The sequence below is a fragment of the Phodopus roborovskii genome, unplaced genomic scaffold (genome assembly GCF_943737965.1).
Source record: "Phodopus roborovskii unplaced genomic scaffold, PHOROB, whole genome shotgun sequence".
NCBI lineage: Eukaryota > Metazoa > Chordata > Mammalia > Rodentia > Cricetidae > Phodopus > Phodopus roborovskii.
In genome coordinates this window covers 4781947-4907974 of record NW_026126575.1, presented here as the reverse complement: position 1 = coordinate 4907974, position 126028 = coordinate 4781947, and the positions used below count along the sequence as shown (strand labels likewise).

The window sequence follows — 126028 nt, the reverse complement described above, 5'->3', positions numbered from 1 at the left end:
CAGCCGCTGGAGCTGAGGGCCGCAGGCCTGGACCAGGCAGGTGCGGCGGCTCTCGCAGGCTCCGCTTGCTGGCAGAAGGAACGGCCGGTGACTAGCGCCGAGCCGGGAGGTCGCAAGTGGGCAGTTTCCTGGGAGGGCACTAGGCTCCCGGTACCTTCTTCGGGGTGGATGGTAGATTTTATGTTTTGAAGCTCCGGGGATGCTCCGGGCCGGACCAGGCAAGAGTGCGGATGCCCCAGACCTGTTCATTGAGGGGTCCCTGCCCTCCCGCCCCCCCGATTTGTGTAAAGCAGTTTCGGCATGCACTCATTGCTTTATGGAAAGCCTCTGGCCCCTTGATCTCACAATTTCTGGGTTTTGTTTCTCAAGTTAGTTTTGGTTGGGCTTGGAAGTTGCTGGCGTTCCTCCGTGCCTGCCTGCAGTGTTGAGCCATTCCCCTTGGTTACTGTCCTGTGTAGATTGCAGATACTCTACCAATTACCCTGATCATCCCTCTCCCTTCTTGCTCATTAGAAATAAATGCTTCAAGATAAATAGCTTAACAGGTTCTTTCGATAGACATGTAGACTTTTATCGGGGTGATTCCAACTCGGAGTATTCTGCCCATGATCTTAATTGAATTTCTATCGGTTGATATGTATTTTAAACACACTCTCAAGCTCTCCCCCTTGCCTGGGAAAGTGGGGGAGTATCTTTGTGCCCCCAGACCCTGGAGCTGAAAGGAGCCTCCATGGGATCTGATAAACAGATAAGGGAGTTTTCCTCGTTTGTAGGACATATGACTCATAGATCTCAGTAACATGCCTGAGGTAGCCCACATATAAGTCCTTGTAAATATGGAATGCTCTGTTATATATTTTTCCAAGAATTTAAGTTTGTAATGCTAAATAATATTTACAGATACAGTACAAAAATCCACATTAAATGAGGTTTTGGGAGGACCATTACAGTTGTACTAGGTTTACAAATAAACCATAATGAATGCACCCATCTTGACTCTTAGATTTTTCTGTTTTTTTGAGGCAGGATTTCTCTGTAGCTTTGGAACCTCTCCTGGAACTTGCTCTGTTACCCAGGCTGGTCTCAAACTCACAGAGATCCACCTGTCTCTGCCTCCCGAGTGCTGGGATCAAAGGTGTGCACCACTGCTGTTCATCAAATACACTGTCACTTAGACACAGGAACTGGAGCCCACATTAAGTAACCAGCCCAATGCCAGTAAGATCAGTAAGCAAAACCAGGGCTTTTTTCAGCCTTTTGAAGCTACTACTTGGTGAAGTTAGCCACATTTGAGTAGTGTTAAGTAGCTTTTTGGGTAAATTGTAGCGACTTTTCTCTTGAAAATAGCACATGAACACATCTGCACAGATACTTTGTTAGCAGGTAACAGGAGTTTGCTAGCTGAGTTCAACAAGGCTTTGTAACACTTTAATACCTTTTAGAGTCACATACAAAATGGCACCTTGTAAAGAGGATTATATTGGTTATAAGCTTACATGTGGGTCTCTGTTACTGACCCACATTTGAATTTGTAGTGCTTTTATTTAGAAACAATGCCTCACTGTGTAGCTCTGCCTGATCTGGAACTCTATTTTAAAAAGATATGATGATACACTCCTTTAGTTCTAGCACTTGGGAGGCAAAGGCAGGCCAATCTCTGAGGTCAAGGCAAGCCTGGTCTACATAGTTCCAGGACAGGCAGAGCTGTGTAGGGAGAACTGGTCTCAACTCACGGATAGACCTGACTCCTGAGTGCTTCACCACTGCCTTATCTTTGCAGTGCCATTAACATTAATGACCAGCCTTTAATAGAAGGTTTTCTATGTACTTCAGAACTGCCAGGCTTGTCTGTTGTAGCAGCAGCACTTCTTTTAAGCAACACAGGTGACACTGGTGTATCCCAGGCTTAAATCAGAGATCCCACTGCCAAAATGCATGATGTCCTAAATTGGTCTCAAAATTCACTGTGTAGTTAAGGATAGCCTTGAACTTCTGATCCTCCTCTGAAATACAGGAGGATTGCACTACCATGTCCAGTTTAGGTAGTGCTTTGGATGTGTCCTAGGGTTTCTCTTGCTGGGATGAAACACCTATACCAAAAGCAATTTGGGGAGGAGGGTTTTATTTTGCTTGCACTTCTGTATTACAAATCATCATTAAAAGTAGTCTAGGTGGAAACCCAAACAGGGCAAGAACCTGGTGGCAGGAGCTAATGCAGAAGCATACAGGAATTCTGCTTACTGGCTTGCTAAATCTGCTTTCTAATGGAACTCAGGACTACCAGCCTAGGGGTGGCACTATCCCAATGGGCTGGGTCTTTCCACATCAATCACTAATTAAGAAAATGCCCTACAGGCTTGCCTACAACCCAGTCTTATAGAGGCATTTTCTCAATTGTGGTTCTTACAGAGGACACTAGCTTAGGTCAGCTGACAAAAACTAGCCGGCACAGGACGGAACTGTGCCTACTAGGCAAGCACCCTTTCAATTGAGCTACATCCTTAGCCCAAAACAAAATTGTTTAACCTTTCAAAATGTAGTTTTAGGACATTTTTTTGTTTTGTTTTCTAAAATTCTGACAATTTCAGTAGATTGTTCTGTCATGGACTGGGGCTCTGGGAGTGATGTGTGAGACAGTACACTTGAATAAAGGTTATCTGAGACTCAGCACACTGTGGGCCCCTGAAAAAATGTACTCTGTCCCTGTCTCTCCACCATGGTGGTGTAGTGTGAATGTGGAGGTTTTCCAACAGCAGTGTGGGATACAACAACCATTTCCGTGCTGTTCCATCTTTACCAAGGACCTCAGGAAAACAAGGTCCAGTGATGCTCCTGAGCTGGGATGTGAGCCTGGGTCTTCTGGCTCCCTGCACAGGGCTCTATGGGTGAGTGGTTCTCTGACTTAGTGGTTCCCTGAGCAGGTCTTTTTCATGGTACCAATACAATTTGTGGTCAGTGATTGATTGGCTCATCTGTGGCCTTAAGAGCAGGAACTGTAACTGTTGTTTCATCATTGACCCTAACACACAATAAACACCATTTGATGTTATTTTACACCTACATCTAAATGAAAATTCTGGCAGTGAACATAATTAAGTTACTGTTAAGGAGCAGACACTGCTTTTCCGCATACTGCTTTTGTGGTAGTATAAGCAGCAGATCCAGGCCACAGTGCAGCTAGCAAGTAATGCAACCCAGGTTCCCTCCCTGCCCCCAGCGCTGCAGGAAGTACTTTCCCTTTTTTAAAAAGCTGATAGCATCTGTATTTTCTTAGAGGGAAGGCTTAATAATTACCTTTCATAAGCATGTAGGAATGTAGGTTTTCCTGTAATGGCTTATGCTTTATTACTATAGTGATCATTTCATCAGAGTTCTCTTCATGTCACTTGTATAATTATTACATGCTTGCAAAATAAACATGAAGCTCATGTAGCTGTTGTTAGGATATTGTTAAGAACATGAAATTAGAACAGACAGAATGAATAGAAGACTGCATGTTCCTGGCATGTTTATACTGCTTCATCTTACAACACTCTTCTGAAGCCTATGGCATTGTCCTGTTTTTACAGCTGGAGGGCCAAGACCCAACACAGGGAGGATGACTTCCCCAAAGTCACGTGCTGGCAAGTGAAACACTTACTGATAGTTATTTCTGCCCTTGAAGACCCTTCCTGTTTCTGTCAGAATCAGAGTCAGCCTCTGTCAAGGCTACTTGGGCAGGTCACAACTTCTGTTTGAGTAGTCATCTGGTGATGCCTCTCCCTTGGCCTCCCAAGTACTGGGACTACACACATGCACCACCATGCCCAGCTCAAAACATTATTTTAACATTTGCAACTCTCATCTCCTGGATAATTTTTTATGATGTATAAAGTTTAGGAATTTCCTTTAATTACTAAAGAATGTGTTTCCTGATCAAAAGAACCTTTGTGTAGCTTTATTATAAATTTAAAAAATTTCCCCCAAACTGTGTTACATAAAACTATATAAGCCTGGAAATTTGGGTGGGGGTTGCTGGGGATGAGCATCTACTGACCAGTTATATATCCAGCCCAAAAATACAATGGCCACAGTCCACAGTATCAATACATTTTACATCAATGATTATAGTAGATCATAGCCGAGGCTATTGATACAGGCCTATAATCCTAGCTACCTAGGAGATTGAGGCAGTAAGATTACAATGTCAAGGTCAAACTGGACAGCTAAGCTTTTACTGCCTTAAAAACCTTTGTGCGGGGGAGCTGGGTAGCTAGAGAGAAAGGTACTGATGGAACACATGCCTAATGTGCACAAGGTCCCTAGGTTCAGTCCCTAACAATACACCCACATGTATCTTACAAGTATGCATCCATTGTACATATAATTTTTAAAAAATTAATAGACTAGTCCTGAAGGACAGTGGAGGCACACAGCCATGTTCTTTTTCCTTCAGAGAAAGAATGGCCACATGCATACACGTGTATCTGTGTGTGTGCATATGTGTCATGCATATATGTCAGGTGAAAAACTTGGCACCCAGCTGTGGCGCCCTTGCTAACTTCTTCCTATGGATTTTACTTCATAGCAGCCTCTTCGCTGCTCCTGTGGAGAGCCTCCTCTACTTTCCCCACTGGTCATATATCAATTCTAACAGTGCCTGAGAGAGGCAAACAGAACAGGTTGAATGTCTACAGGTATTGTCCTGGAGACACTATGTGCTTTCCAGTCTGATGGCACTGAAGTCTGTACAAGGAACTTCCCATGATCACCAGGATACTATGTCAGTGGCCAGGGGCCACAGGGAATGTCTCCAGGAGACAGTTGGCTCAGTAACATCTTGGTTCTCCTGTGCCAACTGTAGATACACTAGCATGCTGAGATAGGAGTCTGTGTTTGTTTTTGAGACAGGGTCTCATGTAGCCTAGGGTAATCTCAAACTTGCCCTGTAGCCAAGGATGAATCCTGATTCTCTTGAGTGCTAGAATTATAAGCATGTGCTGCTGCACCGTTTTTCTGTGCTGGGGATTAAGTCCAGGGCTTCATGCAAACTAAGCAAGCAGTCTACTAACTGAGCTACATACTCCCTGCATGAGGGATTCTGGAAAGTGCCTCGCAGTCTTGCCTGAAACAACCTACCACTCTCCTGCACTGCTGCATCGCTTTCCAGCCCCCTTGGGTCTCACTTTTCTTCTGTGGATCTGAATATACACTGTTGGCAAAGGTGCTGCCCCACTGCCAGCACTGCCAAAGACAGCTATGATTTCACGCAGGGCTCCCAGGCAGCTTAGATACTGCCCTTCTTCCTCTTTCTGTTTTCTTTCCATCCTACTGGGAGGCAAAATCTCCGAGGCGCCTGGAGAAGCCAAATGTGTGGGGGGCCGCACTCTGTATAGACCTTCCACACAGGGAACACCAAGGGTGGGCCCTGTGTGTGCCACCAGAGAATGCCCAGGCCATTCCAAGCCAAGCATGCCTGTAGAAAGACTGACACAGGCTAGAGACTTCCATATGAATCCCAAGGCGGTCCCTGAGCATCTTCCGGCTCTGGTTGGTGCTCTGAAAACTTGGCTCATTGCAGATCTGTGGTGTCTCTGAGGCATGCTGTTCTGGCACACAGAACAGTGTACTTGCTCACACACCTCAGTGACCTGGGAACTCACAGAAACCAGAGCAGCACTAGGGCTTCTCTACTTAGTGACATTTACATGACCAGATCAGTGAGTAGCTAGAGAAAGAAAGATACAGAATAACCAGTCATGTCTTGGCTGCTGGCCCTCACACCTTCCTGAGTGGCTATGCTTTGAGATGGGCCACCATCACCCTCCTCCAGGGCCTCCCTCAGATAATGCTAGGCAGAGTTTGTCACTGGAGGTTTGTCACCACCAGAAAGACTCAGCTTGTTTCTGATGTGTCAGAATTCTTGTTAGAACAGACTACATACACTTCAGCCAGCACTACTGTTTCTGGTGTGCTTTAATGACAGGTATAGAAATTTTCCTGCTTTGTCAGACCAACAGAGCCATCAGCCACTACCCTCACCCCAAAACCTTCATGAAACAGGCAAGGTCACACATGAAAGGTTCTTCAGGGCATTGAAGATGGGGGGAGAGGGATCTGGTGGATGGGCACGCCAGCCTCACTGCCACCCACTGTCTTATCATTGTCCTAGGAGGAGTCTTCCTGTGATTGGCTTAATCATGTCTCAGCAGGGCCTGTGGATGCACTTTTGTTAATGTTCAGTGTGTACCTGTCTCCCTAGCTTGCTTGACACTGCTGGGATCTTTCCGTGACAGGAGAAGAGCAGGCTCTCAGCTGCTGCAGGGCGTGTCCAGGGTCTGTGTTCTTCACTTCCTGGGCTACAGCAGGCCGCTGCTGGGACACGCTCTTGCAGTGCAGGCTTGCTCTATGCTTGCAGGAGCTTCAGGCAGATTGTGTGCCATCACAGACAGTTGTTTCTGCAGCATTTGGACCCAGGGGACAAGCATGCTCTCAGACTTGGTGAAGTGGCTTCATCCCTAGTGATTCTGGGCAGACTCAGTGGACAGACAGGCAACATGGATGTGTGAAATGGACCTGGCAAAGAGACGGACATGAGGGCCACTAAGAGTGGCCAGGAAGATGCTGACCTGAAACCAGAACACTGAGAACTGTGGAAAGAAGAGGCAACAAAGGCCTGGCCCAGTCATTTGGGAGCTGGGGACTGTCTTGATTATGGGGTAATCCAGGCTTTTTTTTTAAATCAAGGTATATATTCACACAGAAATAAAAACCCTACTAGATTATCAGATAGCAGATGTTATAGGGTAAAAATTGCCAGGGTGGGTCAGCTTCAGAGTCCTGGCCTAACATGTGTGAGGCCCTGCGTTCCATAGCCAGCACTAAACAAACAAACAAACAAACAAAAAACCCAAACAAACAGAATAGAATAAAAGAATGGAGGTCCTCAGATGACTTTCAGATATACTGTCTATCATACTTAGAACTGGAGAGTGACTCTGGGCAATGGTACAAGGCAGGTCAGGGGCACACCCACTAGTTGGACAGCAGCCCAAGTGGACACTCAAGATGGTAGCAGCATTGGGTTTCACATATTGTGCTGTTCCTGTGTACACATGGGTACTCTTGATAATATGTAATGCACCAATTAGGCTCATGGGAAGTTACTAACTAACAAAGTGGAACACTAGTACTACAGTAAAAATGACTGGAAAATTACACACTTTTATTTCTGGAATTTTCCATTTAATATTTTCAGTCCAGAGTTGAGCTCTGGCAATTGAAATCACAGAAAACAAAACTGTGGCAAAGGGGACTATTGTACTCGAGTCCTGCTCCACTCTATACAGATTGGTGGGTCTCGTCGGCCCAGTCACATATGAGTGACTCTCAGAAGTCAACAGGAACACTTGTGGGTCCATTGGACTTGAATTATTAATTACACACTGATTGTAAAATGTTTAAAAAGGACTGCAAATTAGAAAAAGAAATCCCTGAACATATTTAATGTAAATAAGTCCTTGAGATGGTACTTTTACAAAAAATCCTGGTAGGGGGAAGGCAACAAGAGATTTCAGGAAATGATGGCAATTACTATTTTTTTTTTTCAGTCGCAGTGAGAATGAGGAGGAATCCAGTCCCTCCTCTCTGCATTGTGTAAAATCCATCCAGCATAAAGAATTGGCCCACAGAAGGTGGCTCTGCCTCAGGTGCCCAGAAGGAGGTGACACTCTTAGCCTTGGATTTGCAAAGCATCTTCCAGCTTCAAGGTGGCTCAGCCTAGGTGTGCAAAGTGTTTGCCAGCCACACATTGCTTCTGCACTGGCCAGGCCATCTATCTGCCCAGGCTACTTTCTGATGACCCTCCTTCTCTCAAAAAGTAAGCTGGCCTGAGTGATACAGCTCGAGGATATGTGTTACATTGAGGATTAACTCCCATCAACAGTGTGGTCAGTGTTCACAGTGTGTACACAGGAAGGCACACAGAAATTAAGCAGATGTAGATCTTCCATCGTTGAGGGATCGGTGCTGCTGTACGGGGCAGCCCGGGTGTGGTGCTGAGGATTCTGGGAGGGAGGGAACCCCTCTCTTGCTAAGCTGTGGCAGTGCAAGTAGTAGGACCTTAGGAGGGGACAGTGCTTCCCTCCCTCCTTAGCTGGCAAGTCACAGCAAGGCTGCAGGAGTCAACTTTCCACAGCAGGTGAGTCCCTGGACCCGACTGCAGCCAAATCCCACTTTAATCTCTCTGAAGACACGGTACAGGAGGCTATAGCTTGGCAAGATGGTAAAGTGCTTCGAGGAGCAGCTGTTCCTTTCTGGCTGATTTCCCACATCACCTGAGGCACCGTACGGACATTGCAGAAAGTGGAAAGTGGTCCTATTCACCAGGAGTAAAACCAGGAAAAGCCAGTTTCTACTAAAAAACCCACATTGCTAAATGTCCTTTTCTCTTTGTTTCCATGTCTTCAAGATACTAAACTTTAACTCACTTTTAGATAAGAGTACAGTTTGTGATGGGGGATAGGAAATATGGAGGCAGAAAAGAAGAGGTCCATAAATATCCCTTAGGGTTCCATCTGTGAGGGAGAAAGGTCAAGCCCCACACAGAACCCACACATGCATCCAGATGAGCTGAGACCAGAAGTAGCTTCTGGAAGGGTTCACACGTTAATATAAGAGTTTATCTGTTGTGAGTCCATGTGCCTGGTGACTGCTATAACACACTGGCATCTTCCATGGCCTCTATCCACCTGTGAAACAGAAGACAGCACTTGAGTCTACGTGATTTGACTAGATTCCTGCTAGCCTGTAACCAAGGATTGTGCCGTGTTTGTATCTATTTCCCAGACACATTTCCTGTATTTAGAAAACAGCCTGGGACAGTGTGAAAGTTGACTGAACCAATGACTGCCCAAATAAAGGAATCATGTGAGTCTAACTCTCAAGGTCCAAAACATGCAGGCCTGAAGTTGTACCAGGACCCCCATGGGCCTGAACAGAACAATGCAGGGTGACATTGCATTTCTCTGTAAGACAAAGAGATCAGGACTAGTTGTTACTGGTACCTCTGAGCAGAATTGCTGTCCTCGGCTTTGAAGCTATAAAACAGGGTTTTCTTGTGGTAAAGGTGAAAGATGGGTCCTGCTTCATTGCTGCCTGCCTCCTTTTCTGGGGCAATAGTGAAACCCAGCAGAGGGATGCTCTCCATGGCCACCTTGTCCTGCAGGGGGCAGATAAACTCTTATGTTAAAACCATGACCATAACCCTCCAATCCCCCTAGGTTCAGGGAACATCCTAAAAGGATGGGAAGAGAAAGAATGAAGGAGCTAAAGGATGGGGAGGAGTGCTGTGAAACACCCTTCTGGACAGGACATGGCCATTGTATCATGAACACCCTGTAGCTATGATCCCCTGACCAATAAGGTCAGGAAACATCTAACAGGTGACATTCATACACACACACACACACACACACACACACACGGGGGGGGGGAGAAAAAGAGAGAGAGATGAAGGTGAGAGGGAGCATGTTGAAGGATGTTGGGGAAGTGTGGAGTGGATAAGACCAAGAAACATTGTATACAAATGTGGAACTGTCAGATAATAAATAAAAGATTTTAAAGCTGATTTAAAGATTTATATCAGCTCCTAACATTGATCCTTGCCCCCATTGGCAGAGCATCTCTGGGCTGGGCAGACTGATCACCCTTGCTTCCAGCCAGGACCAGTCCAGGGAAGGAAAGGGACTTAACAGGTTCTGACAGCAAATGAGGCTAGACAAGTTCAGTGCCATTATCTTTTAAATTCTCTACTATAGACAGAGAAAACAATGCCCCAAGATCATATAGTTAGCATGGAGGAAGAGCCAGTATTTGAACTCATGGCCTTCCAGTATTCTTCCCTCAGACTGGAGTAGGAAGACTTAGTGTTCATTCAGTACACATTTCACTGAGCCTTTGTTTAAGGTGTCTCAGCAAGAACCCTCCAGTGTCCAGGCCATGATGCCATGAGCACTCAGAGAACACACAAGACACTGGAAATATAGTCCTCAGTGGAAAACTTAAGTTTTTTCCATGTGAAGAAAGTAGAACTTTATGGGAATAAAAGTGCATGTTTTTAAATAGTGAAGTCACTATAAGAAAGCATAATAAAGAGAGTAAATCCAGCCCAACAGAAGGGAGGGCAATGGGGGCAAACCATGCACCAGCTACCAAAGGTTACTGCCTCGAGAAAGCACCTGGCAGACCTCAATCCTTTGCTCAGACAAGTTTCACCAAGCTAGAGTTCTCTTAACCTGACAGATTACAAAATGCCCTGCCACTGTCCTGGCTCGTCCCCCACCCCCACCCCTCTTCAGACAAAGCCTTATACTGTAACCCAGGCTGGCCTGGGACTCATGGTAATTCCCCTGCCTCCGCTTTCTGAGTGCCAGGATCTACTGGCATGCAGCACTGTGCTCGGCTTGGTGACATGCCTTCTTAGGATGTAGCTGCTTTGAGCTATGTTCCAACATTCAGCGTGGAAAGATGAACCCCTGTCCCCCATGCAGAAAGCCCCACTGTAGACAGATGAACAAGGGTCCCTTCTCTCTGCCTGCTCCTCTGCTGGTCTAGTGTCTGAGGATGAGACGCACCGTGATCACCACGGCTGAAGGGCTGTTGAGAGGGAGGCAGGTCACCTGAGAAGGTCCAGCCCTAGGCTGATGAACATGTCCTCCTCCAAAGGTCAGGACACATTTAAGTCTCAATTGTAAAGTGGATTTGGTTTATGGAAGCCCCAAGATGGTAAGACATGGAGTTGGAAACTACCTTATTATCTAGCCCATTCAGCCTCTGCATGACTAGCCAGCAAAATCATACCACTGCAGCCCATATCTGTCTATGCTGGGCTTAAGGGCTCTCTTGTTTGTTTATATTTTATTTTTGAGATAGGAGCTCATATTATTCTGGCTGGCTTTGAATTCACTATGTAGCTGAGGATGACCTTGAACTTCTGTTCCTCCTGCCTTTCCTGCCTCTGTGCTTACCTCACCACACCTAGGCTATGTAGTGCTGAGTGCTAAACCCCAGGCTTCCAAAATGCTGAGCAAGCATTCTAACAACTGAGCTACAGCCCCAGCTCTTGCATTTTAGACCTTAAAACCAGCATGTCCTATAAAAGTAACAGTGTGCTTTTATTTAGAAGTGTCACTGGAGACCTCAGTTATTTTAGTAAAAGCAATGGACAGGCACAAAAGGAGCAGTTTTCTCTGAGCTGCTGCATGTTGTCCCAAGCAACCAAGATGCAAATTTTCTCTTGTGACCTTGTCCTGGCTGCTGAGCCTGTGACATTTAAGTTCTCTGTGAGTACTCAAGCTACACTCCAACATAAAAACTTGATTACCATCAGAGGAGGTCCCAGTATCCAGAACTCATGCCTGTAGACACATCCCTAGCTGGATGCCCATCCCCACCCCTACTGTCACACTCTACAGGCCTCCTCGAGATAATAGCCACAGAGAGGACACTACCTCACTGGCCAGGTAGGTGTAGAGCACTTTGCCCTTGATGACTAGCCAGAGTTTCTTCCAGCGCCGCTTGCCACTCTTACAACGGCTCAAGTAGCCACTGATGGCAGAGCCCTCTCCTGAAGCGGCCACCTGGTGAGGAGACAAAGCAAGCAAATGACAAAATGGCCCAGCAGACCATCAGTGGAGGAGTTTGAAAGCTGATCAGATCTCTGGGCTCTTGTGGCCAGCAAAGCTGCTTCAGGAGGGCTGCCCCTACTGGGGCCCTACACCCTCCCAGGGCACCAGATGGATTCCTCCACCTTCAGAAGGACTTCACACTTAAGGGATCTTGTATCTAATACCTAACGGGTATGGCGGGAGAGGCAGGGAGAGGTCTTCTGCCTGGTATAGTAGATGCAGTAGAGGATCTTGGACCTATTACCTAACAGGTATGGGGGTGGGGCCTTCTGCCTGGTGGAGTAGATGCTGTACCACTGTGTCATACTGCTGCCCATGTTTAGATGACAGCTTGCTGCACAGGTTGTGGTAGCGGCTTACATTGAATGGGGCGCTGGCACACTGTGTGAGCCTCAAGCCCTAGGTTCCACCACCAGCACCAGAAAGCAAAAGAAAACAAAAGAGACCTCCAGTTTGGCTTGGAGGGCTGCAACCCAGTGTTTTCCATCAGGCTATAGCAGTAATTATGGATATCACCAGGCAATTTGCTGACCTCCTGCAGACCTCCATTTTCTTACTAAGAAAGGCATGAGACATGAGAGGCACTGTGCCTGACTTATAGTGAGTGAGCTGGGGAGCAACATGGCTAAGTATAGGGATAATTTCCTTTAGTTCTCTCATTTTACAGATAGGGGAACTGAGGCCCAGAGGAACCAGGGGTTTCCTGAAATTCAGTCCCTCCTCAGCTTAAAGGAAGCTAACACTTGGGCCTTCAGCAAACACTCAGGGGTTAGAGTCTAGAACCTACAACCAGCTCAGGCTGGAAAGAAAGTGGGTTTAATTTTGTCCTGGTGTAGGGCATGAGACTTCTAATTCCTGCTTGGGCTCTCACCCCACCTGCCCTGATGGAGCACCTCCACAAATCTGATGGAGCACTTTCACAGATCTGATGGAGCACCTCCACAGATCTGATTCTGCAGCCTCCTGAGAACTAAATACTTGGGTTTTCACAGAGTCTTCCTCAGCTTCCCCCTGGGAAACAATGCGGCAGAGGCAGAGACCTAGCAATGGGAGGGGGTTCTGGGAGTGGAGCTGTAGGTGCTCCTCTCCTGGATCCTGCACTGGACCAAGAGGCTGGCAGAAGTACACAAGGATCTGTGGGCACATTTCTGTATTATGAACATGTGAATATTTCTTGAAGGATCCATAAGAATTTTGGTCATGGCTGGAAAGGTAGAGAAACTCATTTCTATTGTATATTGTTTTGTATATTTTATAGTTTTTTTTTTACCATGCACATATTATTTTTAAGATTTTTGGGGAGTGATCAGAACTTTACACTATCGATAGGCAGACTCTTTACTACTAAGCTATGTCCTAGCCATATTTCCAAGGTCTTTAGTTTGCAAATGGAATAAATTAATGGCTAAAACAGCACTCACAGATATTCACTCCCTAACACAGTGGTTCTCGGCCTATGGGTCATGACTCCTGGGAGGGTTTATATATCAGTTTTTTTGCATATAATATATATGTGTATATATATACACATATATATTATAATTCATAATGATAGCAAAATTACAGTAATGAAGTAGCAACAAAATAATGTTATGATCGGGGATCACCACACCCTGAGGATCTGCATTAAAGGGCTGCAGCATTAGGAAGGTTGAGAATCACTGCCTAACACATCTTCACACCCACTACTTGTTTGATGATGAAGATTAATGGGGACTTGAATGAAGCTGGTCCGCCTCTTGGGAAGGCTTTACTCATGGGCACACACTGCTTAGGGGTTCCTACCTGCAGGATAGACCAGTGTTAAGACAGTTTTGAGGTTTCTTGCAATTTCATAGCCTCAGGGAGGCTCACACCTGTGCTATCCAATTCTCCCAGTCTGGGAACACACAGGGCTCACACAGGCCGATTTGGGACAGTTAACCATGACTCCATGGGACAATTGACCATGACTACAACTCAACAGTGACCCGAGCACTAATTCTATGCTATGGGGCAGAAGAAAAAGAAAGACACGAGGGACACAAAGATGCCTCGCAAACACCTCTGCAGCCCCAGAGGTCTTCTGAAGACAGGATGTCACCACCTAGGCTCGCAGTGAGTTCTTTCCCAGGAGAAGTTCTCCTTGTCCAGAAAGTCTGGCCAGGCTGGGCACAGAAGGATCTGAGCCTGCCTCCAGAGGACAAGACCCTCCCAAGCCACTGTCTCCCACGTAAGCCTTACCTCTACCAAGGCTGAAGGGACTTTTTTCTGTTTCTTGAAAGTTGAAGGGCTAATGCTGTGGAAGACGGAGGAAAAGGTGCTGCCAGAGAAGCGGGCTGAGGGCAGTGGGAAGCTCATGCTGACCGGACGCTCTGCAGAGGTGAGAAGCCAGGGGAAGGGTCTCTGGAATGCTGGCTCAGGTGCCTCCAAGGCTCATGGGTGTGGGAGGATGTGGGAGTCAATGGGACCAAGATGGCTGGCACACTACTTTCTGCTAATGCTGTACATAGACTCAGGAGGGTGGGGGCCGCTTTCCCAGGATAGTGGACAGTTGGTCCTGGATCCACTAGCAGGACTATGCTTCCCCTGAACACCTTGGTGTGGCCTCAGGAAGGCCCAAGATACGCCTGCTGTCCCTCCTGCCTGATAATTCTGGGCACAGCTTCTTACTTAAGTGCCAAGTCTCAAGGGTCAGTTCAGCTTCTAAGGGGCTCTCTGTCCTTACCTGACTTACAAGCCCCTCCTTGCAGCCTCACAAACATGCCAAAAGATTCCAAAGAGAGCATACCCATGGGATACTCCCAGGAGCCCCACAGAGAGCTGGGGAGATGGCTCAATGGTTAAAAGCTCATACTGCTCTTGCAGTGGACCTGAGTTTGGTTCCCAGCACACACAGAAGGTGGCTCACAGATGCCTGTACTTCAGCTCCAGGGGATTTGATGTTTCTGGCCTCTTTGGGCACCTGCATTCACATGTACATATCCATACACAGACATATATAACTAAAAATATTTTTTTGTTTAGTTTTTTTTTTTTTCTTTTGAGACAGCGTTTCTCTGTGTAACAGTCCTAGCTGTCCTGGAACTCACTTTGTAGACCAGGCTGGCCTTGAACTCACTGACATCTGGTTGCCTCTGCGTCTAAGTGCTGGGATCAAAGGTGTACATCACTACTACCTGACAATAAGTCTTTAAAAAAAAAAAAGTTCACAGAACATAAGCCTATGGAATACCCTGAAAGAGTCATCCATGGTGGACAGTCACAGCAGCCCTGCCTTCTCAGTGGCTTCACAGGGACGCAGCAGCTATCAAGTTCCCATGGAGCCCAGGTTGAGTCTTAGTTTTCCCAGGGGCTGCCTTTATGCAGGACCTTCTCTCCCTTCTTCAGGAGAAAGCAGGTTTAAGCAGGATACCATAGAGGTGTCATGAGGACTTGGGGAAAAGCCATCAGGCCTGATAGAAGTCAAGGGCCTTGCAGAGTTACCTCTCATGGTGCCCGGGACAGGCCCGTTCCTCAGCTTCAGCTCCCGAAAGCAGCCATCACAAACCTTGGCCATCCGATTCTTGAGGCACTTCAGTGGGTACTTGTTCCGAGAACAGTTCCGGCACACGATCTGAGGCCATGTTAGGGTCACACATGTGAGCTCTAAGTCACCCCCTCAGCGTGTGCTCTCAGCCTCACCCCTCATCTCCTCCTGGGAGTCCCAGAGTGTCTCTGAGCAAGTGCCCTTACCCATGAAGTAACACTCTTTCCTCCAATAACCATAATGGAGAGCTCTGGGGGTTTTTAACATGGTGTGGTGGTAGCAGAAGGGGTCTGGGATCTCAGTGAACCGGACAAGAACAAAGCTCTACTTCTCAGAGTGGCCTTGAACTCATCTTGTTCTGGCCCCCTGAGCTCCATGGGCAGGGACATGTCCTCCCCTTCCCAAGTACACCCTCGCCCAGTCTGCCACTCACCTTGCCACAGGCGTGGCAGTGGTGGCGCCTCACAGTGAGCGAGAAGTCGCATCCGCAGTTCATGCACATCATGGCGTGCGTAACAGGCACCAGGGTGGGGAGCCTCTCCCCAAGGCTGATCCCCAGCCTCTCCCGGATCTGTGGCAGCCCACAACCACAGTCAGGAGGGAGACAGTGGGACCTCAGGGGAAGTGAGGCCCCCTTTCTCCCGAATTCTGAGTAAAGCCTCCTGAATCCCTTGGTCTGCTTTCAGACTGCAAGGTGTGGTCCTGGGTTGAAATGTGGTGCCGTGCTCTGAGTGGAGCATGGTAGAGGGGATGGGATGGGGCACTGCCAAGACCGCTAGGGCAGGACACACCTGTCCTCTTGCTGTAAGTAGCCTAGCAGGACCCACCCAAGAAACCCTGGGGCACCCCTCACTCACCTCCACACTGTGGTGGAAGGCAGCCAGAGCCTGGGTCTTGTAGTCCTCCGGGAGGGCTCTGGTTAGACAGTAGTGCCACTCGTCCCTCTCAGCGCAGGAGCTGTAGGCACAGGCTGGGTGAGCCACAGTGGGATGGCTCTGCCTGGCATCCTCTCTCTGGCTGTGAGTCCTTGCTCAGCAGCCTCTGGGCCTGAGTCTTGCCCAATGTCCAAGCATCTCTCTAATCAGAAAACTGAGGGCCACCCAGGAAGAAGCAGGGTGGAAATTCTCAGTGTCCACTAGGTGGCACTCTCACCCTGTACAGGAGCTTTCCACAGCCCAGAAAGGCTCAAGCAGAGAGAAGGGACCACTTTGGCCTGCCATTCAGAGAGCAAATGGGTATGGTAGACAGCCAGGGTCACACTGTTTAAAGGGCACATATAACCCTCTCCCAGTGTGGGTGGGTCTGTCCGGGCTATCAGGAAAGCATACTTGTCAATCAATAGTAGCTGGTACTCCAGGCCACAAGCCAGACAGACAGCAGAACACTAGTCAGGAGGAGACAATCACTGAGGTCTGTCACTACCCTGTCATGGCTGGGCACACAGAACATATACCCTGAGACCTGAAGCCCCTGATTGCATCAAGAAAAGAACAGAGGCCATGGGTCACTCCAGGAGTCACCTCCCCATTATGTGACCCTCTCTGTGCCAGCATTTATGTTTGGTTTGGTGTGGCTGAGGACTGCCCCTGGGCCTTAAAGGTAGGTGTTCTACCACTGAGCTAAGCCCAACCCTCAGGAATTTTTCCTTTGTGTGTGTGTGTGTGTGTGTGTATACATAGCTATGAGTACACACATGTGCACATGAGTGTGAATGTCAGAGGGCAATGTCATGATGTCATGTATCTTCCTCAATCATTCTTCATTTTATCTTTATTTTAAAGAAGAGTTGTTTATTTTTATATATGTTTTTCCTGCATGTATCTAAATGAAACATCCATAGTCAGTGTCCATGGTGGCATTGTAACTGCAGTTCCAGATGGTTGTGAGCTGCCAAAGGGCTTCTGGAAACTGAACCCAAGGCCTACAGAGAAACAAGTGCTCTTTAACCTCTGTGCCATTTTTGTAGCCCCTCTATTTTTTGAGACAGGGTCTCTCACTAAACCTGAAGCTTATTTATTCTAATGCACTGGCTTGCCTGTGAGATTCCATCTCTGCCTACCCAATAAACAGATGACAAACATGCACCACCACACATGGCTTTCTACATGGGTTCTGGAGACCATGGAGGACTCAGGTCCTCACGTTTGTGTGGCAATCACTCTACCTAATGACCCATCTCTGCTGCCCCTGGGTTTGATTTTTGAGACAGGGTGTTTATCTTCCCTCCTCATTCTTCTGAGGCCTGGAATTATCACCACACTAAGTCCTTTGTGTTTTGAGAAAAAGTCTTGCTATATTACTCAGGCTGGCCTTGAAGTTGTGATCCCCCTGCCTCTATCCCTGACCCAGTGCTAGGCATTTTCCTTAAATTATATTCTATAGGGGTCTGCAACCACATAGCACTCAAGAAACACTGAAAATGGGGAAAGAGCCCTTTCCAAAAGAACATCAAGATAAAAAGGACAACATCCCCCTGCCTCTGCTCCCCTGAATGACCCACCCTTAATACTCAGGCCTGTTGCACTCACTCCCCATACCTTGCAGACAATATCAGGCAGGACTCAGGAGTTTCAATCTTCAGAGCATAGGGCACTTTGTCCATCACAGGGCGACTGACCTGCCAGAAAAACCAACAGCACTTACTTCAGGGTATGTGAGGGGGTTGAGGGTTTAGCACAGACAGCATTGTCCACTGGTAGTAGGTGGACAGGGCTCTGACCCACATGGGCACTTCCACTACCTGATGCTCTGCTGTCTCTCCTTGGCATCCCTTCTCAGACACCATCTTCAAATGGCATCCAAATTAATTTTTCAAAATGTTCCTAAGAATTCCCCAAAGCACCCACACATCCTCATGCTTGAGACTAAAATAAACCATGCTAGTCCACACATTACACATACAACAGCTGAGAGGTGTTCAGTGATGGATGAATGGCACATGGGGGGGGGAGGGAGGAAGAGAGAGAGAGAGAGAGAGAGAGAGAGAGAGAGAGAGAGAGAGGGAGGGAGGGAGGGAGGGAGAGGGAATGACAAAGATATAAGAGATAAAGAGAAACAGACACAGACACACAGAAAGAGATACATAGAAACACGAGAGAAAGAGAGAGAGAGAGAGAGAGAGAGAGAGAGAGAGAGAGAGAGAGAGAGAAGGAGCTTGAGCATGTGAGGGAGCAAATGTGCATGACTAGAAAAAGAAGAAGAAAAGCTGGGTGGTGGCTCACACCTTTAATCCCTCACTCAGGAGGCAGAGGCAGGTAGATCTCTGAGTTTGAGGACAGCCTGGCCTACAGAGTGAGTTCTAGGACAGCCAAAGCTACACAAAGAAACCCTGTCTCAGAAAAACAAAACCAAACAACAACAACAACAACCAAAAAAGAAAGAAAGAAAGAAGAAGAAAAGAAGGAAGGAAAGAAAGAAGAAGAAAAGAAGGAAGGAAAGAAAGTATGGAAGGAAGAGAACAAATGGTGGGCACCAGAGATTGGGAGTAGGGATGGGAGTCAGTGTTTAAAGGACTGTTTGGGAAGATAGGAAGGTTCTAGAGCTGAGTAGTGTTGTTGGCTCAGCACTGGCGCATGCCACTGAGCTCTGCCTTTACGATGGTGCAGAGGGTTATGTGGTATGTATATCTGACCACATTTGACAATACAACACAAAACTGTTTGTTTGCTCCCTCTAAATGGTTTCTGCATTTACTGTCCTCCTGGTGGAACGACCCTTCCCTTTCCATGTATCATCCACTCTGAGAGTATACCATTGGCCCCTAGTTATATCTGGGCAACCCCATGCTTAAACCTGACATGGTCTCCATTGAATACTATATCTTGGGGCTTTGGTTCTCAGTGGAGGGGAGCAAAGCTATATCCATCTCTCCAGCATTTCCTTCATAACATTGCTGCCCTAGCCAGCCCCAGGATACCTGGCTTTAGATATCTACCTTCATGCTGGCCACTGGCAGTGAGCTCTTCAGACGGTACTTCCCATCCTTCTGGGGATGTGTGTAGAGGAGCGTGTCATTCATCTGCAGAGAAGGTACCCAGTCACACAAGTCCTAGCCCTGAAGACTGAAGCAAGCTCTATATACAGCAGGTCCCTGGGCTCTGGGGTGCAGGCACCTGGTAATCCTCAGTGACATCCCGCCAAAGAGAAAAGCCATACTGTAACCCCATCGCCACAATTCTACTCCTACAGGGACACTCAAGAGGACTTGGCTCATTTGCTAATGCTCTGGTACCAAGGGTTGAGTAGTTTTATGTACAATAGCCCTAAAAGTGGAACAAACCAAATGTCTTTGACAGCTGATGGATAAAGAACCTGTGGTTCAGTTAGGCTGTGGAATATCATACAGCAGTCCAAAGGAGTAGGCTGCCAGACTCTAGCTACATGGCCAAATCATAGGCATGTTGGGGTCAGGGGAACCAGACATGTGAGCACATGCCCACTACCTTTATGTTAAGGTCCAACCCAAAGTAACACCAATCAGGCTAGTAGGTACCTGGGTCACTTAAGAGTGGGGAAGACTGATTGCCAGTGTTAGTAGAGCTTTCTGGAAATGTTGCAAATGTTCTCAATCCTGATCAGAGTGGTAATTACTCAGTCATTACTAGTCAACAAACACCAACATGTAACTTAAGATTGATGTGTATGACTCTATAAATAAAATGGTTAAGAAAGGAAGTGGAGGCTGGTGAACTAGCACATGCCTTTAATACCAGTACTCAGGAGACAGAGGTAGGTGATTCTTTGATCTATATGGCAAGTTCCAAACCAGCCAGGGCTACATAGTGAGAGACCATGCCTTTAAAAACAGAAAAGAAAAAAGATGGGGGCCAGTGAGATAGCTCGATTTAACCCCAGGAACCTACATGATAGGAGGAGAGAATGGGCAACCTCCTCTTGCTTCAGGATTTAATTCAGGCAGCCTGTTCAGGAAATGTACAAGGCCCTTGGTGCATCATCTAGCTAGCTACTCCTTGAGCACAGCTGCTGTAGCTTCCATTCTTTCCTTCAATGCTTGACTCTCTGCCACTGATTCTTATCTATTTCCAAGACCTTCTCTACTCATGATTCTTGGCTGTAGTCTGTGTTTCCCTCCTATTACATTCTGAAGGCTGAGAGCAAGGCTGTAAGTGATCTTTGTGCTCCTGTCCCGGCACTGAGGTGTAGCTTGGTGAACACTAGAAGCATAGAGCTCTAAGCTGCACCACCATCATGCTACATAAAACTCTGGAAGTGTGGGGAGGCAGCTGAAGGCAGCCTGGCTGACAGTCACAGAGTAGTAGTGAGTGGCACAGGAGTGAGGAAACGTAGATACCCAGCAAACAGCAGGCCTACGGTTTGGCTCTGTGTTGAAGGGTATGGTCCACAGGATGGCACTGTTGGAAGGAATGGAACCTTTAGGGGTAGGACCTAGGGATGGGAAGTTAGGTCATTAGGGCATGACCTTGAGGAGACTTTGGGAGCCCAGCCCCTTCCCCTTCCTGCCTTGCTTCCTAGCTATGAGGTGAGGGATGGCTCTGCCTTGTTGTGCTATTTGGCCATAGGCCCAAAGTTTTGGGGCCATCCCATCAAGGACCTTTCTTCTTTAAAGCCTGGCTGTCTCAGACATTTGTTCTAGAGGCAATAAACACAGAAGATGCAGTGTCTTGGGGTACTAGATTGGGGCAAAGAGCTACTTGTAACATGAGACCCCAAGGTTGGCATTGCTACCCCAAAGGTGTAGCTATGTATCTCAGACATGGATCAGAGCCACAACCCTGGGTACCCTCTGGGCCTTGGCCACCAACCTGCTAGGAGACCTAGACAAGCTGATCCCCTCTGCTGTCTCACACACCATAGAAAGTGCCTGAGTGCTTAGGTATAGTACTGCAAGGAAGCCCTGGTTTGAGCTGTTTAAGGTAGACATTGAGCTATTCATTTTGACAGCATCACCATCATGGATTAAAATAACATACAGCAGTGTTTTTTGTTTCCTTTTGTTTCTAAGGAGCTAAGACCACTGTTGGCCTGGGGCCTGGCTGATAGCTAGTGCTTACCAGGAACAGGTGTCGGGGGTGTCGGCCTTTCCCTCTCACTCTCATTAAGGTTCCTTCCTTCAGGAACTCCTGTAGGGAGAGAAGCCAACCTCAGAAGTCAAGAAAGTCTGGGGAGAGTCTGTGTAGGAGGCAGTCACCATAGCTGTCAGAGTATCCAGGAACAGCTTATGGAGACTCTGGGCTCAGGAACCTACCCTGGGCAGTGTCCTCACCCAGCACCAAACTTAACAGTGCTCTAGCCACCAAGTATGCATCCCAGCCATGACTCTCTCCCTAAACAGCACTGCAAAGGGTCCATTCAGAACATGACCTTTGAAGATTTGCTGAACATCTGGACCTGCGAATAGTAACTCCACCCTTCTGAAGGATAAAAACACAGACTTAGATAGGATCTCAGGGCACAGACTCTCAAAACTGCATATGAGATTTCACAGAATCCTAGCACCAGCCTGCCTATGTGGCTCAATCCCTCATCCCAACTGTCAATGATCATACTTCTAGCTATTTTCTGAGCTGAGTTGTAAGTTTTCCATCTGGAAGCTAAAAAGTAAATCAATCAGTCTCTCTTCCATCCCTCCCTTTCTGGGCATAGACCCCAGGACCTTGCATATACTAAGCATGTGCTCTGCTCCCAAATATTGCTCAGCCCAGTTTTGTTAAGATGCTATTTTTACACTGCTTTCTTGGGGCTTGTCTTTGAGCGCTGCTCTGATAGCTGCTTTCCTGTCGACGTGGAAGTAAAAACACTTGGTACATGTTTTTTCTCACTGGAGACCTACTCCAGGGCAGGTATGGTGAGCAGAACTGACTGGTACTGTTTCTTTAACTGTCGTGAGAGGGTGTCATGCAAGGAGGGGTGTAGACAAGCTCTAGGGTGGTGCACCATGTCCCCCACCTCTCCTAAACAGCACCTGCAGCCAGACCCGTCTGGGGCCAGCCCAGCTGAACAATGGGCTTATCAGGGTCAAGCTGGCCCTTGTCCTTGCCCAGGCAGCACTCACCCTTCCTGGCTGGAGGAGGTCCCCTTGGCCCCGCACACTATACTCGATGTGGACCAGCTTCTGCAGGTTTTCCTGTGGGCAGGAACAGGAGATGGTCACCCTTCCACTCCCCTACCAGGCACTGTGTATCCTCTGTAAGGGGACATTGCTTCCACTTCAGAGGAAGATAACAGAGCTCAGAAAAGCCTGGCCCAAACCCAAGCTCCTAGAAATGGCAGGTGGCATGGAGTTCTCAGCCTGGGATTTCTCAGAGATGAAAGATGAAGGGACTGTCACACCTTTGGCTACATCAGAAGGAAGAGGAGGCTGGTAGATGGAAGTAACAAGAATGTAGGATCAGGAAGAAATGGTTCAGTGGGTAAAGGCATTAACTGCCAAGCCTGATGACCTGAGTTCAATCTCTCAGAACCCACTTGGTGGAAAAAGAAATCTGACTCCACAAGTTGTTTGTTCTCTGACCTTCAAATGTATGAACACAATAAATGTAAAGAGATTGTTTTTAAAGAGGAAGGCAGTTGAAATGTTCTTGAGTTTGTGAAGGTCAAGCGTAGGCTGGTAGAACAATTCTGGAAAAGGAGGCTACAGATACTGTGGATAGGACTCATCCAAGCTCTTCCAGGTGTCTGTCACACTGACTACTCCAGAGGACAGGCAAAGACTTGTCCAAGACCAGCCTCAGGCTCAAGTTAGAATGGGGTCACCACAGTGGGGTTGCCAGTAGGCAACCAGACATGCCCTCTCTCAGAGAAGGCACACACGGGGAGAGACTTCTGGAAACCAGGAATGGAGCTGAATGTGAGAGGCAGCACTCTGAGCTCTGCAGATGCACCAGACTTGGAGGGAGATGAAGACTGACAAAGATGGAGGTCAGACGAGTACCCAGACCCTCAGAACCTATGACTGGACTGAATCAACTGGCCACTTTCCACACATCTCACCACACACACAGCACAACCAAAATAAGATGCAAATGTTGTTCTCCACAGCCCCCACAGAGCTTATATGCATAGTGTCTGGTATTCAACCAAAAGTCACAAGAACACTTTGGCTGCAGGGCATAAAGAAACCAAACTGGAACTGACCTGAAAGCTTCCTTTCAGAAGGAAGCTTCCTTCCTTCCAGCTTTCATATGGCTATGTAGACTGATGGGGGAGAAAGGCTATCAATAGTATCACCCATTTACAAATTCTGTGTGGCTACAATCTTACCTTCCAGGCAAGATGAGCCCACTGGTGTAATAGTGGCATAGAGGTTATGGGGGCAACCAGCCACTTTGGAATTGCATTTCCACAGGAGTAAAGTCATGTCTGTCACTGTAACCCTAGTCAAAATCCCATGGCTAGAGAGGTGATAGGTCATAGGTCACTACTGTTGCCTTACTAAATGGACATGTCAAAGTGCATTCTAAAAATTTATGTTTATACATATAGATCAGTGCTGTTCGCAATCTTAATCAGAGAAGCTTCTCTCTGTAGTGGCCAGACTCCCAACTGTCAAAGTACTGAGTATAAACAATGATTAAGTGTTCAGCCATCGACATCAACCTCTGACTCCTAAGACTCAGAGAGCACTGTGGAAGCGAATGGGGGGGGGAGGGGCAGAAAGAATGTAAGGACAGAATGATGGGGAGGAGTGCTGTGAAATGCCATCTTCTAGCAGCTATGATTACCTGCCTAAGACCAGCCTAATATCAAGCCAACAAGATAAGTCAACATGGAAGAAGGCAGAACTAATTGGATTTGGTTAGTTATAATAATTAAAAAGAAAAAAGACACTAAGGGGGATGGATGTATGCTGGGGATGCTTGGGAGGAATAGAAGGGGATTTGGGGTAGATATAATCAAAATGCATGTTTATGTGTATGAAGTTATCAAATAACAAATGAAAGATATGCTATACATATTCTTTTTTAATCATGAGGATACATATCCAAAACTAAATTGGGTTGAGGGGAGGGGCTGGAAAGATGGCTCAGCAGAGGACACTGGCTCTTCTTCTGGAGGACCTGGTTCTGATTCCAGTGTCCACGTGCCAGCTCACAACCACCTGTAAATCTACTTTCAGGGATCCAAAGCCCTCTTCTGGCTTCACAGGCTCCAGGTACACATGTGGCACAGACTTACATATTTTGCTGGCAAAACACCTATTACATAGAATAATAAAATAAAAAACAAAAACAACAACAAAAACAAAAAACAAACAAACAAACAAAACCCAGGGTGACAAACCCAATCTTTTTTTCCAGAGAGAAAGCAGTCCACACATTTTAGGTGACAGGCACCAGAGCTCTGAGCCAAGAACCAAAGAAAATGCTAAGCTGCAGGCCTGGTGCAAAGGTAGATGGTATGCACAAGCAGGCGGAGTTCAGTAGGGCTGCTGACTATGCTGATTATACAAAGGAGTTCAGGGAAATTAAAGCCAAAACACACAACCCGCAATACCAGAAATGAAGACTCTTCACAGGCTGAGCTGCGAACTGAACAAAGCTGAGGAGAGGAAGACAGAGGGCATGAAGACAGGTAACTAGCACACCTAGGTCAGTAGACAGATGCCTGCTTTTTCTTCACTCTGTAAACCAGGAGCACCTAACAGAAATGAGGTTTCTAGGCAAGTGCTCCTCCACTCCTCAGCTCTTTCCCATCGAGGAAACTTGGAGAGATGGTCTATTCTTAGAGAGAAGACTGATCAACCAACAAAGAAAACACAGAGCGCTCTAGGACAATTTTTTGCCAAAAGACATCTATTTTAACATTGTGGGTTTAGAAATAGTTTTAATTTTACTCCTCTATTTTGAGAAATAAATAAATCAGTGTGGTCTAAAATAAGTACCAAGAATTGGTACTGACATAAACAATTGGTCTGTTTTATGTATGAGGATGGGCTGCATCTACAAATAAGATTCCAGAACATTTAGACAAATAGATTCCAGAACAACAGGGGATGCCCTGCAGTATACCTGACCATGCTCCCTCAAGACCTCAAGTCAGGGAACATGTAAGAAACTGACTCCAAATGTACTGACCAAAGTTATGTATCCTAGAACAGGACATTAGACCTGTAAGAACTATGGGTAATAATGCCATTTCCAATGGGCTCTTAACACAACCAAGGCTCCACATTACTAGAAGACATTAACCCATGGGAACTCTTGGTATTCGCTTCTTAAAATTTTCTGTAATTTAAAAATTGTTCTAAAAAATATGTTCAGAAAGCAGCATAGTGGGCTTCAGGGGTTGGGTGATGGGTGATATTTAAGGGGACAGAGATTTAGTTGGGAAGATGACAACATTCTGGAGATGGACTTTGTGATCAGTGTACAGTTTAAAGATGGGCTAACGGCTGGGAGAAATGGTATATGCCTTTCATCCCAGCACATGGGAGGCTGAAGCTGGCAGATCTCTATTTCAGAACAAAACACAACAGCAGCAGCAGTAACAACAACCAACAGCTGGCTAAGGTTATGAATGAACTTCTGCCAAGACAACATACAAATGGCTGATTGGTGTATGCAGAAGGGTTCAATGTCACTCACTCACCACTGGGAAATACAAACCAGACCCACGAGACACCACCCGCTCCTAAGAAAGAGAAGGATTGAAGAGGAGGGGAAAGACTCAAGTGCTGGTGAGGGTGTGGAGAACAGAGGTCCCTGGAAGGTGCCAGTGAGATCAGTCTTATTGTAATTAGTATGGAGTTTACGCAAACCACTAAAACTACTGTATGACTCAGCAATCCCACTGTATGCATCTAAAGGAATCAGAATGGACATGTCATACAGACATCCACCCGCATTCCCCGGTTACTGCAGCATTGCTCTCAGCAGCAGAGAAATGGAAGCATACATGGTGTACCTACAGATAAGTAGAAAAAGAAAACTCCATCTGTACACAAAACAGAGTAGGATTCAGCCCGAAAAAGAACAAAATCCTGACATTTAAACAAGAAAAGGAATTGGAGATCATTATGTTAGGTGGAATAAGCCAGCCACGGACAGACAAACATGTCTTAGTCTATGGTGGGGACTCCAGGGGACTCTGTCACATGGGAGATTAGTACAGTGTTATGAGACCAGGCAGAGAGAGCTGGGAGGGTGTTGCTCATTGGGAACTGAGTCACAGTTAGACGGGGCAGTCAGCTCTGCTGAGTCACTGAATCATGTAGTGACTGTGGGGACACTGGTAACCTGTGCTTAAGACATCTACAGGGATGGAACACTGCACCATTAGGAAATGCCAAATACAAGGAGGTAGGTATACACAGCCAGATTTAAATATTACACCGTGTGCATGGTAACCCTTAGCAGGTGCTGCATTCATGTTTTTATATACCACTTACAATAAATTTACTTTTAAAAGACACTGAGTTCAAACCAGCCATCTCATTTATGTCAGAGTGAACAGTGGCAGCCATGTGACCAAAGCCTCAATTCTGCACCAACACTGCCTCCTCTAGGAAGGAAGCCTCTCTGTCCTCAAAGTCTGTAAGTATTCCCAAACTCTGAAAGTGACATACAAGCACCAATGCTTTGCAAAAAGGTAGCAGTGCCATCAAGCATCTCAATGGACAGAGCCAGTCCGGAGCAGGAGGGACCCAAGGGTTCCCCAAAGCAGGAGGTGATGAGGCCTGGTCTGATGAAGGCAGAACTTCAGCCTAGTCTTAGGAATGCACAGCCTCTGAACTCAGTGCTGGGTCAGGTTATCTGGGTCCTCTAACTGTGTCACAAGCAGAGCCCCTAGTCAGACCAGCAAACAAGGGGGGTCTCTCCTGGAACATCTCCCTTCCACCACAGCATCCACCTCACCTTGAGTCAGGGGTAGCTGCCCCTTCCCTCCTATAGGTGCTGTGCATGGAATCTCATCTCTCTCTCTGGGTATGGAGGAGACACACTGATGTCAACTTAGAGGCAGGACTTCCTGCAGCAGGATGTGGTGAACACCGCAGCTACTACAGCGACAGGGTCCTCTATCTACAGCACCTCTATCTTTCATCTGTACTGAGGGATCCTCACTACATGCACAGGATGCCAAAGTGACAAAGAGTGAGGTATGATATCCTCACAGTGGGAAATTCACCCTGGGTCTCCCATCCCCAGGCTCTGCCCTGGCCCTTTCATCAATGTGCACATGCTTGCAGGGCTCTCAACAGCATGTCCTCTTGTCAGAAGTGATGCTACCTCCTCTAACTCTAGCTTCAGGATACTGCATCCTCTGAACCCTCAGCCCCACCCTCTCTCACTAGCCATTAACCATGGTTATTTGCAACCATGGTCACTGCTCTGAGGAACTCACAGCCTGACTTATAGGCAATGTCCCCAGATTTCATTTCCTATTCTGTACGGGTTCTCTGTGTACCTGCTGTAGCAGAGCCCTGAGCAATGCCTTGGCACACATACCACTATCATCCCCTTCTATGCCAATGAAAAGCATGACTAATGGATTTCTGAATTTTCCCACTACATTAAGCCTTGGTTTCTGGCTCATTTTCAACACACAACTCTAGTGTGATAACAGCTTGATGAATATGTGGATATAGATGACCATAACAACTACTGAGGTAGAGCTGGGATGTGAAAGAGCCTTATATCCTCAGCAGAAACCAGCAAACACCCAACCAGTGTCCAACAAAGAGGACACATGCTATCACAACTAGATGTGCATCCAGAGCTCAGCCACCCAGAGATTATGACTTTGGATATGAGGTGTTCCTAGCATGTTAGTTACTTAGACCATGGAGAGCGGCATTGTTTCTCAAGTTTGTACAAATCTATAACCCCTCCCAGTTCAAATGGAACTAGAGGTCCAAATAGGAACACACTTACCATACAGCAAATGTCAGGCCAGAACCCAAGGCTCTTTACAGAGCCCTGGGACAATGGGGTAGCACAAAACAGATGAGCAGGATAAGCAGGTCCTGGAGTCTCTACCCAAGAGAAGCCTCCATGTTGGACTTACCCCTTGTTCCATGCTTTCATTGGCACGGTCTGTCACCTTGGAGATGAGAGTCAGAGCACCTGAGGAGCAAAGGACAGATGGCAGCTTTATGAGGTCTAGCCCAGCTTCCTGGTCCTTACCTCTTCTTTGGCTGTGTGCCTACTCTGTCTCCCCTGTGGTGAGCCATGGAAGTGGAGTGGACCCCATTTTTTCCCCCTGTAGCATCAGGTCACGAGCCTAACCCCAGGTCTTCCACGACTTTCTCAGTTTCTCTGACTGCTGACTATATTCCAGTAGACCCACCCTGGTAGGGCCTGAGGCATCAGCCCAGGAGGGAGCATGGAGTGGCTAAGGGAGCAGTGAACATCTTAAAGCATCTTTCTTAGATCACTGAACTCCTTGACCTTCTCTTCCTCTGCTGGACAAAGCCCCAGACTCCCACAGCTAAGGATGGTAGAGGTTATCTCAAGAGACTTAAGGAGTCTTGGCAGATAGCCCAGAGGTCTCATATGCAGAACACACCCAGCAGGGCCTGCTCCTCGTCTACACTGAACACTGGTGTAGACTTGAGGGTTGGTGGATAGAAGACAAAACAAAGAGGTGTAACTTCCTCCAGGGTCTCTCCAGACTTACTCTGAGTGTTGTCATACTCGGCTGAGTCTGGGCACAGGTTGTTTAAATAGTCTAGAGGGAGAGGAGGAGATAATAGTTAGTTCTAGCAGTAAGGCAGCCTCCTGTCCTCCACAGTAACCTCCCTCTCTAGAGAGGAAAGAGCTCCACAAGAATGGGATGCCCATCTTCTCACTGTAACAGCCCATCCTGGGACTAGAACCCCCTTAGCATCCTGGCCATCACTATCAGTTACTCACTCATCCATCTCCTATCTATTCATGATCTGCTGTGTGCCTGGTACAGCTATACCTTTGGGATCCAGCACAAGAAAGTACCAGCTGTCTATTGCAAGGTTACAAGGCATGACAAGCCACAGAGCATTATATTACAGTGTGACTATATAACAGTGGATCCACCCTGGAAGGGCCTGAGCCATCAGCCCAGGAGGGAGCATGGTGTGGCTAAGGGAGCAGTGCACATCTTAAAGCATCTTTCTTAGATCACCCAACTCCCAGACCTTCTCTTCCTCTGCTGGACAGAGCCCCAAGGTTTCCACAGCTAAAGATGGTAGAGGTTACCTCAAGAGTTTGAGGAGTCTTGCAGATACACCAGGGGTGTCATATGCAGAATACGCCCAGCTGGGTCTTCTCTGGGTCTATATTACAGGGTGAGGGGCATTACCTCTTGATATGGCACTAACCCTGCTACCTGTCTTTTGCCTTGCTCCTTGAAGTCTGGCCATACAGGCAGTCTTACTACCCTTGAACATGTTCCTACCTCAGGGCCTCTCTAACTTGTAATCACTTCTAGAGCTTCATATAGCTTATGCCCTTTCTTTGTTCACATCTTTGTTTTATGCCATCTCCTTGGAGAGGTCTTCTCTGTCGTATCTAACACATCAGCCCCATTTCCTAATCCTGTAACCTATTTGTTTTTTCGATAGCATCCTCAACACAGATATTATGTATTCCTATATTTCAATAGGTATTTGCATACTTAGATATAAAATCATTGGTACTAGGAATAGAACCAGGGCCTGGCATATGCTAAGCCCATGGCTTGCCATAGTGTTCTATGTCTTTTTTTTTTTTTTTTTTTTTTTTTTTTTTTTTGAGACAGGGTTTTCTGTAGCTTTGGAGCCTGTCCTGGAACTCACTCTGTAGACAAGGCTGGCCTCAAACTCACAGAGATTTGCCTGCCTCTGCCTCCCCAATGCTGGGATTAAAGGCAGAGACCACCACTGCCCGACCTATCTCTCCATTTTAACCGTCATTTAAACTGCCATTGCCAACACCCAGCACAGGTCTGGTACTCAGGCAGTGAACAATGGCAACTTCTTGAATTAAATGAGTATATTCTTTAGACCTCGACCCCAGCATAATTTCCTTGTGACCCTTCAAAGTGCATGTGCCCTACCCTGCAAGGGAGTCATAAAGACACTCATGGGAGGAGGCTCAGAAACAGGATAGGGCCTAGGTCTATGTGGGAGGCTGTGGCCAGTGAGTATGGAGCTCAGCACAGAGCAGGGTTATCTACCAGGCAGAGAGAGAAGGGAAGATGGAGGACCTAGGCCTGGGCCCTCTGAGGTAGTGAGATGGTTTGAATAATGCCCCCCCCCATAGGCTTTTATCTTTGAATGCTCAGTTACCCGGGAATGGCATTATATGAGAAGGACCAGAAAGAATAGGAGGTGTGGCCTTGTTGGAGAAGTGCGTTGCTAGAGGTGGGCTTTAAAGGTTCAAAAGTCCGTACCAGGCCAAGTGTCTCTCTGCCTGCCTGCCTGCCTGCCTCTTTCTTGTCTGACTACCTGAGGATCAGTATCTAGTTCTCAGCTACTTCATCACCACAGCTGCCATGCTTGCCCCATGCTCCCTACCATGATAATAGACTAAACCTCTGAGACTATAAGCAAGCCCCCAATTAAATGCTTTCTCATATAAGAGTTGTCTTGGTCACGCTGTCTGTTCACAGCAATAGACCAGTGGCAAAGACACACTGGTAAGCCAAAGAGAAGAGGCAGCCAGAGAGGCAAAAGGGTAGAAGGTGAGAGGGAAGCTGGACAGCATGCTGCGGAGCTGAGAGGGACAGGTCTCAAGAAGTAGCATGCAGGGGCTGGAGAGATGGCTCAGTGGTTAAGAGCACTGACTGTTCTTCCAGAGGATCCAGGTTCAATTCCCAGCACCCACATAGCAGCTCACAAGTGTCTATAACTCAAGTTCTAGGAGATCTGACACCCTCACACCAATGTACATAAAATTAAAAATAAACCATTAAAAAAAAAAGTAGCATGGAGCAAAGTCACAGGGTGTCAGCAGGCCTGAGGTGGGAAATGTCCACTATTCTCAATGTATGGGGGCCCAAGAAGCTTTTGCAAGATGTCAACTGAGTTAGAAAGTGCTCATGAGTGTGTCACTAGGTTTCTGTGTTGGGGCCCGGAAGAGCCACTGAAGCAAGGTTCCCAAGGTGGCAGGAGGGGGATGGTGGTGTCAGATTATGTGAATCTGTGGGACCCTGGGAATCTGGAGCTGTGCCGTTGTCCCCACATATGCTTATATGCATGAAGTCCTTATTCCCATGTTACCCCACCTCAGTCCACCTGGACCTTAATGGCTCACCAGTAAGCAACACCTGGTACTGGAAGAGGCGCTGGACCACACGTAGCATACGATGCTTCATATTCTGGCCACCCCCTTGTGAACTCTGCTGCTTATGAGAGGGGAGGAGAGATGCCATCAGAGACCCTGCCACCCACAGACACACTTTATCCTGCTTCCTGACTCTAGCTGCCATCGCTACCATTGTCAGATCCAGGCTGTCTCCCACCAGGAGGCCTTCCAGGTTCAGGTTCATGGTCATACTTAGTAACTCACTTCTCTGAGGCCCCCTATTCTGCCCCAAAGTTAGTAACGGAGATAAGCTAGAGATAAGCTCCCCTTTGCCCACCCAGGAGCTAGGCTGCCAATTTGTGACAGTGCTGGCCATCTCCTTGGTTGCCCTCTGGCTAGAACCCAGCTTGGTTGATATAAATAAAGGAACTAGCTCTATTCTTCCATGGCCTAGCCACCAACTGCCCAATGGGGGTCATTCTGTCGTAGGTTCCCCTCCTGTGGAGTGGCCCTTCCAGCCCCCACCGGGTGTTCAAATCTGCTGCCCTACTCAGTCCTTCCATATGTCCCATTTACTTCTCTTAAGTGTTTCCATGCCCCCCTGCCCGGGCCCCATGTCCTAAGAGGGTCTCTAAAGACCTGGGTACCCACCTCAAATTCCCGGATGGTGGTGGCCAGCCGAGGCGAGAGCAGGCAACTCTCAGCAAGCAGCCCCAGGTACCTATCAAACTGCAGGATGTGTGCAGCATGATGTTCAAATTCCTGCTCTCGGGCTAAGAAGATGTCGGCCACCTGCTGTTGGCCCTCCCCGCTGCTAGGGAGAGGATAGACGGTGAAAAGTCAGCCTTGGGACCAACAAAGGGTAAGAGGAAGGGTTCTGGAAGCTGCTTCTCTTGGGGTACATAACTTACCACCTCTTGCTCAGCTCCCTGTTTGCCACCCAGAGACAGCATTTTGTATTTGTGGAGGTTTTTGTGTGCCCCCCCAGGTGGCATAAGTGGGGTTTGGGACCCCAGGCTGCTCACCAATCCCCCAGCCTCTGCTCCAGGTTCTCCAGGATGCCCTGGTGAAGGTCACAGATAGCTGGGAGCTCCCGTAGGCCCTGCCGCAGCTCCTCTTGGGCCAGTGGCTCTCTGCCCTCTTGCTCTATGTCCTCCAAGGCCCTCAGGACGGCTCCATGGAAATCCTGCAACCCCAGAGGCCTGTTACACACGGGGTGGGGTGGGGGTGGGGGCTAGAGGCAACTACAAGAGCTGTGGCTGGTGTCACTGGCTCTGTCACCTGTGGGTCAGGAAGGCCAGCTTGCACCCACTTGCTACAGGGCTATCTTCACTATGGTTCACACAGAACAGTGTCATGGTGTGGTGACTTGGCCAGTGCCCACTGTTTACAAGACAGGGAATCAGCTGCTGATTCCTTCACTAAGGAAATACAATGTCCTTGCTTTCTAGTTCTCTGCCTTGGAAGAAGCTCAAGTGCTATGTTACTTCAAAAAAGAGCTCTAAAAACCCACAGCAGGGTCAATGACAGCTTAGTGGGCTAAGATGCCTGCTGTCAAGCAGGGTGAGTTCAATCCCTGAGGCCCACAGACTGGAAGAAGAAAACTGACTCCCATAAGCTGTTCTCTGGCCTCCACGTGTTTACAGTGACATAAGTGAGTAAACACGCATGCGCGCGTGCGCGCGCACACACACGCACACACGCACACACGCACACACACACACACACACACACACACACACGAAAGTACAATCTTAAAAATAAAAGTCAGAGTATATCAGAAGTTCAGGGTTACCCTGCACTACACAGAGTTTGAGGCCAGTCTAGCTAGGCTACATGGGACTTCCCCCCCCCACCCCCCCGGCCACATACATACTAAAAGGAAAAGTCACAGCAGGTGTTTGTGACCCCAAAATTCAAGAGTATCAAAGTGGAAAGTCACACAGGCCAAAGAGGAGTAGGACCACCCATGCACAGTCTACTCCTGACTTCTCCTCTTGTCCTGTCCCACAGTGGGCTGGATCCTCCCCATCAAACATTAATCAAGACAAAGCCACATAGACTGGCCTACAGGCCAATCAGAAGGAGGCAGTTCCTCAACTTAGGTTCCATCTTCCCAGGTGTGTCAAGTTGGCCAATCATGCTAACTATGAGACCACGGGGCACAAGTACAGGGACAAGCAGCATGAACAGGATGGACACCCTGTAGGGTTTCAGGTATCCACTGGAGGCTTGGAATGTGTCCCCTGCAGACTGGGAGACTCCACAGTTATGTCACTTCAGATGGTCTGTGTTTAGAGCATGGGCTCACACATGGTTTGTTGTCAGCTGTTTCTGGAGCCCAGAGCACCTTCAGGGTGTGAGGAGCTTCATTTCCTTTGGGGAGCCACACAACTGATATTCAACAGGAAAGGACAATGAGTCTGTGGATGCTGAGGCTCACATCCCAAAGCATCACAGAGTGGGGAACGGAGAGAGAGGACAAGGAGAGAATGTCTGGAGAGCAAAGAGGAAAGGAGGGAAAGAAAAACAGCAATGGCAGACAGACAGTGGCATGCACAGCATCCTCTGGGGAGCTTCAGTGTTAACTGCTCAGTAATCCTTTCCTGCATGGTAAGTCATCCTCACTGACTGGCTCTGTCCCAATAGGCAGAGTAGCCACCTGCAGGACAAGATGACCATCTACAGGACAGAACAGTCATCAGCAAGACAGTCACAATCCACTCACACCTGTTCTAAATGGAACCAAGGAGTCCTGCTGTCCTGGCCATCTCCTGTAAAAAGGTCTCTGCTGCCACCATCATTGAGCATCAACATGGGGTCTCCATACCCATCCCCAGGGAGCTAGGCATGCCAGAAACCTCACTTTAAGCATCCAGCAAACATTGCCTATACATTTGTGCTTGATCTGCAGCAAGCCCTGAGGACAGAGGGAAGTGGAGACATGCAATTCTGTCCATAAAGAGTTTGTGATAAAAAAAAGATAAGGAGACATGAATGACATGGACCAGAATAGGGACCTAGGGCAAGCCAGAGGTGGTAAAGGCTGCCATGGAGGCAATACCTACACTGAGACAAGAAGGGCAGTGCTGATGAGCAAGAAGCATGTGCAAAGGCCCTAGGCAGAAGAGCATCTGAGAGACTGAAGATGGTCTTACTTATGAGAGTTATGAGGATGAGTACATGCACAGTACATCTCTGTGTGCATGTGTGTACATAAGAGTGCATGCCAGTACCCCCTTGCAAAAAAGTACAGAGGGCTAGAATGCAATGATGCTTTAGGGATAAGCCAGGGCCACTCTACTTCCTTAGTACATTCTGGTTTACTCGCTCTAACCTGTAGGACTTCCAAAGTCAAAGCCTAGAGAGATGCTCAAGCTCTCATCTACCCAGAGAGGCTCTTCTGTGTGACCTCAGATGACCCCCTGCACCTCTGAACTCCAAAGTAGAGACACAATCACCTTCTTCTGCTGTATTTTACCATTCTGTTTCCTGTCTTCCACTGGCACCTTCAGCATCCAACTAAGAAGGAAGGTTCTTGGAGATAACAACAGGGCCATTCACTGAGCACACAATCTCAAGAGCCACATGCTTCACACTTCATATACCTTTCTGTGTGTGTGTGTGTGTGTGTGTGTGTGTGTGTGTGTGTGTGTGTGTGTGTGTTGAGAATTGAACGTAGGCCTTCATGCATATAAGGAAAGCCCCAACCCAGGCCCAGTTTCTTTTTCTTTTCTTTCTTTTTTTTTTTTTTTTTTTTTTTTTTTTTTTTTTTTTTTTTTTTTCTGAGTTGGGTTTTCTCTGTGTAGTTGTGGCTGTCCTGGAATTCACTCTGTAGACCAGGCTGGCCTAAAACTCATGGAGATCCATCTGCCTCTGCCTCCCAAGTACTGGGATTAAAGTTATGAGCCACCACCACCTGCCTCAGGCCCCGTTTCTTTATTAATGCTCATGGCAGCCCTATCTAGTTATAATTTCCATTTTCTCCACAGCAGACCGGGGCCTTGGGAGTTGGAATAATTTGCTCAAGGTCTCCATTCTTGAGTCCATGCTTGCCTGATCCCAAAGTGCCAGTTCCATCCATCACTGGGGATGAGTTTTGAGGTTTCAAAAGGCAACACCAGGCCCTATTGCTTGAGGATCAGGATGTGAGCTCCCAGATCCATGCCTGTTTGCCTGCCACCATGTGCCCTGCCATGATTATAACAGACTAGCCTTCTAAAACTGTAAGCATGACCCAATTAAATGTTTTCTCTCATAAGTTGTCTTGATCATGGTGTTCTCTTACAGCAATAGAACAGTAACTACTCTGGAATCCCATGCAGCTAACCTCACATTGTCCTCAGCCATGTCCCACCTATGTAAATAGGGTCTAGGCAGGCTGAAAGCTGTGCTGGGGACACAGGTTCACTTGACCTAACCAATCACCAGAGGACACTGGACAACTTGAAGATAATCTTCTGTGGAGCAGGCCATCCTTCTAAGCTGGCCAGAAAAAGGACTAACAGTGCAGAAAACCATGAAGAATTATGTTCCATAGCGAGAGGTGTGGAGCTATAAGGGGAATAGCTGTAAAGTGTACCATGCTATTCTTACTTTTTTTAAAAAAAAAAAAAAAATAAAAGGTCAAGAAAACCATTTAAAATATAAATGATATAAAAGGGAATGAAATATTTAAAAATAAATATGACAAAAAATAGCTCAAAACTTGAATTCTGAAAACACAGAACACTGTTGAAAGAAATGAGCCAGGACCTAAGAGTTTACAGAAATAGCCCTCCCTCACGTGTGACCACTTTACTCTCCCTCACTTGTTTGTCTGTCAGCATCCCAGTTTCCATTTTACAGGCAGAAAATGCTGAGCCAATCTTAAAACTCATGGACTCATGTTGAAAGACCCCCCCCACTATGTTTATTGCCTGTTTGAATTGCTCTTGCTAATTTGCCAAGGTCAAGTTATAAGAAAAGTACAGGAGGGAACCAGGTGCTGCTCTCATCCGACGCCAACCAGATATCTGTGGTCTTCAGCTTGGACCAAAGCAAGGTCAGCAGGACGGTATCCGGGATGCTGAGAGAGTCATAACTGAATTCTTTGTATTCTTTGTGCCCAACCCGAATAACCAACTGTCCTTGGTTAACTACAACTGCTACATTTAGATGAAACAATGAAATCCCTGTAACCATGCTTCTGCTTCTGTAAGCCTGCTTCTTGCCACCCCAACCCTATATAAACTGCCTGAGTTTTAACCTCGGCACGCTCAGTCCCCCGAAAGACTGAACCGTCCACAGGTACCTGTGTAAACAATAAATAACCTCTTGCACTTGCATCCAGTGGTCTGGTCTCGTCTCTTGGGGGCAAGGGCCTTCCCCCCTGAAGGCTCCAAACTCTTGGGGTCTCTTGGGGGTCTTTCAATGTCAACTAAGACAATCTAGGAGGAAAAAAATATTGGGAGCACATGCTTTTGCTGTTGTTGTTAAAACAGGGTTTCTTTCTGTAGCCCTGTCTTGCTCAGTACTAGCAAGTCTCCTGCTTCTGTGCTGAGATTAGAGGTGTGCACTACCACACCCAGCCCTGAGACTCATGTTTGTTAACTTCAAAATTTACTATGAGTTGTAAAGATAGAGGCACAGATCAATGGAGCATCACAGAGGTCCCAGAAGCCCAGCCCCTTTTCCTTCTATCAAGTGGTTGTCAATAAGGGGGTGGGAGATTCACCAGGTGAGCTCAGCCCTACAAGGTTCCTGGCAGCTTATGGTCACATGTGGAAAGTGAAGTCTGAGTTCTTTATAGCACACAAAAGATAGCTAGCTTCAAGGACATCAGAACAAAGTCATTCAACTTACAAAGAACACACAGCAGTGACTAAAACTTTCTGAAGAGGTTCCAAAACCACATGCAGCAAAAAGACAGATAAAGTATGATAACATCAAAATTAAATAAAACAAAACTTTTGTGTTTCAGAGGACAGTATCAAGAGAGTAAGGAGGGCTAGGATGTAGTTCAGTGATAGACCACTTGCTTAGCATAGGTAAGATACTAGGTTCCACCTAGTACAGATGGATGGATGAATGATGGATGATGGATGGGTGGATGGAACCTGAATAGGGAGTAAAGAAGACTCAAAGAATGATAGAAAATATTTGTAAATCGCATGTTTGATAATAGGCTTATTTATAGGGTTACAAGAAAAAGGACCCAGCAGAACACTGAGCAAAGGGCTTGAGAACACAGATCTCCAAAGAGTCATATATAGATTGTCAAGAAGCACAAAAGACACTTGGCACCATGTGTCCTTAGGGAAACATGCAAAACCAAACACAGAGACATTCTCCACACCTGCCAGACTAGCTACCACAGGCTCACAGTAGCCAGTGTTATAAGGAGCCCTGGAGGATGAGGGTGTGGACTTGCATCCCTACCCTGAGGCATCCTCTGCATTGAGGTACTCCCTCCTGAGGGAGGCTCATACCTCTTTTGAAACTTAGGAAACAAGTTTCTGAGTTCCCTGAGGGATGGGGGCCAAGTTGGAATGCTCTACTTTTTTTTTTTTTTTTTTTTTTTTGCTTCTATTACAAACCCTTCAAGAGTTATCTACTTCCTCAGAGATCAGAGTCATGGAGGAAGAGCAGCATGAATACACAGGAGGCAATAACACCTGCCCAGGCCCAAGCCTTCATACTTCATTCCTTGCTAACCAGGGGAAGAACAATCATGGTTCCCTATTGAACCAAAATGTGTACCCACAATATGTCAGAGAGCTCATTATGCCTTGGGGACCCAGCAAGACCTAGAAGATAGTCCTTTCACCCACTTAAAATGTATCCCCTAGCACAGTGCAGTGGAACACACTTTGGGAGGCAGATGTAGAAGGGTCATGAGTTCAAGGACAGCTTGAGCAACACAGTGAGATCCTGTCTCAAAACAACAACAATGAAAATAACAAAAATTTCCTAATGGTGTCCACAGGCAGGGAGGCAAGATAAGTAGCAGCCAGCCAGGAGGTTGTCTGGGTTAACCTTTGGGTCCCAGAATTTCCCACTGCCACTCAACCAGCGCATCCTTCCCTGGCCCCCTTCCCCATGCCTGCTCACCTGAGTCATCAGGTCACGGAGTGCCTTTGAGGGACCTGACACATGGCATAAAGGTACTCCCTAGGTGGCCCAATGTCTCCATACCCTTCCCTCCCTCAGGAGCTGCCCTCCTTTGTAAGGTTTGTCCATGTTTTCTGCTAGGCAAGGTCCATCTCTTCACAGAGTCTTCCCAGACATCACTCCTCCACATCACAGTGACCCCTCTTTTCCTCCCAGGGCTCTGAAGTCAAAATACTCTGGAGTGACTTCACCCCAGCTGTATGACCCAGGGAAAGCCACTCACTTTCTCTGAGATGCAGTGTCTGGGCCTGTACTTTTATCTCTTGAGTATGCAATACAGTATGCAATAAAATGAGATGTTGTGTGAGGAGGTGGCACACAGCAGTCACTGACCCTGCCATGCCTGTCACCTTGGACACTGGCTGCCTGAGGAGGACTGATGGGAGATGTCATTCCGTAAATATGTTTCTCGCATTGGTCAATGAATAAAGCACTGTCGGCCAATAGGAAAGCAAGATAGGCAGGACGAGGAGACTAGGAGGAGAGAGGAAGAAGCAGGGAGGAGATTCAAGATGTTAGACCAACAGGGTAGAACTCTGGGCCCTCTCTCCGGTAAGATAAGAAAGACCATGTGGAATTACTTAGATTGATAAAAACGGGTTAATATTTAAGACAGAGCTAGCCAATAAGAAATACTAATAACAGGCTAACAGCTTTATATCTAATACAGCATCTCTCTGTGTTATTTGGGGCTGGCGCAGCTGTGGGAGCAGGCTGGCAGAAAAATTGCTCATAATAGAGGAGCTGACTGGGTGAACAGATGGAGGATGGGTGGGGCAGACAGTTCCACATTTTGATAAGTAAACTCATAAATGTGCTGAGCCCAGAGCCCTGAAGACTCTTGAGTTTGACTTGAGCACTCTGAGAGGTCAGCCCTGTTCAGGTTACAGGTGCTTCCCTGCAGTAACCATTACCGGAGAGGGGACAGTATTCTGGTTTGGGGCATACTGGGAAGACCCACAAATCCTTAATAACACAGCTCCTTGTGGTCTCTATCAAAACCCCCACCCTGCTCAGGATACCCTAACCCTTCCTCACCCATGTCTTCCATGGGGAGACCATGCCCAGCTCTCCAGGTATGGCTGGTGCCCACCTGTGCCTGTGCCTTCCGGAGTCCTTCCCCTCATACAGGATGGGTCTGCTCTGTTCACACGGGCACTGCAGAGCCCCATCCCTCTACTACCTGGGACCAGTCTGGCTCCTCCCCCCACAGCTGGTCACCAAGGGAACACTGTCCTTGGCCTTTCCCAGCATGCTCTTCTTTCTAGAGACACCAGCAGACTCTCAGATACTTGGGACTCTCTACCTTCCCCCTTTCCTGATGGCCTCAGCTTTCTTAGTTTTCCCACTCATATCATCCTCCACCCAGCTGGCCTCTGGACCTGTGCACATGCTGATCACTCCTCGGTAGCAGGCCTCCCTTCCCTGGCTCCTGCACACACCTTCTTCTGAGACTCCTTCCCCTACACCTGCAAATCTGCGCTGGGTACTTCAGGGTGCCCCCCTCCATGTTCATGGGGTTCCCTCTAGGCATTGCTTCCTCTCAGGCTGCCCACTGTCCGTGAGACAGACATGGGGCAGATGCCCAGCCAGAGAAGTAAACTCATAAATGCCCTGACTTCAGAGGGTTCAAATAACACAGTGCCAGAAAAGAGATGAGAGCAGAGGACACACCTGAAACAGGCACAAAGGGGCACAAACTGGCCCACGGTGGCTGAATGCTAGGCTATAACACAAGTCCCGGTGTGCTACAGTGCCAGAGCAATGCATCTTCCCACCAAAGAAACCAGGAAACCAGCAGCAGCACGAGTCTGGGGAACCACAAACAGGAGGAAGCCAAACAATACTGTGTTATGAATGAGGACTCAAGCTAGAAAGATGGAAACCTACTGTAGACAGGTCAACAGACCCATGGGGTAGGGAATTGCCAGCCAGGAAGGTACCAGGGACAATATGTGTGAGGCAGCACAGGAGAGGGAGGTCTGGCACCTAACCTTGGAGAGTCTCCTGCCCACCGCTGTGGCTGTGAGGCAGAGTGGGAGAAAGGAGGTAGCTGTGTGGAGCCTGTGGCTCAGAAGCCCTCACTAAGCTACCACCATGGGGAAGAGTAAGTAAGGGGAGCCCACCTGTCCTCGGGCTGTTGGACAGGAAGTGAGCATTGTCAAAAGCACACTGAACATGCTTAAGACTATTAATGTTTACAACAAGTTCATATGTTAAGTGCTACTGGTGTTTATTGTCCTATAAGCAAACAAAATGAACTATCTGACTCCCTGTTTGGCAGTGGGCTATTTCCTGGCTACCTTGAGGACTGCACTACCAAGTACCAAGCACTCTACAGACACCATGAGGAAGCCATGGGATTGTGGGCTACAGAAGTTGAGATCCTGAAAATGAAGCCATGACCACAATAGTCTTAATTTGTGTCTTAAAGTTTACTAAGGACTTTTCCAATTCCAAGTGTCATGAATACTATCGGACCCTCAAACCATTTCCCACCATACCAGAGAGTGAGAACCTCTCCTGGGTTTGCAGACTGCTGTGGCTGTTGTAGAAGGAACTGTACTGTGTGACTGGTGTAAACAATGCTTCATTTGCATGAAGGTCTGCTGTGATTGGTGCAAAAACACCCCTCTGGTAATAGAAACAGTCTGCTCAGGCCACTGGAAAGCCACTAGAATGCCCTCCTATGGTGCTCCACCAGTAAGACAGAGAGAGGTAGTACCCAGCCAGCAGTAGCCCCCATAGCCACAGAAGAGTGGGCTGTGAGGCTGAGCCCCAGAAATGGTGGATCTCTGAAGGCATCCTTGTCTTTGGGCTTCAATAGCAGCAAAAGAGATGGAGCCCTAGGACTGGCAGCAGGACCTGGAGCTGCACACTGCCTGCAGCATGTCAGCAGAGCGGCAGCGGGAGCATGTCAGCAGAGCGGCAGCGGGAAGGCACAGTGGGAGTGACCAATCATAGTGGTGGTAGTGGTGGGGGCAGCAGCAGCAGCAGTGATGACCTTAAGGGTAAAGGGTCTTGTTTATACTGGGTCAGGAGCGATCACACCACTGAAGAGAGCTGGGGAATTCCAATACCTGAGCTGCTGCCATAGAGCTGAGAACTCCCCACTGTCAGATTATAGGTCAGAAATGTGATGATCATTGTCCCCAAAGTCAGGCTATACCCCTGTCATCTCTCTCTCTCTCTCTCTCTCTCTCTCTCTCTCTCTCTCTCTCTCTCTCTCTCTCTCTCTCTCAGCCAAGTACAGAGAGCTATTGTGAACTTACGATTCTCGAAGAGTTGAGTTCTCTCTCTACTGTCAAGACCCAAGACACCCCCGATCTACTTACCAGTGCCTGTAACTTTTAGCATGTAGGCTGAAATCTAAAAGAGCCAGAAACTCCCCTTGTCCTATGGAATTGAAGGCTCTCCCTCCCTTCAAGCCTCAATGATGCTGCTCATGGTATCATATGGCAACTCTCCTAATATTCTGGGAACTAAAGACCTGAAAGGTCTGTCCCTCTTCCTTCAGGTTCCTGCATATATATATATATATATATATATATATATATATATATATATATATGTATGTATATATATATATATATATATATATGATGGCTGCCTCTCCTGTTCTTCCACTTCCGGCCCTCATCATGGCTGACTGAGGGTGTGAGCCTCTAACTCTCCTGAACTGCAATTTCATCTCTGATGCCGTCTCATGAATCTGCCATTTCCTTTCCCTCCCTCCCTCCCTCCCTCCCTCCTTCCCTCCCTCCCTCCCTCCCTCTCTCTCCCTTCTTCCTTCCCTCCCTCCTTCCCTTCCTTCCTGTCTCCCTCCCTCCCTCCCTCCCTTCCTTCTCCACCTTTCAAGAGTTCTGTTTAGAGTGTGAGCACTTGTAGCCTGTGTACCATGTGCATACAGTGCCAAAGGAGGCCAGGAGAGGGCACAGGATCCTCGGGAATTAGAATTGCAGACAGTTATGAACCCCCGTGTGGGTGCTGGAAATTGAACTGAGGGTTCTCTACAAGAGCAACAAGTGCTCTTAACCACTGACCCATCTCCCTGGCCTGAAGCCTGCTATTTTCTTTAAGACACAGCACCTACTTTCTAGGTCTACACCAGAGCTGTGACCTGAGGCCAGCAAGACATTAGCACCTGCTTCTGTTCCTGCCTGTGTATGCTGCTGACACTGGCTGCTGTCAAATGCTGAGGGGAGCAGAAGCTGCCCAAGCCCTGCCTGCAGGAGCCTCTTCTCACCTACCCAGTTTCCAAGTACATAGAACGGAAGACCCCCATCTAGCTGACTGGGAAGGGGAAGGGCTTTTCTGGGGTATCTACTGCCCCCTCCCCACCTGAGCTCCAGAATGAACACCAAGGAGCAGAGCCATTGAGTTGCACTCAGCTTTGTCCACTGACAAAGCAGTGACAAGCAAGAGAAAGAAGCTGCCCAGTGGTACCCTGGGTGTCTTCAAGGGAACCATCTTCATCTAGGAGTCAGAAACTTTGGCTTTTCTCTCTTTCTCTTTCTTTCTGCCTGAGATGTGGATATGAAGGCTGGGGCCACAGCAGCTACACAAGTTCACGAAGAGCCCTTAAATGCATGCTGCTTCTGAGATGTAGAGGAGCCCCCAACATTGCTTCTAGATTACTCCTCATGAGGATAACCCCTGTGCTATTTACACTGCCATGATTGAAGTTCAAACACAGTTCCTAAGAAACACAAAGTCATTTTTAAAAGGTGTCTATGGTGAGTTATGTTTTCCAAAAAATGACCACAACAGTATCTCCTACAGGATATTTATGAAATGTGTGTCTGATAACCCTCCCACTGAGCAGTAGAGATTATATTCCTTGCCCTTGAACTTGGGCGGACCTCTATAACTGTCTCCACTAGTGGAGGACAGTGGAAGTGGCGCTACGTGACTTCCAAGCCTGGGTCATAAAAATGGCACGCACTTCCTCCCAGCTTTCTCTTGGGACAATCACTCTTGGCACCCAGCCACTGGCTGGGAGGAAGCCTTGACTAGCCTATTTGGAGACTACAGGGAGAGGCCATAGGTAAGTTTGCTGGCTATAGGCCCAGCTGAGCCCCCAGACAGTAGCTACTATATGCCACCAGATGTGTGAGGGAAGACACCTTCAGGAGATTGCAGTCCCCAGCCATCAAGGAAAACTGGTTTTTAAATCTTCTGGGTTAGGAGCCAGATGTTGCTAAGTAGAGATGAGTCCCCCACAAAGCCTTGAGAATGCAAGGTTCTGAAAGCAAAATGACATGGGGACTTCACTGAGGGTCTGTGAGCATAGCAGCATCACTGAGTCCTAAACATGCTTTGTTCCCTGGTGACACACGGGGTGAAACCCAAATGAAGACAGGACACTGGCAATCAAGCTGTGGAAGCTGTGAGCCAATGGAAAGCAGACACAGGCTACGGGGTACCCCACAGCACTTTAAGGGCACCCAGAAGGCAGAGAGGAAAGCTGCGGCACAGAGGCTGCAGAAGGTGGCACCAAGGGGTTGTTGGGTTAGACACCAGTTCTTCTGGGTCCCAGGACTTCTCCCCGGGAACCTGCCAGAGGCCACTCCCCATTCACCCCCAACTGGCAGTCTGGAGAGACCCTGTCCAGAGGAGGGACCCCTGGAAGGAAGTGTAAACTTCTAATAAGTGAAATTTTGTTTTAAGCAATAACAAAAACATAAAAAAAAGAACAAAAACAGAAACAAATGTGACCAGAGACCAGTGCTGTTAATAACACCAACTCACCAAATACAAGGAAAAGCCCTCAACTGGCATTGTAGGGGATTTGCAACCTGTTCATCTTGGGTTTGGGTCCTCTCCCCAGCCCCTGGTTTAGCCTCCTGCCTCTGTGAAACAGCCACATTTAACCACACAGGTGATATACCATTCAACCCCCACATCACACAGCTTCAGGCTCCACACACCTATCCAGGCCAACCACTCCACCTTCTTCACCTAGTGGAATCCCATCCTCCAAGTCCACCTCCATGGCACATCTCCTATAAGCCTCCCTGGATTCCAAAGCCTCTTCCCATCATGCTCCTACAGGTTCTTCACAAAAATACAGCTGTGCAAATTCTATTTATGCTATTTATGCTATAAGTATGCTTTCTCACCACCCCCATCCTCTCTTTCCATGAAAATGAGACCAGTTAGTCTGGGGAAATGATTCATGGGTAAAAGTGCTCCTGCTACAGCCTGGGACCCACGTTGAAGCCAAACAGCTGCCATTGTCACCTGCAATCTTAGCACTTGAGAAGCAGAAAATAAGGGACTCCCTGGGGAAAATCGGCTAGTAAGACTAGCCAGAATTGGTGAGCATCAGGTTCAATGAGAGAACTTGTCTCAATAAATAAAAGATGGAAAATGACTCAACTTTACACCTATATACATGTATATGCACATACACATGTACATACATGTGTGCCTACACACATGCAAGCATACATACATGAATGTAGGTCACACACACACACACACACACACACACACAAGAGTAAATTTGGGGCCTTTTTCATCTTTGGGGCTCCAAGGCCTATTTTAGTAATAATGGCATCCAAGCAGCCTATGATATTGCAGAGTGAATTGGGGGTAGGGAGAGAATGAGAATGGAGGGATTAGGGAGAATGAATGAATCCATAGAAAGATGGCTTGATCAATGGATGGGGAAGGGTGGTTGAACCCATAGATTAAGGAAGACATGAGTGTGTGGATGGATTGTGAGTGGATAGGGAAAGGAGGGAAGGGTGTGTAGATTCATAGATGGATGATAGATAACTGAGTAGTGGGTGATCAGTGGTGAATGCTATGTGGGTACGTTTGGTGCTGAGGAGATGAGAGGGAGATGAGTGACCAGAACCATCTAGCTGGGTAGGAAGGGGATGTGCAGGAGGGCAGAAGTTTTGATGATGGGCTTACAGAAGGAGAAGAGGGCACCTTTCTCAGGGCCCAGCAAAACAGTGTTCTAGGCTTTGTGAACCACATTGGTCTTTAAAGACTTACACTCTTCTCTGTCTGTCTTCACAAATATTCAAAAATCCAAAGCCAATTCCCAATCAACAGGCTTCCAGAACCAGGTCCCCAAGTGGCAGGAGTCAACCTGGATGACCTGAATTTGCAGCCTGGCCCACATTAGCTCTTTTGACCATTTGGCAAGCATGAGGTTTAATCCCAAGTCTGAAAAACAGAAGCCCACTCCTCTCCCCACAGCATGGTGACAGCAGGACCTCTCCAGCAGAGTAGAGAGGTCTGAGGGAGAACTTGCCAACTTTAGCAAGTGGGATGAACCCCTGGGCTGGGGTGCTACATCCTGATGTCTGCGGTCTACTTTAAGACCAGCACCTCTGGCTTGGAGTCCTGTGTCGAGGCTTCTGACACCTCTGTGTACTCGACTCTGCTGTGATCAATGCTCAGCAGTACAGTTCCAGAAAGACACTGAACTGATTTACTGGCTCTCCCCTGCCCAGGATGATGCGGCGGGGTGGGGGCGGGGGCCGTGCCAGTTGCTTTAGCCTCTCACCACCTAGCAGGGAGTACTGCAAACTCACATTGATGTCTCACAAAAGAAGAGTGCCCATGTGGGGCTGTCAGGCATGAGCCAGTGAGGGAGCAGAGTTCGGGGTCCATTCTTCTCTGCCCCGCTGAGTCACTCTTTCAGAGCAAAAGGACGAGGGCTGGGATACTTCAGCCCGGGAACTTCAGCTTTAACAACATACACAGAACTGGAATCCCAAACAGCTGTCTGTGCTAAACCAGAGGACTGTTTTGTCCTCCACCCAGAGACATGGCTGCTCCCTGCTCACAAGGGGACACTGCTCACATGGGGACACCCCAGCAGCATGATATCTAACTGGTTCACTCAGAGGCCTGGCTTGGGACAGGACACTGGGAGATGGTCTTATGGTCTTCTGCTCTGAGGAGTGGATCATACATGACAATTGGGGACTGTGTGTTAGGAAATCCATGTCTGCTTTGGCTCCATCGGTATGTGACCTGGATCCAGTCACTTCCTCCGAGCCTACAATCACTACCTGCCAAATGCCCACCAGTGTCCATTGGTGGCTGACATTCTACTATCTGAACAGATAAAGCCAAGGAATCAAGTATCAGGGCTGAACTGGTATGGAGCTGGGGAATCCTCAGGCACATGGGAGAGCTGCCACATGGCCTGAACACCTAGTTCCCTCAATTTTGCTGTGTGCAACCCTCTCTGTGACTCAGCCTAAACAGAAGCCACTTCCTCAGGGGAGCCCTCCCAGATTCTCTAGATTCTCCATAATTGTGACCATTCCCCTGCACCCTCGATTTCTTCCTTCATTTGTCGCCAGCAATCTCCTAGGGAGGAGGAGACCAGGGTAACTAAGAAAAGCCCCTCAATTCCCTGAGCAACTGTCATTGTGCAGGCACATCATAACCCATATAAGGACCCAAGTATAGGGCACATGCATGGAGTTTGGTCACGGCTGTGGTGAAATGCTCACTTGACATGCTGCAAGCCCTAGGTTCTATAAACACACAGACTGTTCCGAGTGTCCTCATTTTCTCCAAACTCTCTCCCAGTGTCCCCTGCCAGAGCTCCCACCCCACCCAGGCAGGGAGTCATCCTGCCTAGTATATCCATCATCAGACAAGGCTTCCCTGAAAACCCTGGCCCAGAGCCTCAGCCTCCAAGCCTGCTAATGTAGTCACCCCTGTCTGCTCCCTGATTTCTGCCTCTCAGAGTTCAGCCCTGTAAAAGAACAATTAGTTAGAAACAATCAAAATGATGAACTCACCAGGCTTAAGTGCTGCAGCATCTGCACATATCTGTGGAAGGAAAGAGGGATGGTACTGCATTAACTCCACCCTGGACCAGCCGGGAGGGGCAAGGCTTTGTGTACAAGCCATGGGCAGCTGCTTGGGCACTTACGCTTTCTCTGAAGACAGCAGCTCCTGAGCAATGACAAGGGCTCTGGACTGTCCCTCAACCTGTGGAGGGACAAACAGTGAAAAGCGGGTAAGCAGCTGAGAGGACAGCCCTGAGAATGACCATGCTGTCAGAGGTGGGTCTCTGTGTTTGTCACAACCAGTGTGACTTATCCTTCAGCAAGTGACTCATCCTCACTGAACCTCGGCTTCTTCATCTATACACGTGGGTATGAGGAGTATGTATCCCATAAGGCTGCCAAACAGATGCCCTGCATGGTGCCTGACACAGTGCTCAATAAATGTCCGTATCATGGTGGCATGACCTTGGCACCCAGCTTGCCATCCCACCGGTCCTGACAACCTGTTGTATCTGCATCAGGGAGTCCTCTTTGGCTCACTTTGGCATATACTGTTCCATCAGGGCTTTTCCTCTTCTCTCTGCCCAGCTTCCCAGCCATGCTTAAGATTCAGCTACAGTAGCTGGGCACAGTGCTACACACCTACAAGCCTGGCACTTAGGAGACAGAGGCAGGAGGATCATGAGCTCCAGACCAGTCTGGGTTGCATAATAAGACCCTGGTTCAACAAGGCAAGGGCTGGGGTGTGTCTCTGAGCTCTGCTCCCAGCACCTCAAAGAAAGGAAACCCCAATCAATGACTCTGCTATGGCTTCACAAGAGGGTGCTTTCTGGGCCCTCTTCTCTTGTTCCTATTATCCATGAGAGATGGTTCTGCCTCTCCTGAAGGAAAGGACCATGACCTTTCTCCACCTCTGACCAGTGCTTGGCATATAGTGGCTCCTCTGTGCAGACGGGTAAACCAGTAGGTGATGATGGGACTCATTCTCTCTGTGGCTGACCTCAGCAGGGAAGCTGTTTAACCAGCCAAGTCCTGGCTTCTGTATCCGGGGGATGTGGGAATATACTGACTGTCCACAAACAGGAAGGATGGATGGGGACAGATGCCAAGGGATTCTGCCACCAGAAGTTCCACCATGTGGCCCCAAACCTGATGCTTATCAGAAACGGTTGACATGGCTGGCGACAATTGGTCCAGAGGCAAAAAGATGAAGTAGAGAGTGAGTATAGGGAACACACAGGTGTGGCTGGAGAGGAGAGGTAGAGCTCACTCAACTAAGACACTGGTTTCTAGTTTTAGTTCCACTCCTGCCTTTGGGTATAATCCTATACAGGTGCCTTTCTGGGAGCAAGCCTCAGTCTGCCCTGTGCAGATAGAGCAACCCATAAATGCCTTTATGTGCTAAATCTTGGTGTTTCTAACCCCAAGGGGCTCCCTGTTGGGTCAACATATGGGAGACTGGATGCCTGCCTGCAGCAGGCACGGTGTGCAGTTAACACACAGCTCCAGAGCTGCCTGCCTTTGGCTCTTGCTCATTGAACAGGACACTGAATGAAGAGTCAGCAAGCACCTGTGCCTGTCTTTCCACTGAAATACAAAGAAAAGCCCATCGATCCCACACATTTGTCCTGGTGGTGCCCTGGGGGGGGTGTGTGTCTCTGCACAGTTTCCCTCTTCTTGCAGTGTTTTTCTCTACATTTCCCTCCCTACTTTCTGACTCTTTCAGCTCTGTTCAGTGGTCACACCTTCATGTAGCATCTACAAGCACCTGTATTGTTTGCTTTTCTCATTGCTATCATAAAGTGCCCGACAAGCGCAATTTAAGAAGAAAGGTTTATTTTGGCTCACAGTCCAGGTAATCAGTCCATCAAGGTGGGGGAACACATGGCAGCTAATCACATTGTATCCATGGCCAAGGAGAGAGAGAGAGAGGAGTGCTGGAGTTCAGCTTACTTTGTACTTTTTATTCAGTCCAAGATATTAGACCATGGGATAATGGCTCTCATAGCTTGAGTGGGTCTTCCCAACTCAATTAACCCAACCTAGAGACTCCCTCACACACAAGTCCAGAAGTTTGTCTCTAGGTGATTCTAGATCCTGTCAGGTCCACAGTATTAACCATTGCAGCTCCTAACCTAGAGAACACCAGAAGTCATTGTCTGATCTTGGGTCACGGTGGAGGTTTTTGCCATAGGCGCTTTCCTGTGTGTCTTAAGGACAATTAGCAGCGGCATGGCTTCTGTCTGCAGGAAGACAGCAACACCCCAATCCCGAGTGACACCTAAAATATCTTCAGACACTGCCAGGCAGACGTCCCATGCTGATAAAATCAGATACAGTGTCTGGCATAGATTAGGTGCCAAATAAACACAGCCTTTCCCCAGCTGCCGGTCCCTAATGACTTCCTGGAAGTTTAAGTCACGGCAGCCATCCTATCAGGGTAGAGATTGGTCTAGGTCAGTCTCCTTTCTATGGCACACTGTAGCCTCCAGCTGGAGTGTGAAGACAGAAGAGAGCCCAGAGACCTGGGGAAGCCTCTTCCCTCCTATGGGAACCAAACCAACCCACATCCAATCTGCATCTGCAGGACCAGTGTTGGGCTCTCAAGGCAGAGGCTCCAACATCACCCAGCAGGGAATGTTGCATCACAAGGGAAGATGCATCTAGCCAGGGCAGGGCTCTACAGCCTAGGGGACACACAGCAAAGCATCTGCAGACAGAGGTATTTTGTAGGCAAGAGACTTAAAGCTGTCATCTGTCCCTTATAAAATGAGGACAGAAAGTCAAACTGGTTTCAGCCTCCCCAAGGCAATAATTCACCTGTCAAAGTTTTGGGAGCCACTGTTCTGGTGTTAGAAGACCTGGGCCCTGTCTCTTCTAGTCTTTGTGCTGTGGGCATTATTTCTCCTCTCTGAGCCTCAACTGTCAACAGGAACAATAATATCTACTGAATGGCTTAAGAGCTCCCAGGTGGGGATGCTCAGGAATGGCTAAGCACAGCTCTGACCTATGTACACTTGTTAAATCCCTGAGTCCAGCTACTTCAATCATCTCTTTTTGCTGATGTGGAAACTGGGGCATTGATGAATCCTACCCATTGCATAACCAAGATTCCATCCTAGCCTCAGCTTCAGTGTTCAAGCCCTGACAAAGAGCCAGCATGGCTAAGCACACATTTTCCTGACATCCAGGTTGTGTCTAGTAAGCCCATCTTAAATCCAGGAAGTGGTTAAGTCAGGATATGTTTAAGCCAGGTGTAGTAACAGGTACCTGTAGTCCTAGTCAGAGGAAGAGGATTGCTTGAGCCTAGGAGTTTGGGGCAAGCCTGGGAAACTTAGTGACATCCTGTCTCCAAACAAAACTGAACAAAATAAATGCTTATGATGCCCCAATAAGTCCATTGTGAAGTCAAAACAGCTCAGGTCAGTCCACTGCACTGTAAGTGGGGGACCATCAGCACTCAGTGAACTATGCTCACTCTCGGGGGCAAGTGTTCCTTTGTGGCACCTGCCTGGGACTGGCATTCCAGGATTGGCCAGGCTGGTGTCCTTAGACTCAGCTCCTTCTAATCCCTGACCCTCAGGGTGGCTGCCACAGAGCTGTGAAGACTAGTGCCTGGTTCTTCCCCAAGGCTGTGGGCAGCCATGTGACCATGGACCAGTTGGTTACATGCTTTGGTTGCCTCACATGAAAAACAAGGCGTGTACCCTCACAGCAGGGACATGGTGATGGATGGGAGAGGTTTCCCTCGTCCTAGACTTTTGAAGTTGTCGTCATTACCATTGTTAGGATCTCAGAGCATCAGGGACAGACTTCTGGGAGGGCCCTGGCACGGATGGCTTTGCACGTCCCTCCTGCCAGAGGGCAGACTCAGGGTGGGACACACAGGCCACTCTGCTTCATGAGTGCCTCAAGCACCCATGACGATGGATGTGTCTTCCTTGAGGAGCCTGCCAGGCTCAGAGCCCCAGCTTTTCCTCCGAAGCCACTTCTGGGTGGGGCCCAACTGGGCCATTTAACACAGATGTTTATTTAACCAGGAAGTGAACTTGGAGGCTGAAGACAGTGTCCAGGGACAGGCTTCTGGGAACAGGGCTCCTCCCCAGGAGCATTGGTTTGGGGCGTGAGGGCCTGCACATGGCACTGCCCATAGTCCAATAGTGAGTGTTGACACAAGACAGCTGCCTGCCCCTACTCAGGACTGTCCCAGGGCCAGCTAGAACCGTCCCTTCTCCCCACTCCTCAGACAAATCAGCTGCTATCGGGCTCCCTTCCACCAGGGAATAATTAAGCAGCCGGTCCTAGAGAGAGTTCAGAGTGCTGGCTGTTTCTATACCTTGGTTTCCACAGCTGTCAGAGCCGGGAGCATTAAGAGCTCTGGGGTCCTCCTTTTCCTAATCTGCCATCTGTGGGAGCCTGGAAGCACCTCCCTGCAGCTCTCTGACAGCATGAGCAAGAGCAGGGAGAGCCAGGTGAGCCTGGTCACCTTTCCCTCAGCCAGATGCAACTAGCGCTGAGAGACACAGGTCCAGCCTCCTTTCTCCACACTGGCTTCTGTTCTCTCGACTCACAGAATAAACAGAGTGGCCTCATGACAGCAAATCATACACCTTGCTATTTTTCAAAAATATTTATTATTTATTTATTTATCTATTTATTTGGTTTTTCGAAACAGGGTTTCTCTGTGTAGCTTTGTAGACCAGTCTGGCCTCAAACTCACAGAATCCTGCCTCTGCAGAGCTTTGCTATTTTTAAGTGAATTATGAACTGGAATTACAGAATGGTCTGATGTAGCCCAAGCTTACCTCAAACTCATTATGTAGCTGAAGATGGCACTGAACTTCTGACTTCCCTACCTCCACCTCCCCAGTGCTGGGATTACAGGTGTGTGACACCACATCTGACTTATGTGGTACTGGGAATCAAATCTAGGGCCTCACACATGCTAGGCAAATGCTCATTCAATTGGGCCCTAGCACTATCCCAAGTTTTAAAATGCTCTCAAGTTTACATTCTGATGTGTAAGGGTAAGAAACAGCCTGTGGCAACAAGATTCCTGGGGAGCCTCATTATTAAGAGAGAAATGCTATGTCAGAGGCTGTCCCACAGGAATGGCATAAGAGTACAGAGCTTCAGGAGGTGAGTCTGATTGGCATTATATTGTGACACAGGCCAGGAGGCCCTGGTCTCTTCAGATGGACCAAGTATGTCAGAAACAACACAAGCTTCTCTTCAACATCCCAAGGACCCCAAGATGATGACATTAAGGCCCAGGTGGGGTGTAACAGCAAAGAGGCACCTTCCCTGAACTTCGTCATGACAACCTATTCAGGTACACGACAGCCACACCCAGAGCAGAAAGGGCACATATCTGTGAACATTTTTTTAAGCAGGTCTTCAGCAAGTGGAGGGTCTGTCATAGGGCTTCAGAAATGTTTGAAGGTCATGCCTGACAAGGGACAGTGGTCAGACAGCCATTATGACTCCAGGAGTCTCTGTCCTCAAGTTCCAGAGTATCCTTGCTCTGGGACAGCATGGTCCTCCCTGAGATTTGGATCCAGCAGCAAAGCCTTCAATATGATAGAAAATTCAGAGACACACTAGGGAAATGGCTTGCTGATCCTTCCCACTGTCACCTGAGGTTCTGGTGTCACATGGAGAGGGATGGGGATGTCAAAGAGGAATACGTGTCTGCAGGACAACACAGGAGAGGGGACAGCAGAGATGTGGTCCAGTGGAGAGGGAGGAAGCTGCCTGCAGACTCTGGGAGGGTGTCTGGGCCAGGCTGCGGATTGTGATGGGCATGTAATGGTAAAGTGCTGTCTTGGAACTCTGCCCAAGGTAGCGAAGACCTGACCTCTCTTTACTCCTGATATCACCTCTGAGCTGTTGAAGACACCAAAGTGAGCTATGGTTGGACTTCAGTTCCTTCTTGGGAGACACAAGACTCGCCAGGGTCAATGATGCCCACCAAGCAGCAGCTGCCTACGTCTTCTTCACCTAGCCCTTGGGAAAGTATCTTCTACTCAGCACTTCCACAAGCTAGACAAGATGCCATGGACAAGTGGAACCCTGCAGAATGGTTCTTCGGTGCATGAATTCTTCATTTAGCCAAATGTCCTCTGACTCATCCATTCCTAGAAACAGCAAGATCTCCTTCTTATTTTTTTTAAAAGATTTATTTATTTATTATGTATATAGATTTTTTGGCATGTAGGCATGTCAGAAGAGGGCACCAAATCTCATTATAGATGGTTGTGAGCCACCATTTGGTTGCTGGGAATTGAACTCCAAACTTCTGAAAGAGCAGCCAGGGCCCTTAACCTCTGAGCTATCTTTCCAGCACCCAGGATCTCCTTCCTAAAAGCTGAATACTATCTCCTTCTTAAAGGCTGAATACTATTCCACTGTGTGTGTGTGTGTGTGTGTGTGTGTGTGTGTGTGTGTGTGTGTGTCTGTGTCTGTGTCCATCCCATATTTTCTGTACTTCTCCATCACAGACACTAAGAAGGTAGGTCTCATGTTAAATGTGTGTGTTTCATTTTTTAAAGATTTATTTATTATGTATACAGTATTCTGCCAACTTGTATGCCTACACACCAGAAGAGGTCACCAGATCACATTACAGATGGTTGTGAGTCACCAAGTGGTTGCTGGGAATTGAACTCAGGAACTAGAAGAGCAGTCAGTGCTCTTAACCTCTGAGCCATCTGTCTAGCCCCATGCTAAATGTTCTTAGCATGATTATGAAACAAGAGCTTCTAAATACCCCTTCCAGTGTGTTACCTTCTGGAATCCAGGACAGCTGCAGCTGTGACAAACTTGCAAACTCCCACATTGGCAGCAGGAGGAGCCAGGTCACAGCTGTCTTTTCCCTACATCTCACTTTGGCTCTAGAAGGTTCATCATGGCTTCCAAAGCCAGTACATGTCTGGACTGCATGATCTCCTGTCAGCTCCTGCCTCCTGAATGTGACTTGTGTTCACCTTCCCATGCATGCTGGCTAGTTCTATGTCAACTTAACACAAGCTAGAGTCATTTGGGAAGAGGGAGCTTCAACTAAGAAAAAAAATCACTACTATATTGGCCTGTCAGTAACTCTGTGGTACATTTTCTTGATTAAGAGTGTGGTAGGAGGGCTCAGCTCCCTGTGGGTGATGCCATCTGGTGGTCTTGGGTTTGAATAAGAAAGCAGTCTGAGCAAGCCATGGGGAAAAAGACAGCAAGCTGTATCCTCCATGTCTTCTGTATTAGCTTTTGCTCCCAGGTTCCTGCCTTGAGTTCCTGCCCAGACTTCCCTGGAGCTGTAAACGGAAATAAATGCTTTCCTCCCCAGGTTGCTTTTGGTCAGTGTTATTACACAGCAATAGAAGCTGTAATAAGACCTCATGTAACCATGATCCATTCTCTCACAAGGACAGCTTCCCCCTCCCCCGCTCCTGTACTACCTTTATACCCTAACCCGAGCCTCAAACACTTCCCCAGTTATGCTCAGCTCACACATAGCACCAGGGCAGCCCACAACTGTCCTACCTCACAGAGCCATTGCCGGATTGGGAGATACCTCACACAGACAAGTTGGTAAGATGGGTATGCCAAGCTTAGTTTAAAGGTTGTCAAGGCAGAAAATGGGTGTTCTCCAGCTCACCTGAGGCTGGGGACCCCATTAGCATCTTCACTGACATCTCTCAGGACAGCAGGTGCTGCAGAGGCTGATCTTCAGAGAGTGCACAGGGATAGCGGGCATCATGGCATTGTGCCATCTGACTGAGGCCTGGGATGGGATCTGAGATGCTGCATAGGAAACAGGCTGTGGGTGTTTCCTATGCACACTGAGTACTAAGCAGACCACCATTCAACACCAGGAAGGAGGGAGCAAGCAGGACTGTGACCTGAGGCCCAATCAAACAGCTGGGACCACTAGGTAGAGGACCCTCAGCATCCATGTGCCCAACTCCCTGCCTTGTCTGCCTCTAAGTTTGACACTGGTGTGTGACAGCCAGGGACTTCTGGACCCCATGACTCCTCCTGAATCCTCAAAACTAAGCTCTTAGTTTGCACCTTCTGCCTTGCCCACACTGCCTCATAGTGTTCCTGTTGCTGTAGTATGGACCACATCCTCCATGCAGGTTCCTGGGAGCCAAGAGATCCCAGTCTCAGCAGCTGTATGGAGGCAGCTATTTGGCATCTTCCCTCTATAACTTGTCATGAGCAGAGGTGTGCCCTCATCAAGTGCAGGGATGGAGGCTAACGTATTAAGTCATTCATCTGTTTATCTATAGATAGCAACTGCTTTGTGTGTACTAGGCCACATGGTACCTGCCCTCCCTCCTGGGTCTGCTCTAATAGGGAAAGGCCAAAATCACACACATGAATAGAGATACAAGGACACAATTCCGGGATCAGGAAATGGGCAGGAATGCTGCACAGCAAGAACAGCAGGAGGTGACGTTTTGCACAAAGGGCAGAAAGTGGAGGAAATGGCAAGTGCAAAGGTCCCAGGGTGGCTGCAGGGCAGGCAGCACTTGGTTCTGTATCCTCACTATGCCCAGTCAAAGGCTGGGTACTGCTTGACTTTATTTGGTATGTGGCTGAGATAAGAGATAAAAATGTGACATGCCAGGAATCAACCTTTACTATTCACATCAGAAACATGAGAGAAAGAGAGAGCTGGTGGGCAGGGAGTGAGCTCAGTTTGCGATGTGTTGTGTCTTCACAGCTGTGAGTAGGGAGGGCTGCAGATGTGAAGTTAAGGACACAGGATGAAAGAAGGCCCTGGGTTGAGATCAGGCTTTGGGAAATATCCCATATATACAGAGACAAAGGAGGACAGCTGGAGAAACGAAAGGGGAATAGATAGTGATGGATTAGTAAAGCCCAAGGAAGAAGACCTCCAAAGGCTGGGGCCACCAGGGCTGGGGCTGACACTGAACACGGGGGCTTGTGTGGACAAGGAGACAAGGCCTGGATCGGAGAGGGGTGGGTGTGTGCAGAGTGCATGTGGAGGCCAGGGAGATGGGTACATGTGAGCATCTTAGGGAGACCCTGAACACCTCCTCCTTCCCCAGCACCATGTGTCTCTGTCCACACCTCTCCATGGGCCTCATCATGTGGAGCTCAGAGGCTCCTTCATCAGCACAGAGACTGGCATACTCTGCACCACAGGAGGGAACGTAAGAAGGTGCAAAAGGCTGCATGAAAAGCAAAACAGAATTATTACACAATGAACACAGACTCCATGACACCAGGGCTGTAAGAGACTGTTCACAGTTGCATCATAGTTGGCTCACAAGGCAGAAGCCACCTGTGTACAGACAAAAGGTAGTCTAGCTAGACAGTAGACTTTCGAGGACCTACCACATGGTTGGACACTGTGAGAAAAGCTAGCTTAGTAGTCATAAGAGGCAACACTGTCCACACCTCGCATTCACGGCTCCTGGAGGGTAAATTCACATTGAAAGAAAGCAGTGGAGTGTGAGCCAGGGGCTGGAGAAGGGGGATCTGATGAGGAAGGAGCATCTGTTTGGGAAAGTACAGAAGTTCTGCAAATGGATGGTGGAGGAAGCTATACAAACCGGGTGAGCTTAACTGACTGCACATGTTTAGGAAGCTAAGCCTGGGAAACACTGTTCAGCGGTAGACGACTCAACCAGCATGTGCAAGGCCCTGGGTTCAATCCCTAGCAACACACACATAAGTTAATGTAATTGGTGTTGTGCATTTTATCATAACACTTTCCCAAAACTGAAAGAAAAAAGAATAGCAGGCTTCTCCCTTCTCCCTAAAATCTCTATCCAGGAGCCTTGATACCACGGTTTGCCTGGCTCATGTCTTACAGAACTAAGTAGTACCCAGCCCAGCCTGGGAAACTCCTTCAGGCCACTACCAGTCAGCCTTGGGCAGGGTGCCGGCAGCCAGCAAGTACAGAGTGTTCATTAAACATGCTGTGGTAGAGGAAGATGAGTGAGGGCACTGGGGGAGGGGCAGATGGGGCAATGTGCAGGAGTAAGTACCCAGCAGGTACACACCTGATCTCCAAGTCTACGTGAGGACTCATGAGAACACCAGGGTTCAACTGGCCATGAACTTGGGGAAGGGGTAAAGGTGAAATTACAAATGGAATGGTCGGGGCCAAGGTCAGTCTGGCAGGAGCCATGGTGTGGGCAGGAGGGGACCCAGTCTGAGGAGACCTTTCTGCCAGCAGGATTGGCCAGGAAGGGCCTAGCCCTCAGGGAACTGTGGCTAGATGTAGCCTGTGGGGAGGAGGTGTGGGGAGGTGCCGACTCCTGGCTGGGCACTGGTCTCCTGGGAGCTGGTATTTTGCCTGAAAAGTCAAAGCACATTCATTGTTGGGCAGGCAGGGTGCGCCAGCCTGTGGCCTCTGAATGCTTTTTACAGCAGAGCTATTTTTAAGTCCTTCTCGCTTTTCCTTTCTTCCTCTCTCCTCCTTTCCTTCAACCTACACCCTTTGTGTGTCTGAGTAAGAGAGGGTGAGGCCAGACGCGGGGGTGGGCCAGTTGGACTTGGTTTCCTGTCCTGCTCCTACCTCCAAACATCTGGAAAGCGAGGAGCTCACCACTGTACCCCCAAACCGTTCCCAGAGCTCCTCAGGACTTCTCTTCAGAGGGAGTCAGGGCTGGGAGGCCCATTTCTGTCTTGCCTTTGGGAACCTGGTGGGCTGCAAAGGCTCTGGGGGCAGCGTGCAGATCAAGCACATTTTTAGCTCATGAGAGCTGCCCCAAAGGAAAGTTTTTTGTTTGTGGTGCTGGGGGTGGACCCTAGGATCTCAAGCACAGGAGACAAGCACCCTGCCACTAAGTCACACCCCAACCCAGGGAAATCCTGCACTTGGGTATGAGGAAGTGAGAGAGCAAGTTACCACGATGCTGTCAAATGAATAGCAAACAAATAGGACGCTGTAAGTGTCTTCTGCAGTGTGGTGGCCAGAGACGGGCCAGCAAATCTGAATGGTGGACTACTACTCAGTAAGGAAAATGTGTGAATTAGCAGTGATTCTGAGGTACTATGGGGGAAAAAATCAAATAAACCATTTCAAGATCCTGACAATTTGGTCCAATTTCTGCAAAAGTAACTCTGCAAACAGTACACGCTATTCTCATTCAGAGTGATCTACATGGGAGAAGCAAGGGACGGTTTTATAAGGATGGGTCCTATGAAAGTAGGTGAGGGGTTTGGTTCAGGACATTGTGCAAGAAAATGTGTTCAACTGTTTGTTTGCCCTTCCTGTGCACACATGTGCTCTGTGACTACATACATGTTGCACGTTGAGTACTTGTGAGTGGAGGTCAGAAGTCAACCCTGTGTCACTCTCCATCTTGTTTTTTGAGACAGACTCTCACTGAACCTGGAGCTCACTGATTTGACCAGGCTGTCAGGCTAGTGAGCTTCAGGGATCCACCTGTCTCTGCCTCCCTGGTGCTGATACTGGGGTTACAGATGTGTGCCACTGCATTTACATGGGAACCGAGGATCAAACAGTCTGATAAGGAAATTATCCACTGGGCCATTTCGACAATCCAGGAAACCCTGGTTTTAAAGATGATCTTCACTCTGGTATATCTCATAAGACTTACAAAGCACAGCAGCCAAAGGCCAGGATGCTCGCAGATGAGAAGGCTCTGCAGAGGGAAGAGGGGTTCTGAAAGAGCCCAGCCCTTTGCCTCTCAGAATAACAGGATGCTCCTGGCTGACTCGGCCCAGCCTCGGCTGCCCATTGGCTCTCTCTGGTATAACCCCAGTCAGATCAGCCAGGGGTCTCTTGACCTTGGCAACTGTCACTATCTTAACTGTCCTGATCCAGTGTCACACTCCTGAGCTCTGACCTCTGTGTTCTAACCAGCCCCGCCTGTGTAGCCACGCTGCAGCAGCCACAATGGTTAGTTCAAGTTCACGGACAGGAAACCAAGGGACACAGCAGTTAAGAAGCTTTCTGTCATTTAGCTGGCAAGTGGCAGTGCTGGGTTTGAACCAACTCTTGGTCACATGCAACCCTGCTTCCTGCCTCCAAGTGCCCATGAATGCCCAGGGCCTTAGGACTTGATTGCTTCACAGTGGTCCCAAGCAGGCCAGGCCCTCTGTGTTCCTATCCTCCATCCTGTCTCTCTCCTCCTGTACCCCTCTTCCCTGTTCTTTCCTCTTCTGTCCCTCTTTCCTCCTGCTCCTTGGATTCGGATGACAACTGCACCCCTGTCCCCACCACGGCCTATGGCCACACTCTCATATCTGTTTGTTGGACGCTCCTATGACCCAGCAACGTTCCCATTTTAGAGATGGGGAAGCTGATGGGCCAAGGTGACACAGCTAGAGGAGAGGTAGTCTGAGTGGCAGCCACCAGTTCCAAATCCCTACCATTGGTCTCCTTCTGCTTCACGACTGCACAATACCAGAGAGGCCTAGGAAAGCCAAAAGCCTCTCTAACAGGTACCAGCAACAGCAGGATTTCCTCCCTTCCAGCAATGACTCAGGGAGTCTTTTAGAGGGGAGAATGTGTGGTGGGACAAAGACAGATATTAACCAGACTTCTGTTTGGGTCCCCAAGCCCTTCAACTACCAGCAGGGTGACCTTAAGCCAGTGGCTTGATCACTCTGAGCCTGCATCGTCAACCATAAAGCATGGGGGGAGTTAGCAGTTCCAGTTATGAGTCCCCTCTGGGGCACAGCAGCAGGAGGGACAGAGGCTGGGAAGGACAGGAGGGCTGTGAGGGCCGGGGTGATGGAGGGGAAGCAGCAGGGCAGGAGGAGGCAGGGCAGTGAGACAGTATGGACAGACTCCTTCTTGGGGCTCCTACACAGTTTTGCTGGTAACTTCGGGGAAACGGTATTCAGAGAGACACAAGTGGATTTTTTTTCTTTTTAAAGCCAAAGTCTGGCTACAAAATGAAAGACAGTTTGCTTTCCAGAAGCTTAATGAGAGCCAGCTTCTAAGGCCACCACCTTCTCTGGCCACTGGGAGCCCCTGAACTGCATCCAGAGAGGATGAGGAGGAGAAAGGGGAGACAGACACAGGAAAAGCTTCTGGGAAAGGTGACCTGACAATCATCATCACAGACGTCCAAGCCCAAGGTGGAACTGGCGGCCTAGGGGGCCTGGGAAGCCTTAAGTGTGGCAGTGAAGGAGAGGTACAGCCACTGCGAGCACCCCTGCAAAGTGGCATTGCTTCCATCTACACCGATGTGCCAAGTCATGAGTAGCTCTGGTCTCCACCAGGACAGGGTCACTCTGAGTCCCTTCCAAACAACTCCGCCATCACCTCCTCCTGCCAAAGGCTTGTTGCGCAGGGAGGCAAAACCAGTGAGTGTTTTCAGTCAACAACGCTCTCCCTGTTCTCCTGATTCCCACCCCTCAGATGAGGAAACCGAGGCCTGAACACACTAGAATCCGGGTCTGTGATTCAGACCATGCAGCTCCACTCTGTACCATCCACAAAGACTTTGGGAGGCCCCAAACTTCTTCAGACACAGGAAGTGTCCCAAACCACTGGCCCGTGACTGTGAGGTGGCTACAGTGGGGGCTTGGGGATGGTCTTTCCCATTCTCTCCACTTCCCCAGGCCCTCATTTGAGGGTGCCCTACCTTGTGTGTGAGGCTGGGGTCTCTTGAAGCACTGTCCTCATCCTCTGAGCTTCCTTGTTCTTCGTCAGATGTAAGGTCCTCTCTGGGAGCCGCTGAGATGGGACAGACCTTGTAGGGCTCCGTGTAGGCGCTAGTCAGAGCAAGGGAGAGGGTTAGAGTTGCTTGTCCAGCCCATTTCACAAGCCCCCATTAAGCAGTGCACACTCCCTTCCCCACCCTGGCCACAGGAACTCCCTTTCAGTACATCAGACAAGCTAGGCTCTCTGTGGCCCTGGTTCCTTTACATGGGCTGCCAAAGACCCTGCCAGGTCCAGGCAGGCTAAGACATGAGGGGAGACCAAAGCAATTTAGCACAAGCTAAACCGAGGCTTCCTCCACACAGGTCAGACTTTCTGTTCTTCATTTCAAAATAATGGATGTGGGCCTCTTCTTTTGAACTAAGAGAGTAGACAGTGTCTCTTGCCACAAGCTCCCTGCTACGGCATAGGGAAAAATATCTCAGACCAGGTCTGTTGTATGTTGGAGCCTCTCTGCATCTGTCCTCCTGTCTGCTGTGGCACTGTGGATGACAGTGGCATAAGAAAGCACACACAGCAATGTGGTTGAGCCCGGGTCTGGCCTTCCAGAGCCACCTGGGAAAATGTGCAACCATTCTATCTGTCCCTCAAGTAGGTGGCAGGGAGTCTGGGGTACTCCCTCTTAGAGAAGTGGCTATGGTTTCCTAGCAGGGGTCTTTTATGCCTGCCCAGGACAACTGGTCATCAATAGTGAGGGCAGGGGTGGTCAGCGGAGCTTCTGGACCCTCATCAAGAACCGCACTGGGGAAAGAGGGAGAAGTTTCCAGCCAGCTTCACAGCCATCAGATCCCTTCCACATTCACCTCCCCACGGGTTCCCTGAGTCCACTAGAACTTCCATCACACCATCCGTCAGCCACACCACCTCCTGCCTCAAGGTCTGTGACATCTGATTCCACTGGTAAGAGGGACCTTGAAATCCACTCTGGTCATACGGCCCTTTGCTGAATACTTTTGGTAAGCGTTCTGACATTGTCTAGATTGGCTCCCACAGCTCATGCTCGCTAAGATGGTGGGCAGGGCCTGGGGGGGGGGGCTGGGGCAGTGGGTAAAGTGCCTACCATGCAAGCATGAAGGCCTGAGTTCAGGTCCCCAGCACCCAGGTAAAAGCTGGGCATAGTGGCATGCATCTCCAACCCAGCACTGGAAAGATGGGTGCTGTCAAAGATAGGTAACCCCTGGTACTCACTGACCAATCAGCCTGGGCAAATGGACATATCTCATGTCTAGTAAAAAGAATCTGTGTTGAAAAGAACTAAAATAGAGAGCAATAGAGGAAGACCCAGGAGCCAAGGTGGTGATGTATACCTTAATCACAGCACCCAGGAGACAGAGGTGAGTGGATCTTTTGAATTGAAGACCATCCTGGTCTAGATAACAAGTTCCAGGCCAGCTAGGGCTACACAGTGAGACCCTATGTGTGTGTGTGTGTGTGTGTGTGTGAGAGAGAGAGAGAGAGAGAGAGAGAGAGAGAGAGAGAGAGAGAGAGAGAGGAAGACACTCTTGTTGAGTTCTGACCTCCACACACATGCATTTATACACACATGAGCACACACCCACAGGAATATGGCAACACATGAGAAGGGGTGTGGAATGGACACCTGCCAGCTTGTCTGGAACCTTGGCTTTATCACTTCTGTATCTTGTCTGTTTTTCTATTTACATCCATAAAATGGGTGGGAGGTGATGCAGGGGTTCAGGGTGCTCTGAGGACAGATGAAGAAATTGCACAAAAGTCCTCAGCAGAGTGGTGGGGACACAAATGTTAGGATACTATCCCCACAGCCTGGCAGCTGAGATGGACGCCTCGGTCGGCATAAAGAATAAAGAAACTAACTGATGCAGGCCCATTGCCCCCCCCATTAGCTGGCACCTCATCTGCTCTCTGATGCCGCACTGGAGGTGGCCCCATCTCTGTACAGTAACTTAATGCTGGGTGGAACAGTGTATTGAAGGTCAGGCAGTCATGTCAAGTTCAGTGACTGAGAGGCCTAGAACCCATGCATCAGGAAGAGGGTGTCTCCCTGAGACCTTGAGTGAGTCACCCAAGGTGAGATCAGCCTTATTGTCTGATGGACTGGGTTTGGAAGGGCCTAGGAGATTTGCAACACACACTGTTGGTTGTGTCTGAAGCCTTCCAGAGAGGATCAGCAAAGAACTAGAACCACCGTGGATGTGGGCAGCACCATCCCAGAGCCTAGAGGCCTTGGGGGGGGGTGTGAAAGGACACAGGGAAAGGGGACCAAGGGGGTGGCCAATGCCAGCCTGGGGAATTCTGAGCCATCATGAGCTGTTACGTGACACCGTCCCCTCCATGACAGATTGAAACCATGAGCCACAGTTACTCTTCCCTTCTTTGAGGTGTCTGTCAGGTGTTTGGTTACAGTGACAGAAAGCTGACCAATGCATACAACTAGTTTGCAGTATGTCAGGCTGGGGTCCATAGGCACTGTTGGGCCATATAAGAGCACCAGGGAGAAAAGATGGCAGGTTTCTAGCATCAGAGGAGTCCCTCTCAGCCTGTGAAGAGCCAGCTTCTAACTTCCAAGCTGTATCCTTCCTCTGTGTTTCAGGCTTAAAGAGAGCATGACAAGCTGCCCAGAGTTGTTACCTTAATCGACCCGCTAAATGAGCCCGGGGCCTTTCCAGCAGCCTGGAGTCATAAAAAGACATGTCTCCTCTGGGCCTCACCCTGTCCAACTCTGACCATTAACTTCCATCTCCAACAACACAGTTTAAAGGGCCTTGTAACTTATCCGAGAGCATTCCCTCTTGGGAACTGCTAGTGTGAGCTTGAGCCCACAGTCCACCCCAGCTGGAGCCGGACAAGCGTGACTGAGGCCAGCCTGTCAGGGAGGGTTGGGGGCTGAGGCAGAGTACTCTGCAAGCTGGAAAAATTGAGATGGAGACAGCTAGCAAATGTGATGATTGCAATTAGTAGAACAGCTGGAAGAGCCAAGGAGAGGACAGAACGGAGGGAGGGAAATAAACTGGGAGTTCCAAACATTTGGCCTTCACTTCTGACCATTGTTCATCTCCTGCCTCTGTCCTTCTGTCCATGTCCCCCCTTGCTGTCCTCCCTTTCTGTCCCCCCCCTTGCTGTCCCCATCAGAGAATAGCACTTTGTCCCTCTAGGGCCTGTCCAGGTGGCCTCTTCTATTGAGAACTAATTTCTCTGGTGTCCCACCCCCTCAAACAAGCCACTGAGACCTGTCACCTCCTGCTGCTCTGAGTGGGACAAAGAAAGAGCAGAGAATATCTGATTAGGTAGAAAGAGCCTTGAAGATGGGCTCACCATCAAGCCAGGGCACACTCAACTTTGTGGCTGCCATGCTGGGCCTCAGTTTCCACATCTGTATAATGGAGGTGGGGGGGCAGAAAAACATGCCAGGCTGATCATGCAGAGAACTCTGCTCTGTTCCTCTTGGGGAGAACACCCCCTACGCCCAGGGTCAGCCAAGGGGTAGATAGCCTTGTAACATTTCCCAGAAAAGGCTCTAAGGAGCCACTTTTTAAAGAACTCGATTTCCATTTCTCACTAAGTAAAAACAAGCTCCCTGACCTGTGACATCTCCTCCAACACAGCACTGGGGGTTGGAGGAATTGTTTTCCACTTAGGAAAGCTCTTCAGATCCGTGACTCACAGACCATGAATTTTACCCTTGTACCAAGCATGACTCGGTGCATTTAGTGTGCTCAGAGGGCTACTCACCTGCCACCATGTCTAGTGAGATGAAATTTTCACCACTCCCATGTCCTTTAACTGTGTGCAAGAGGTCCTGGCAACCTCTAGCCTATTTTCTCTATTTTAACCTCATGCCAATGGGATCACATGAGGGCTTCTGTCTTGCTTTTCTCACTCAGTGTGGTGTGTTGAGGCTTCACTCATCCTACAGCAGGCATCAACACTTTGTGTTTTTGCATGGCTACATAATATTCTATCAAATAGACAGACCATAGTCTGGAATGTCTCTGGATTGTACTGTTGTTACCAAGGCTTCTGGGAGGGCTGCTGTGGCAGTTCTTAAGCAGCTATGTGTGTTTTCTCTAAGCTGTACATATACATGTGGGATTCCCAGGCACATGGTAACTCCGTGTTACAAATCTTCATGGACCACAGAACTATCTTCTCATGGTTTTACGTAAATTCCAGGTTTCTCTTCATTCTGGAAAACACTCATCATGGTTGGTCTTTCACTTTAAGGGATTTTCCAGGAATTTTCTGACCCTTGGGCCTAGCTCAGCCTCTTCTGGCCAAAAAGGGGGGGGGGGGAGGAGGGAACATACCAATCATGACTGTGGCCATTAAAGTTTATTTTTATGTAATTGATGAGGCTTGAAGTCTAGTGACATAAAATGTTTTAAAGATCTACAGAATACATAAAATGATAGACTGATCTAAAAAGGTAACATTCTTCAAGAATCCACAAGCCAGAGCTGTGAGCTTGCTGGTCCAGCCATGCCTTGGGCTTCAGCCTGGGCAAACAGCAGTCTTTGCTCCCATCACATAAGTGTCCCCAGAGGCCTAGGGCTCCTAAGCAGGTGCTACTAGAAGGTGCTGGAACTTTTTTTTTTTTTTTTTTTTTTTTTTTTTTGAGGCAGGGTTTCTCTGTCTAACAGCCCAGGCTGTTCTCGAACTCACTCTGTAGACCAGGCTGGCCTCAAACTCACAGAGATCTACCTGCCTCTGCCTCTCAAGTGTGGGGATTAAAGGCATGCTCCACCACTGCTGGTAGTGCTGAAACTTTTAAGAGTCCAGGTGGAATGGAGTTACCCTAATGGGGATGGGATGTGTCCTTGAAGGGGACAATGGGACCCTGGCACCCTCTTCTTCCCCCTTCCTCTCCCACTCTGTCCCTGCCTGTGAAGGGAGCAGCTTGGTTCTGCCATGCGCTCCATCATAATATGTACCTCAGGCCCAACTCAATGGGTCCGACTGATGATGGACCAAAAGCTCCAAAGCTGTGAGCTAAAACAAGCTTTTTCTATGTAAGGAGATCCACTCAGGTATTTTGTTCCCGTGATGAAAACTGATGGACACATTTAGCTCAGGTTCCTGTTGTGGGCAGCAGATGGGCTTCCATTTCAGATCATAGAAGAGGCTGTACCCTTGGTACCTGGCCTGGCCTCTGGGCTGGCTCAGTGGGAGACAGCATTTATCCATAGACACGGAGCCAGCCTCAGTGCTCTCAGCATTAGCAGCACCTGTTAAGGACCGTTCTGCAGAATGAAAGTCTCTTGGAGCAGACTCTTCTCCTCCCAAGTGGAACGGGATGCCCAGGGTGGAGGTCACGGCACATGCTATAGTCTGTGCCTGCTTCAGGCCAGTCCTGATTCTGCCACTTACCAGTTCAAGAACCCCAGGAAAGATACTTAGTCTGCCTCTCAGACTCAGTTTCCTAGTCTGTAAAATGGGGACAGTGATACTCCCAACCCAGGGTTTATGTGATATGAAGACATGAGTACCTCAGAGAAATGTCTATTTTATTCTGCTTCAGGGTGATCAGAAGGCCAGGATGAACCATGACGCAGACAGCTCTTAACACTGACAGACTGGCTTCTAGTCCCCCACTCCTTCCCACCCTTTGCTGCCAGCTTGCTAGGTGACATCCTGTGTGCTGCTTACGCTCTCTGGGACATTATTTCCTCCACTGTACGATAACAGGCCATTTCTCCTATGGTGTTGTGGAGCAGATTTTGTGGCTGTAGTTGCATGTTTTTATAACAGTCACTGGCACCATCAAGAGAGGAATCAGGGGTGTATGATGTCTTCCTATGTCCCCCTTGGCAGGTGCTCAGCAGACTTGTGCTTGGTGACTGCCCTCTTCCAGTTCACTGAGCTGACTCCTCCAGCCCTCAGCCGGACAGAGTAAGGCACACTCTTGAGGTGTTGTGAATGGGTATTATCCAAGAGGCTCCCATTGTTTCTGCTGGGGCTCTCAGGGAGTGCTGCTTCTATGCAGAGTACAGCAGTCAGCTACATCTCCATGGATAAATTTCTGTTTTCCCACGGAGCCTATTCACCTCTTTAGACTTCAGATACAGAGGCAGGGGACACCTGGTATGGGTCAGATACAGAGGCAGGGACACCTGGCAGGGATTTGCCTCTCTGGTGCTCAAACTGGAAGCCAGGAGGTCCTGCTATTCTGCCCTGCTTTTGACACTGGCCCAGCCCCCAAAAGAAGGAAATACAGACACACTAGTCTCATTTTAGAATAACCCAACCACAGATAAGCAGGAAGGGTGTAAGCTACTCCTCTTGCTCTAGCAGCTGGGGAGGATACTATGGCTTGAGATGGCAGGGCAGTGCACAGCACATCTGAAGCCTCTAGGAGCCAGGTGAGGGGTGGCTACTGGGTCTCTGTGGAGGCCAGAATGTCCACCTCTCCCCACAACACATTCCTTTAGGGTTCTTACCTCACAGAGGAAAACTGCCAGACATTCTACAGGACATAGAAGAAAGCAACTGATGAACTTTGTCATTACAAGACAAAATAGATTTTCAAATTTCCTGCTTCATTGAAAAGTCTGTCAGACACTGTGGGCTTATAGGCCAAATATGACTTTGGGTGATTGTTCAGGCAATGAGATGACTCTGTCAATTCTAGAGTTTTGAAAGTTGCTTACAATGCATTTCCTGTTTACTTAGGTTATATTATATTCTTCTGGGGTCTTTGAAAGGTTTTGAAGAATGCTTATCCATCTGAAATATATCTCATATATCTAGAAAAACTAACATAACTATGAGTTTTGACTATTATAGATGACTATTAATCTATATTTTTAATTACACATTACATTTTTAAATAAGCTGCATAAACACAATACTTCAAACAAGATTAGAAATATACATATAACAAAATTGGCCTTAAATTTGCATCAATTAACCAAAATCCATACTAATGTATTTATTCCTATAGTATATCTCCCCCCCTATTTTTAGAAAGAGATTGATTGTGACCATTAACCATGTAAAACCTTTAAATAAAAACAAACATTTGTAAACAATCATTTTGGAAATTTGGGTGTAGTTTTCTCCAAACTGCTTTCTGTTGTTTGTTGGGGTCTTGTTCTATCAAACCACATTAACATAGAAGGAATACACAGGTTCTCATTGTCTGTGGAAACAAAAGCAGAACCTCTTTTCCAAAGCAACAGATCCTTAGACTAAAATTTTGAAGTCAAGATACTTTTAAGATATATGTATTGGTTTAGTTTAGTAGCCCCCAGAATCAAATGTCTCTCTGTAGTCAAAAAAATAAAAAAGGCGCAATAATATACATAATTCAGACTCTCTGTGTATTTCCCACCTTTACATGGCTTATATTACACTATTACTTTTTTAAGAACATCATTTTATTATCTTAAATTACTCCTTAATCTATGACTGTCTCTACCCTTTTTTCTCTCTATCTCAAGCCTATGCACATCCTTTAAACATACTGTGACCCATTTAGAGATTTTTCTTTCTTTTTTTCCTTTGGTTTTTCAAGACAGGGTTTCTCTGTGGCTTTGGAACCTGTCCTGGAACTAGCTCTGTAGACCAGGTTGGTCTCAAACTCACAGAGATCCACCTGCTTCTGCCTCCCTAGTTCTGGGATTAAAGGCGTGCGCCACCACTGCCCAGCTTAGAGGTTTTTTGCTAACTGGATCTGTCCTATTGTGTATTTGCAATCCTTTTATTGACCAGGAGTGTCTTTAAAATGGTAAGCAGTGTGATGATGGCAGCCCTGGATGCTGCCTCCACCTCTCTTGGCCTTCCAACATCAGGTGGAGTTACATTCACCCCCAGCTCTGGGAAGCAGTGTGCAGCACACTGCCCATAAACCTTTTTTGTGTGAGTAAAATCTGCCACGCAATGTGCTACGTGGCCAGGAAATGTCTCTGTGTCTTGCAGCAGAACCCACCATTCTCTGCTCAAACCCTAATGCTGCAGCAGGAAGAAGCCATATCCTACAGGAGCTAAGCTGCATATTTTATCACCACCAGCAAATAGAGCCTATCTGAATAATTGCAGCTACCGAGAAGCTGCACTTGATTTTCCTTTTTTTGTGGGTCTAGAAGCCCCTTTTAAACGTTTTTAGGCTTTAGGTAAAGGGACATGCCCCACTATGGGCGCCAGATATAGGCGGGAGATTTTTCTCAGTCCCACAGGTCCCACTAGACTGGTTTCTCTCTGCCCACCAGGTCCCTGCAGCCACTTATGAAATAACCACTCTGAGGCTTAATATCGGTTATTGTTTGGCCAATGGCTTTGGCTTCTTACTGGCTAGCTCTCTCTTAAAATATTACCCATCTCTAGTAATCCATGTATCACTACATGGCTGTAGCTTACTGGTGATGCCCTGGCATCTTGCTTCCCCTGGTGGCTACATGGCGTCTCTCCAACCCCACCTTCTTTCTCTCTATCTTTGGAATTCCAGCCTCGGTATATTCTGCCTGGCCATTGGCTGAAACAGCTTTATTCATCAACCAATAAGAGAAACACATAGTCACAGCATATGGAAGGACACCCTCCATCATCACAGCCTGTCAATAAAGCAAGCAGTAGCCTAGGACAGGGAAAAACTGCATTCTGAGTACTTCCAGGTTCTAGGTGACCTGTGCCAGGCAGCCAAGATTAAAACCTAAGGCAAAAATAAACAAGTACAGCATCTCAGGATGTATATATGTGCTCATCTTTAATAAATGATAAAATTACATATATATCAAAGAGTCTTCAAAAATAAATTCCTATATGACTTAACATTGGTATTTGATTTGCACTTCTTTTAAATATGCCTGTATAGCCAGAGTTGTATAAAAATGTTTCAGGTGAGAAGGGGTCATGAGAGGGTGAGCTAGGTCTCAAGGGAAGGCATGGCTTCAAGACTTCCTTAGAGCGCTCCTTCAGTCTCAGGACCCCCCTCATAGAGCCCTTCCCTCCTCAGAGACTTCCTTTTTAGAGCCCTCCCCTCTGGCATCTAGTTTCCGCTCTCAGCTGGGGAAGCTAAGGCTCTGTTCAGGGCATTTGTTTGCTCTGGCTGCTCCGTACCCGTGTCTGCTACACTGTACAAGCGCCCTGCTAGCTAGCTACCTCTCAGACTAAGTGGAGCAGGTGACTTGCAGTCAGATCCACGCCCCTTCACTTGGCCAACTGTTGCCTCTTCTGTCTTGGACAAGAGAAGATGCCCTAGGCAGGTTGTCCATCCTGAAGATAAGACAGCCCAGGAGGTGCCAGGATGCACAGCACCCACAAAACAACTGACACAGAGAGGGCAGGTACCTGGGCATGAACACGAACACGAGAATTACATGTAGCTGTGGTGTGGCAGTCGATGGGAGACATGGCTCTATCACACTGACCCAACAAGCCTGAATATGTCGAGACTCAAGCACAATAAGTAAGGTGACTTCAGCAGGGCACAAGCTCTTGTCCGAAGCCTTGTTCTGCCCCTGAGAATGGGGGCCAGACCTTGGGAACTGTTTGCTGACCCAACTCCTCCCACCCACAAGGTCCAGCTCACCACCTGCTCCAGGTAGCCCTCCTTAGCCAGATTATACTGATTAACTTAAGTACTGCCCAGCTCGTAGGACCTAGTGTTGCAGGTTAGCTTATGTTCTTAGTTATCCCTTTCTTTACAGTAACCCACTACATGGCAAAACTTTAAACCTACCAACCACCCCTCCCTGATCTGCCAAGTTCCACTGACTGAGTTCCACGGTACCCCTCACACAGAGCATTCTTAGGTTCTTTCAGCCCTCCTTCACACAGGGCTCTGAAATCTGTCTTGCTAGTGCCTAGTGTTCAAATCCCACAGTCTCCTGCACCCACCAGATGCTCCACAGATACCTGTTAGCTTTAACCAACTCATGGCAACACACAGCCTCCTACAGTGTGCCCACAGATACTCCTGCATCCACTGCTGGGGATGTATAGGCAAATAAGCTGCACTTAGTACTCCCAGCCTACTGGAGAGCAGACAGCAAAGTGAAGCCGAAGCCCAGGGAAGCACCCCCCACCCCTCCCCCAATACCTGGGTCCAGGAATGACTAGGGGGATGCTATGCCCAGTAGAAACACAGCTTACTCAAAGGAGGAGGACATTCCAAAGTAAGGTATCTAAAGGTACAGAAAGAAGGGCACCCTATCTAGCTGGGATGAGGCGCTGGTGTGAGGGAGGAAATGGGAGACTATGCAATTCAGGCCCCTGCCTTTGTAGCGAAAAGAGGATTTGTCCTGTTAGATTTTGGACCCTGTGACAGGTGAATAGGAGCAGCAACAACAACAAAAAGCAAACACCACCAACAAAAAACAAAACAAACAAAATACCAAATCAAGATTAGAATGTGAAAGAAGGAATTTGCAGAGGAAGACTGGATGCCCTTCCTTACTCTGGCATTGTCTAAAGAAAAGAGCATATGCAAAACCAAGTCCACAAAATACAAGCTGTGTGTGGGGATTTAAAAGACAATACATCCTATGGGTTTGTTTCGGGGGCTCCCTCCTCAGCCCACTCCCACTCATGGGAGTGTTTTTTCTTTTCTTAACATACTGTTTACTACTGTTCTATGTCTACCTTGACTGACATGACTTCTCCATCTCTTTTTGGCAGCTGCAGGATCTCCACATCACCTATACTGTGTTTTTCTCCTAAACTCTAGTAAAACTGTCCTTGGGCTTTCTATTGACTCTATTTCTAAATGTTTTTATTAACAAAACTAAGAACCCTAAAAGGCAGCCTTGGTTTCCATGGTAACACTATCAAGTTCTAGCACTCTGAGTCTGTAAACCTGGAGAGCAGCCACAAAGGGAACAGGTTGGAGGCTGGCTGAGGCCCAGGTGGGACGTAGAATTATGGGTTCAAGGGAGAAGAGAGACAAGAATGGAGTGTGGGAAACTAAGTCGCCAGAGCTTAATTCAAGCCTGGCTTCAACATGATGCTTGTTTTTCTCTCATTTAACATTACTTTTGATTTTAGAGAGGATATCATATCGCCCAGGCTGGTCTTAAACTTGCTATGTAGTTAAAGATGGCCTTGAATTTCTGATCCTTCTTCCTCCACCTCCCCAGTGCTAGGATTACAGGAGACTTTGACACCATGCTCACTTTATGCATTGTTAGGGATCTAACACAGGGTTTCCTGAATGCTTAGGCAAGCAGACTATTCTGACTTCCATTCCCAGCATCATTTCTCTTGCAATAAAATACAGCACTGGGTATGTCCACATAGCTAAGGCATTGTGGCATTTACATCGGGTTTTAGAAAACTCTCTGTGTAACCGCCATCGGGCCTGTTTTACGTTTTCTGGGTTCCTGGGTTCTTTTGTTTTTTGTTTTTGTTTTGTTTTGTTTTTTAAAAGTTTCCACATTCACACCCATCTTAGGGAACTCCTGGGGCATGAAGTTAACCTCACCCCTCAGGTGCTGGGTTACACAGAGCTGGCCTCGCCTTGTTGCCCTCTAAACTGGGCGGAAAGGCGAGGCGCAACACCAGGGGCACAGACCATAGCTCCCAGGAGGGCTCACTGTGGGAGTGAGAGGTGCGAGCCCTCTGAGAAACTAGGGTGCTGTCCTCTTAGAAGCAAGAGGTGTGGGAGAGGGGCTGGGCTGTTTGTGAGACGGACTTTTCACTCCCAGAACAATAAAAACCTTGTCCTTGAGGGGGAAGAGGGACACCCACCCTGGGCCTCAGTGGGGCCAAATGTACCTCCAGAGCTCAGGGTGGCTGGCTGCACCCCTCCTCCACCTCCAGGCCTTGTCCTGCATTTCCTGTAAACACTGACACTTCCTCCCTTGGGACTGGCCTGGCAGTCCTGGGGCCACACCCAGCTGCCTGACAGCACCCAGCACACAATGGCTGGCTGGGGCTCCAGATGGCCACTCCTCACCCAGACCTATCCAGGGATCCAGACCAATACCGCCCAACTCTGGTGTTATGTGTTCATTGCCGGCAGCCATGAGCTCTGACAGGGGACAACCCAACTGGGTGTCCAAAGCCTGGTTTCTACTATGTTCTAGGCATGCGATCTTGGGCAAGCTTACCCACCTCGGAGATGCCAGCACTACTTGCCTGCCTTGCTCACCAGGTCACTGTGAGGAGTTAGTCAAGGGCTTGGTGTCAGCTAGAATTATGGATTATAAGTGTTAAATGCAAGCTCCATCCATCATAGACGCAGGTCTCCAGGCCATCTTCCTCTAGGGATTCATCTACCTGGGAATGGATCTGTAATTTCAGAGAAGCTCATGGGCTGTGTTAGACTGGGAGGCTCTTTGCAGTACTCACCAAGTGACCTTGGACAACTACATTTCCCTGCTCTGTTCCTCTGCTTCTACCTCTAATGGAGCCTAGACTCTGGAACCTGGGGTCTGGAGCCCCTCCCCTGGCTGCTATACTAGGAGCTAATAGGAAATGTGCAGAAAAGCTGGTAGGAAGCTCAGGTCTGTGAGTTGGAGTGTAGGCATGGCCAGAATCCCCAAACCAATTACCAGCCTCACTTTTCCTGCCCAGCCTGAGTCCTCTTGAGTACTCTGTATATATAGGGTCCCATAGAGCTTCTAGGCTCTAGTCCTAGCCACCCCTCACCTGCTTGGTGTCATTACTCCTTGTGACTCTGTGGGTTGGACATGATTCCTGTGTCACTAATGACATGATATGGATTTGAGGTAGTTCTCTAAGTCTGCTACCCTTTGACTTCTCTTAGACCCTAAGTACAGGATAAACAGGATTTCCTTACAGTCTAAGATTGCATGGTACTTTGCAACTTTTGAACACTTTCATACATGGCATTTCTGCTGATTCTCCTGGCTGGAATACACTACAGGTACCATCATACCCAACAAGGAGAAAGAGAGCCAGAGAGGCCAGCATAAACTAAACCAGGACCCAGACCAGCCAGAAGCTGCCCCCTGTGACGGATAACTCCTGTTTTCTGCCCTGGACAGCACCCAGGTCAGCATCCAAACTAAATCCACTGAGGACATGCTGGGCCACTCTCCCTATACCCAAAGGAGTCCTGGGAGTATTCCTGGGGCTCCCAAGGCTGGGCATCTGGAAGTAGTTATGAGCTGTGTGGCTAAGTCTGCTTTTTTGGTCAGTAATTACTTTGAAATATGGGTTTTGAGAATTCAGTAAATGTGCCAGCTGGCAGGGTCCTCATGCCACACACCCAGGACAGACCATGACAATGCAAGGCTGGGGAAACCACCCATCCCATAGAGAGCACTCTGGCTTGTGATAAAAGAAAGTACTAGAAGAAAGGCAATGAGCTGAAAAACAGAACCCAAAGCCCTGCCCCCCAACTTTGCTGCCTGGTCCTATCTTTCCACCTGACTCAAGGACCCCAAATCCCATGTGAAACATTCTCCTCTCTCTGAAGATCACACCACACACCCAGGTCCATCCAAGAAAACCAGTTCAGTTTTAGCGAATGGCTCAAGAGAAAGCTGTGTGAATGAGCGCAAAGCCTGAGTTAGGAGAGCTTCCCTGACAGAAAGGTGCCTGGATATAAATAGACAAAGGAATGATGCCCTGGATTCCCACCTCAAGCCTACCCCATGCTGCACCTCTCTCTTGCCCCCTGGACACCACTTCCCCAGATCTGTTTCCCCACACTCCCCCTCTGCCCAGTGGGCTGCTACTTCCTGAGATATTCCTTATCCTGCATCTGTCTTCTGTCTGAGGAACCCTCAGCCCCGGCATCTGCATTCTCTCGAGGCTCAGACAGTCTCACTCAGAAATCTGGGATCTGAGTAGGAGATATGGGATCAAACAGGAGATGCCTTAAGGCAGATTTCCAGCTGTCAACTGGACCACAGGACAGCTCTGCACTCTGTCCTGAGTGACACCACAGGACTAAAACCTTTCACCAAGCTTTCTGGTAAAAGCCTGCCTTCAGGCACCCCAATTCTAGCCTCTGAGGTTCTGCCCTGATAAACACCAGCTAGAGTTAGTAGAATCTCTGTCAACCTGTTCACCTCTTCCTAAACCTCCGGGTATGGAAAAACTTGTAGAACTTTTTGGGGTGGAAGAGGAACCACTGGATAAAACCACAATGACACAGCTGTCCCACATATGGAGAGCAAGAGTTAACCCCTGCCATGCTGCAAGCTTTGTTTGGAGGTGAAATATCCAGCAAGCTGAGCCCTGGATCAATACCTCATGCTGCACTCAGTCTCCAGGCGAGCCACTCCCTCACTCCATTCAAACCCCTGGGGCACAGGATGGAAGGGAAGGCATATCCAGCAGAATGCAGCTGCACCAGACCTTGCCTGTCATCGAATCCCTCCACAGGACACAGCTCCATGGTCCTTCTGCCTTTACAGTCTTCCAATGAAAGGGGCAAGGGATCGGGTGGGAAGCAGGGGAATTCTGAACAGGAACTCTGAGGGGCAGGAAAGGAAAAACAAACAAAACAAAACAACCCGGACAGATCTGGACACTCCAGGCCATTCTGGAAGAAGTAAGGACTTTTCTGGTGTCTATCATGCCCAGGAAACCTATACTGAGGACACTTACTGCTGCTACTCTGCAACTGAGGAAGACGCCCTCATTTCAGCTAAGAAGGTTATAAGATGTGGGCCACAGGCTATGGCAACTGGCCAGACCACAGTCCTCAGTCAAGAACTCCCAAGAGACAGAGAGCAGCACACACGCAACCTCCTGGGGACAATCTGGGTCTCTGTGTCACTCAAGCACTGTACTGTGCTAGCTCCTCATACATACTGCCAACCCTCCTCCCTTCCTCTCACAGATGCGAAAACTCATGCACAGAGACAGGAAGCTATTAGCCCCAAGTTACAAAGCCTGTAAACCATAGACAAGCCAGAAATCCTGCTTGCCTAACAACACCCTGCGCCTTCCTTCAGGGTCTAGTGGTCTCCAAGGGGAGCTTCCATAGATATAGGAATGTCACCCAAGTACCCAGGTTGCTTCCCTCCTATCCCCAGTTGGGTCCCAGATTCTTGAAGTGAGCAATCAGGGTGCACTGAAGGACATGTCTTTGAATCTAGTTAAGGAAGCTACTTGTAGCAAGGGCATCTCTCTGGGGGTGATGGAGAACATTGAGGAAATCTATTACAAATACAGATTTCTATGTCACACACCAGATCCAGGGAGCCAGTGTTCACTGCAGGGTCTGGAAACAAGTACCTTTGATAGATTTTTTTCAAAGGCATATTAAGAATTAAGGAATGCTATACCTGAACAGTCCAGGGGACTAGGTTCAAATCCTGCTCCCTGAACTGGGCAAACTACATCTCTTTTTTGGACTGGTTTTTCTGCCTGATTGGCAGGGGCTGCAGTGAAGACAAAAAGAAGGTTAGAATGTCTTTTGAACACATATATGTAGGAATAGAGCCACTTTTGGGTTTCTGTTTCCCCTACTCATCAGACTGCTGCTTTGGGGGGTGGGGTGGGGGAAGGATCAGAGCCTGGCTTCCCAGGAAACAGGGCTGCATGGCTGGTGGGTGGTGTTCTGCAAGCCAGGCCTGCTGCAGAGCCCCAGGCAGAGGAGAATTGACAGTGGGGTAACTCAGCATCGCCCCCACGCGAGGTTATCTAGAGAGAGGATATAGGTTTCAATGTGGATAAGCAAAGAGCACAGAGCAGTGGGCGCCTGGGCTCAGTATGCCAGGTCTGCCAGGGAAATCCCCCTGAACGCACAGAGGATGAGGATGCTTTCCAAGCTGTGGGACCCAGGCACCATGCTGCTGGGCACAGTGCAGTTCAGCTCACTATTTATGGGGTTCTTCTTTGGCCAAGTTCTGGGATAGGTTTGGCATGAAGACCCCTCCCTTCATCCAGAGCCACAGACTAAAACAATAAGAAAACCAATTAAGTGAGCTGGGGAACCCAAGAAGGAAAGTCACCAATTTAGACTCTCATTCTTGAAGAAGTACCAAGCATTCAACTCTCAGGATTTTCAAATTAAGAAGGCGCATGAAGCTTTACTTGATAAAAAGTGTGTGTGTGTGTGTGTGTGTGTGTGTGTGTGTGTGTGTGTGTGTATACATACATGCATGCATGCATGCATACATACAGCCCTGTTTTCTGTATGTACAGTGGGGAGGAAGTAGACCCAGAGCATTGCTGGAGCAATCAGCCCATGGCCCTGTGGATGGAGAGATCTGGCTCTGACATCCATTGTTCCCCCACCCTTTGCCTCCCACACAGCATTCAGCAGGAAAGTCTAAAGGAGTCTAAAGGAAAGAGGGCAAATCTCTGCCCGAGGAGTTTATGGTCTAGCAGGGAATGGTGGCATGGTAATACACCCACTGCCACAGACCAAGGAGGATAGTAGAGCTTGCAAAGCTATGGGCTTACGGTGCATTCTGGGGAGTGTAGGACAAATAGGAGGGAACCCAGGCTCGTGGTTCAAAGTATAGTCTTAGGGAGACATTGACATAGATGTTCAGGTATGCAAAGGAATGAGGTGACATCCACTGACTGGTTCTGAGAGACTGAGGGGCACAGAGAAGCTGAAGAATGGATGAGTGAGGAAAGCCTTCAGGGTGGCTCTAGAGTCCCCCTCCCTGGAAGAGTAGCTTAGAAAGGGAGTATGCATCCTCACAGGCTTGAAAGACAGTGCAGCAGCTAAAACCTCTCCCTTCAAGCTTGTTTCTGTTTCTGGGACAGCATGCTCACACATTCCTATCCCCCAGGAAAGCCATTCCAGCCCAGGACCCCTGCCAGGGGTCAGGTACACAAGGCTAGTGACGCCACCCTGAGTTCTGGGGCCTTTCCACAGGGGTGGAAGGCCTAGCTGGGGATACTGTGAGTTGCTCTGAGGACAACTTGGCTTGTTACCCTCGAGTGTGTAGCTGCAGTCCCCCAGGTCTCACAAAGCTGCAGCCTGAGCAGAGACACCACTAGACAAAAGCATGCCCCACACCCCACACTTGCTCTCAGATGAGCACCCTGCTGAGCAGAGGACTGAGCCAGACATCTGGCTTTCAGCATCATTGATGTTCTTCCAAGGAGGACTACAGAAAGCATGCTCTGGAGCCTGGCACCCTGGACCCTGGAGGACCAGGCAGGGAACCTCTAACCACCCCTGCCCCCACCCCATCAGGCATGAGTATGTGGGAGGGGGCCCTAGATCATACTGGCCCCTGACAGCAACTGCTCTCAGAACTCCTCCCCCACAAGTGCCCTTTTTAGATAAGGGGGAAGGACAGTTCTAGCCATGTCCTTTGGTATGACTTTTCTCCTATCTTTCTGAAATCTTTTCTTTAAGACAGCTCACTCCTTAACTAAGCCTGCTTATCTCCTTCCTCCGTCCTTTGTGTCTCTAAATTATGAATTATTCACACAGTCCATCTCTGCTCACCAGTCTCCCATGATTCCACACAAGCCAAGGCAGGTCAGGGTTTAATCCAGCAGCCTTGGCATCCTTAAACACACGTCAACCCTGCAGCAACAGAGGCAGCCCAGAAATGGAGACTGGCCATCTGGCACACACATGGTAGTGTCTCACAGTGACAATTCCCCTGTTGTCACTGTCTTTTTCTTTCATTTCTTTTTCTTTTCTGCTGGGTGGGGACACATGGTCTTAATAATATGTAGCCCTGTCTCACCTAGAATTTGCTTTGTAGACCAGGCTGTCCTTAAACTCCGAGATCCACCTGCCTCTGCCTTCTCAGTGCTGGGATTAAAGGTATGAGCCACCATGGCCCACCCTGTCTTTCTGCTTATGCATAATCTCCATGTAACAAAGCTCCCCTCCCAGGAGGCCCAACTGAGCTTCAGGTGATCTCTGGCCATCAGTCCAAAAAGCAACATGTCAGCATGGGTGACCCTCAACCCTCCATCTTGATTGTGGAGACAGTCCAAGCACAAGACAGGCAGAGACTCACATGAGTGCTCTGAAGAATAGCAAAACCACATCTACATGAAGACATGAGATGTAAGAAAACCTGGCACTAAGCTGAACTTAGGCAAAGGGTCACTAAAATTCGTGCATGAGTTCTAGGCAATGTGTTGGTCAGTGTGTACCTGAGGTACCTGGTAGTCATGCTACTGTACCACAGCTAACTTGTAGAATTTGCACTCTTAACAGTCCAGAAAACATGCAAACCAGGAGGTAGCCACAGATACCACTCTAAGCATTTTGCTCTGGGCAGCAGTATACACTGTTTACATCTGCATGGCCTCAAACACAGGAGGGATAAGCTATGTTAGGACAGCCATGATGTAACCAGAGAGGAAACGTTTCAGACTGATTAGAATTTTAGGGGGCACCAGCATAAGTGGGGCCCTTTACTGGAAGAAATGTTTGTTTCACTGTCTTGTGCAGTTACTTTCTGCTGATCCATCTGCAAAACTCGTTATAGCCAGTCTCTGCAGGATGTTTGCTAATTCAGGAAGTGTCCTAATTTGCCTTTTTGTTGCTGTGAAAAAACTCTAAGGCCAAAAACAACTTGGGGAGGAAAGGGTTTATTTTATTTCATCACTGAGGGAAGCCAAGGAAGGAATCTACTGGAATCTAAGGCAGGAACTGGAGCAGAGTCAAGGAGAAAGAGAAAAGCTTCTTTCTGGCCTGCTTCCTGCTTCTGCTCAGTGTACTTTCTTACATAGCCCAGTGGGCTGGGCCCTTGTCCATCCATTAGCAATCAACAAAATGTCTCATAGTCATGCCCATAGGCTAATCTGTTGGGTATGAGTTTTCAGGTAAGGTTCCCTCTTTCCAGATGTGTCACGCTGACAAGGAAGACCAGCCGTTGTAGTGAGTTCACTAACACTGAAGGACAAAAGAGTCAAGTGAAATAAACAAGTGAGCACCCTGGATGCATGGCACAGCTATGCCCATGTTAAATGTACCATGTATGTTCACAGTCTACAAGAACACATGGTGGGTATAGTTGCTTTTCATGTTCAACTCCAATTACACTTTGTGTGTTAGGTATTGGGGGCAGAACCCAGTGCTTTAAAAATGCTAGGTAAAACATCTATCACTGAGATATTACATCCTCAGTCCCTTTAGGGCTTTTTATTTGTTTCATTTAAAGTTTTGAGACAATGCCCTACTCTATAGCTCAGGATGGCCTTAAACTCACTCTGTAGGCAAGCAGGACTAGTGATCCATGTTTCAGCTTCCCCTAGTAACCACCACTCCCAATCCAAACATGTTTTTAAATATAGAAAACTTTAACTGAGGTGCTTTAGGGCAGTGTAAACCTGGAAACAAGTAGATAGCCATGGGTAGTTAAGTAGGTGTTGACTCCTTGCAGTCTCTAAAAAGAACAGGGCAGGGCTATGTGCCCTATTGAAGAAAGAATATCCAGTATGCCTCCATTAGTGTCTAGAAAAAAAGGGAAATGATGTATATATCTAAGAAGTAGGGGTGCACACCTGCATGGTGTGAGCTCCATGCACACATATGGACATATAGAGGTCAGAGGACAACTCTGGGATTGGAGTCTCTCCGCCTACCTTACAGGATCTGGGATTAGACTTTGTACACCAGGCTTACACACAAGTGCCTTTACCTACTGAGCCATCTTGCCAGCCTACACGTGACCTATTATAAAGCATTTAAAATGTTTTCTGCACCAAATGGGCTGGCTTGATGCCCTCACCCCATTGGACTATCTCAACCGTGGCTCTGGGATATGCCTACTCCTCCATGTTTTGACGTTAATCAGATTGTCACAGGATGCTCCAGAGGAGGACCTGTCCTCATGGCAACCAGCTTCCCAGGACCCATAGATGACATCTCAGGGCTCAAGCCATAGCCACTAACAGTAAGCAAAATTGGGTCCACAGATGCCCTCCCCTCCATGACTGTACCATCTGATCCTCATGGTGAGTCCTCAAATTCCACAGTCACATGGTCACTTCCTCACCAAAGACACTAAGACTCAGTATAATAAGTTCTTCTGGCTACAAGCTAGGAAGTAACACAGAATGTCCCTGAGGCCTGTGCTTCCCCCTCCAGTATTGAGAATGAGGGGAGGTGCTGGAAAGCCAGGCATCCTTGGTGCAATAAAACCTCTTCAGATCAAACATGATTCCCCTCTGCCTGCATTCTTTCTGCTGTGTATCAATGAATTTAGGGCCATCTGATGCAGAGCATTCTGCCATACTGTCCCTCCTGCAAGCGGTTTGCTTACAGCTAACACTGGTTGCAGAGGTGAAGTGGGGCTTGGTGCATGGGAGGCTGTTCCCCACCACTTGAGGTGGGGTGCAGGGTTGGGAATCTCAGGTAGGACTGTCTGACTACACCCTGACCACCTGACTTAAATAACAGATTCAGGTGAGTCTTCATGCAGGGAGACTGGCACAAAGAGAGACCTTTTGGACTGTTGTATTTTCCACTGAGGCTGGGTGTAAATCTTTGGCCTCAAGAGTATGACAGTAGCGGCTCCTCTGGGGCCCACACAGCTGGATAGATCAGACCAACCACACAGGTCTTTACAATTGAGAACTTGCCTGACATGATGGCTCTCATTTGTAATTCCAGAATCCATACTCTGCTCACTGACATCTTGACTGACATCACTAGTCCAGTGAGAGACCCTATGCAGTGAACCCAGCTAAGCCACAGGGTTTCTCAGCTACAGAACCCAGACAAGGAAAAAAAATATGGTTTTAAGCCATTAAAGGTATGTTAAGCTGCAGCAACTGAAAGAAAGTGTACACCCGAGACTCAACATGGCCCTTAGGATCACATGGCCAAATACTCCATTGTGTAAACAGGAAAATTGAACCCAGGAAGTAGGGCCCAGCAGAAAGGGTTACTGGGCAAGCAGCAGAGAGCTGCAGTGCCTTGATGTAAGACAGGGCCAATTCTGCCTCTTAGAGGGCGACCCAAGGTTCTTAGCCTAAAACTGGATAGTGGACCAGAAATGATATCTTATGAATGCTGATAACTGGTCACTTCAGAAAATCACTGCCTCCGCTTAGGGGCAGGGGCTGGACTTGCAAGAAAAGCAGCAGGTTTCCAGAGCAAAGAGAAAGGGATGGACGGGGCAGGCGGGACGAAGGCTAAGACTCAAGAAAGGCTACAAAATGCAGGGAAAGGCTGGTTCTGAGGCCAGGACCCCTTCAGTACCACCCTGCCCCCAGCCATTAGCTCTAATTGGCCCACTCAAAGAAGGTTAATACATGCCTGTCACCAAGGCATTGTGGGTTAAATGCAGCTTGATGAAGCAGCCTTGGGGTGAGCAGTCCCCTCTCCTGGGATAACTGGGAGGCTGGCCAGGCCCTAGGCTTTGAGGACATTGTCTTGCTCACCCTCCACTTTCTGCAACTGTGGGGGGGGGGCGTGAAAGGTTCATAGTTAATCACTCATGTTTCCGTGGAGGCTGGAAAAGGCCAGGACAAGTCAATCATTCTATACAGCAAGGGCAGGGGGTGGTGGAGGCTGGAGTAGTTCTGGCAGGTGACATGCTGGGCACCCCCAGCCTTTCCTCCTCCAGGCAGCCTTTGAGCTGGGGCTCTCTGTCTGCACCAGTCTGTCCCTGCATGGAACAATCTGCCATTGGGCACCTGACCTTGCGCATGCTCCTGCTCCTCACATTTGCAAAACCCTCTCCCCCTTATTCTCACCAGATTCTCAAGTGTCCTGGGAGTAGCTCAAATACCACTACTAGAAAGCTTGAGAATGCTTCTAGGGAGACATGCCTTCATGCCTGACCACATTTCCCTGCCCAGGGTGCAAAGCAAGGAAAAGGGTGAGATCTGCTCTGGCAGGAGTCATAAAGAGCCCTCAGTGCCTCAGCTTCCTGCCCTTTCAGGGCAGAGCCTACAGTGAAATGCACTGGACTGGAGTTGCAACCCTAGCCTCTGCTCCCAACACCAGGGGCGCCAGACCAGGCTCTATGCCCGTTTTCTCCTTGCACCTTGCTTCTGGGGACCTGGCTCACAGGCTGCTCACCAGCCTGGGTCCTCTTCCTGTCACTGCCTTTGCTAGCGTTCTCTGCCAAGAGACTCCTCTATCCTGCTTCAGCAGGTATTTGCAGAAAGAATAGTCTTTAGATTCCCCACACTTCTCAGGACATGCAACATGGCTGATTTTGGCTGAGTGAATGCCATCAGGCATTTACAACTGTCCCTTCCTGGAGACTGAACCCACTATGGCAGTACTGATGCTTGGCTGGGGACTTCAGGGTCAAGTCTTTCAGGTATAGGATGTGTGAGATGACAAAGGCCTCTCACAACACAGCGTTCAGAAGACAGCAGTTGATTTGACGGTGTTTCACCTAACACCAGCTAGGCCCCAAACCCTCCTCAGGAAATGCCAAGGACACAGGAATGAGCTGTCAGTGGTGGGTAGGGAAGAGACTCCATGAACACATGGGTGGGCAGGATAAGAACCTAGGCAAGGAGAGGAAAGGACTGAGTGCCTCCTGTTGAGTGACCAAATCCCCCTCTCAGATGACAAACTCCATGCATCAATCACCCTGAAGTCCCGCCTCCCCTCTGCATTTACAGAGCAGCCCAGATTTCTCCCCTCTCTTGCCTCAGACTTCTGTGTACAAAGGTGCAGACAGGTCACAGAGTAGCTCATTCTCCTTGGTTGCATCCTTTACCAAAGGCGGGGCCTTCAGAGGGACAAGACTTCTTCATCACAGAAAGTAACCAGCTGCCTGAACTCTTGATCCCAAGAATCATCTACTGACTCACTCTGCAGTCCTGAACTGGCCTTGACCTTTGGCCTCTGGCCAGCCAGGAAGTTTGCCTTTGGAACAGGGACCTCCTTAGAAACAGATGGAGATTCATCTGTGAGGGGCTTCCCAAAGGGGGCATGGTCAGAGACTCCCAGCACTGACATCATCCTTCTGTCTTCCATGACCACCCAGGACAGTTCCAGGTGTGGCTGAGGCCTGCACACTCTATCCTAGGTCAGAGCCAGGGTCTGTTCTTATTTGGAGGCCAATCTCAAGACACATGGCACAGGGGCTTTGCAGCCCTGAGCTCTCAGTCCAATGCTGCCACCTTTAAGCAGTATGACCCTGCTCCACACTCTAGGAGCTTCAGGTCCGTCCTGCTGTCTCCTGTGGAGTCTTATGTAACCCTCACTTCTTTAGGTCCTTCTTTATAGGCACAACTGTACCGATAGCCGTTAATTCACTGACAGCCAACCACATGCCAAACCCTAGTTTCCCCACAGAGCCTAGTTGCTTCTGTCACCCCCCATGTCCAGTGAGGAGTCTGAGGTATTCTGGGAGAGCTGCTAACCGAAGTCTGGCACAGGAAACAGATCCCTGGCCCTAATGTCCTCTGTCTGTCCCTGCCAGCACCTCATTGGAATCCTGAGCAAGTACTCAGAACCAGCAGAGTTGAACGCTTTGCAAACTGTAAAGTGCACGGGGATGTGCTGCTACCAGAAGGCTCCAACCTTCTGAGCACTCGAGGTTTACCATCCAGATCCGAGAGACATGAAAGGATGTCCTTAGGCCATTCTCTGCTCATCCCCACAGCAGAGGTAACTCAGACAACCCAGTCTGCCCATCTGCCTTCTCCACCATGGCATAGCTCTGAGACTTGCTTTTCTCACCTATGAAATGGGCTCAGGACACTAGGACTACCAGGAATGTCAGTGATTCAAGATGGCTAAAACAGTAGTAGGTGGCACAGCCAGGGCATGGCCTTTCCCCTATACTTGGATTAGTTTATTTTCATGCATTTTTAGTTTGCTTATTTATTTATTATTGGGTGACACATATCACAGTACATGTGTAGAGGTCAGAGAACACCATGGGGAGTCGTTTCTCCCCTCCCACCATGTGGGTTCTGGGAACCTAACCGGGTCACCGGGATTGGCTGTGAGCATGCGTTCACCCACTAGGTCATCTCACTGCTGGCCCTTGTGTTCATACTTGTAGCAGGTGGTGAGGGGAGAATTATACCCCTGGCACTGACTTTCACCCCTGCCACACCTATGAATTCTCCCCAACAGAGTGCAAGGCAGAGACACGAGGCTCTGTAGACCACTGAATGAATTCCTGGGGAGTATAATGGAAACACATGCCCCCTGTGCTCCCGGCTCGTGCTCTTCTTAAAAGAGGACAACCCTGCTCTTCTGAGATGAAATGGGGTATTCCAACTGTGCTACTCAAACTCAGAGGAGGAGCCATAGCAGTCTGCCAAGAGTGTCATCCACAGACACAGCAGCAAAAGCGTAGAGCACAGCTTCCACACTCTTGAAACACCCTGCAAGCGTTCAAAGTTCAAAACAATTCCTAAGATAATGCCATTTTCTGTTTTCATAGGTGAAGGGACTGAGGCACAGAGACATTAAGTAATTGACCTAAGGACACACAGAACTTGGGGGTTTTGAACTCAGCTGGTTGCATAGCCCTAAGGAACACACAGGTGGCCCCATAATATGCAAGTTCCCATGACTACGACCCTTGTTAGCAATTACTTCAGCGCTGCAGCCCTCGTTCCCATTGGCCTGTGGTGCAAGCCTGTAATCCCTGATGCTCAAGGGCTAAGGCAAGAGGGCTGACTGTACAAGGTCTTCTTCGGCTGCAGAGTGAGCCCAAGGCTCTACTGTGCAACTTAGATCTTATCTCAAAAACTGAAAGGAAAAAGGGCAGGGGAGGGGAGCTTGGAGTGGGCTCATCTAGTAAAAACATTTGCTCTGCAATTCTGACCACATGAGTTCAATCCCCAGGACTCACAGTAGTAGAAGAGAACCGAGAGACTGTCTCTTGACCTCCACATGCATACCAAGTCTCTCTCTCTCTCTCTCTCTCTCTCTCTCTCTCTCTCTCACATGCACACACATGCGTGCGCGTGCGCGCGCGCGCGCACACACACACACACACAAAAAATAATAAAACTTAAATGAAAAAGGGCTGGACTGGGGATTCATGTCAGTAGTAGAGTGCTCGCCTAGCATGTGTGAGACCCTGGGTTCAATCCCTAGTAAAGGAAGGAAGGAAGGCAATGAGAGCTCTGACTTCCTGATCTGTAGATCTTTTCCCTTCTGCTTGATTCCTGACCATGTCGGGGAGCTCATCACCTCCCAGTACAGCCCAGCTGAACAAGTCTAATACATCACAGTAAAACTAAAGTTCTGTGGAATAATCCTTCTGTTCACTGTGAATACACATCGCTATGATTAGTTTAATAAACAAGCTGCACAGGATAAAGCCAGGCCAGAAAGCCAAACTGACTGATGGGATATAGAGGGGCAGAGTTTGGGGTTGTTGGCCAGGCAGAGGAAGCAGGAGATGAATGTGCTGTGCTAATAAAGATACTGCCACATGGCAGAGCATATATAAGGAATATGGGTTAACTTAAAATGTAAGAGCTAGTTACTAATAAGCCTGAGCTACTGGGTGAGAATAAGTCTCTGCATGGTGATTTGGAAACAGTTCCTGGGACAGGAAAACTGCCTGCACTAAGGTCCTTGAGTAGCTTCTACTGTATTACTGCAAAATATGATTTGGGGTTTTGTAACTTGTTTTCTTAATTGATCATGGAAGCAAGTCTGAAATTTCAAATTCTTAGGTCATGCCTTAACCTGGAGAAATTCCCCCTGAGTTCTAGCCAGGACTCTGGACCAACCCTGTGTATGTGGAGATCTGGTCTGTTTACATGGAGACCAGCCACATCACCACAAAAAAACAATCTCTCTCCAAGATGTTCATCCACAGGAACAGGATCAGAGGCTCACACTGTACCTCCAAGACCAGGGAGACTGGTCACTTTCTGAAACAGCTGACATAGTTCTTGGGCTCAGGGCCACATATATCCTGTAAAGGCCATGGCTCCTGGGTATTCAAGGAGCCAGACATTCTTTCCCCAAGTAGAAAGATCTAGAAGACATGGGTAATAGGCTATCCAAGAGCTTTTCCCAAGCATGGCCAGGCACTCTGAGGAAATGTCACTTTGCACATAGCTTGTGCCTTTAACCCTGTGATGGTGGGTGTTAGTTACTCTCTCTGTATTTGAATTTGGGGGGATGGTTACTGGGATTTGAACTCAGGACCTTGTACACACTGAGCCTCAGCTAGAAACAAGTGAGTGCAGTAGTTCTAGGTTGCCTTATTCTGGACACTGCTGACATTCTAAAGACTTGAACTCCACTGCAGCATCCTACCTTCACCAAGCAAGTGGAATTAGTTCCAGGTTGCAAGCTTAAACCAGAAAGAGGGAGGAACCCAGACCTCTATACACGCCCCTTCTGGTCCTGGTTCCAGCACTCACCGCCTTACAAAGCCTGCCATTAGCAGAAACTAGCAGAACCTCAGTTTCTTCCTCTGCTATTGCCAACAGGACAAGTTGAATGCAGTGACACTCATAGAGTGAGTGGGTTCCTTGCCACAAAACTAGGGGTGTGGTGCTGGGAACTGCAGGAGAAGATTCTGGACTTAATACGGATCAGCTAAGTGACTTTAGCTGCTTTACTTGACCATTTCATGCCTCAATTTCTCATCTGTTAATACAGACTCAAAACAGTCTGTATCTCAGGGTGATAGTTAATACAGAACTATCTACAGTGTTAGGGTACATCATGTGCTCCACAAGGCTCACAAGTACAGCAGGCACCCCTGTAAAGCACAGGCTGGCAGTGCTGCCATTGGAAGCCCAAGACAGTGCTTGATATGTATCATCTACAACTACTCTGGAAGCCCAGACATGAAGTAGAACAGGAGGGACAAGAGGAGCTCAGGTTCAATGAAAGGTAGCGTCAGAGCCCACGTGAGTGCTTTCTCTCCTGCTGCTGTGCTGCCCACCACCCCTGGGCCGTGGGTGGCAATCAAACTCCATCAGCCACCCTGAGCTCCTCTACACTGGGGAGTTCAGAATCAACCGAGTTCTGGACTGCTCCTCTCTAAGCCATGCCTACAGCTGTGGCAGAGCACCGTCACACCACACAGGATGGACCAGCTGGCCCTGCCGCCATAGCATCAACCCCTAGCTTCAGACGCTTCTCTTTGGAAGCTTCTGTTTCTCCATGGACATTGACTGTGCTGGCTCATTCTTGTTCTAAAACCTTGCACAGCTCCCCACGGCTCACGGAGCAAAGTGTTTCTTACAGAAGAGTCCTGTTCAGACCCCTCCCGGTTTTTTCACCACCTTCCCCTCCTCTGACAAAGTGGCTGAGTCAACACCATCTATAAAGTCACTTGGAGCAACTCAGAATTACTCACTCCACAGCGGTCAGGGGAAGGAGAGAGACCCGAGGCCAAAACAACACAGCCAAAGACAGACCTGAGGCTTCAATCCACATTAGAGACAGCAGATATCCACTCTGGTTAGCAGACAGCTCTGCTGTAGCTTCAAATGATCTGCCAACCTGGTTGAACAACATCCCCAGTAAAATAATCCTGAGTGTCAGTATGATGGGGACAGCTCTGGATTCTGTGAACCTGCCTTCCATTACTGTAATAACACGTGAGAGCACCAATCTATGAAGACAGAGGCTCACTTTGGCTAGCTTTGGAAGGTGTCTTAGTTAGGTTTTCTATTGCTGTGAAGAGACACCATGACTGTTGGGAAATTTAAGTCCTTGTCCCTTACAGCTCTCTTCCTCCCCACCCAGCTGTAGAGCTCCCGTGCTCTCAAGGTTGATCAAACAAGGTTGTTCTTCATAACTTTCCGGTGTGCAGTGCCTGTGCCTTGACCCCAGGTGTGGGTGGTGCATGACTTACTCCTATGCTTAGCCCGTCCCCTGGCTTGGGTATATAAGCTCATTACTTTCTGTAATAAAAGGCAGCAACTTCCTCTTCACTTCTTGTGGTGGTCTGTTAAGTGTTTCAATTCCGACACTGTCCGCCAAGCTCGGTACTCTGGCCGCACAGGCATGGCACATGACCATGGCAACTCTTATAAAGGAAAAACATTTAATTGAGGTAGCTCACTAACAGTTTCAGAGGTTCATTCCATTATCATCATGATACCATCATCATATGACATGGTAGTGTGTAGGCAGACATGGTGCTGGGGACAGAGCTGAGATTTCTAGGTCTGGACTTGCAGGCAACAGGAAATGGTCTGAGGCACTGGGCACAGCTTGAGCATATATGAGACCTCAAAGCCCGCCTTCACATGACACACTTCCTCCAACAATACCACCCTACTCCAACAAGGCCACACCTCCCAATAGTGCCTTTCCCTTTGGGAGCCATTTTCTTTCAAACTACCACAGGAGGTCGATCTCATGATTCATTGGCCCCTTTGCGATGGTGAGGCAGGAATCACAGCCCTTGCAAGGTGGAGCAAAGCTACTCACCTTGTGGCCAGAGAACAAAAGAGGAAGGAGGAAGAGCCTGTGTAAGGCGTACAGTTTTTTTCACCCGCCACCCGGTCTTGTCCCGCTGCCGCGCCAGCCCCAAATAACATGTTGAGACTCTGTATTTGATATTATGCTGTTGGCCAGTTACTAGTTTCTTATCGGCTAGCTCTGTCTTAATTATTAACCCATTTCTACCTATTTCCACGTGGTCTTACCGAGAGCGGAGGAATGGCGATTCTGTTCTCTCCAGACTCTCCATCTTGACTCCTCCTTCCTACTTCCTCTTTCCTCCTTGTCTCCTAGTCCCTCCTATCTTCCTTTCCTATTGGCCAACAGGGCTTTATTCATTAACCAGTATGAGAAACATATATACATAATGGCATCTCCCATCAAGCCTGTGTGCTAGAAGACCTTCTATTGACCTCATTGCTTACATTCTCACCACTGGAGCTGGGCACACATCAGTGGATAAAGTGCTCACCATGCAAGCCTGACAACCCAAGTTCGAACACTTGGAGCTCATGTAAAAGCTGAATACAGTAGTGCTGGCATCTGTAATCCTAGCACCCTGAAGGGAAGAAGGCAGCAGAGACAGGGGAATCCCTGGAGGCTCACAGGCCAGACTACAAACAATGAAGGACCCTGTCCCTATCAAGGTGGAAGGTGAGGATGGACACCTAAGGTGTCCTTTGATCTCCTTATCTATGTTGTGGCACATGTACACACACACACACACACAGGCACACGCACATGCGTGCCCACACACACACACACACACACACACACAATCCACACCACTTCCCAGTAGCACCAAGCTGAGGACTAAGCCTTGAATGCACAGGGGTCACCCCAAATCTAAAGGCCAACAGAACCTCATGCCACTGCAGAAATATTTCACTCAGGTAAAATCCAAGGTCCTGTCTGTCCCGGCCTCACCCTCCCTGCTGCTTCTCACATCCGGGTCTAGCTAGCTTCCTGCCTTCTCAGCCTCAGGATCGAGGTCCTCCATTCCTGCTGTTCCCTTCACCTGGAGTGCCCTTTCCTTGAGCACAGCTGACCAATGCCCTGCATCCCCTCAAGTACCACCTCCTCAGAGAAGCCTTCCCTGATTGCCTTGCTTGGAATGTCCCTGGCAGCAGCTGCTCTCTAATTAGCACATGGCTCTTTTCTCTTTCTTGGAAGCTAGGATGGGTCTTGCTGACCTACGACATGTGTATTTCTGCTTGCTTCTCCTTGGGGACAGCAGCGGCTCTGCCAGGTTAGGTCACATTCTGCCTCCCTACTGCTGCAGAACAGTGGTGGCAACATCAAGACACTGAATGATTATCTGAGCTACCACTGACTTTTCTCCCTGAATAGGTCTGGTACAGGACAGGCTCATCCCATGGAGCAAGTGGGGACAAGTGAGGGCCACACAAAAACAGGCTGGAACAAAGCCCCTCTCCTCCTCTGGGGCTCAGCTGGTCACGGCAACCATTCTACACATTCTACCAACGGACTCCTACCACGAAATTGTCTGCTATTAGCTAGAATGATTCCCGTGTCTTCCCACAGGGAAGCCCTGACTTTATGAAGTGAAAATCACGTCGTGATTAACAATCACGGTTTCATCTACATTATAGAAAAAAAAAAATGTTCAGGGGGAGGGGATTAATATCACACTAGTGATGTTCCAATAAGCCTGTTCCTGACACAATTTTCTTATTAGGGCTGTTCCCTGTAAATTTTATTGCATTTAATTAAAAATTATTGCTAAAAGAAACAGCTGCAGATGGTCTTATTTTAAGTCAGAAAATTAAAAACTGAATATTCTCATCCGTCAATTTCAACAAGCCGCACGGCCGCATGCTCGCACGTGCTGATCTTGAGATTCTGATGATCTTTATGGCAATTCCAGGTCCCTCCGAAGGAATTTAATGAAAGCGCTGCATGAGTTCATTTGTCAAAAACATAATGATAGAGGTAGACCACGCTAGGAGATGGAAGGCCTGCCACATGGCTCTCAGCACCATGGGGCCATCAGCAGGAGGCCAAGTAGCCACTCTCTGGCCTTTCACTCAGGCTACAAATCACTTTTGTTTACAGGGACCAGCAATGGCTGTAGCTCCGGTTGTGGAGTGGTGGATGGGAGTGGTCTGCAGTCACTGCAGTGCACAGATGCTGGGGGTGCACGGCTGGATGGGGATGGAGAGGCCTTGCTGGCTTCTGCGCTAGACTTCTTGGTCAGCCTGCCTGCAGACTCAGCTCCTCCAATCTCAGGGTTATTGTTCAGCCTGCTCTTTTAACTTTCATGTTAAAGACTTGAGCTCTTATGATTCCCCCCTCTGTCTTTTATGGGAAACAAACCCAACATTTATTTGGAACTGGGCAGACTGTCCAAGATTCACAAGAGGAAGATAAAGACAGGAGCCATTAACAGGGCACTAGAACGGATTGCTGCTGAAAAAGGAGGCACTGCATATGTCCTGGAGACCGAGCCCCATTCCTACCCTGCCCTCCCTGATTACAGTATCAGCCCTGAACTAACATACCTGCAATGTCTTTTCCTCCAGGCCCCACCTGCCAGCAGTGTCTATCATATGTCCTGTATGAGGCACACCTTGGCTTTCCTGTGCTCAGAGATGCTCAGTCATGCAGACTGTCTTAGAGTCGTCCCCAGCTATCCCACACACCGAACATCTCACATCACAGACACATGCTTGGCTCTAGGCTCTGCTTTTCCCCAGACTTCCCATGTCCATCAGCATCCTGCTCCTCTACCAAGAGCCACCTGATGGCTCCCCAGGTACAGGCTGCTCTTTCAGGACTGGATACACTGAGATCCTCCTGGATCCCCTGGCCTCCAAGTGTCCCTCTGTCAGCTAGACCACAGGCACTGAGGGCAGGCTTTACCCCATAACCTGGACAGAAATGAAGGGATTAGAGTCCCACAAGTGTCTGTAGCAGGGTGACTCCACTGAGCCCTATAGGAACAGGACATTGGAGAAAGAGTAAGTCTGAGTTTAATCCTTTCGACCAGCCTCCTCTCTGCATTCTCCATGTCTACCATTAACATGAGTGTTTTCCACAATAGAGGCCTTGAGGCTGCTTCTGAGTAGAAACAAGTTGTTTGCAGTGAGTCTGATGCTTCTTGATTGTTCTTGCCTCTCTGTCCTCTGTCCATATGTGGAAATCTCACTGTTCTGTGCTATCCTTCAAGTTTCTCCCTTTCCCTGGCCCACCTTTCTCCTGCATATTACTTATCATGGGATCTAGTACAAAACAACTTGCTTCTCACATTGGCACCCCTAGCCCATCAAGGCAGCCCCTCCCTGGTTGTCCCAAGCCTCCTGGTCCACATGGAACACTAGAGTGACTGGCACTGTCTGTGCAGGGGAATCAGAGTGAACTGAGCCTTGTCCCTCAGTGCTCATGACTCTCTTTGCAGGCACAAGCACAGAGTCCCTGTTCCCCAAACTCCCCTGGTGATCACGAAGATCTTGTGCAAGTGGCAGGTCCCAAACCCAGAGCTCCTGGTTGTCCCTCAGGCACAGGTGACCACCAGAGGCCAAGGGTCCCCATCATGGTCTGGAGTACACCATTAGCACATCACCAGAGGCACTACAATCCATGGGTCATCAAACAGGAAAGCACTTCCCTCTTCTGCATTCCCTGGAGTCCTCCAGACCCCTGAGCAAGGGTAGTACTGGGAACAAAGCTGGAGCACCCTCTCTGCTCCAGCAAGTCCCTCGGAGGGTCAGGTTAGCAACACCAGAATGTAGCCTTTTCACTATGGAAAATAAAGGGCAGTAGAAACAGCCCAGAACAGAGAGTCAGGCCTGGGTTCCAATCCTGGTTTGGTGACTTACTCTCTATATGACAGAGGTTATCCAGTGTTAGTTCAGCAAGCCTCAGTCTTCCCATCAGAAAGTGGGGACTGCTGATTGCATGCTAGTTGCATGCCACAAGATATAGCCTGGCTCTGGCTATCACCATGTTAACAGGCACTGGCTCCAGTGAAGTTGTAGAATCCTGACCCCTGGTCTTGGCATTGGTGTCAAAGGCAGTGCTGCCCAGGGCTCTAGATTAGTACTGCCAGCCTGTAATCTATAGTTCTGGGCCTTCATGGGAGCATTAGAGAAGATAAAACCATACTCCATGGCCAAAATTCTCCAGTCTAAAATCTTGAAATGGAGACCTGAGCACTAAGGCATATATAGGCAGAAAGGGGGTGGGGAGAGAGACGGACAGAGACAGAGAGATAGAGTGCCACACCCATGAGGAAGGACCCTAATCCTCCCTCCCAGATGCAGCATCTCTGAAATCTGATGGGAGAATGTCCTTCTGTATATGCATTTCTCTTATTGGTTGATAATAAAATACTAATTGGCCAATGGCAAGGTAGTAAGTATAGGCAGGGCTACCAGACAAGGAGAATGCTGGGGAGAGGAGGCAGAGAGAGGCCTCAAGGGAGACGCCATGTAGCTACCAGGAAGATAGGTCACGCCGGCATTCTCTGGTAAGATAAGGCCATGTAGAAATACATAGATTAATAGTTATGGGCTAATAACTATGAGGGAGCTAGCAAGTAAGAAGCTTGAGCCATCAGCAAAATAGTTTCCAATTAATGTAAGCATCGGTGTGTTTATTTGAGGCTCAATGTCTGCAGGACCAGGCAGAGCAGAAACAACATCTACAGGAATGAAGTTCAAATCCTACATTCACCTCTTAGCAGCAGATGCTTGCAGATCACTTGGCCAGGATTCAGACTCAATGTTATGAGGCTGACAAGCATCGGAAGGGCCCCAGAAACAGGATGGTAAATCTGAGAAATCTACAGGCACAGTGGCAACTTGCCGGTATCTGTGTGGACTGCTCAGCATCCCCAAAGCAGATGGACAGAGGGGAAGAGCCAGTCACCACTGCAGCAGGGGTGCAGCAGGGCTAGGAAGCAGGCAGAAGGGCAGTCACTGACAAACGTGGGGCTTTTTAGTGCCTTCAATATTCCCACAGTAAACCTTGAGGACAAATGACACAGAGGAGCAACCTGTACCGAAGCACAAGGCTAAAGGAAGCCAGCTCGTCAACATCTAAGACCAGGCAGTCTGAAATGGGGTGTCTAGGACAAGGGACCATGCTGCATGCTGGGCCAGATCAGCCTCCCTTGGCATGGGAAGCACCCAGGACTATAACCTCAGACTAGTCACTTAACAAAGGACAGTTCTTTTCCAGGCTCAAAAGTACCATGTCACCAGAGAAATCCAGCTCAGGTCCTGTGGGAAAGCTGCAAGTCCCCAACAGAGGCTCCTGACTACTGAGGCCACACAGCATCCTGCTAGAAAGAAGAGTCTGTTTAGGAAAAAAAATTAAAAAGTATCCATCGGGGATACATTTCAAATTAAGAGCTGGCAAACTCCATTACAAACACATACTTGTACTTGGTGAAATAACAGGGGGCTTCTATTACTTCCCTGGTCAAGTACTGTCTCTGTGCTCAGGGCCAGAAGGAAGCAACTGCAAACAGGAAACTTCCCCATTTCTCCTGGCCCAGATTGTGCCAGCTTCAGGTCTAAGGCCAGGTCCTAAGCACCCAAGTAGCCCCTTCCTTCTTTCCTTCCTTCCTTCCTTCCTTTCTTCCTTTTTTCTTTCCTTCCTTCTTTCCTCCCTCCTTCCCTTCCTCCCTCCTTCCCTTCCTCTCTCCTTCTCTTCCTCCCTTCCTTTCTTTTGATTTTGGTTTTTCAAGACAGGGTTTCTCTATGTAGCTTTGGAGTTTGTCCTGTCCTGGAACTCACTTTGTAGACCAGGCAGGCCTTGAACTCACAGAGATTGGCCTGCTGCGATTAAAAACATGGTGCCACCACAGCCCCGGTTTCTTGGAGGAGCATATCTTCAATGGAAAGTGGCTTTGGTTCTAGGCCACAAGTCTCAGTGCCTTCCAAGTGCTCTGAGTCCTCTGACCATGGTAAATCAGGTCTCAGTGGCCAGGACTAGCCTCTACCTGATTCAGAAACCACACCTGAGGTCCACAGCCTGACAAGTAGCAATCTCAAGCCATATGGCTCCTAAGCTAACTTACTTTTTTATTTTAATCTACTTTTACCTACTTGCTATTTACTCCAGCCCCAACCATCCCCACAGTCACACCAAGTTTCCTTTATTCCCTTTTGAGGTGAAATAAGCTGACTTGAACAAGAACACCTCCCCCCTGCCCCCGACAGAGGCAAATGGGGCCCACGGCCATTTCCTGAGCACACAGCTCATCCAGGGACCTTGGTCAGGATGCATCTCAGGAGGCTCCACCTGCCTCCTTCAGAGATCTCAGCAATGATCTTGGCTTCTGACCCTCACTTTAAACAAGGCAGGAAGAAGTGCCTCCCCTCCACCTGCCTCATTTGCTCTCCAACCCCAGGCACCCAGCTGCACCTGTGTTCTGTATGCCCTCTGTTTCACTCACAACACCCATTAAGATGAAACCCCATACCATCCTGGGCCTCCCACCTGCCCAGGCCTGCTGTGCCTGGAGCAGGGATTTTCTCCTGTTTTCATCTGTCTCCCAACAGGAAGTGAAGAGAACTAAGCTCTCTGACTAGCATTGAGAGCCACCCAGTCAGATCCCTGGTGGGACAGCATCTGACGGGCTGGAGTGCTTTTGCAGCTCAGAATATGATAGCTCAGGACTCTTCAGGCCAGGCCCTGATGGCAGTCCCAGATGTAAGCCAACAAGGAAAGCAGCCAGCACAGTGCCTGCCCACAGTGCACAGTCGAGACTCAGTACCATTAGCATTCTCTTAGATATTTTATTCCCTATTGTGGACCTTTCCTTTTATACCTGGGGAGGAGAAAGAACAGAAGGCAGTGGCCTTTGCTATGGCCAAGTGCTTGTGCACTGCACAACCCCATGGGGGCATCATATATATACACTACAGGGGGAGGAGCTACCTGTGGGGTTGGATACAACCAAACCTGGCTCCCCTTAGCATAACTCACTACAAAATCTTAAGAGTCAAGAAGTCCTAGCACAGATCCCTCCCAAACTTGTGAAATCTTAGGCAAGTCTCTTTTCCTCTCAGACCCTTAGTTTTCTCTTCCATAGCAGGACTCAGTGATGTCAGAAACTACCTTCAACAGTAAAATTGTGATTCCACAGAAGTGTGTCTTACTCTTGGAAAGGCTGTCATCCCAAAGATGAAACCAGCCATCTTCACGGCCTCAAGTGAAGAGGTGGTGTGAACAGGGTGGGGATAGGAGATGGGCACAGCTTTTGCCTCATTACAGACAAGCAGTGATGACACATGTCTTTAATCCCAGCACCCAGGAGAAAAGAGACAGGCAGATCTCTTGAGTCTGAGGCCAGCCTGATCTGCATAGTGAGTTCTAGGACAGCCAGGGCTATACCAAGAAACAAAAGAAAACAAAACTTTCTATTATTCACACTAGGAAGTGATGGGAGATGTCATTCTGTATATGTTTCTCATACTGGTTAATGAATAATGCACTGTTGGCCAATAGGAAAGCTAAATAGGCGGAACTAGGAGATAAGGAGGAAAGAGGAAGTAGGAAGGAGGAGCCAGGATGGAGAGTCTGGAGAAAGCAGTATGCCGGCCGGCTCCCTGGTAAGAGAAATACATAGATCAGCAGATATGGGTTAATAATTAAGACAGAGCTAGCCAATAAGAAACTAGTACCTGGCCAACAGAATTATATCAAATACAGAGTCTCAGTGTGTTAATTGGGGCTGGCACGGCGGCGGGACCAGACCAGGCGGCGGGAGGAAAAACCGTACACCTTACAAGGAAGTGGTAAGTTCCCAGTGACTAGGGAAAGTCAAGAATGAGCTAGCTGGGCAACTGCATGTTATGCCTGAAGATTATTTCAAATTTGGTCTTGTTTTCACCGGTACAAAGAGGTCCAGCCTCTACCCCTCTCACTGTCCATATTAAACACAGTCCCTCTCCAGTGCTGGTATCTACTGCCATTCACCTCCATGTCACAGAAATAACTGAGAGAGCCCTCCTCTCTCAGCCCTGGAGAAGATGAGTCCATGTGGGAACCACATGGACTACTCCTAGGAACGAAGTGGTAAGCCTTCCCAGTCTAGTGCAGGCCAGCAGCAGCCATGGCCCTTTCTAGCTTCCTTACAGCTCCCCAGACATTCCTGGCAGTACTCACCAGGCAGGCAGATTCCCTGATACAAGAAAGAACCCTGGGGCCTGGGGCTCCTCTATTAAACGGGGGATGACTCAGATCAGGGTACCCAGAGTGGTAAAAGCACATATGGTAAAGTGTGCAGCCAGGCCAGGTAAGCTAAGGAAGGGGCTTTCAGCTGGAGGGAAACCCCACCATTGTTCCCTATCTGCTCCACCCGCACTTCCAAAGCAATCCCTGTTTTTGTTTTGTTTTTTCAAATCAGCTTAGATGCGCCTCTTCAAGACTTCTATTCAGAAATTTAGCTTGAGGCACTGTGGGCCCTTTGGATAGTTTAAATAAATTGTATTTTCTAATTCTATGTGTACACAGTAAGAAGGTATCAATTAATTAGGGTATTTTCCTGATGGTGAAAGATAGCTTGGCAAATTTCCAGAACCTTCTCTCTTAGTTGCTCTGTGTGTGTGTGTGTGTGTGTGTGTGTGTGTGTGTGTGTGTGTGTGTGTGAAAGCAATGTCCCTTAGACATGAGAACTGTCCCCTTAATAATTAGCAGTTTTATATTGTAGTCTAACACTCTAGTGTGAGAAACATGAGCGCCATTTCACAGGTGAAGTGACTGGTTCAGAGAGGTAGAGCCACTCACCCCAAGTCACACAGCTGGAAATAAGCAGGCCCTACCAAGTGTGTCAACCCCAACTCCATACCTTAGCTGCCTCAGACAGTTAGGCCCAGACTCCAAGAAAGGACCTGTCCCTCACGTACCTCTCGGCTTCCTGCTCTGAATTCTGTTGCTTGCTCTCGAAGGCGTTGAAGCTGCTCATGTCCACATAGCCATCATTTTCATTTGCAGTAGACAGGGCTCTACTCTGCTCTTCAAACAGCTTTGTGAAAGTTCCAGCCCTCGAAGGCCTGCGAGGCGGGATCTGGATGTTCTCATAATCCGAGTTCATGGCTGGAATGTTCTCATAGTCTGAAGTGTCAGCATTAGGGAATGAAATGGACCGTGGCTTGGTGAGTGGCAGGGGCAGGAAGGGTGGCCTGGAGCGGTCTTCGAAGGACTCCACCCTGGACACCGTCCTGCTGAAGGGGACACCTTTTCTCTTGCCATCTCTGTAGAAGATGAGGGACGCAGGGGAGTCAGAGGCCCGGAGCTTCCCAGTTCGACATTTGAGCTGTGGTGAGTTGCTGAGGCTCCTGCGGTCCAGTTCCAGGACCCTGGCTGGGCCGTGATAGCTGGACTCTGAGGAGGACCTGGAAGACGACAGGTTCATATCCATGTGCACCTTGTTCTCTGACTTCTTCCTGAAAGTCAGCTCCAGGAGACGCTTGAAGGAGGACTTCTTTTTCTTGGAGGCCTTGTCCAGGGTGTCGCCATCTATCAGGAGCGAAGGTGAGCTCTTAGTGATGGGTTTCTTCGTGATGCAGGCTAGGTCAAAAGGGGGCGGGATGTCAACCGCGGAGGATGGCGTGGAGGTGCCACCGGAGGGCAGAGGGCTGCGCTGTGAGAAGCTGCCGGAGGAGCCAATGGCGCCTGGCAGTGACAGATTGTCTTCTTTCCTCCTCACACGGTGGCTGTCCAACCCAGCCCCCTCTGACTCCCGGAACATGGACAGTGGACTCTCCCGGCCTTCCACAGAGAAGGATCTCGGGTACAGAGTGAATGCTCTGGGTTTCGCTGGCAAGGCCCGGCCAGCCTCAGGGGGCTTCCCCTCCGGCAACATACCCATTTTTTTTACCTCCTCACTGGTGTCTCTGGTTCCCACAGCTGATGAACAGGCTTCTGGTCCTGTTTCTTCAAGAACAGTTTCTGGAACATGACCAGCCACCTTCCCAGAGTGGGGCCGGGCCCTTGTGGCAATATTCTTCCTATCCACTGGGACCAGGCCACCCTCAGAGTCCCCTTCCTCCCATGTACTGTACCCACTCCGAGTGCCTGATGCAGCCTGAGTGTCTGACTGTGTTCCCTCTCCAAGGCTCAGCAAGCCAACTCCCATCACATAGGGGCTGTTGAGTGCATCATTCACTGCATCCTCGTCCTCTGGCACAACCACAACATCAGGGACAGGGAGTGCCTCTCCAGCTCCATCCTGCAAGGAATTGCGCTGGTTAAGTGAAGGGTCAGTACCAGAAGCCTCCTTTATGCAGGTCCCACACACTGGCTCCGGCCCCTTGGCTGGCTCTGAAAGAGAACAGATGTCATTGCAGAAGGAGGTGCTCTCAGTTGGGAAGAGTTCATAGGGACTTTCTGTGGGTGTGGGCGTGAAATCCTCCTCCATGCTGTCACTCTCAAAGGGAATGATCTGGCAGTTCTCCTCAGCAGGGTCCTCCTGCACAGGGTCGCCACCCTCTTCAGGGTCCTCTTCCGTCTTTGTGGTGGCTGCTGCAGTTTCTCTATTGAAGGCATCCTTATCGCAACCGGGTGGCTCATCCTGGTCTACCTGGTCCCCACCTTCTGCATCATCTTCACAGTCCTCCCCAAAGACCTCAGGGCTGTCAGTTGCCACTTCTTGTTCCTGGACATCTGGTGACACCTCCCCATTTTCAGGGGATCCACTGGCACCCTCTGTGTCCTGAACAGTGTCCTGGTTGGGCTCCCCAGGTTCTATGCTGTTACATCCATCCTCATTATCCTCTTCTACCTCCCCTGGAGTCTCGGGAAGCCCTGGCTCCCAACAGGGAACTTCAGGGGACTCAGAGCAGACATGGATGAGAACACTCTCTCTACGGAAGGGCTCCTCTTCATCCCAGGGGCCACTATCAACAAGGTTGTATGCATGCTCCTTCACCTCCTCCTCACTCATGGGCTGCTCCTCCATACCTGGGCCCTGGTCACAGTCCTCCTCACCTCCCTCACTGTCTCTGCTTATTGCCCCTTCATCTGGGGATGTTGGTGTCTCATCTGTCTTAGGACCATGATCACAGTCTTCTTCACCTTCCAGAGTGTGTCCTGTGCATTCCTCACTGTCTCTGCTTGGTGCCTCTTCATCGAGGACTGCCAAGTCCCCCTCAGTTCCCATCTGCTCTGTATCACGCTCTTGGACTTCCTCCTCAAATCCCTGTTCCCCAGTATCTCCATCTATGGGAGCATCCCCTCTCAGTGGAGCCCTGGGGACCAATATGTATTTTGCATCAGTCTCCAACTCAGAGCAGTTTAGGGTGGAGTGGTGCCCATCATATATGCCCCGGTCCTGGCAGAGAAGTCTTCCGTTGCTGCATTTGCCGAGGCTGTTGTTCAGGTGCACACCAGCTCCATACTCACTGGGGCCTGCCAGTCTGGGCTTAGGAGCGATGGGAGGTTTGGGGCCCCTAGACATGGAGTTGGGACTAGGGCAACTGTCAGGGTTAGGTGAGGGGGGAAACTTGGCTGCTGGCGTAGAAGGACTGGTGGTAACCTTTGGCTTGGGAGCAAGTGGTGGTTTGGGTGAATCTAAAGGGCAAAAACAGAGAAAAGAAGGGGAAAAACCACAATTAAATTCTATTTAGTCTCTTTTTCCAAAGCATGGTGACCGCAGGATGGAGGAACATTCCCAGCTCTGTGACTTGTCTCAGACCTCCATCTCTTCTACCACATCTCCAAAATCCTTTCACAGAACTAGGGCCAAAGCCTCCATAACAGAGTGTTGGCCTAGTGTACAGGAAACCCTAAGATTGATACCCAGCACCCTATGAGCCTGCAATTCCAGCACTGGTGAGGTAGAGGCTAGGGGATCAAAAGTTCAAGGTCATCCTCCGCAACATAGTGAGTTCAAGACCAGCCTGGGCTACAAGAGACCCTCTGCAAAAACCAGAAAACCCTTGACCTAATATTAACAGCTCTTTCTGTGAGTGGGAGAACAGAGCTTCATCCACAGTCCAGCTAACAAGAACCAGCTGAACGGAATCCTGTGTGCCTTGAACAATGTGCCAAGATCTTTTCATTCATTCACCAAGAACTTCTTATTGAATGATCTCTGTGAGAAAAAGATGAGCTGGGCAGCCAGGCCCCCAGGTCATTACAGAGCTGGTATTCATCAGCACCCTAACCAAGTGGCCAGCACTACAGATGAGAGGCTTTCACTGGCTCAAGCAGAGAATCTGCTGGGGAGTTAGAACTACAGAGAGAGCTGTAGCTCCTTGGGATGCTATAGCTGAATATCCATCATTTTATCCCTCCCAAGAATGACACACCAAGAACACTGTGAGCTTCAACTCAGAAAGCTTGCATGTTTCCAAAGTGTCCAGCCAGCACCTCCAAATATCATGGAAGAAAAGAAATGGTATGTAACATCATGAATAGCTGCAAAAGACTATGTCCCTCGGGATACTAAGGGCTGCAGACTGGTAGATAAAAGATGTGTGCAGAGTACATACACATCAGGACTCAGCCAGGAGTAACTGCCATGACTGGGAGCCTCCAGGAGAAGGTGAGCCCCTGCAAAGCTTTTAGGTCTGAGCAACTAGCAGGGTCTGCTTCCAAGGCCTCCCTCCCTGGTCCTCACGCCTCAGTCTGTACTTCAGTAAAATGAACTTTTCAGGCATGTAAGTCCATGCTGATACCTTCACTTCAGAACTGAAGTATATATTCAAGTTGAGCCACACTTCCCCCAGACAGGCTTCATCCTCAGCCTAACCTTGCTGAGGTCTAGGTGTGGCAGCAGCTTCAGATGCCAGTCTGGCTCCTGAGCCAGGAGAAGAGGTAGCAGAGGGCTGGGCTTCCCTCAGCAAATAAGCCTCTCCTCGGCCTTTGAGCCCACTAATCAAGAACCACATCTGTCATTGTACATGATAGATATACGTGATACATGTGAAAGTCTTACTATGTAGCCTAGGCTGGCTTCAAACTCATGATCCTCCAGCCTCAGTCTCCTGAATCTGAGATTGCAGGACTGTAACATCATGCCTAGTTCATACATATTTTTAATATTCTTATAGTCATATTATAAAATAAAATAAATGTCAGGTATGGGGACTCATCCCAAGAACCCACCTACTAAAAAGCCTGAGGCGGGAAGATCATTTAAGTCCAAGAGTTCAGCATCAAGACTGGATAACACAGAGAAGCCACATTAGGGAAAAAAAAAGTGAAATAAAATTAGGTGAAAGTCACTTTCACAATCTAATTTAACACCAATGCTCAAAGGCAGGCAAATATGTTGGTTCAAAGCCAGCCTAGTCTATATAGAGAGTTCTAGGCGCACAAGGTTACATATTGAGAACCTGTCTCAAAAATAAACTAACAGCAGCAACAACAAATAAACACTACATTTTACTCAACTCCATATATACAAACATCACAGAGAATAGTAGGCAGTAATGTCAGAACTTGACAGGCAGAGACAGAAAGATCAGGAATTCAAGGCCAGTTACATAAGACCTGTCTCCAAAAGAATGGGAGCCTAGGGAGGTAGCCAAGCTGATATAGTGTTTGCCATGTAAGTATGAAGACCCAAGATTCCCAGAATTTACATACATAAACCTAGATGTTGGCAGTGTGAGCTTGGAATTGAAGCTTTGAGAAGGTAGAGACAGGTGGATCTCTAGAATTCATTGTCCAGACAGCATAGCCTACTTGTCAAGCTTTGTGACTCAAAAGACAAGGTGGATGGCAGCTGAGGAATGACACCAGAGGCTGTGTTCTACTCTCTCTCTCTCCCCCTTCTCTCTCTCTCTCTCACACACATACACACATACTCACACACTCACACACACTCATACACACAAAAGTAGTATTATTTGAATAAAGTTCAACCTAACTTTATGATAGTTTGAAAAAAATTCAGACAACCATCTGTGTCTTACTTCCAATACAGTGTCCAGTGAGCTATGTTAGATACCCAGGATGATTTAACACAGCTGCAGGCAAAGGTGGGTTTCAGGGCTCAACTGAACTAGCATGGCTGGGAGATAAAGTCCCAGCATGTACCTTTGACAGGGTATTTCTAACTTATGATGACTTCATGGGAATGTAACCCCAATGTAAATTAAGGAGCATATATAGTCATTCTGAATGAGCAAGTTGACATTCTCCTTTCACAAGAAGACCTTGAAATGGTATCTCCATTCACCAGCTACAGATATGGGGCTCAGTAGTGGCAGCTAAGCTGTGATTTGGATCACTCTGTGGCCCTTTCCCAAGGATACCACAATGCCATTATGTCTGAAGCCAAAGTCAGTATCATGAACCAAATGACAGGACTCTATCATTTGAAGTACAGGGAGGTACATTCAAGACTGCACAGACCCTATGATGAGGCAAAGTGTCTAACAGGTAGTCTGCTCACCAGGTCAGGTTACTATGATGGGGTACAGGAGGAGGCTGGAGGCAAGAAAGAGAGAAAAAGGGCACAACTATCAAGACCTCACCAAATGTCATCAACTTCAACCACCCCTGGTTCATCTATATCAATACCTAGGCTTGCCCAGGTGTCAGAATTATAAGACTTATCAAGCCCAGATGATTCCTACTTTAGAAATATATATAATATATATTATACATATATAATATGTTATATACACATATAATATACATTATATATGTATATAGTGTTTAACAAGATGACCACTAGTCACTGTTAGGTGACAACTAAGCTGGATTCAAACCCTGGCTTCACTGCTTAGGAGTTGTGGAACTAAGCCTCAGTTTTACCACCTATAAAATGGGGACAGTATATAGCTCCCCTTGGGATACACTGAAGACAGAAGCTCTTGTCTGGCACTTGCATGAGAGTAACTGCTCACACAGGAATACCTGTTGCTGTGGGGTGAGGCATCCTTCCTGCCCCCCTCATCTTTCCAGCATGAGTCCAGCCTATCTGGTACACTACTCGATAGCAGCTGCCAGCTCACAACATCAGGTGTCAGATGTTGGTATGACTTATTCTTCAGGGGTGGGGGCACTCATTTCTCATCCTTAACAGGTGGCATTTCACATGGGCACCATGAGACATGACTGAGGATTAGACAGGCTGTGAAAAATGACTGTCACCCTAGCTGCATTGCCCCCACTCCCAAACCATCCTTCATCCAATCAAGCTATTGATCTGTGGGCGCCTGTTCCTTGAGAAAGGTTATAGTATGGTCTGCAGCGTGATCCTGCAAGAAAATGCCTTCTGCACAGGAGCCCAAGGAATGACAAGCATTCAGCATCTATTGCTCCTGCACCAGTGCCAAAGCCATGGTACTTCTGCTTGTCCCTTTGGAGATCAAGAGATATCTTGCTCCTCACTGGCAGCTGGCTGGTGTGAGGTCACTCAGTGGATACAGAGCAGCCCTGAAGAGAACCTAGATTTCCTCTGTCCAAGTCCAGCCACCCAACCTTTTGCTCCTTTTCCCACAGAGCATTTCCTGACAGTGGACCCCCAGGAGCCCCAGTGTCAGTGAGAAGGGTAAAATCTATGGAAACTAAGGGAGAGAAACTAGGAGCAGCTTGTCAGGTGAAGTATGTGTCAAAGTCAAGTAATGGTCTGACAAAGTGTGACTATCCGGCTCCAATCTGTTCCCACTCAGTTTCCTCTGCTCTCCTATCCTGTATGGGCTCCTAGTCTAGACTCTGCACATACCAACAAAACCCTCTGGTCTCACTGAGGGGACATTAAAGACATAGAAAAGAAGGAAGAAGCTGGGCAGAGGACAGGAGGGAAGCCAATGCTTTTGGAAGGAAACAACAGGAGGTTGGGGGCGGCAGGAGATGAGTCTTGGGGATACCCCAGCTTTTTCTCAACGGCTTAAGGAACAGGGTGAACAGCAGGGCTTAAGCGTGAGGATCCACACATGCAGGCTCTCACAGTACTCCGGGTAGTAGCGATGGAACCTGGGCCAGGCTGGAACAACAAGGAATCTGATTCCAATGATGAAACAGAACTAAGGGGGAGGATGTGCACATGGAACAGATGTGGTGTAGAAGAGAGAAAATTTCCCAGGCCATGCAACTTTACCTAGAAGGATAAAGTTGCAACAGCTAAGATGACCAGGGCTGGGAAGGGGGTCCCAGGATTTTAGTGTGCACAAGTCTAAGTGAGTTACTTATCACACACCTAGCAGAGATGTGTGATCTGGGCTCCAGGGCAGGCCTGTTACAGGTGGATATGGAAGGATGTGATGGAAGTTATGGACAGGGAGAGTAGGACCCAGGAGGGGGTCCCGGGAGTCTTGACCAGCAAGAGACTGAGGAGGGTGAGAGGCATGCAGGAGCGCGCATAAGAACAGCCTGGCTTTCTTGCCTACCATCCTGACTGGTGAAGCAGAGGTGACAGTGTGTGCAGAGCCTAGAGGCACAAACAAGCCCAGTGCTGAGCTTTAGGACCTGGGAATACAGGGGAAGTCAGCTCTGGGATTGCTCCTCTGGGCTGAGTTTGACTTCCTGATTGTGAAGCTAAGCATGGACCTGGCTGGTGCACCTTCTGGCTGCCTAGGAGCTTTCTCTCTCCCTACAGGTGATCTGCCCTGTCCAAGTCACTAAAACCCATGACGCCTGGTAATTTGCCACACCTGGGGATAGTGTGAAGGCAGAGAGCAACCCTTTAGGCAAAATGCTAACTAAAGGATGGGCACAGGAAGAAAGAATATTTTAATAGCGCTTGATGATACAAATCACTCGCAGCCTGCTCCTGGTACTAGCTGCTACTTTCTCTGTTTTAATTAAATATCTGTCACTCACACATTCATGCTTGCTTCTCCCTCACAACCATGCAGGAGTCAGGTTAGATGAAGTCTGGGAAGGAGCCCTGAACAGGGAGCCAGGAGCCTAACCTCCCTTCCCAGCTAACCCACTAACTAACTGGAGGTGTCACCTTGGCCAAGCCTCCCCCTTCCCGTGCCTCAGTTTCCCCACCTGTAGAAGGAAGGGACTGAACCAAAAAGTTAATCTCTCCAGTTCTTTTAACTCAGAGAGCTTCTTGCAACAACATCTTTTGATACTCTGAGTCCGGTCCCCAAGTCCGTTTCACCTGCCATTCCCTCCACTCCCCCTAGAGCACTCATGACCATATGTTACAAGAGCAATTACCTCCCAATTTCACCTTGCAATGCATCTTAATTTAACATCCATTCCTAGGTGCCTGCTGGAGAGTCCAAGCTAAGCCTGCTGGTTTCCAATTAGGCTGCTGTTAAGCTTGTTCAGTGATCCACAACAGGGCACTTCCCAGGAAGACAGTGGGAGACAGAGGAGGGAGAGGCCTGAGGTCTGGACAAGCCCTTCCACCCACAACTGTGAGGTCTGGTACACATCTCTTTGCCTCTGGTAGCCACAGCTTCCTTTTGGGGAAAGGAAGAACTATCCACCTTTTCATGGGACTATTGAGAGTTCAAGGGAAAGAACAACAACAACAGCAACAATAAAAAATCAACAAAGTCAAGAGGCAAACATCCCTATGCACCAATGACTTAGGCCTGAATTACAAAAGGGGGGGGTCTGAAACTGAATAGCCTGTGTTTCCATCCTGTCTTGGCCCCTGAACAGGTCAGTACTCCTCAATTTCACATCCTTAGGTTGCTGTGGATACTAACTAAGACAAAAAGAACACATCTTAGTTGTAACTAATTCATTGTAAGTTCCTAGGAAATATGAGTTAGTATTCATTGGTTGCTATGATGGACACTGTTCTGGTCAATCTATTGTTAGTTAATAGTGACAAGTCAGAATAGATCTTTACTTGTCAGACAGATAAACTGAGGGACTTGCTCAAGGTCACATAAACATATAGTGGCTTTGAGGTCCAGCCCCAAGAGTCCTGGAGCTATGAGATCAGGAGGCAGGGGCATGGCATCCACCAGTTATGGAAGGTTATCACACTGAAAAGGGAATTGTGTCTACAGAAACAAATTACAGAGCAGCTAGATCTAGAAGTGCCCATTGAAAAGGCTTCCTGGGACCAAACCTACCTCTAAATTTGTTCTGACTGCCTCCATCCTCCAGACTCTTAGGGAAAGAGAGCCTGCTCCAGCCTTTTGCAGGAAAATGTGGGGAAGCTAGACTGGCTCTCTCCATTGTTACAAAGCGGTTTTGTTAGGAGTGTAGGAAAAGCCAGCCCTGTTCCAGTCCCCTCCACTCCCATAAACTGACACTCCTACTCATGGCCCCCAATTCTGTGACCCCTATTAATTACCAGGTGTCAGTACCCCCAGCAACACCAATCCAGGACACAGGGTGGTGGCTGCTCTACTCCTCTGTCTGTTGTGAGACCAGTTCAGTATCTCTAGCTGCACCTTGCTCCCAAGACAATGACTGTTTTCAGTAAAACAATCTTAAAAAGAAAAAAGCCTCAACACACACACACACACACACACACACACACACACACACACACACACACACCCCACCACCACCACCACCACCATCACAAGCAGCAGCAGCAGCAGGATATGGTTCCAAGACAGCCAAAATGGTGGCTTCCTGTTTCTTTGGGGATGTGTTGGGAGTGTGGCATTGGTCAGGGTGCTAGGTGGGGAAGGGGCTTCCCTTGTGCGCAGTAGTAGCAGTAAAAGAAAGCAGGCTCACAGCTCAGAGCAGGTGGGTCTCCTTCCTAGGATTACTCTCTAGCAAAGTCTGCTTTGAGAACTTTCTGGCTTCCGCAGGCACGCAACTTGGAATCCAGATTCCAGGCACCGCCCATCTGGCTGAGGCTCGCTTTTCCAATCTGCTAAATGGCACTCCTCGATAGAGATCGCTAAATTTCTTTGAGAACACTTTAGGGTTTCTTGGAATCCCTGACCTGGTGAAGTCTGGATTCATAGAATGAGAGGGGAGGAGTGGGGGGTGGGGGACATGCTCCCGGGTAAGGAGTGAGCGCTCGGTCCAGGCCTCTGTCTGGTAGTGGAGCTGGGGCAGGGAGTTTTAAAAGGGGTGAGCCTGGGGGCTTCCAGGCTAAACCACAAAGCTCACAGCGTCTGATGGCAGAGCGGGGTGTGTCGGGCCATAGAGTACCAGAACAGACTTTGGCGTCGGGGAAGCTTAGCGGATGCGCCCCCGGGGAGGGGGGGCAGGCGCGGCCACCAAAGGACAAGTGAAGACCTGCTGGGACCCAAAGGACAGAGAAGAAGGACTGGGGCTCAAGGGGGGGTATGACTAGGTCTCTTTGGAGAAGTGTCCTTCTCGGTTTCCAAGGGACCTTCCTCGGAGGATAACGGCAGGGTGCCTGGGACAAGACACCCCAACTCTTGAGCTCCTAAGGAAGGGACCCTCTGTTCCGCCGGCTCCACTTGCAGCGCCTGCCGCCAGTGCGCGGAAGGTGGCGCGGGTTCTTACCTGCTCTGTGCATCTTCCACCGAGGAGCCCGAGGCTGGTCACTGCGTGCCTTGCGGGTCCGTCTGTGGGAGTCCCACTGCTGCCCAGTCCACCGCACCCGCGCCCGCCCCGGCCCGGCCCGCCCCGGGCGCAGCACTCCGCGGCAAGGCGAGGGGCGCTGGGCGCGGGGCTTGGGCTGGGCGGGGCGTCCGCTCAAGCTCGGGGCTCCAGGCTCTGGCCGCGCCTCCGCCTCCTCCTAGATGTTTCCTCCCGCTCCCGAGAGGAAGGCTTTTTTTTTTTTTTTTCCTTTCTTTATTCAGTGCTGTCAGAGACCGAGGGTCCCAGCGTCCCCACGCACATTTAAAGGGGCCAGGGCTATGTCAAGGAGACCTAAGGAGATGTACAAGGCATAGGGACAGAAGCCATCTATCTCTTTATTTTCAGATTTGGATGTTCATTCAGTCTGGGCTAGGCGCTGTGCTGACCGTGAAACATGATAGCCACAAGTTTTTGTCTTCATGGAGCTCAGGTGGGGCGGTCGTTGGGGACTTAAGGCAAATTAAACAGACATTATGGCAAAGCACCCCGCTTGTGCTTGTGAAGAACTGCTGCTGGAACCCAAGGGGAGTGTGTGAAATGCGCATTTCTGGGCCCTCAGTGAACTCACAGGATTAAAGCAACTGCCAGGACTTTCTGAGCAAACCTAAATCAGAAATGCTGGTACAGAGTATGGCTATCTAGTTGACCTGCACCTCTTCGAGATGGCTGGAAAGGGATATTTAGTGGCTGAAGAGGCTTGATTCACACAAAACAGGGATCCACTATCTCTTCAGTATGGCCCATTGATGGCCACATAGATAGATGCTTCTGCCCTTAGGGAACCCTGTCTGACTATTTACCCTGACATATATAGTCATGATACTTGGGGCTGGAGCTCAGAAGAGGCTCCCAGTGAGAGGGGTCAGCCACACCAGAGGCAAAGGAAATAACTTGGGCAGACCTGGAGGCATGAAGAGGCATGGCATGTTGGGGGAGGACCAACCAATAAGTTTGTGGTCTTGGTATAGAGTAGGCCTCAGTTTTCCCAATTACACAATTAAGAACCGAATATAAATCTTCCAAATGACCTTTCCATCTCAGAGCCACCACACCAGACTCCCGAGCCTCCAGCCTTTTGGAGAGAAATGCTTACGACTCTGGAATAAAAGAATTTATATCTAGGGTCAGCGAGTTGACTCAGTGGATACAGAGCTTGCTGTGTGAGCCTGGTAACTGGAATTCAATCCCATGTAAAGGTGGAAGGATAGAGCAGACTCCAAAAGGTGTCTCCTGACCTCCACAAGTACACCATGGCTCATTTGTGCGCCCCTGCCCCCACATGCTAACAATAAGTAGATGATACTTTTTTTAAACAAAGAAAACATCTGGCTGTATTTTGTTACTAAGACAAGTTCTTGGTAGATTTGGATCCATGCGAATGGTTAGCTGGTGACAGAGCTGAGGATGGTGGTGACACAGTGGTAGAGATGATATTGGAAGTGGGTGGCAGAGGGGTGGAGGACGTAGCGGTGAAGCGGAAGGAGAGACTGTGGCAGCGGTGGTAGCGCTGCAGGTAGAGAGGATGAGAGGACTCCGTGGTGAAGATGGATGACCCGTCCTCAGTGTGTGTGGCAGAATAGGTAAGTGTGGTCAGCAGGCAACAAGTGAAGAAGTCGGTGGTGGTAGAGGCAGCGAAGGAACCGGTGGTAAAGGTGGTGGAAGGTGCAGAGGTGAGGGGGTGAAATGGTCAAGATGATGGAAAGGGTGGTAATGATGGAGATGGTGTCAGGATAGACATTTTCTTATGTGTGTGTTTTTCCAGATGGTGACCGAGGTATTTGGTCAAGTGATGGAGTTGGTAGTGGTACAGGCAGTAAGGATTGACCATGTGGTACACAGGGGCAGTAATGGCAGAGGTGACAGCAATGATGGATGGTAGAGTTGGTTGGGGTGATGGAGAGGGTTTATGTGATGATAGCAGTAGATTTGATCAAGGTGATGGAGACAGTAGGGGTGACGGTGTTGATAGAGATGGTGGAGGGGATCAGGGTGATGGAGGCAGTGGGGATGATGTGAGTGATGGAGATGGTGGAGGGGATGGATTGGTGGCAATGGAAGTAACAACTTGAGGGAGGTGACAGAGTTGATGGTAGAGAGGGTAAGGAGATATCTATGTTTGAAGATGTGTGAAGCTGCATGAATGGGTAAATCTTTTCCATATTTGATGCAAAAAGAAAAAAACGTTAGGGTTTTTTTTTTTTTTTTTTTTTTTTTTTTTAAGAAAATGAAGTAAAATCCCAAGCCTCTAGTGTTGCTTTTGCTCTGGGGTTTGTGGAAGGGGTTTGGGATGGGGGCAGGGAGAGACCCAGATGCTTTCCTCAGCTAAGTCCAACTGAACACTGTTGGATGTGAATCTGTGAGCACAGCCCCAAGGCCAGTGGGGAAAATCTCACAGGATTCAACTTGTTCAGCTGAAGGCAGAGGGTGGTGTAGAGTGATAGGCTGTGAGGGTAAAACTTGAACTCCTTTGTTTTCCCAGAGGAGAGAAAATGAAACCCAAAGTCTGTGGCTTTTGTAACCATCCTGCCCAGGGTAATGACCATATTGGCTACTATTTGAGTCTTAATGAATGCAGTCTTGCCAAGAACCCTAGTTATTGTGTTCCCATTTCACAGATGGAAACTGTACCCCTTACACATTAGTCAGTTCTTTGTTGTTGTTGTTGCTTTGTTTTTCCAGACAAGGTTTATCTTTGTAGACCAGGCTGTCCTAGATCTCAGAGATCCACCTGGCTCTGCCTCCTGAATGCTGGCATTAAAGGCAGGCACCACCTTACCTGGCTTCTGCTCAGTTCTTAAATCCTATCCATACATTGACTGCTACTCCTGAGTTGCTTCGTTGCACAAGCCTGTCCCCAGTTCTCCAGAGGAGCTTGGCAGGGCACCAGTGATGCCTTGAAGGCAGAGGTCCATAGAGGCAGGGTGCCCACTCTCCTCAGTAGACATCTCTTCTTGCTCACTCTTTGTTTCTCTTTTCCTCCCCTCTCACACTTCCTTTCTGAGCTTCCTCATATCACCCAAGGAGCCATCTTTATATCTCTGAAATATCTGAGTAACAGCCAGGTGTGAGCTCTGAGCTGGGAGAACTAGGCACAGAAGAACCTGGGGTGGATGACCAATGTATCTGTCAGGCGAGAGGGCCACAGCAGTGGTAACTACCGCTGATGGCTCTGTGTATAGCTATCCACACCCTGCATCCTTCTCCTCATGGCAGCAGAAAGGGCTAACTGGAGCTCTCCCACTGTACAGATGAGAAAACTGGAGACAGAGAGGTCAGGCTGCAGCCAGGACACAGAGCTGAGGTGGAGCTAGGTGGAACTCCCAGGCTCTTGCCTACAGCTTGCTTTCATTCAGGACACCTTGACAGAAGCAGAGACAGAATCCTAGGCCGACCCTCCCTCTTCCCCTATTGGCCTCCTATAAACATACCTGATTGCCTACCCAGCCAGGCCCTGGGGCAATCTGTGGGCACTCCATGCCCACCAGGGCTCCAGGGTAACTGAGGTAGCAGATGCTCTCTGACATGGCACTAATGTGAACATACAGCCCCACCCCACACAATATGTAACCTTCAGACCCCTCTATGCCATGATGGTTCCCTGGGCTTCTGAGTCCAGTCTCCCTCCCAGGACCCTCCTCCCCATCAATGCCCTCCCCCTCACCTCAGTCTCACACTCTTCTCCACAGCAGCGCCTTCATTTTTCACATGTTGGGACATTCTGAGGCTTATAACACCCCTGCACAGGACCAGGTTAATGGCAGCCTAGACCTCCAGTTCTGAAACCTGGCTGCCTAAGCCACCGCCTGCAGCCCTATTGTGCCAAGCTGCCCCAAGGCGGGGTGGGGGCACTCTCCACAGATGAATGCACCTAGGCTTTCCATACACTGAAGAGTGCCTGTCACCAAGCCTCCCAGACAGGCAATGGAACCCTGTGGGTGACCCCAGACCAGGTACTGAGCCTCAGTTTCCCTATGTGAAAAAATCACAATAACTCATTTTTGCTGAGTACTTTCTTTGTGTACTCAGTAAATACTTGGTATAGATTGACTTGTGCAAGCCTTTCAATGACCCCCTAAGGTAGGCCCTGTCAGAACCTTTACACAGGAGACTCTCACAGCACAGAAGCCAAGGCACACAGCTAGCTGTAAGTGGGAGAATTTGGAGCCCGATTCTGACCCTGATCTTTCCCCATCCAGTGTTCAATAAATGGCTATGGTTATGCACATGTCCAGTATATCACTGATGTCTAACAAATGCTTACAGGCAAGAAGGAACTGGGATACACAAATGGCAATCATAACACACCGGGAACAGAAAAGAGCACTTATTGAGCACCCTCTGAATACTAGAATGGATCAAGTTGGGGGTGGAGGTGGAGGCCACTGTGGAAGCCCAGCAGGAGACACAGGGCCTGGCCTGGGCTCTGCTTCCTGTCCCCATTGAGAAGAGGTGACAATCAACTTCATTTCCTGCCAAGACAGGGGCCCTTTTCTGAAGGCCTCCTCTGCCTCCTAGTCCTATGGCAGGGTCTCCCAGGGCGGCTGGTTTTCTGTGAGGGATGCCTTTTGTCACCAGAAATAAAGGGTGTCTATGAAAAAGAAATTCCTCTAACTCTACAGCCTCTAATACAGTGGTTTTCCACCTTTGGGTGGGAACCCTTTTGGGATTGTCAAATGGCCCCTTCACAGGGGTCAAGTATCAGATATCCTACATGTCAGATTATGATTCATAACAGCAGCAAAATTACAGGTACGAAGCAGCAATGAAAATAATTGTGTGGTTGGTGGTCATCACACATTAGGGACTGTATTAAAGGGTCACAGCATTAAGAAGGTGAGAGACGCTGCACTAACTGCCATTCCTCACGCCAGGCTGCAGGCTGTGGCGTCATGAGCTGTCCCAGCTCCAGAAAGGACAAAAGCAAGCCAGATGCCTGCCAGTAGGGCCAGAGTTTTTAGCAAGGCCACCTTCCTTCTAATGCTGCAGATACTGGTGGGGGCACTAGAAGTTCCAGCTGGAATGCTGACTGCTGAATGCCGTTTATTAAGGGGATGGAGTGGGCTTATATACTGACTTGTAGCACAGTGGCAAACAATCAAGAGTCAAGAGTGAAAGCTCTCAAGCTTAGTTCCTCCGCAGCAGAAGTGTGTTAGCAAATCAGGCAGAGTCCCAGTAACAACACTGCGACAAGATGTTCCTGTTCCGTTCCAGCCAACATCTTCAGGCTTGGTCAAGCTTGATCAAGGTGCCTTGGGGGCCGTGCAGGGCCCTACAACAGACAGTTGGGATTTTGTCTTACAAGTTATGGGAAGTAGGAAGTGTTTTGGGGAGGAAGCTACATGGCTGTGAGGTGGCATGCCTGGAAGTGGAGTGACCCCATGAGGTAGGAGCAGGGCCACCATGGAGCTGTTAGACCTGAATTCTAGAAGTCCTGCCTTACAGTGATAGGGGCTCAAATGCATGCTGGGAAGGCTTGGGGCTTTGATATCTTGCAAGGAAAAGAAGGGCTACCAAACAGGCTAGAGATGGGAAGGGGGGTTCCTTCACTGGAGTATCCAGTGTGCAGATGAGAGGCAGTGGAGCCCAAGGGGCAGGCACAGGCCTCAGCATTTGTCCAGTAGGCCCTCTACTTGATCTCCAGGGCAAGGAGGAGCTCTGGGCAGGAGGAGGTTGGGGGCTGGGCAGGTCCAGCTTGGAGTTTTTATCACTGGGTGGGATTTTTTATCACTGGGTGGGATTCAAGGTCTGTGGAGGAAGTGGCCACCCCCTTCCGGCCAGGCATTTTTTTTCCCCTTGTGCTGGTGCTGGCCACGTTGGCTTTTTCCCCGAGGCTCCATTTCCACACACCGCCCCTCCTGGCTGGCCAGGCTTGGGCATGACTCCACCACACACCCACAGCAGGGGCAGCCAGGCCCTAGGCTTCCTGTCCCTCTCAGGCCAGGCCTATTGGAGGAAAACAGCACTCAGGCCTTCTTCAAAACAGGAAACTGCTCTCCCTGCTTCCTGGAGGACAGGAACTGTCCCCATGGCAACTGTGGGACAAAGAGGCCACATTAACCCTTCCCAGGACAGGCCTGGCTGGGAGCTGCTGCTTACTGTCTCTGGGTATGGCTTCACATGGGTGCCTGGGAGTCAGCCACAGTCTTACTGCCATTCTGAGGGCAAGGAGAGCTGGGAGCTTATACCATGGGACAACACTAAGACAAGCTAAGGCCAGGCCACACAATAACCAAGGGCCACAGGAGACAGCTATGGGGCTGACAAGGGGCTGCTTATTTCAAGTGCTAGCTCCTTGCTAGCTGTGTACCTGGAGCAAGAACACAGTTTCTTCCTATGAGCGAGTGGCCACTTCAAGGGGTCTGCTGGGAGCCACACATGCAGATATGGCTCATAAATACTGATCCCAACTGCCTCTAGCTTCTCACTCAGCACTGTGCTTGGGGAATGCCCAGGAGAGGAGTCTGTGCCCAGGACAGCTCAGAGACTTCAGAGGATGGTGGATCTCATGAAGGGGGCTGGGGTATGCCAAGGCCTCATCAGCTGGGACCACATTGGGAGAGGGGGCAGTGAGAATATAGAACTGCCATGTGGGAAAAGGCCTGTACTCTCTAAGGGACAACAAGGAGCCAGGAAGAGGTGGAAATGGAGAGAGATGGGAGAGGGCTTTGGGTTGGGCGTTCTTCTGGGAGCTGTGGAAAGACCCAGGGGAGGAGCAGAAAAGGATGGATTGGGATTTGCATTAGGGCTGTGGGTGTGGCTGGGGGAGGGGAGGGAATGGACAAGAAGGATAGAAAGGGGAAAGGGAAGAGGCAGAAGAGGAGGAATGAGGGAGGGAGCGAGAGGAGGAGGAAGGAAAAAGGAAGGAAGGGGGGAGGAAGGAAGGAAGGAGGACAAGTTAGTTCTCTGATTGTGGGTATAGGTACATTTAGCTCAGCATAGACTAGGGACCCTGAAAGGTGATTTTTCTTGAACTTCGCCCAGAATTCAAACCCCGGAGAAACATAAGACAAACCTTGTATTGTGGTAGTCACTGATTCTGTGACACTAACATGCTACTTACTACTCAGGGGCCCATACTTTTCCCTGCCTGGTCCAGCCTGCCAGAACTCCATTGCCTTTCGAAGCCCTACAATTGCTTTGGGAATAATAGCTGATGCCCACCATACTCCAAGGCCCTGCACACAACCTACCATGTCCCCTTCCTCCCCTGCCTCCTCCCCAGACTCAGGCCATGATAGCCTCCTTTTCAATCCTGTGGACCTCCTTCATCACCAGGACCTTTGTACTTGCTTTCCCTGTCCCTTAGAAAGTTATTTCCTAGTTTTTCCATGTAGGATGGCTCCCTTCATGTGCCAGGAGTGCAGTACCACCTCCTACCTGATGCTTCTCCAACACCAACTCTGCCCCATCCATCACTTCATGTCTCCTCCTTCCTTGTACTCACCCCTTTCCCAAGTACCACGTCCCTTTACTCACCTTTTGCTCAGGAGATTGGGTTCCAAGCACTTTCACAGAAAGCACCAAGCCTCAAAATACTAAATGGTTCTTCCTACACATACTTGCAGTAACATAAATCTTCACATTAGACACATACAGAGAAAGGAGTGACCACAACTAATTTTATTTAACAGAACAATGACAATGAACCACAATACATTTTTCGTTAATTAATTAATTAATTTTACCTAGGAACTGTTCATATCTGGAATTTTCCACTTCACAGTTTTGGACTGTGGTTGACTCAGAGTGGCTGGAACTATGAGAATGAGGCTTTGGAAAGGGGTACAGTAAGACCAGGCTCTGGCCTGTGTTCCCAACAGAATGCCAGCCCTAGCAGGCAGGATTGAGGCTCCCTTGCTACTGACTCTCCAGCCCAAGGCCAGAGCCTTGAATGCGGAAGTGTCCATAGTGGCATCTGGTAAAGCTGACTAAAAGGAAAGTCACTCATCTGACCTCGGGCGCCTGTCTGCTAAAGGAACTGGTGACCCTTCCCTGTAGGCCATGCTCTCAAGAGGAGGTGTAGGGATCAGAGAGCAACCCTCGTCACTGTGCTCTGGAAGGCAGGGACAGCTGTTGACTTCTGTGTAAGTCATCTTTCCACCACTCTGGTAATTGACTCAGAAGGAGGATGGTGACTGGGCTCATGATTTGGTGGTTCAGGCCCACAGTATGTTGGCTCTGTTGAATATTATGGCAGGAGTGTGTGCCAGACCAAAACCTCATGGCCAGGGAGGGAAAGGAATAAGGAGCCAAGGCCAGGGTCCTATACCTACAAGGGTACACTCTCAGTGACATGAAGACCTCCTGCTAGGCCCCACCCTTTGGGGTCCCACTACCTCAAAATAAACTAAACTGGAGACCAAGTCTTCAACACATGGGCTTCTAGGCCCAAACCACATCAAGTGTGGTCCCCAAGAACTGTGTTCACAGGGATATTATGAGACTCCTCCTTTGTCCTCACCCTCCCACCAAACCAGTAGGGGTGGACAGACAGAAAGGAACAGGTTGATTTGCATTAGAAGGGTTGGCAAGGTCACTGCCACAGTCCCCTCCCACAAGGTGATGTAGAAATCCACACTTCCTATTTGAAGTTTTCTGGGTGTTGTGTAACATTTTCCTCAAAGGTTGGCACATTCCATTCTTCAGGAACACACTTCAAATAGGAAGGTAAAGCACTCAAAATAGCTTCAGGAGGTCCCTGAAATTGACCAGACCCACTAGGCCCCTTGATGGGAGATGTCATTCTGTATATGTTTCTAATACTGGTTAATAAATAAAGCACTGTTGGCCAATAGGAAAGGAAGATAGGAGGGACATAAAGATAAAAAGCTCAGAGAGAATCTGGTTACTGTATGATATTATATTGTCTTTGTATTGTTTAACTGCTGAGAAAACAACTGTTAAAACAAATGCTGCTAAATTAATTCAATTTATATATTTTAAAAATGCTTTGACTCCAAAATTTAAGTTCAAGGACAAGTTACTGAAAAAAAGGATTTCTATTTTTTGTTTCAACAGGAAATAAAAAGCTGTGGATTCCTTCCAGACTAATGTGGTTTGATCAAGCCAGGCCCCCTGAAACAGAGTCGCTGGTGATCCAACATTCAACATTCAAAGCAGCCTCGCAGACTACAACCAGGATTTCTGCATCCTATTAGGATCCCCATGACAGCGCCCCCTGTCAACAAAAAGTAGTTTGGAAAGAACAACGCCCAAATTCCCAAATATTGTTTATAAATGTTTGTTTTCATTTAAATGGGCTTGGTTATAAATGGTTAATGATCACAACCAATATTCTTTTTAAAGGTAAAAAGGAGATTATGATATAGATATAAATACTTTGTTTTGGAATGGATTTTCATTTATTAATACAATTTAAGGTCAATTTTGTGATGTGTATATTTCTCCTTTTGTTTAGGTATTGTGTTTATATAGTTCATTCAGAAATGTATTGTATAATGTAGTACAGATTATAGATAATTACCTATGATAGTCAAAGCTTAGAGTTAAGTTAGCTAGGTTTTCAAGATACACAAAAATGTATTTGAGATAGATAGACATTCTTCAAACCTTTCAAAGACCTACAAAATATGGCATTTAAAATGGTTTAGGGTTTTTCTTGACAGTGAGACATAAATGCTCCTGGCAACACCACCTGCATCAGAAAGGAAGATGGCCATTAAAGAAAAACGTCATGGAGTTTGCCTCCAAAATAGCAAGACTAGCCATTTGGACAAGATACTGCTCTTGTCTGGACTGTTTGACTTTGTGCTGTATAAACTGGACATGCAGGACCCATAGAAAAGTGATTGCTGATTCAAGATGGACATTGCTACAGAGTTCCTGCTTCATGGAAGAGTCTGCCAGACAGTCTGCAGGACACAGAGGAAAGTGACTGACAAACTGCCAATACAAGAAGACAGTTTAAAGTTTCCTGCTTTGCTGAAGAGTCTGCCAGACACACTATGGCCTATGGGCTGAAGATGGAAGAACTTCGGGTGACCAGGCAGTGAGTTGTCTCTGTCATTTCTAGAGCTTATATATTATCCTTCTGTGGTCTTTGAAGGAGTTGAAGACAGATAGTTATGGTTATAGTTTTCATTAGTTAGGATTAAAGATAAGTTACTTTGACTTTAGACACACAAAGATAGAATAGATGATGGAATATTTTCTTCAAATCTTGCTAAATGTTAATGGACTAAATATTGTTAACTGTGATTCTTACTTGATAACTGTTGTGTTATATATTTTGCTATGTTAAGGTTAAAACGCTTCTTTTTATTTAGACAGAAAAGAGGAGATGATGGGAGATGTCATTCTGTATATGTTTCTCATACTGGTTAATAAATAAAGCACTGTTGGCCAATAGGAAAGGAAGATAGGAGGGACTAGGAGACAAGGAGGAAGAGGAAGTAGTAAGGAGGGGTCAGGATGGAGAGCCTGGAGAGAACAGAACCGCCATTCCTCCACTCTCGGTAAGACCACGTGGAAATACATAGAAATGGGTTAATAATTAAGACAGAGCTAGCTGATAAGAAACTAGCACCTGGCCAAAAGCATAATATCAAAAACAGAGTCTCAGTGTGTTAATTGGGGCTGGTGCGGCGGCGGGACAAGACCAGGCGGCGGGCGGAAAAACCTGTACTCTTTATAGCCCCTCCCTGCCAGAGTAAGCAGTCCCCCTCAGACTGACCCAAGCTGCAAAGGAGACTCTCATACAAGCCAGACTGGAGATGAGACCAGCTGCTTGGAAGGAGCAGAAACCAGCCTAACTTGCTGGAGGAGATTTAGACCAATGGAGCCACTGGAGAAGAGAACTCTCCAACCTGCGAGCTGTGCAGTGTGTTCTAAGTTCCCAGCTTTGTGAGCTATCACCTGTGCTGGGCTGGGCTTTGGTGATGATACAGCTTGAGTCATTTCTGCTCCTGTAAGTGACTCCTCACCCATATTCCTGAGAATAAAATGCATTGGTTCACTAAATTGAACTATAGTAGCATACATACGTTGTCTGTTGTGGGTTCCTTATCTGAGGTAAGTAGACATGTGTGTGCATATCCCAAGAAAAGTTTTGTCGCACAACACTGGGCAGATTAAACTACAACCCCAAGGCTATGCCAGGCAGGAGCCTCTGAGTTGGAATTAGAGTCTTCATTCTGGGAAGCAATGGGGTTCACTAAAGTCAGGGACTTAAGGGGCATCCCTCAAACTTCAACTGGCCATCAAATTAAAACCAATGGCCAATAACTGGATAAGTGTGTAGCTGTGCCTAGAGGTAGGATCTAAGCACACCCTGCATGCTCAGTTGAGAGCCAGGGTAGCAGAATGTCTAACAACTTGTTATGGCCACCAGGGCAGAATCCTCCCAGGGACAAGGAACTTAGGTCTTCACAGGGCCAACTGTTTGCTTGAAGACAGGATTTGCCATGTCACCTTCCCCAGTGCACCAGAAAGTGGTGGCTCAAAAGAGCCAGTGGACAGTTCAGACTTATGTACACATTTTAGAAACTATGAGCTTTTTCTGTTGGCCAGGGCCCATGGTGAGAACAGCTCTAGAGAAACCTTCTTCATTAGCTTAGTAAGACTGTGTGTGTGTGTGTATGTGTGTGTGTGTGTGAGAGAGGGGGGGGAGAGAGAGAGGGGGGAGAGAGAGAGAGAAAGATCATGTGTATATACATGGAGGACAGCAGAGACAAATATATCCCATGTCATGAGGGCTGTGCCTTCCCTTTCACAAAGCACACACTTAGAGAAATGAACTGGGCTCCGTCTGGAGATATCATTAAAACTCCAGGCACTGGTCCAGTCATCACCTTGTGTCTGTAGAAACTCTGCCTGAGGCGTGTGGGGAGGGAACTTCCTTCATGGACCCCACCAGGATCTGTGTTCAGAAACCCACTGAAAATTCACAGAGTGGGAGCTTCAAACAGCGCTGGCTTCTAGCCACGGTCCCACCACACACAAGCCAGAGTTGCAGGTCAGTCTTTTCCTTTTGGGGACCCTCTCATCGGTAGAGGCATTTCTAGACCTAATGCACATGCAGTAGGAAGAAGGAAAAATAATGACCCCACTGCCATTAGGAACAGAGCTCTGCAGGTGATGAGTTAGGATCTGACTTTTAGCAGGCTGAAAAGTCTTAGCTACATGCTGCTCTTTCTAAATTGCTTGTGTGTGTGTGTGTGTGTGTGTGTGTGTGTGTGTGTGTGTGTGTATACATGTATGTTTGTGTGGGCATGTGCACAGGTTTGGGTGGATATACATGGTAAACAAAATAGCATGTTTGTCCTTAACTCTGTGAGGTATACAGGAGAATTTGCAATTAGGTAAATTCAGGCTCTAGAACTGCAGTTTAAGAACCCAAAGGGGAACCCCTTTGGGTTGCATATCTGATATCCTGTATATCAGATATTTACATTACAATTCTTAATAGCCAAATTACAGTTATAAAATAGGAATGAAATAATGTTATAGTTTGGAATCACCACATCATGGGGAACTGCATTTAAAGGCTGCATCAGGGAGGTTGAAAAGCTCCAGAAGTTACCTGTCTCACCCAGCATCTCCCCAAACCCAGATTCCTGCCTCCTTCCCCCTGCCTTGAACACTTGCCCATTCATTCACAGTGACCCCCCAGCCTTTGTTTTCCTGCTTCCAGAAAGAAGGTTGTGTTTACTACGACTGAGGTTTGTTTTATTTTTGTTTCCCAATAATTGATTCCCACTGTTCGACAGACGTCCTGCTGAAGGAAAACATGTTTTGCTCACTCAGCCTTCAACTTCCTTATGGTGCCACGGTGGTGAGAGCCACTGCTCCCGAGGAAAGCGTGGGGTGACTTTTCCCTTGGTTATTTTATTTTTTTCCATTGCACTGTGGGGGAGACAACAAAAAATGTTTTCCTTTTTTTCCAAAGGAAATCAGAGTTTCACGTTGAGGACTTGTTGCTTCAACTTCATTTTCCTTCTGTGGTGGTCTCAGATGGAGGCAATCACCTGACTGGATTTAGAATCACCATGGAAACACACCTCTGGGTGTGTATAAGAATATTTCCAGAAAGGTTTAACTAGGAGGCAAGACCCATCCTGAATGTGGAGGGCAGCATGCCATGTTCTAGGGTCCTGGATTTGAATAAGAAGGAAAATGTGAGCTAGGAGTGAGCCTTCAGCAGCCTGTTTTCTGACTATGGTTGGTACTATGTTGTCAGTTGCCTCATACTCTTACAGCCATGCCTCTGCCCTGATGGACTGTATTGCCTTAAACTGAGAGCCAAAATAAACCCACCCTTTTAACTTTGGGAGGGTATTTTGTTGCAATGTAAGAAAAAGTGACTGACACCTTGAATTAACATCAAAATAAAAGGATGGCCTTCTTTTCACTAAAAGGACAAGACCCAAGTTGTGACCACCTGAAGCCACTGATACTACAGAATTCATGTAGCTTTGTTGAGGGTCTGTGCATACTCCAAGCAGCTTCACTGTCCCCATTTCTCACGTGTGTTGGGAACTGGCCGAGTGTATGCACAGGAAGTGTTCTGAGCATGAGGAGTGGCTGCTGAGAAGTCACTGAAACAGAAACAGGTATAGGGTATGTGCAGTTGTCCTCCAGAACCCTTGGTCCCTGGGGACATCCTGTTTCCCTGCACCATCCACTCTAACATCATCCTTTACTGTTGCACTGTAGAGTTTTGTTGTCATCCACCTGCTGACATTCCATAAGTTGGCCTAATTTTACTCGTTTTTTGAGTCTATTTCTCTCCTTTTGCACCAAGATCTCCTCATCTTAATTATTAAGCTTTCCTACTTGACTTAGTGATTCCCTATTATTGACTACTTACATTGTTTCCAGTGTTTTATTGTTACAAGTTACATCATTCTAAGTCATGGTAATTAAAAAAGCAATTCTAGTCAAGACCGACTGTGCCAAGTTGTAAATGCTTTATATAGATCAGCTCACTTCATCTTCACAGAAACCCTTTGAGGGACGCAGCTGCCACACGGAAACTCAAGGCACAAAAGGGCTGAGTTACTTATATAGGCTCACACACTTCTACATGGTAAGGAGAGGTTATGAAGGCCAGGCAAGGTGACTGGCAGTTGCACTTTGGTTTACCCATCTCACAGCAGACAAGGGCCTGAGAGGAAGAGCAGAACAGAGGTGATGGTACGTACCCTCCTTGTCTCTCAGACTTAAGTAGCTCAGTTGCTGTGGAGCCAATGGACCCTGGGCCCCACTCCTGCTCGACTGTGACTTTAGGCAACTCTTAGCTCCTCTTTACACCAGTGTCCTAACCTATAAGAGGGGATGATAGATCTTCTGGACTGAGTCACTGGGGCTTCTAGACCAAGACAGAAGAGCCTATTGCCTCAGAGGACAGTCCCTGCAGCCTTAGAGCTCCTCCTCAAGTGCTCTGTAGACATTGTGTGCTTTTTTTTTTTGTGATGGAGGGAACTTCTCAGATAAGAAAACCAAGAAAGCCTAGAGCTATCTAGTAGGACCTCCTGGAACTCATCAATTGACACTTGTAAGTTAAAGCTGAGCTCAGAATGCCTTCTACACATGGTAGCCCATTTCTCTCCTTTGGGGAAGTCCCATTTTTCTACCTCAGGGAGCTCTCCTGACCCATAGGCTTGAGTCACTATCTACAACATGACTGCAGTAGGACAAGGATACTAGCTAGTCTTGGTTCTATTGATAGAACCTATACAAAGAAAGACCAAGGCCTTCAGGATGGATGCATGGATGGCTGTTTGTTAGTGTAATAAAGCATCATGACTGTCAGGACTGGAGGTTTCCTGGAATGTATGCTTCTGATGGGAATGTTCCAGGTAAAGAGATGGAGTTTTTGGGTTCAGCCTTGAAGTTGACCATTTGGCTGAACCTCTGTAGATTAGGTCCTGGTCTCTAGGAGCAGAACCAGAGCTAGGCATTCAAATTCACACAAGCAATTGAAAACCTGCCCTCACTGGAAAGAAGAGAAGCAGGAAGGCAGGAGGAAGCTAAGGCCCCATAGGAACCTGTCTCCTGCAGGCTCCTAGAAACTCTGGGGCATATGACACACAGAGTGCATCCCTGGAGAAGGGGGCATAACTCCAGCAAGGTGCCTGCTGACCACCCAGGGAATTCTCACAGCTATTAGTGGATGCCACTGCAACAGGGAATGGGATAGATGTACTTTACAATGTACTTTGCATGTCACAAAACCCATCAAAGGAGGATAAGGATGACTGCCACCCACTCAGCATCTCTGCACTGCACTGAAAATAAAACTCCAAGTCCCACAAATATCAACCCAGGACAATCCTGCACCTGGCTTCTTTCCCACCCCCATTCCATTCAGCTCCCTCACTCGCGCCTCTGGACCACTCTGGGCTTTTTCCTATTATTACACTGCATATACTACCTCTACCTGACCCAAGCCCTTCATCCTTGTTTTTGTTCTTCCTGCCTGGGCTCCCCTGTGCCCGGATCTTTCCATGGTTGCATCTTTCCTGTCACTCAAGTCTCAGCTCAAATGACATCTCCTTTGAGAGGACAGCCCCCAATGACCCCCAGTGACACTGTGGGGGGGGGATTTTCATTACACTCCACTCTGCCTGAAATGGCACTGCTGGCATATTTTCACCAGTTGCTTTGTGTCTGCCTTCACCTTTACTGGATCCTAGGAACAAAAAGTGTGTGGCACATGGCTGGCACCCCGTACATATGTGTTGACTGACAGTATGCATCTTCATTATATAGATGGCAAACTGATTCTCAGAGAAGTCACATGACTTACACACAGGATCATCAGCTGCTGAGTGGCAGAGTCAGGCTGCTTTAGACCTTGGTACTCTGAGCAGCCCTGGCTGAAGAAGGAGGTGCCTGATGGTGCCAACCAAAGACTCCCCAGCTACTGGTCCAGGGTCTGCAGAGAGGTGGGGAGGGGCAATTGTCAGGGTCAGGGATTAGAAACACTTTTTGGCTGCCCCTTGGAGGTTGTCTGAGTCATCTCTATTTCCTGGAGAATCTGGGGGCAGCTAGCCCCTTTGCTTGAATCCCTGCCCTTCATCAGAATGCACCAGCCAGCTATGGGGTGGGAGGGTGGGTGCTGTCTGCCGAGTGATCAATGTTAATAATAAACATTTAGAGTTAATAAGCTTGGGTTAACTTCACTCGCTTGGGTGACTAATGGGCTTCCTGGAGGCCATAACTCACACTGTCTGGCCACATCTCCCTTCTCTCCCTGGCTTTGGGAGACCCAGCCTGCTGTGAGATGTCACAGGAACAGCAGGGAGCCTGCTAGACTAAAGCCTTATTTATGGCAGTGAGTGAGGCACTTTGAGGCAGTAATAAGCGCTTCTCTGGCTGGTGCTTGGTTCCAGGAAAAGGAGACAATGCAGTGGGGGATACTAGCAAGAGGAATTTGTGTGAATTCTGCTCCTATCCTACATCTTCTCACCTGTTAACCAAGTCCACCAGAGCTTTCCAAGAATCAGAACTTGTAATGAATTTAAAAGGGGGTGGGGGAAACACTGGACACATGCCAAGGGTTGGTCACTTCTGTTTGCAAATGTGTAAGATGTTGAAAGAAACAAGAAAGTGTTTGTAAAAAGAGCTCCAAGAAGGTCCTTGTTCCTTGTCTTCAAAGGGTAGTTCCAAGGACCAGAAACATGGCATGGCTAGGACTTGTCAGAACAGCAGACACTCAAGCTGCCCACATTTTCCAAGCCAGTGTCTGCATGTTAATAAATTCTAATTGACTCCTGTATACATTTCAAAGGTCTGGAAAGTGCTGACCCAGACTGTCCATAGCCAGTCAGTAACTTGAGCATTCCTCTCATTGCTTTCCCAGAGCAGACATCACTTATCAATCACAGTACTCTTAACAGAATTCTTTTTTTTTTCCTTGTAGCACTACCCGGAACTCCACCAGTGTTCAGAGCTGGCATGCGAAGTAATAACTGACTGCTGCCCTGGATTAGAAAATCCAGTCCAGACCCTCTGCTGTGTTTCTGGAACTGATTCCGTTCACAGAACAGGTATGATGAGGCATAAGAAATGAAACTATGGGAACTGTGGCAGAGAAACTACGTGATTCTTGTTAGTATGAGTGAGAAGGCCACTGAGCTCTTGAGCATCTGTTGGGAAGAGCAGGGTAAAGCTTCCTCCCTCCTCCCACTGGGGAGGGAGAAGATGTTCTTCCACCTAGTCCTTGGACTGATTCTTGCTCTGGTGTCTTACAACAGCATCACGAGATAGTATGACAGGCAGACTACCATAGCAACAGCTCAAAATGACTTTCAGGGCTCAATGGATAAGGTACTTGCTGCCCAAGCACAAGGATCAGTACTCAGATTCTCCAGAGTGCACATAAATGACAGGTGTGAATGTCAGCCACTCCGTAATCCTAACTCTTAGGAGGTGCTCCAGGGTAAGCCAGTTACTTGCTAGGCTAGCCAAATTCAACAAGGTTTGAGTTTGATGAAAGACTCTGCCTCAGTAGACAGTG

The 126028-nt window shown here is 48.4% G+C and overlaps 1 protein-coding gene across 1 annotated transcript; it reads right to left on the bottom strand.

Moving 5' to 3' along the window:
- Positions 1-7202: 7202 nt before the first annotated feature.
- Positions 7203-108690, bottom strand: Fgd5 (FYVE, RhoGEF and PH domain containing 5). The gene is made up of 21 exons (XM_051203301.1): positions 108469-108690; positions 98010-100674; positions 60871-61000; positions 47422-47480; positions 47288-47318; positions 32381-32541; positions 32007-32166; positions 31365-31452; positions 28771-28821; positions 28159-28217; positions 22208-22279; positions 21207-21275; positions 19109-19192; positions 17712-17791; positions 16032-16131; positions 15608-15745; positions 15132-15261; positions 13890-14020; positions 11490-11618; positions 9045-9199; positions 7203-8729 (listed from the first exon to the last, which is right to left on the bottom strand). The coding sequence occupies exons 1-21, from the start codon at positions 108479-108481 to the stop codon at positions 8693-8695; spliced, it is 4542 nt and encodes a 1513-aa protein (XP_051059258.1). The 5' UTR covers positions 108482-108690; the 3' UTR covers positions 7203-8692.
- Between the last annotated feature and the right edge of the window lie 17338 nt (positions 108691-126028).

What these genes read in the sequence shown, in the direction of transcription:
- Fgd5 (XM_051203301.1), bottom strand. An exon ending in ACTGCCACGCCTGTGGCAAG is followed by an intron (nt 15,262 to 15,607) that starts GTGAGTGGCAGA and finishes ACATGGCCTCAG; the next exon opens with ATCGTGTGCCGGAACTGTTC. An exon ending in TGTCCCGGGCACCATGAGAG is followed by an intron (nt 14,021 to 15,131) that starts GTAACTCTGCAA and finishes TCACCTCTGCAG; the next exon opens with AGCGTCCGGTCAGCATGAGC.